The following is a 144179-nucleotide window of genomic DNA, read 5'->3' as shown; positions in this document are numbered from 1 at the left end:
ATAAGAACACCGTGAATTCATTGTCCCAGGAAGGGGAAACTTTATTGATACATTCCTGGGGTCAGATACATCACATGATCACACTGACAGAACCACAGGCACATAGACACAGGCAACAGAGCATGCACAATGTCGGCACTAGTACAGTGTATATCCACCTTTCGCAGCAATGCAGGCTGCTATTCTCCCATGGAGACGATCGTAGAGATGCTGGATGTAGTCCTGTGGAACGGCTTGCCATGCCATTTCCACCTGGCGCCTCAGTTGGACCAGCGTTCGTGCTGGACGTGCAGACCGCGTGAGACGACGCATCATCCAGTCCCAAACATGCTCAATGGGGGACAGATTAGGGGATCTTGCTGGCCAGGGTAGTTGACTTACACCTTCTAGAGCACGTTGGGTGGCACGGGATACATGCGGACGTGCATTGTCCTGTTGGAACAGCAAGTTTCCTTGCCGGTCTAGGAATGGGAGAACGATGGGTTAGATGACGGTTTGGATGTACCGTTCACTATTCAGTGTCCCCTCGACGATCACCAGAGGTGTACGGCCAGTGTAGGAGATCGCTCCCCACACCATGATGCCGGGTGTTGGCCCTGTGTGCCTCGGTCGTATGCAGTCCTGATTGTGGCGCTCACCTTCACGGCGCCAAACACGCATACGACCATCATTGGCACCAAGGCAGAAGCTACTCTCATCGCTGAAGACGACACGTCTCCATTCGTCCCTCCATTCACGCCTGTCGCGACACCACTGGAGGCGGGCTGCACGATGTTGGGGCGTGAGCGGAAGACGGCCTAACGGTGTGCGGGACCGTAGCCCAGCTTCATGGAGACGGTTGCGAATGGTCCTCGCCGATACCCCAGGAGCAACAGTGTCCCTAATTTGCTGGGAAGTGGCGGTGCGGTCCCCTACGGCACTGCGTAGGATCCTACGGTCTTGGCGTGCATCCGTGCGTCGCTGCGGTCCCGGTCCCAGGTCGACGGGCACGTGCACCTTCCGCCGACCACTGGCGACACCATCGATGTACTGTGGAGACCTCACGCCCCACGTGTTGAGCAATTCGGCGGTACGTCCACCCGGCCTCCCACATGCCCACTATACGCCCTCGCTCAAATTCCGTCAACTGTACATACGGTTCACGTCCACGCTGTCGCGGCGTGCTACCAGTGTTAAAGACTGCGATGGAGCTCCGTATTCCACGGCAAACTGGCTGACACTGACGGCGGCGGTGCACAAATGCTGCGCAGCTAGCGCCATTCGACGGCCAACACCGCGGTTCCTGGTGTGTCCGCTGTGCCGTGTGTGTGATCATTGCTTGTACAGCCCTCTCTCAGTGTCCGGAGCAAGTATGGTGGGTCTGACACACCGGTGTCAATGAGTTCTTTTTTCCATTTCCAGGAGTGTACGTTCGGATTTAGGTTATGACGTGTTCTAAATGCCTGCCGCCACTGGCGATGAAGTGGTGCAAACGAATACCGAAATTCTTCATGACCAGTTAAGTGTCGGAACATCGATGCTGTCGATGACCTCCACAGTGGCTGTTTTCAGCCCAGCAGTGGTTTTGGGGTTATCGCTGTACACTCTGTAATATAGCCCCACAAAAAGAAGTCGCATGTGTTGAGATCCGGAGAATATAGTGACCAATCGAGGCCCTTGCCAGTGTCCTCCGGGTATCCCCCAGAGCCAGAATGCGGGCCCCTAAGTGCTCCTACAGGACATCAAACACTCTCCTGCTTCGATGATGTCGAGCTCCGTCTTTCATGAACCACATCTTGTAGAAAGCAGGGTCGCTTTGAATAGTAGGGATAAAAACATCTTCCAAAACCTCCGCGTACTGTTCGATAGCCACCGTGCCATCAAGGAATATCGCACCGATTACTCCGTGACTGGACATTGCACACCCACAGTCACCCGTTCAGCGTGGAGAGACTTCTCGATCGCGAAATGCGAGATCTCAGTCCCCAAAAGCGCCAATTTTTCTTATTGGCGAATCCATCCTAATGAAAGTGGGCTTCGTCGCTAAACCAAACCATGCACACAGTAATTCCCATCATGGCCCACGACCAACCGTACAGTTTGAACATCGTAACGCAAACCGTTCAGAAGCTATGGCGATTTTATTTCACATAGTTCAATAATTGTCACACTGTATCTATGGAATGTTCCTGAAATAATTCTGACACAACTCGGATATGATTTGGGAAAGGAGGAGTGGTGTGCATTGTCTTATCGAAGGTACAGGTCGCTTGTAGGGTGCTGCAGCACAACGTACGAGTTCATATGATAAGACAGATAGTAAGGTCCTGTAGCATTCGCTGGTGGGTAGACGTATCAGGGTGACCCACTTTTTCTCAAGGAAAGATCCCATTCGCGAGAAAAAATCACGTCGGGCAGGCAAAAAAAATTGTTGTGCTCAGGAGACATCACCACCTCTAGCTTTGATAATGGCGTCAACTTAGCGAGGCAGGAAGTTCGTAACTTTATTCAGGGATGCCACATCCAGACGAAGCTACTCATTGATGATTAGATCCCTTAGGGGTACCAAATTGACGGTATGTTGATTCGTACATTTCACTCGTTGTCGCTAGCTATCCCAAGCCATTTTTATAAGATTAAGGTCGAATGATTTAGCGGACCGGTCAAAGTGTGACATAGCGCCCGCGAGTTCGATAACCCAGGAGTAAACGAGTGCAGCTCTGTGAATACCGTAGTTGACATCTTGGAGGATGGGAGTGTCCACAGTACGCTCGTCAGTATGTATAGTACGAGAGGTAAACCGAAATTTTCTGAGGGGTAAAAAGAAAAGGGTTAGACTCTGTATCGGTCACGAAACTAAGTTATTTTCAAAAGATCATTAGTATTTTCGCTCTTTCGTAATATTGTAATACTGATTATATAAGTTGTGTGCCAATAAGTATACACTCATGTTCAGAAAAAAAGAACACCTTGAACGACTAGAGATAGGACGTCCATATTCACGGGACATGTACATTGGTATGTTCTGCAGAAATGATCAGCATTCGAAACACGTCGGCCTGCGGGTTCAAGGCCAACATCAATATCGCGGCGTGACACCAGCTATCGGTAAAATTTGCGTGCGGCTCTCGTTGTCGCTACAGCCAACGGCCTTGCCGTAGTGGTAACACCGGTTCCCTCTAGATCACCGAAGTTAAGCGCTGTCGGGCTGGGCCAGCACTTGGATGGGTGACCGTCCGGTCTGCCGAGCGCTGTTGGGAAGTGGGGTGCACTCAGCTCTTGTGAGGCAAACTGAGGACCTACTTGATTGCGAAGTAGTGGCTCCGGTCTCGCAAACTGACATACGACCGGTAGAGCAGTATGCTGACCTCATGCCCCTCCATATCCGCATCCAGAGGGCTCAAGATGACACGGCGGCCGCTCGGTACAGTTGGACCTTCCAAGGCCTGTTCGGACGGAGTTTTCTCGTTGTCGCTATAAACCGAAGCTAACGAACCAGTGTGGCTTGATCAGACGTGCAGGATGCCTCGCAGACCTATGCACGAGCCGAACCCCTTTCAAGAGGGTGCATTATCGGCATCACATAATGTGATACATCCGTCCGGGAAATTGATGCTCTGGAGCGATGAAGTGTGCCACCAGTGGAACGGGTGTGTCCAGAGTGGTTCACGAAAGGTCGCAGATCACGACAAGATGGATCAGGCCTCATCACCCAGACTCCCCCCCCCCCCCCTCCCCCGAAAAGATGACACCTGATCCGAATGGCACTGCAGGACAGATCTGCGTCCTTCTCGGTTCTGGCGCAACAGTGGAACGCATCGTACACTATCAGGAGTGACAGTCTGTCGCCTTTTATTACGGCATGGGTTACGTGCGAGTTGTCTACTTCTCCATATACCTTTGGAGAAAGTGCAGAAACATGCTAGACGGCACTGGTGTATGAAACGACATCACTGGGAGCAGGGATAGCATCAGATAGTGTTTTAAAACGAATCCATTTTCTGTTTGCTAGAAAATGATGCCGAATGTTGGTTCACTGCAGCCAGGGGGAACGGCATCACAGTGATTGCATTCCCACAAGACATACATCGTCAACTCAAGGCCGTATGGTGTGGCGTGCTATAGGGTACAAATACAAATTACAGTTGGGTGCGTGTCCAGGGCACTTTGACCACTGTGACCTACGTGAATCACATCCTGCGACTCGTACTTCTTCACAAACCCCAAACACCATTTTTCAGCAAGACAATGCACAACTACGTGTTGCTGCACGAACACGTGCCTTCTTGCTGTCACAGGATCTCAGTCTTTTGCTCTGGCCCGCCAGATCACCAGACATGTCGCCAATTGAAAATCTGTGGGATATGGTGAAATAACAGGTGCAGCGCTGTGACCCAATGCCAACCACCACAGATGGACTTCGGAAACAGGTGAATGCAGCATGCATGGCTATACCACGGGACACCATTTGCGCCTTATACGCGTCGATGCCATCATGCATGGAACAACTTATCAGGGTCTTTGGCGGACCCTGTGCCTACTAGGCAATAGAACACGTTTTGACCGGGGTGACTGAAATGCTAGTCACTTCTGCAGAACATACTAATATACATGTCCTGTGAATATGGATCTCCTACCTCTGGGCCGGCCGTTGTGACCGAGCAGTTCTAGGCGCTTCAGTCTGGAACCGTGCGACCGCTACGGTCGCAGGTTCGAATCCTGCCTCGGGCATGGATGTGTGTGATGTCCTTAGGTTAGTGAGGTTTAAGTAGTTCTAAGTTCTAGGGGACTGATGACCTCAGATGTTAAGTCCCATACTGCTCAGAGCCATTTGAACCATTCCCACCTCTGGTCGTTTTCTGTGTTTTTTCTGAAAAAATGGTTAAAATGGCTCTGAGCAGTATGGGACTTAACATCTAAGGTCATCAGTCCCCTAGAACTTAGAACTACTTAAATCTAACTAACCTAAGGCCACGCACATCCATGCCCGAGGCAGGACTCGTACCTGCGACCGTAGTGGTCGCGCGGTTCCAGACTGAAGCGCCTAGAGCCGCTCTCCCACAACGGCCGGCTTTTTATCTAAACATGAGTGTATTTTTCCCAAATAGTATCATTAACGCGTGACACAATGTGGTGGAGTTTACAAAGGAATATATGAATAACATCCTCCTTGTTCGTCACATAGTCCACCCATTACACACGTACTTTGTACCGTTTCTCGTGCATCTGTGACAGTAAAGACATATACTATATATAAAAATATCTGACGAAACTCTCCTCTCAGAGCTGTGGGCTGTTTTCGCAGTGAACAAGTTCAAATGGCTCTGAGCACTATGGCACTTAACTTCTAAGGTCATCAGTCCCCTAGAACTTCGAACTACTTAAACCTAACTAACACACATCCATGCCCGAGGCAGGATTCAAACCTGCGACCGTAGCTGTCGCGCGGTTCCAGACTGTAGCGCCTAGAACCGCTCCGCCATCCCGGCCGGCCAGTGAACAAGTAATTGCTTCGTAATTCACTTTGCAAACGGGTAAACGAACTGCTTGCGACAGAACATAACAGTAACTATGAAATGGCTGCTACATTGCTGTAAGGCCTACATACTAATTCTCGTCGTAGTTGTTACTGTTAGTGGCAGTGCTCAAACTGAATGGACTGGCAGTTCGAAGTTTACCATTTTTTGCCAGTTCAGAAGGAAGGAGTCCAGCAATCAAGTGATTTTCAAACAGAAAATGTAGTACACACATTTTAACTTGGATGGAAGCAGCATCTGGCTGACGCAAGTGTCGCTAGGGAGAGGAATGACGCAGGAAGGGCGTGTTCTGTAACAAGTCTCTACCCTCCTTTCTTATTTGAGGAGCAGTTGCAGGTAGCACTCGCGATGCACAGAGACTCGCTTCATCATGATATTAAAGAAGACTTCGAAGTGGCACCCGTCGTCTCACTGACTCATTAGTTCGTGGTTTAATAAAATACCTACAAAAACTAAATTTAATTTATTTTTTGTAATTTTAAAGATAGAAGTGTTAAGAAAATTCTTTTTCATTCCAAAGTTTAGTTAGGTTCTAATGCTGTGGTAGTGGGGGAAAGGGGGAAAAGGTACTGACTAATACGTGATTGCATTTAGCGGTAACGGTCTCAGAAAGGTTGGAACTAAATGACGTAGAATAAAAGGTCTACACTTGATCACCTTCAGTATTGAAATCGGCATCCTCTTCACGTTACAGTAAGCTGAATAAGTGGATCCAAGTCATGGAACGTATAACATCAACGAGACATCCCAGAACTATCTCCGGCCTAACTATACCTTCCACAGATTTCAGGGCTGAAAGCGTCATTAGGCCTTTGGCATACTTCAGGCATTTCACGATTTAAAAAGAAGCAAAATCACAACTCGTCGGACCACACTACGCGCTTCTGGACACTTACTGACCAGTTTCTGTATTGTTTGGCCCATAGTACGTCGCTGTGACCAAAATAAAGTGCATGCAGTTTCCTTTGCAATGTGCACTCGGAAACTGGTTGCGATGGAACTTCATTCATTGACAGCGGCAGTTCCTGTCGGAATTGAAACATCGCTGGCAGGCATGATATACAACACTCGCCTCTGTCGGTTAGAATCTTTTCACAACCAAAGAGTAACTCTAGTAACATGAGCAAACATAAATTTACCGTTCGAGTACTTCAGTGACACTGGGCTTACTAATAAATCTTGTCAACCAAAACATTAAAAACTTAATAAATTTGTGATGGCGTTAGAAGTTATTCCGAAGTCATTTGAAGCTGCATGGCTTTAGGTCAACTTATAGCCTCCCAAATTTCTTTTTTTTTCGTCCAAGTATCTTCAAATCGACGTCTGACTTGTAACATATTAACAGACAAATTTCCAAGCTTTAACTTTCCGCAGTTGCGAGTGCCCGTATCGTATAAAAAATATTTCATTTAATCCAGGCAGTCGAGGTGTTAAAACGGAGGTACGGTGTCCCACTGGTGTTTCATAATATAACTGCAATAGCAGACTGTCTTCATGTTTAGTAGCGTAGTCGCAATGACCGATGATCTGGACGTTATAAGCACATCGGTATGGTGCGTACATCTAACAGAATGCACCGTGCTCGAAGAAATACACGTAAAAGTTGAATCTGGCGATGGAAAAAGCTCGAAACTAGTTAAAAATGAAATTGAGATGCCGATATTGATGAAATATTGTAATAACAAAGTACAAAAAATGATCGTGCTCTCCAAGTAAATAAAGTGTTACAGACGGCATCAACATTGAGTAAACTTTTTAATAAGGATAGAAGAAGGAACAATCGATTAAAATTTATGCCAATGCCTCTACTTTTTCAAAAAGATTACTTCCTCTTTCTGCACTTTGAGGAGTATTACTCTAGCGACATTTCTGCCGGTTATTTTTTTTTTAAATAACAGTCTACGATTATTGGTTTATGAACAAAAATTCACTTTTTCTAGCTTTATTTCCTTATCGTTGGGTATGCTTGGGTTTAATCATACAGCGATGTAATTTCAGACTTGAAACTACCAATTATTTGGTATGCGTTTTGTGTAACTCCCATCAGATTAATCTCTGGTGTGTGACTCGTTCTCCGAATCAGTTACATAAAACATTACAATTCTTGAATCTTCCACCTGTTGGATAAATTTATGTGGACAGACATAAATCCATTGTCGCTCTCTCACTTGAACAGAATTTCTCTTCGGCTACTCTGTAACCATGTAATTGATGCCGCAGATACAGATTACCATCTGTATGGATTGGTGGAGGTATCGCTATTCAGCACTACATGTGTCAGTCACTTGAAATCTTCTATCGCTTCAGCCTGACTAAATGTATAGAACTGGCTTGATGACAGACGCCGACCTAAATCCACACCTGGAAGCGCCGACAGACGAGAAACACGGCTGTCTCAGAACGGAGCGTTTATCTCTTCCCACAAAAACAACAGTTAGCGGTATTGGCCACATTAGCGGGTAGTATCGGGGCGCTGATGGCCGCAGAGCTTCGGCTGCTTCCTTCCCAGAACTTGTAAACTACTTACGGTGCGATTTTGAACGTAACTGTCAGCTGGGCACAAGCAGTTCCCTGGCCTGTGTCACGTCGACGTCTCTATCACGTAGCAGTCAGGTATTAAGAACAGCCGGCATCTACTCCTTTAGTGAGCCATTATATCTCGTGTCACAACATGTGCTCCACACTATTATAGTTACTTCGATATCCTTTATCAAGCCGGCCGTTGTGACTGAGCGGTTCTAGGCGCTTCAGTCCGGAACTGCGCGACTGCTACGATCTCAGGTTCGAATCCTGCTCGGGCATCGATGTGTGTGATGTCCTTATGTTAGGTTTAAGTAGTTCTAAGTTCTAGGCGACTGATGACCTCAGATGTTAAGTCCCATAGTGCTCAGAGCCATTTCAATCATTTGAACCTTTATCAAATACAGCAGGAGTGGCCACAACACAGTCCGCTTGCTTTGATCTCTGGTGGCTCTAATCGAAATCGCTGTTCTATATACCCGCTACCTCGTTGGCTCTTAGATAACGCTTAACACAGCGAAAGGTAGTCATCCTGTCACTGTATTTATGTGGGCTCCCAAAACTGGTTTTCATTAGCCTATTTCCCAGTACCGCTTTTAGTTGGTCATGTAAACACTCCAAAATAGATTCTGGAAATCGTCATCTTGCTCGTGGCCTTCCACTTCCATTAAAGATTTTCGCTATCATGTAAACGCACAACGGTTTTTGTAACATGCTTGGGCTGTCAGGTGACGACTTGTTTTAACAAAGTTCGGCTAATGTAGACGGGCCTTGCCGCAGTGGATACCCTGCTTCCCGTGAGATCACCGCGCTGTCGGGCGTGGTCGGCACTTGGATGGGTGACCATCCAGGCCGCCATGCGCTGTTGCCATTTTTCGGGGTATACACAGCCTAGAGATGCCAATTGAGGAGCTACTCGACCGAATAGTAGCGGCTTCGATCAAGAATACCATCATAACGACTGGGAGAGCGGTGTGCTCACCCCACGCCCCTCCTACCAGCATCCTCTTCTCAGGATGACACGGCGGTCGGATGGTCACGGTAGGCCACTCGTGGCCTGACGACGGAGTGCTAATGTAGACGGAGTGACATTTTATGCAGTGAAGGAGAAGTATAAATACTACACTGAGCATGAAGCTGTATACTTCCAATATTTAACTGGAAGAGAAATAGCGACTGTGAAAACTAAATCAGAAACTGGAACAGCTGATTTACAGGCGCCATATCTGACCTGGCTAGCAAATCCGCTTCAAGCCTTCCCGTGTAAACACGACAGCGAAAAACGGTCTCTAAAATTCTGTTTTCGTCTTCCAGAAGACGTGTCGCATGTAAACGTGGTGACTGTCGTAGCGAGAAACATGATTGTTGTTCTCCTTATGGTAGCATTGTTGAAGTAAACTCTGATCATTGATGGCGCACTAGCAGTTAAAAGATGTTTTCTAAGGTGTGCATGGTATAGCAAAAAGGTATGGCCAAACTTGCAGGAAATGCTCCTCGCACATAGAGGAAGAAAAGCTGTTATATGGGCATGAGTGCGGAAAATCTTTATTTCCATGTCAGAGCTCATTTTCTGCTTATCTTCATAATCAGAATAATCATGGGAAACACGCAGAAACAGAAAGTACCAGCATTACATGAAAATTTTTCGTACATGAAATGTTCCAACGGAAGAAAGGTAATGTTGACAAGAGGCTCACTTCACTGCTTGTGATAACACGCAACTAATTTCATTTCTTGTGCTTTCAGACGACTAACTTCAGCGCTCTACTGGTATCAAGCACGTAGTGTTCACCATGGATTGTGCATGCACGTAGCATCAGCTATTTAGTGTTCATCACGGAGCTGCTTTCTCGTACAGTGCAGTAGAAGTGTGAGCAAACGTGGAGTTGGGCAGACGCCCGTTTGCTGTACGGATTACCGGGTGGTAAAGGCCGTGGCGCTCAACGTTTGTATCAGAAGCGATTTTCAGGACGACCTCGTCCCGATAGGGTCACGTTTAAAAAATTGATCGTCGTCTTTGGGAGCATGGGACTCTTTAGTCTACTACTCGGGGCTAGGGGATGGCCTAGAAGGACGAGTGCACCTCAATTGGAGGGGGAGCTTTCTCGTGCAGTTGACGACAGCCCTTGCGTCGGCATAAGGTAATTAGCACCAACAAGTAGTTCAAATGGTTCAAATGGCTCTGAGCACTATAGGACTCAACTGATGTGGTCGTAAGTCCCCTAGAACTTAGAACTACTTAAACCTAACTAACCTAAGGACACCACACACATCCATGCCTGAGACAGGATTCGAACCTGCGACCGTAGCAGTCGCGCGGTTCCGGACTGAGCGCCTAGAACCGCTCGGCCACCGCGGCCGGCCCAACAAGTAGTACCGATCACATGTGTCAGGTGAGTGCTACATGAGAACCTCTTGTAAAAGTACCAAGTACAGCACATGCAAGTATTATCAGCAGAAGTTCCCAAGGGTTACATCAGCACATCAGGGATTCAAGGCAACGGCGGGTTCATGCGTGTATCCTTGCTAGCGGAGGGCATTTTGAACATTCCATTTGTCCTACAATCTTTTCTCGTGTGAGTCCCATGCTCAATGTGTTGAAGAGTTGTAGAAACTGAGCCCTAAACATGGAGATAAATCGTTTCCGGACCCATGTCCATATATCGTATTTTCTACCTCTACGTGTAAAGAATATGGGCTGAAAGTTTCGCCATACCTTTTTGTTACACCCTGTATGGATATGAACCGAGCATTCAGTGTTAAAGGGACCCGGGAGGTGAACATACACCATTTTCTCCAAATACTTCCAGAATACATTACTCTTGATGTATGAAACTTCCTTGCAGATTAAAACTGTGTGCCGGACCGAGACTTAAACTCAGGACCTTTGCCATTCGCGGGCAAGTGCTCTACCAACTGATCTGCCCAAGCACGACTCACGCCCCTTCCTCACAGCTTTACTTCTACCAATACCTACTTTCCAAACTTCACAGAAGCTCTCCTGCGAACGTAGCAGAAGTAGCACTCCTGGAAGAAAGGATATTGCGGAGGCATGGCTTATCCACAGCCTGGGGGATGTTTCCAGAATGAGATTTTCACTTTGCAGCGGAGTGTGCGCTGATATGAAACTTCCTGGTAGATTAAAACTGTAGGAGACCAGGTACTGGCGGAAGTACAGCTGTGAGGAGGGGGCGTGAATCGTGCTTGGGTAGCTCAGATGACAGAGCAATTGCCCTCGAAAGGCAAAGGTTCAAATGGCTCTGAGCACTATGGGACTTAACTTCTAAGGTCATCAGTCTCCTAGACCTTAGATCTACTTAAACCTAACCTGTTCGAGGCAGGATTCGAGCCTGCGACCGTAGCGGTCACGCGGTTCCAGATTGTAGCGCCTAGGCCCTCTCGGTCACCCCGGCCGGCAAAGGCAAAGTTCCCGCGTTGAAGTCTCGGTCTGGCACACAGTTTTAATCTGTCAGGAAGTTTCATACCAGCCTACACTCCGCTGCGGAGTGAAAATCTCATTCTGTAAACTCTTGATCTATAACATTTGGAACGTTGAGGTTTTATACAAACAATAAATGACAGTAAAACAACATTATAAAATGTATTTATTTATCTATTGAAGGTTTAAGTGCAACTTCGTCTTAGTTCCACATATATTTCTCAAAGCGTGGATTACGTTCAGTAGTCTTTCTGTACAAATCAATGAATGTTGGTCTTTACGAAGGGCGGTTTCTAGGTCAACTGCACCTTTTCACGAAGTTTATGAACCTCAGAAACGATATCTCAGCAGTGTGACATGTCTTCACAGAAACTGGAATCCAAATATTTGCTTCATTCGACCACCAGGTCCATTCGCTATTAAAGCAGCAAAGATTTATGTCGCTGATATCTGTTTACCTGTTTACGCAAAAGACGTGATATATAAGAATTGTGGACAGCTACTGAACATCAGTGAACGAAAAGCGAACTAATAGCATGAAATACGGGAAGAAATTTGAAAGGAAACGGTCGTTGGAAGACTGATTCAGGATACAGAAAAGTTAAAACAAACTTCGGTGAAATTAAAAGCAAATTTGTTGACATCACGAGTGCAATACAGATTCTATTATTAACTCCAGAGGAGAGCACGGATAGATGGAAAGTGTACATTTAAGGCGTCTACGACGGCGAGAATGTCTACTGACATGGTAGAAGAAATAGGGGCAGTCTTGAAGACATAGGTGATCCAGTATTAAACCCAGGTTTTAACATAATTTTGTAAGACTTGCAAATAACGCACACAGGAGGGGAAGATTACATCCCTCTGTAATTTCTAAAAGCACTGAGAGGAATGGCAGCCAAAGAAACATACAGGTTGATGTATAGGAACTATTAGATTCGGAAAAAGCCGATCTAGACATTCCCAGAGATATCAAAGGCAGACAGTTAATGCGAGAGCTATGCTGGTAAGATAAGAATAGAATAGAAAATTGAGACTCTGATAGACGACCATCAGTTTTGATTCAGGAAAGGAAAAGCGCGAGGTAGGAGGTTCTGACGTGGCGCTTGATAATGGAAGCCGTCGGTGAAATACCATACTTGCTGTAGCATCTGCTCGCCAGCCTTGGAAATAGCACTATACGGAAGTAGCACCACTACTGAACATGAGAGCGCTGTGTAGGCAGCAACTGTGTGAGCAAGCGGACTGTTGCTACCATTTCTAATCCATAAGCCATGTTAGCGATAGATTTCTGCAAGGCGGTTTATGGACCTTGGATGTCTGTTCGGAAACATGTGTTTACTGTCGCAGGCCAAGGCAAAGGCAATAAATGGCCACATAAGGGGAAAGAGAACTCGTGTACATATCCCAAGTAATTCTTAGAAACTATCCTTAGTTTTTGGGCAGTTTTTGCACCTAATCTGTGCCTGCACCCTTCGTGCAGTGCTGGTTTAAGGTCCAAGAGGCACAATCCTCTACTTGGGGCGCCTAGCTGGTGGGGCGCCAGAGCTGAAGATTTCTGTCTAAGGCTTTTACCACAATTATTAGAAGCCGCTTTGAGAGTAGCGCAAGAAGCGCCACAAATGTGATTTCTTTACAGTGCGTATCACAATTAGTAGCGAAAACAGACACAAGTGAGAGTGCACAAGGGAAAGGGGGCGAGGTCGAGGGGTGGTGCAAAATTATACGTTACTTGTGCAAGAAAATGTTCTCGATCTGCCCACGCCTTACCGGGGAACTGTCTTGACTACACGGAACAGCTGTGGTCGCAATACGAAACACTGGTAGTGTGTTGTGTACTCCTCACCGCCAGCGACAGTAATCTTTCCCTTTAGTTTTGTGGGAGATTATGATGTTCATGATGATACTTTCGAGCATACTAAATAAATTCAGTGGCGGCTGCTGTGTAAGAGCTCAAGAGCACGTAGACACCCTAACTTTCGACATCTTGCGGGTTTATTTGTTATTTTTCTTTGAATGACGTTAAACGTAACACAGACGCTGCAATCTGACAGATACGGCAATAATGTGCCGCGTTACTGCTTCTCTGAACTCCGTGAAACTTGGCAACAGGTTGGTGAGCAGCACCAGAAATCGCATGACGTAATTGTCTTACACGCCAAATACATTCGGATTTGATAAACTATGTGCACGGTTCACGCTGTGCACAGGGAGCCCTTGCCTCTCAACTAGAAGTTTACGTCAGAGCCACCAGATGGTAGCACACTGCGGCAGACTTTTATCCCCATTCGCTCGGTATAAGTCTTGCTAACTGATAGCAGTCTCTCACATATGATAATTCACTATATAATAACATTAGACCAGAAGTCAGTATAAGTCAAAGTTGTACTGATAGTAAACCTATTTAGTGGGTTTCTGAATGAGTTATAGCATATTAAGTTACCAATTTTATCATACAGTAATCCATTTGAATCGCTGAGAATCATGACAACCGGTCGTGAGCTCTGCAAGATCCATGAACTATTTTATATTTACGTGACAAACCCTAATTCTATGGCTATATTTCATTTTTGACAAATGGATCTATGCCGACAATTGTATAAACGGCGATGGTACATTAGTCCTTACTAATGTAAAATTGCTACCTTCTGAAGAAGACAAATTTATGTTTGTCGAAACCTAGGTAAAGAATTTCTTTATCCATTGCAACTGGCCGACTGATTATAATTTTATTTACTCATAAGGCAGTTTGGCCGGTGTGGCCGAGCGGTTCTAGGCGCTTCAAACTGGAACCGCGAGACCGCTACGGTCGCAGGTTCGAATCCTGCCTAGGGGCATGGCTGTGTGTGATGTCCTTAGGTTAGTTAGGTTTAAGTAGTTCTAAGTTCTAGGGGACTGATGACTTCAGATGTTAAGTCCCACAGTGCTCAGAGCCATTTGAACCATAAGGCAGTTTGTTGTTTACTGTGCGGCAACCGGCTTTCGTGTGCAGCGTAAACATGAACTATGTTGAATCTATCTGAAACGCTATCAGAAAAGTAAAGCTGCGAGAACGGGTCTTGAGTCGTGCTTGGGTAGCTCAGACGGTAGAGCAGTTGCCCGCGTAAGGCAAAGGTCCCGAGTCAGAGTCTCGGTCCGGCACACACTGCTAGAAAGTTTCATTTCAGCGCACATCTCTTTCTGGGAAGAGAAAATTAAATTACGAGGAAAAGTTAGCCGCAAAGGAACTAGGGCCTCCGAGAACAGATAGAGAGAGTGACGGACTCAAATAAGTGTGACTACATGCGAACATTTAACAAGGAAGTGTGCAATTAGCACAAGCTGTTGTGTGGTTGCAGCGTTAGAACATCTGATTTTCAGCCCGGAAGTGAACTCGCGAACTGATACCTCTGTTAGGGATCTTGAACATTTGTCTGAAGAAATGGAAAAGCACGAAAAGTCCCACTTACACAAAAATTCGAAACAGAGAATTGCGAAAGTTTGCAGATTATTTTGTTACTACCTTAAACTGCGCTTAATTATGCACAAAAAATCTACAAAAGCAATCCCTTTGTCAGGTAAGTTACGCATCTTATTATTTTTATAATAATAATAATTATTATAACAATATTTGTTATTCTTATTATTATCATCATTATTATTACTGTTGTTATTATTAGCAGCGGCTGTAGTTGTATAAACTTGTTGATAAGTGTAACTGTTAGACGGCAGATGCTGTTAATTTCACATTCACAGATGTATCTGAATCTAAACATTTGTGAACATCCAGAACGTATAATCACGAGCGGCCACTGGCTAAATTAGAGCACTTGTTTTTCTGTTGCCGTTCTCTTCCTTTGCGCGATGGAGATGAGGTACTCGTCTTTCGTTTTCTGGACACCATACATGGAGGATTCCTTGAAACGTAGCACATCTTTTAGACTTGTTTTCATTTCACATTAAGATCGTAATTGGGTTATCAGACTCTATTATGGGACCGGTTAATCCGGCAGTTAATTGTGCTGCTCGGTTAGGTTATTGACAGATTGATTTCTGGCTTTGGTTGGTGGATGAAGGCATTTTTCTATGCTCAACATTGCTAGCTGGGAATAGTCGTGGGACGAACAGTGGTATTTTGTCTCACCAGGGAGAGAAAAGCATTTATGATCCCTAGTGGGCGCTCCTTCATCTAGGTACTGGAACGCTATCGGTCGCACATTCTTAAAGCAGCTGGGGCTCGCTGGACGGAGAGGTGCGAGCAGGCATTGCGTCTGACTCACTATGGGGTCTACATTAGCATGGTGCCGTTCGGACGGCCAGTACAATTAGATTAGATTAGATGAGTACTTGTTCCATAGATCATGAATACGACACTTTGTAATGTTGTGGAATGTGTCAGGTTAATAAGGTGTGTCTATACAAGATATTACATTATACAAAATATTACATGACACTTAATATTTTTAATTTTTCTTTTTTGTGGGTTTGGGGAAATTACCCACTTACTACATCCAAAACTTCATCTAATGAGTAGAAGGAGTTTCTATTAAGAAATTCTAGCAGAAGGAGTTTCTATTAAGAAATTCTTTTAATTTGCTTTTAAACGCTATATGGCTATCTGTCAGACTTTTGACGCTATTAGGTAAGCGACCAAAGATTTTTGTAGCAGCATAATTTACCCCCTTCTGAGCCAAAGATAGATTTAACCTTGAGCAGTGAAGATCATCCTTTCTCCTAGTGTTGTATCTACACTCCTGGAAATGGAAAAAAGAACACATTGACACCGGTGTGTCAGACCCACCATACTTGCTCCGGACACTGCGAGAGGGCTGTACAAGCAATGATCACACGCACGGCACAGCGGACACACCAGGAACCGCGCTGTTGGCCGTCGAATGGCGCTAGCTGCGCAGCATTTGTGCACCGCCGCCGTCAGTGTCAGCCAGTTTGCCGTGGCATACGGAGCTCCATCGCAGTCTTTAACACATGCGACAGCGTGGACGTGAACCGTATGTGCAGTTGACGGACTTTGAGCGAGGGCGTATAGTGGGCATGCGGGAGGCCGGGTGGACGTACCGCCGAATTGCTCAACACGTGGGGCATGAGGTCTCCACAGTACATCGATGGTGTCGCCAGTGGTCGGCGGAAGGTGCACGTGCCCATCGACCTGGGACCGGACCGCAGCGACGCACGGATGCACACCAAGACCGTAGGATCCTACGCAGTGCCGTAGGGGACCGCACCGCCACTTCCCAGCAAATTAAGGACACTGTTGCTCCTGGGGTATCGGCGAGGACCATTCGCAACCGTCTCCATGAAGCTGGGCTACGGTCCCGCACACCGTTAGGCCGTCTTCCGCTCACGCCCCAACATCGTGCAGCCCGCCTCTAGTGGTGTCGCGACAGGCGCGAATGGAGGGACGAATGGAGACGTGTCGTCTTCAGCGATGAGAGTCGCTTCTGCCTTGGTGCCAATGATGGTCGTATGCGTGTTTGCCGCCGTGCAGGTGAGCGCCACAATCAGGACTGCATACGACCGAGGCACACAGGGCCAACACCCGGCATCATGGTGTTGGGAACCAACTCCTACACTGGCCGTACACCTCTGGTGATCGTCAAGGGGACACTGAATAATGCACGGTACATCCAAACCGTCATCGAACCCATCGTTCTACCATTCCTAGACCGGCAAGGGAACTTGCTGTTCCAACAGGACAATGCACGTCCGCATGTATCCCGTGCCACCCAACGTGCTCTAGAAGGTGTAAGTCAACTACCCTGGCCAGCAAGATCTCCGGATCTGTCCCCCATTGAGCATGTTTTGGACTGGATGAAGCGTCGTCTCACGCGGTCTGCACGTCCAGCACGAACGCTGGTCCAACTGAGGCGCCAGGTGGAAATGGCATGGCAAGCCGTTCCACAGGACTACATCCAGCATCTCTACGATCGTCTCCATGGGAGAATAGCAGCCTGCATTGCTGCGAAAGGTGGATATACACTGTACTAGTGCCGACATTGTGCATGCTCTGTTGCCTGTGTCTATGTGCCTGTGGTTCTGTCAGTGTGATCATGTGATGTATCTGACCCCAGGAATGTGTCAATAAAGTTTCCCCTTCCTGGGACAATGAATTCACGGTGTTCTTATTTCAATTTCCCGGAGTGTATGTACACTGTTATTACTTTTGAATTCATTCGGATTGTCAATAACAAATTTCATAAGTGAATATATATACTGTGAGGCTACAGTGAAGATCCTCAGCTCTTTAAATAAGTGTCTGTAGGATGATCTTGGATGAGCTCCAGCAATTGTTATGATTACACGCTTTTGTGCAATGAACACTCTTCTTCTCAATTATGAGTTACCCCAGAATATCATGCCATGCGAAAGCAGAAAATGAAAATAGGCGTGGTAAGCTAATTTACTGAGATGTATATCGCCACAATTTGCAATGACCCTAATAGCATAAGCAGCTGAACTCAAACGTTTCAACAAATCCTCATTGTGTTTTTTTCCAGTTCAACCACTGATCAATTCATACGCCTAGAAATTTTGAATATTCTACCTTAGCTGCCGATTTCTGATCGAAGTCTATATTTATTAATAGTGTCATTCCATTTACTGTGTGGAACTGTATATACCGTGTTTTGTCAAAGTTTACTGAGAGCCCATTTGCAGAGAACCACTTAATGATTTTCTGAAAAACATCGATTACAATTTCACAAGTTAATTCTTGTCTGTCGGGTGTGATAGCAATACTTGTATCATTGGCAAAAAATACCAGCTTTGCATCTTCGTGAATATAGAATGGCAAGTCATTAATATACATTAAGAACAGCAGAGGACCCAAGACAGAACCTTGCGGCACCACATTCTTGGTGGTTCCCCAGTTTGAGAAATCACCAGTTTTTGTATATTATGTGAACTGCTTATTTCAACTTTCTGCACTCTTCCAGTTAGGTATGATTTAAACAACTGGAGCACTGTCCCATTCATACCACAGTACTTGAGCTTATCTAGAAGTATTCCATGATTTACACAATCAAAAGCCTTTGATAGATCGCAAAAAATCCCAACAGGTGACTTCCAGTTACTCAGAGCATTTAATATTTCATTTGTGAAAGTATATAAGGCATTTTCCATTGAAAAACCATTCTGGAAACCAAACTGACATTTTGTTAAAACATTATTTTTACAAAGGTGTGAAACTACTCTACAATACATTATTTTTTCAAGAATTTTGGATAAGGCAGTCAGAAGACAGAGTGGGTGGTAGTTGTTGACATCAGACGTATCCCCATTTTTGTGCAGTGGTTTAACAATGGCATACTTCAGTCTATCTGGAAAAATACCATGCTTCAGAGAGCTATTACATATGCGGCTGAGAATCCCACTTATTTCTTGGGAACAAGCTTTTATTACCCTGCTGGAAATGCTATCAATTCCATGTGAGCTTTTACTCTTGAGAGAGTTTATTATCTCCCTAATTTCAGAAAGAGAGCTGGGTGGTATTTCAATTGTATCAAATGGTGTGGGCAAGACCTTTTCCATTAACTGCCTAGCTTCTTCTAATGAACATTTAGATCATATTTTCTCTAAAACATTTAAAAAATTATTATTGAAAATGTTCCCGACTTCCGGCTTGTCATTTATCAAGTTTCCATTCGCTTTGATGGTGATGCCGTCATCCTGTGCTCTTGGTTGCCTGTCTCCCTTGTAATAATATTCCAAATTGTTTTGATGCGTAGCTATTCTGTTATGTTGGCCAAGTTTTGTCAAATGGAGCCTGGGATGCAGGCAAAGTGTTGGCGGCAAAATTTTATGGTCTGAACACAGGGCGAACATTTCTAAAGTGAAGCGGGGACACCAAGTCCCACCCCCTTAGCTGGGCGGTTGCTCATAAGAAGAAACTCTGTTCAATGAAAAGTGAATGCAGGTTAGAGTGGTGTTGAGAGCTCTGTGGCGTCCGGGATGGAAACAGTCAGCTAGAAGACTTTTTAGGATAGCATCGACTCTTGCCAGGGTCCCTCTGAAAAAAATACAGACGGGATGGGCTGTGATTGGGTACGCGCTATGCCATTTCAGAAGTAATGCTTCAAAATTACATGGATGCGATTGGAGCAGAGATCGGAACAACGGTCACATTGCTGTTCTAGCATATTTGTCTGGCTGCTTCCCATAGAGTAATGTCGAAAATTTTCAGAGCAAATGTAGAGTAAGGACACGTCGCCTGTGGGCGGTGTGCAGTAAGGACACTACAGCCGTGAGATCGGGAGAGTAAGGACTTCGCCAGTGAGTGTCGTAGAAAAAGGAGACTTCGGCCAGCTGGAATAAAGACTACTTGGGTAGGTTCCAGAGCAGCCAGCTGTCCGTTCAAGATTGCTTTCGAGACGACGCACAGCGCGTAGTGTCAGCTATGTTGCAGCTAGTGTTGGGTGCAGGGCAGATCCTCGCAGATTAGCCATAGTAGTTTCACACAGGAGTTAGTTCACGCGAACAACTGAGCCATTTTTAACAGCGAAAGCCGCTCTACTTGCAAGTCCTTCCTCCACTTTGCCAGCCTTATTTACTTTTACTCAGTGTATGCTAGTTAAGTTTACCAATCACTGCACTTATCACAATCCTATCTTTTCTTTGATTAGAAATGTATGAGTGTTGGAACTTGAATAGTGGCAACTATTTATTTACAGCTCATACAAAATAGATACGTGTTTTGAAGTTTCACTGACCTTCAAGGTAGTACCCAGGATTGTGTATAAATCATTGCCAGCGATGTGGAAGTTGTAGGATACTCTTAGCAGTGCCAGTTGTGTTGACAGCTCGAGCGCCATGGTCTATTGCCCTACGAATTTGTAGCAGTTCCGAAGCGAATGTTGTGAAGTGTTTAGTTCAGTTTAGAAATCGAGTTGATTAGATTAGATTAGATTAATACTAGTTCCATGGATCATGAATACGATATTTTGTAATGATGTGGAACGAGTCAAATTTTCCAATACATAACATAATTAAGTTAATTTAACAACATAATTAAGTTAATATAACAACCTTTTTTTTTAACTCACGAGTGCTTAAGTCAGGGGAGTGCAGTAGGTAGTATAGCACTTAGCAGCCCCATCAGTCAAACAAATCAATAACAGCTTGGACTGTACGCACTTGAGCATTGTCCTGTAAAGTGATGGTCAGGTCCTGCAGAAAGTGTCATCACTTCTGTCTCTATGCTGTTCATTTTTGGAAAACAACCTTCGACCAGCTATGGCGTTCTTTTCTGAGGAACAAGTGCATGAAATATGAGCACAATTTTCAAACTGCAGAAAAGGGTCATAAGAATAAACTGTTGAGCTCATTGTAATTATCTGCTCAAAATACCAGGTATTTTAACTGCATAATGTGAGCACATTTACCAATCAGTTGTACACGTCAAAATAATATTGATAATGACTGCACAAACAGCTCTGTCCATGACCCATGGAACTAAATCTAGACTGAACTTACATTCACCAAGAAAAAATAAACATAAAACCTAAAACAGCATTATCTTCCGAGGAATAAAATTGTATAATGAATGGCCAAAGGAGTTTAAAGAAACTATTAAAACAAACTTATTTAAAAAGACAGTTAAAAAGCAACACTTTCACATTTTGTTTTCTTCATTCTATTTTTCTTTTCTGGAAATATTATTCCCAAAGTGATGCACTGTATAATACTAACTCCTTAGCCTCTTTCTAAGCTTAACATCTCACCCATTGTGAACTAGTTTTTCAGGCTACCAAATGGTAAGTTGTAGTGCACAAAATGGTCCTGACATCAGCTGATACTCTGCATAGCGGGAATAGTGTTATGAAATAATGTATGTGTAGTGTGTGCAGTGAGTGAGCATGAGAAATGAATGAACACTAGCATTGTACTTTTACATCATTAAATAACTTCTATGGAAAGCAGTATTGTACACTAGGGTGTAACTGAAAGAGGTTTCACTGTCTCAAAGAGAGTGGCCTTGTATTCAAGAGGGTGGAGGCTCCAGTCTTATCCAGCCATCCTGATTTAGGTTTCCTATGGTTTCCCTAAATCACTTCAGGCAAATGCAAGGATAGTTCCTGCTATAAGGCCATGACCAACTACCTGTCGTATCCTTGTCACACTAGATCTGTCCATAAGTACAATTGTGAATGTAAATTGTGCTCATATGTAATATGTGAATTACTTCATTTCTGTTGTTCTTAAATTGTAACACCAATACCCTTGTAAAAGTAATATACAATGAATAAAAATACTACTATATGCATACACTGGAGTTTGGCTCATTCTTGTAATGATGCAACATGTGCCAACACTGATGCTATTGTTTCCAGGAGACCATTTTGCTCTTATCATTTAAGTATTCAACTTTGCAAATAATACTTTAAATGTGCAGCATAAGATCTATGCCTTGCAGCTAGTAAAAACTGTTTGACATCATCTATAGGCACCAGTCACTGCATTATAAGCCTTTAACTCAAATTCTGGAAATGGTTTGTGCAAAAGTCAATTTTACGAATAAAAGTTTACACAATGTATTTAAAGATAATGTCATTTAAACAACCCTTAAATGTAGTTGTGTTGTTTATGGTCGGGTGTCATTTATGGTGTTGGAGCATCCATGAACATCCGTTGACAGCTACAGTGATATGCCTCAGCATAGTTACAAGGTTCTAGTGAGATGGGCCAAGAAAGAGAAGATTATTTATGCTACTCCCTTTACAGTATTGTCTGTTATGTTTCTTTCAATGTTTGTCAGTACCAGTCTGCTGATTGGTGGCAATTACTTTTCGAGAGTAGAAAGTTTGCCAGTTCACTCTTCTGAGTACCCACCATGAAAGACTTTCCACTGGTTAGAGATTAAGAGGGGAGAGTACCTTTTGCTAGTGATTACAGTCATGATGGTTGTTATACACAGAGGTGAATATTATGCTACGCACTGTGAGATGTATGTTGTAATATGTCGTGCAAGCTGAGATGAAAAGTTTGATGTCTCAAGGTTGAGTAGTCAGAGATGTAGACTGGGTAGTTGCTCAATTTGTTGTTCTCTATTAGACTAATTTTCTCAGTACTGTAGTGGGTTGGGAGTTTTGAAATCACTCAGCATCAGAAAGGGTGAGGTAGTATCTCTACAAAGTTGGCTATGTCATGAGAGGTTGCGATTTTAGTTGGTTGAATCAGACACTGCAGGCAGTTATTAAGACATAACTATATGAGGTCTAAAACAGTTCCTCAGTAGGGTTTAGATGCAGTTGTTCACTGATGACTCTCATGTGCATCAATGTACAGGTTCCCTTTGCACTCATGTGGTTTCTACACGATTTAATGAAGTTTTTTTTTTTTTTTTTTTTTTTTTTTTTTTTTTTTTTTTTTTTTTTTTTTTAAATATGGTGATGTTGAATTTGTGATTATACCTGGGGAAACTGAATATGGTAGGGCAGTCTGTGACCAGTTGTTGTCATTCAGTTAAGTGAAGATAAGATTTCCTTGCAATACAGTTTTCCTCAATCAGGACTGAAGCCATCTTAACAATGGGGCAAATGTTTATCTTCTTTGCTTTCTTTCCATCTGGAGGGTACACTTGTGGCATTTGACAGTTCGATCATAAGATTTATTGTAGATTCTTGGCATTTTTCTGTGTTAAGTTGTATACCCAATTAACCTCACACCCTGATGAAGAAGTTGAAGATCTTTACAGAGAGTTACAAAAACTGTTAAGCAAAAGTAAACAACGTGGTAGGATGTCAATGAATGACTTTAATGCAGAGGTGAGGACAAAGCTGGAGAATGAACCTTCAATAGAGAATTTCAGATTTGATATAAGAAATGATAGATGGTATATGGTACTAGCATTCATTGAGAAGAACCTAATGCACTTCTTAAACACATTTTTCTCAAAATAGAAAACCAGGCAGAGGATGGATATGAACATGGAGCTAGGAAGGAGACTGAATGTGTGCTGTCGATTGGCACAGGGTGTGTCAGTCTTAAACCAATTCAGGATTTGTAGTGACTACAGGCTAGTAAGATGCAAAATAAAAGTGGACACTAAGTTAGAAAACAATTAAACCCATTAAGTACAAATCCAGCATCACTGATTCATAACAGTTAAGTACAAAAGAGGAAGAACACTAATTAAATTTAAGAGAATGCTAACTAAATTTAAGTCTGTACAGAATGAAGAAACTGTAAAAATGATGCTTTGAAAATTTTATACTGCAAACAGCTGTAAATGTTGTAGGAGCAACGAGGAACAAACAAAACAAAATTTCAGATGGCGCAAGAGAGCCGAAGAAGAAGAGAAAAGAATTAAAAGTAAATGGCAACAGATGATAGATAGAATTAACAGAAGCAAACAAAACTATTCATAAACATTTATGAGAATATATGAGAAAGTATAATTGTTGTTGTTGTTGTCTTCAGTCCTGAGACTGGTTTGATGCAGCTCTCCATGCTACTCTGTCCTGTGCAAGCTGCTTCATCTCCCAGTACCTACTGCAACCTACATCCTTCTGAATCTGCTTAGTGTACTCATCTCTCGGTCTCCCTCTACGATTTTTACCCTCCACGCTGCCCTCCAACGCTAAATTTGTGATCCCTTGATGCCTCAAAACATGTCCTACCAACTGATCCCTTCTTCTGGTCAAGTTGTGCCACAAACTTCTCTTCTCCCCAATCCTATTCAATACCTCCTCATTAGTTACATGATCTATCCACCTTATCTTCAGTATTCTTCTGTAGCACCCAGGACTATAATCGTGACAATCAAGGACTAACAAAGTATGAAGAAAATGAGATGAGTACTTATGTTGCACAGACATTGTGTCAAACAAGTCAGGATGTTAGCTGGCACTGTGGTGCTGAATTGGAGACCACATTAAAGGTGTTTAAAGATTTTTTTGGATAGACTTGCAGTACACCTATGGAAATGAACACTCAAATGATAGAACTTTAGAACTTTGAGGAAGAGGCATTCCAATAGCACTACCAGGAGAAGTAGGAAAAGCACCAGGGTGCATCGGAAAATGAAAAACACCTTGGGAATGGTGGGATAATAGTAGAAATGATAACACCAAAGGGATAAGAAGAGGAAGTAAAACATATGTATTTGCAGAATATTTAGATAAAATAGTTGCAACAATGGTAAATCATTGTAATCCATAAAAAAACAGAGCAGGGAAGATGTGAAGAGCTACAGGTTCATTAGTCTTCTGTCCCTGGTATACAAGATTTTTACAAAAATCCTTAGAAATGTAATGGCATATACTTCAGCCAGGGTCTAGTGCCACAGACAGGGTGCAAGATCTGGATACTGACCATGTCAAGTCAATGAACTGCACACTCTTCACCATGCAGCAGCTTCCATGCCATCCCCTTCTGCAAAGCAATGCCAACACCTAGAGTGCCGACCACCTTCCGGGAAGCTTCCGTGATAGCCAGAGGGTTCACTGACATGGAAGAATCCAGCAGTGATACATTTGTTGTGGGGTCAGCTTCAGACATCTGTATTTAAACCCCAAGGTCAGCCAAAAGTGCATTGACATGGCTGGACTATGTTGTGCCACCTGCCATGCATCAGTCATCATTGAAAGATTGACAACATTCCACTGACACAGTCATAATCAGTACAGAAAGACTATGCTGTGCCACATGATGCCATACTTGTGATGCAACTAATCTCCACCACTGCCCTTATGAGACCACCCACCGAGCAACCTGTCACTGCCTCATGTTCCAAGGCACAAACATGAATGGCTACCAAGCTCCATGCCACCCGTGTCTGCCTACTGCTGCTCTCCAGCCAACAGTCGAGGGTTTGACTCAGGTTATCATTGTTGCCTGTCAGATTTCTGGGGCACTGGGCCACAGTGTAAGAAGTCTTTGCTGCCTACCAGTGGTCGATAGCTCGTGGTCTTGTGGTAGCATTCTTGCTTCCCGCACACGGGGTCCCGGGTTCGATTCCCGGTGGGGTTAGGGATTTTCCCTGCCTCAAGATGACTGGGTGTTGTGTCGTCTTCATCATCATTCATCCTCATTATGGTCAGAGGAAGGCAATGGCAAACCACCTCCGCTAGGACCTTGCCTAGTCGGTGGTGCGGGTCTCCCGCATCGTCCCCTACGCTCCTCGGAGTATGGGACCTCGTCATCATCATGTTCCCACTCATGTCCATCTGCAACCTGTCTCCATAACTGCCTTCTGAGGTCACCCTCTACAGAGTCCTGATCCTCTCATCATCATATGACCCCAAAACCCTCCAGATGAGAGTTGCAGGTCTCCTGACAAACAAGAAAGCAGTTCCCACCACCCAGCAGCAGTCATTGCTCACCCGTCAAGGGCATGCCGGTGTCAGAAATGGGACAGCTTGGGGTCTGACTGATCAGTGGAGAAGAAGACCCATTTCATACTGGTACCAGAAGCTGGTGGAGATTGCAATTGCGATTTAACTTGGACTGCAGCAACATATGTAAGTATCAGCTTGGACTTTGATTTTCACATGTGGGATCTTTGCATCCTTGCATTCCTGTAGTCCTGTTCTTATTATATCAAGATTAGATACTGTGGTAGTATTGGTTATGGAATGAGGTCTGAGCCATTAAGATCTATGATATGCACACAGTCCAATTCACCAGGACTTTCTTCCCTGCTCTGTGCACTAAGTCATAAATATGGTGTGCACCATACGTCACCAAAAAGGGCATTTCACCAGCCAGTGCTGAAAGTGCATCTGGCTCATATGTAGGAAACCATTGGCTCCTCCAAGCTTAGTAATAGACTAGACTAGCCATAAGCTTTTTCTTGTAAACAGCAATTTTATAGAGTATAGTGAGAACTGGGAGTAGTTAAAAGTATGTGTGCCAGTTTAAAGCACAAGCCACAGCTTGCAGCGCCAAGCTCAGAGGGTCACCACAGCCATAAGATTTCCCTTCAGGCCATATCACAATTAGTAATGACCACCTGAGATGCCAAGCACAGATTTGTATATAGGGCATATTAAAATTAGTAGCAAAAACTGACATGGGTAAAAGCATATGAAGGAAAAACTTGGGCGCAGGACACCAAGTGATACGTTGCTTGTGTGGAAAAATGTTCTTGAATCAGTCCTGAACAAAGTTGTGCCACTGTCTCAAAGCAGCAAGTTGCTGAGGCATTACACGGATGTGAGATGGGTCCTTGGCTGTGACGTCATTTATTAAAACACTCCAGGTTCCTCAAGATACAGTAAGCATGATAACGGAAAATACACCTACTGCAATATCTGTCGAGGCTAGAGATATGACATTACAGGACAATAAGTCAGCTATAATGAGGTATCAGACATGTATTAAGGGCACAGAAGGGTAGCTGAAAAGCAGCTGTTACTCACTAGTTCCATTGTATTGGAGAGCTCTATGAAGTGGGACCACTGCACTAGTCTCTTCTATTGAGAGATAACTGTGAATTGAGGTATTATGATGATGGTTTAGGGTTATGATTATTCTGTACTGCGCAGAATAATGTGGTATTTTGTACATTATTGAAGTATTGTGGAAATGAAGTTTGTGCTATGGATGATCTGGCATGAAGATGTAATGGATTTATTGTGTCATATAACAATATTGTTCTTCCTGGTCAGTACATCTGAGAATGCCATCATAGTTCCCTTATTTGTTACATAATGACGATAGGGCAATAGGGTAGTGTGCATATAGATTAAATTAAATAAGTTCATATAGGTCAGGATGAACTTAGTTTTTGATTTTAAGCTCTGGAGAGTGCGTAGGTTAACACAGGGCATGACTTAGCAATAGAAATGAGAATTTTTAATAGTGTTTTTCATGTTACTTATTAGAGGTATGTGGTGGATACATTATGAAAATGTGTGAGATTCAGATTTTAGTATGTGATATATTTGTGGAGAGGCTTTGGTTTATCAATCCCAATGAACAGATGTTAGTAGCTTTAACATGCAAATATTAAGTGGGACCACTAGTGAGCTTATGCTGACAGGATGCCTTCCTGATCCCCACTCCCTTCGCACAAGGTAGAATAGCCCAGCTGCCCAGTTTCAGAGATTGACTATCACAAGTCAGCTACCTATGCTGTCATAAGCAACATTTATCACATGCCACTTCCATACTGTATCCTTCTGCAATGCAATACCCACAATAGATACAATGACCACATTTTGGAAAGCTTCAATGCCAGACAGAGAATTCATCGGCACAGAGGAATGTGACAGTGGTACATCTTCCACATGGTCACCCCCAGACAGCTGTATTTAAAACCCCCAAGCCAGTCAAGCAGATCTCGATATGCCAGGGCTATGTTACATCACCCGCCATGTGTCACTCGCCATTGCCAGATCGACAACATTCTACTGCCACACTGATGCTAGGTGGGATGAGTATGCATGAATAATGGTTCAAGCCTAAATGATTGTTATGTTCACACTCATGTCTGTCTGCACCCTGTCTCCCTCACCTTCCTATGCCATCACATTCTGGAGTCACCCTCTGCAGAATCCATGCAATCGTATGAATCCAGGACAGTTGACCTGGGAATCGAAGAATTCGTGACAAACAAGAAGACAACTCCCACAATCCAGCAGCAGTCATTGCACACCCACACACTGCTTTAATTATCTAAAATAGTTTTAGACTTTAATCAGACAAAAGAACATGCTAGCTTTAGAGATGGATCTAGCATAATAGACATATACAGGTTGTCAGTGAAATATAGAAAAAACAACTGGTAGACATTAGCACTTTTTATGTTGTTAATAACTAAGACAAAGTGTTTGACTGTCACAATAAAATCTGTCCTGGCAGCACCTGAGAATCAAGTGCTTGAACCTCCCTACAACAACCTGTTGAAGAATATATATGACAAGACTATAGCTTCCATGTGATTTCATCAAGAGAGTGAAAATTGAGGAAGGAATTGATTACATTTAAAGAAAACAATTAAGATGGGACAATGAAGAAATAAACAGATCCTATCTGGATCATCTTCAGTTTCCATATGACATTGTTTTGTTTGCTTCAGATTCACAAAAACTTTAGCAAAGAACTGAGGAACTGAACATAGAGCCTAAAGATTAAATACATTAAGACCAAAGTAACATACAGTCAGCATGCCAGCAGGACAGTAGTAAAGATTAATTATGAAGTTATAGAATCAGGAAACAAATTTGTTAGCATAAATGCAAAAATAAAGAAATAAACAGTATACTAAAACAAGTTTGGAGTTCATTTGAGAAATGCAATGCTGTATTCAGAAGAAAATTCTTAACATACATTAAAAGGGATGTCTATAACCAGTGTGCACTACCATTGCTAAACAAAAGTGAAACATGGTCATTATGTGTGTAAACAGCTCAAAAATTGAGGGTTGTTCAACAAACACTGAAAGCATGCTTTTCGGACACAACATGAAGGGTCGGAAAAACAAATACATAAGAGAAAATACAGAGCTTGAAATGTGTTAGTGATTATTATGAAACTAAATAGAGATGGGCTGATCATACAGTAAGACAAAATGACAGAAGAAGGACAAGGAGATTCTGTGTTGGATTTCTCATGATACGACAAGTCCCAGAGTCTTCAGAATGGGTTGTACATTGTATACTGATTTCACTGGATAACTGACGTTACAGGTTACCTAGTCCTTGTCCTGCCTCTTATGGTATTATCTTAATATGAAGGAGAGAAATCATACTTTGTTTTCTGATAAAACATGTGCACTACACAATGGTATAAAAGCTGTGGTCGATGTTGTTGATTATCACATCTTCTTCCCCCTATCTTTTTTCCAGTTGTTTATATTTGTTATTATCATCAGTTTTTTACTATGTTAGGGAGGTCCTCTGTGTCTCAATTTCCTGTGATCATTTGCATCCTCCTTAATAATACAATATGAGATGCTGTCCAGCTCATCACTAGGACCTGAAATTTATTTCCTCCCTCACCACCTGTTCTCTTCCATACACCATTTTAAAACTGTTTTAGAAGCATTTCCTTTCCTACTCTTATCAGTACCTTCTCATTTTTAACTCTGTCCATCCAAGTTTTTATTTCCACCCTCCACCGTGTACACATCTCAAAAGCTGCAGCCTTGCTCTTTCATCCTCATTGTCCCCATTTCATCATCATACAGAAGAGAACTCCATACAAAACATTTTATTAATCTTTTCCTCATGTCTTTGTCAATACTGCTGCAGAAAATTCTCATTTTCTTAGAAAATGTCTCTTTTGGAATTGGTATCCTGGCACTAATTTCTGTGCTGCTCCTCCAGTCATTTTCTCTCCTACTTCCTAGGTATTTCAAACTTTGCACATGTTCTAATATTTCTCCATCCAGCATTATTTTTACACTTCTAGTTCCTCCTACTACCACTTCTTTGTTTTCTTTGGATTGAGTTTCATTCCATAACTCTTTCCTCTAACTTTAATGGTATCCGCTACATCCTGTAGTTCTTTTTCACACGTTGCTGGAAGCATCAAGTCATCAGGAAAAATCAAACACCCTATGAGAAAAGTGTTTCATTAGTCTCATTACATGCAATGTCTAAATCATTAAATCTGTTGTGCATGAAACAGGTCAAATTTAAAAAGGACATAATGATTTACTAAAAATCATCTTACGCTATTTTTAGAATGTTACACATTATAGATTAACAGTTCACTGTGCAAGTGCGTTTATTAATAGAAATTCAATATTTGTTACAGATTAACTTATTTTGTTCAATATCTACAACACTCAATACTAGTTACAGGTTAACAGTACACAGATTTATTTTGTTCAATGTGTCAAACTGTTTTCCATGAATTCTTCAGTGGTATAGTAGCATTTCTCTCCTAAAATTTTGTGGGGCGAGCTTTTCAGAGAGCCACAGTTCATGTTTAATCTGTTTCTATCTTTTAGGCTTTATAAATTTTTAGCGCCACTGTAATGCAGTGTCTTTGATCCCATTGCTCTTAAGTGGGTCACTGAAATGAAGGCTTCCTTTAGATCACAGAATATTCCTGAAACCTTTGTACCCTGGGCTAATGAGGACCTTATTTTTTTTTTCTCCAAATTCTCTAGTGGCATCTATGGTGCACTTTCCTCTTTGAAAATCAAACTGATTTTAGAAATAATGTCAATTGCCATTAGATGTTTTGCCACTAGTTTCTCAACTATTTTAGAACAGACAGGAAGGAGAGATGTAGAATGGTTATTTAACATATAATCTGGTGATCCCTTCCTCAAATTTTTATTCACTTGGGGTTATGCTGGCAGTAACTAAATCTTGACTGGTAACAATACCCATGTTGAAATTTAGGCTTTTGTGCACATAGGGTGTTGTGAAAGATGGGATATCCAAGAGTATGGTCGCTCCACCAGACATGGTGTAGTCCGCACAGAATGCCGTGACCAGTAGATGCGTAGATGGCAGGGCATGTGTGGGGAGAGCGGGAGTGGTGGGGGCATTGCAGGGAAAATGCCAAGCGGTGGAGAAGTAGTGCAGTTCTACACTGAAGCTTACGCTCATATTTTTTGGAAATATTAAATGGGGACCCTCCACAAGCATACTTGCATGGTGACCATTCAAAAAGATCTGACGCCTCTGTTTTGATTAGTATATAAAAAGAATACTGCTGAAAATGCAGCCATTTATTTTCGCCTGGCTTGTTAACCATTTGTAGCTGTCAGAGTGGTGAATTTTGAGCAAAACCTACACATTTCTCTGGTTGCCATGTTAAAATTTGCTTCTTTTGCCAAAACACTGTGGAGTTTACACAGTCTCACCTCACTAACATATTGTGCAAATACAACTGTGAGAGAATTCTGAAATAGAGTTTATTAAGTGAGGAACTGAGGTAGAGTAAGGTCAGTAGCTTACAAAAGCCACCTCCTCAGTACAAAAAAAAAGTCTAATGTCTTCACATATGTTGTTCCAAAACCCACAGTATTTATGGTTTCAGCAGCATCAATAACCCTTAAAAATTACATTCTTTCACTGAAAAAGTCTCTTGTTATTGGAATAACACATTAGAAAATGAAGTTTTGCATAATAACAACATGGTAAAATACTCTTCTCTTTGCATGCTATCATTAGCCACAATCTCTTTTCGATGTCTCAAATTGTTTATAAAATATGAGGAATGTTGTGAATATTTCATTCTGGCTTTATTGCTGGGACAGTGCGATCACAAATGAGTGTACTATACCAGATCAATTTTCTCAAGATTGGTGACAGATATCTCTAATTAAGTCTAAAGGAAAATTAAATACGTTAGCTAAATTTCATATGCAACAACATCTTACGTAATATGCTCCAAACACAAAATCATGGTGATCTCTATTGTTCATTGCACAATTTTCCAAATTTCGCGCAGTGTCTTACTTCCACTTAAATGTCACAATAAGTATGACCATTGATGAAATGATGGGCACATAATAATGAACCTGAGATATAAAGCTATAAGTAAACAACAAATTAAATTTTGTTACCAAATAGTTTTAAAATCGTTTGAGAAAGATTGCAGGCTTGTGTCCCAATTCTATCATCACTGACCGGCCAAAAGTGGAAAACACATATCAGCCTCCCCCTCTGAATAAACTCGCCCAGCGCTTTGGACAAAAACTGGTCACTGTGCATCGGCCACCATATCCTGTGTGTGCTATAGAGAGTGTTACCTCAGAGGACGCTTCACTCCAGGCAGTAACAGCGTGGTGCGATAAGTCACCTCCTAGATGGTGCTCATACCATGAACTGATTTATGCTATCGCACAAAACATTCAAATAGGCCATTCATCCACCACTAATTATGTCTGCCACAGCAGGGAGCACTGAATCCCAGCACTACTTGATGCATTCAGCAAATAGTTCACTGGATGATACTTAATTGTCGAGAACATCATTGAATCAACCACACACTGACACTTGGCCAGTTCTCATCAGTTCCTGCATTTCTCAACAGTTCCAGTTCTTCTATGCTACAGCTGCTTACAAGTTGTCTACAATGCTGACCAGTTCCAGTCATTGAACAGTTCACAACAACTGTTGAACATTAATCGAAGTGTTTACACATTTAGATACTGAACTTAAGGTCTTTTAGAATGCACTCCACAATAAATGTAAATTAGACTTGTTAGGTTGGATTGGATGCTGAACTTTACATCAGTGCTGCATCTTTTCTGCAAGCAAAAGGTGATAATATTTTGATGTACAGGTACATTATTTCAATAAATGATAGTTATTGTTTCTGAGAGTGCTGCTTAGTGATTCTGGTTTACAGACATTGTGCTATGGAGAGTTTGTAGCAACTGTGCACACAGGCCAATTCCATTTAACCATGGATATCTGTGGTAGGGGGTTCTTTTTCTGCTACCTTTACATTGACACCTACCTTTGATGAACATAACATAAGGAACAGTATTACAAGCAAAGTACCCTGCCAACACAACATAATATGGTGATGAGGATTCAAAAGTGACATTACCACCTTAATTAGCAACGAGGAAAAAGCAGAGAAAAAGTCTAGCCTATTTTACATAAATTGGCGATGAGAAAAATACCCGCCGACAGCATAAACTGGTGACAAAGAAAACCCCTCATAGCTGGTGACAAATTTCAGGAGATTTTAAGACATGGTTTCTGCCAGTACAGTACAACTTGCAAACATTTTGGATGAATGCACTGAAATTTTTTGTGTCAATATTTAATTTATAGCAGGGCAATTTGCTTGGACTGCTAATCACGTTATCTTTTCAGGAAGATTTAAGTGAATTCTGTGTACCGTTCTGAGATATATTTTTCAGATGTGGCCCACCCAAAATAAGTGAAGCTGATGATGTTGCTTTTAGAAGAACTTTCTGCAACACAAGAACTTCTTGTGGTGCAGTTGGACACACTGGAAGCTGAGAAGCACTCTGGCAAAGAAACTTTTAAAATACCACCTCTATCAGGTCCAGAGCTCAGCTGAAAACTTAAAACATGACCAAATTATACCTCCAGACATGAACTTTTCAACACTCATTAAGGATCAGATTACGTAGAGCGCGAAGCTTTCCTTATTGCTAATGATGATGCTGCCGTCTTTCAATTAGTGAAAAAATTATTTGCAGAAGTTGACTTACTAATTCTGCCCTATTTGTAGACTAAAGATAAATAAGAATCATACTTTGAGGCTCACACACATGTTGCAACCACCAGCTGTAGATTACTTTTTTTGTGGGAGGGGATGGGCATTAAAATTTCACAGACACATGTTCATCAATCTCTATAATTAATTTACAGGCATACAAAAAATTAGGATCACCAAAATAAAATGAATTTCAGAGTTCAACATTCAGTTACAGTGACTAATAGATTCCAGTCAAAGGTCAGTTCATTGTGGATGTTGCATACAAGCAATTTACCAAATGAGCAACATTCACAGTTGTCAATTTTCAGAAGGCCACAAATTTCCGGAACTTGATCTGTTTAACATGGTTCACTTGACCATTCATGATGGAGCGAATCGCACTCTTACTTACATTCCAACAGAAGAGGTGCAAAAACTGTTACAAAAATATGATGGTATTTTTGTTGAAGCAACAAGTTGCACTAAAGATTACATGGTACACATGATGTTGAAGCAGAATAACATGCCAAAATTTTGCAAATCAGGCAACATTCCCTTTGCATTAAAGGATAAAATCAAACAGGAATTTGAACGCCTTGAACAGCTTGGTATTATGAAATCCATAATGAATAATTTGTGGAAAATCACAACCGTGGTAATACAGAAGCTGAATGGCATATTCCATACATGTGGAGACTACAAAGCAACAGTAAATGTGGAATCTATCACTGATTAATATCCAGTTACAAACCCAGAAGAACTTTTGTTTAACTTAGAGGGTACTGTCTATTTTGCAAAACTTGATTGAAGGAAGCATATTTACGAGAGTTGTTTGAAAGTTCTTGGAACAGTGTGGAAAGAAATGACTTTTCTCAATGAAACTTTATTTTTCAATGTAGCCTTCTTGACCATTAATGCACTAGGTCCAGCAATCTTACAAAGCCTTGATCGCATCTCAAAAATTAGATTTTGCCAGCCCTGTAAGGAAAGGAAAACCTACATTTCTAGCATTTGTAGACTTAGAGAAAGCTTTTGACAATGTTGACTGGAATACTCTCTTTCAAATTCTGAAGGAGGAAGGGGTAAAATATAGGGAGCGAAAGGCTATTTACAATTTGTACAGAAACCAGATGGCAGTTATAAGAGTCGAGGGACATGAAAGGGAAGCAGTGGTTGGGAAGGGAGTAAGACAGGGTTGCAGCCTCTCGCCGATGTTATTCAATCTGTATATTGAGCAAGCAGTAAGAAAGAAAAATTTGGAGTAAGTATTAAAATCCATGGAGAAGAAATAAAAACTTTGAGATTCGTCGATGACATTGTAATTCTGTCAGATACAGCAAAGGACTTGGAAGAGCAGTTGAACGGAATGGACAGTGTCTTGAAAGGAGGATATAAGATGAACATCAACAAAAGCAAAACGAGAATAATGAAATGTAGTCGAATTAAGTCTGGTGATGCTGAGGGAATTAGATTAGGAAATGAGACACTTAAAGTAGTAAAGGAGTTTTGCTATTTTGGGGAGCAAAATAACTGATGATGGTCGAAGTAGAGAGGATATAAAATGTAGACTGGCAATGGCAAGGAAAGCGTTTCTGAAGAAGAGAAATTTGTTAACATCGAGTATAGATTTAAGTGTCAGGAAGTCGTTTCTGAAAGTATTTGTATGGAGTGTAGCCATGTATGGAAGTGAAACATAGACAATAAATAGTTTGGACAAGAATATAATAGAAGCTTTCAAAATGTGGTGCTACAGAAGAATGTTGAAGATTAGGTGGGTAGATCATGTAACTAATGAGGAGGTATTGAATAGGATTGGGCAGAAGAGAAGTTTGTGGCACAACTTGACTAGAAGAAGGGATCGGTTGGTAGGACATGTCCTGAGGCATCAAGGGATCACAAATTTAGCATTGGAGGACAGTGTGGAGGGTCAAAATCGTAGAGGGAGACCAAGGGATGAATACACTAAGCAGATTCAGAAGGATGTAGGTTGCAGTAGGTACTGGGAGATAAAGGAGCTTGCACAGGATATATTAGCATGGAGAGCTGCATCAAACCAGTCTCAGGACTGAAGACCACAACAGCAACAGCCCTGTAAAATAACCATATCAAAAATATTGAGCTTAAGGAAGACATGGAAGTTTGATGGAGTTGAACCAAGCGAATAAGGGGGTGTGACAACAATTCATATCTCGGTTTCCATATTGTTGCCATAGAAATAGCACTTGTGTGTGTATGCAAACTATCTTAATGAAAGATGAATTTCTTTCTTGCCAAATCTGCCCTTTTTCACGTATTTGTGGTTTAGTTGGTCAAGGAGGTTACCATAGTATTGCTCCATAACTGTTTGGCTAATGGGAGGATGATCTATCTACAGAATCTCTTTCGAATTCCAGAAAAGTGATGCCATCACTCTTCCTACTGACCCTATTGCCTTTGCTTTCTTTGGTGCTGGTGAATCAACATGTTTCAACTACTTTGACTGTTGATAACAGTGAGTCCAGGTTTCATCAGTGGTCAAAAACCAATGCAGAAAATCTTGTTGGTTGCTCTGGAAGAGGGTCAAACACAGTTCAGACATTATTGATCTTGTATTGAATCACGGAACCAGTCTAGCAGATAACTTTCTCAAATATGATTCCCCTGTAATATATGATATGCCCATTAAGATGGCGTCCCTACAGCTACACCAATTTCTCGTATTTTTTCAGCAATCCTCCATGACAGTTTATGCTCTTTTGCAATAATTTCTGTAGTAGCGGCACATCTTGGCCAACCACTATGCAGATAATCACTTAATTTCTCCCCACCAAATTCAGACTCATTTATCAACTTACCACTGCACAGGGAAAACAGAGCTATGTCCACACTACACATCTCTAACCTATACACTGTCATGTCACATATTTACTCATAAAAAATGACATATTTGTGAGCGGGCACCTCATTGTGCTAGTAATGACATTCGATAGCATTTATGCGAACTTTTAAAATTGCCCTTTGGATGACAACACATGAAGATTCATGCTGATAAATTCTCCGTTAAGTCTATGGCGATATGAGAGATCACCGTTTGGAACTGCCAGTGCTCCAGATTTGTTCCAGCACTATTTAGAACAATTAATTACAAAGTCTCCTCACACTGTGAACTACCTGGACAACATTATTGTCCCAGGAAAACTTCAGACAAACCGTTACATAATTTGGAATCTGTCTTCGAGATTATGTAATAAAGATAAGTGCATATTCTTCCAGTGTGAAGTGAAATATGTAGGACCCATTTTGTCAGCACACAGCATCAAGCCTATGTCACAACATACTGAAGTAATATGAAACCTTCTGGCTCCCAAACACCTCAAGAAATTACATGCTTTATTAGGACACTACCCAAAGTTTATACCACATATGTCCATCAGTGAACCACTTCACAAATTATGACACATAAGGCACAAAACAAAATGGGAACTGTGAATGCCAATATGCATTCAACAAATTAAAACAACGTTTGCTAGATGCCATGTCTGATGACATATGACCCGCATAAAATGTTGACAGTTGCAGCTGATGCATCAGAATACAGTACTGATAGTTTACTTATAGCAACAACATGGTTTTATGGCTAACAGTTTTTGCATCAAAAACGCTGACAGTTTCTCAAAGGAACTGCAGTCAGATTGAGACAGCATCAAAAACGCTGACAGTTTCTCAAAGGAACTGCAGTCAGATTGAGACAGCACATGATTATTTTCACTGTGAAAAATTTGCATGAATATATTTAAGGTTGTAAATTCATTTTGCTCATGCATCACAAGCCTTTGGTGGTAGCCTCTGAACCAAAGAAAACTGTTCCTTACAGGACAGCCCAATGATTGCAGAGCTGGGTGCTACTCTTATTCCATCACAAATTTGAAGAATTTTTAGGTCCACAGTACAACATGCGAATGCAGATATGCTTGATTGCCGATAGGTTAGGATAAATTTTTTTTTCTTCACCAAATGAATGTTTTTCATTACATTTAGTCAGTCAGGGTGTTGTGGAAAATTTTCCATTCAGTTCTAATTTAATTGTAAAGCTTGTGACAAAGGATCCAATTGTATCTAAGATTAAACAGTACATTCAGACTGAGTGGTCTGTAAATAGAACGTTGCTCCACTAACTTGAAATTAAATCGCACTGATACATGAGACACTCTCATAGTGTACACTATCAATTTGGTAATTCAGACTCAGGAAAGACACAATAATTTATTTTGGATGTGCTTAAATCAAAGTACTTCAAATGTTACATCAATGCTACTAGAGCAAGCCAGAGTGCATTGCTATCAGAGAAATATAAATAAAAACGTAAATTTGTTGCTGACTGAGAGCCGCTTACATCAAAAAGACCAGTCAGCTCCTCCTTGACAATATTTTTTTGTGGTCACAGGCATCAGAGCCATTGTGATGTTGGTATATTGACTTTGCTGGTTTATTTTTGGGGAGATGTTGGCTCATCATCATTGAAGCATTTTCAAAATTTTCTTTTGTGATTCAGATATCATCAGTCACATTTACAAAAACATTTGACACTTTGTCAAAAATTTTCTCCGCTGAAGGATTGCCAAAAGCCATATTTACTGATATTGGCACTCTGTTTTCTTCTCAAGAGTTCATATTTTTTTTGAAAAAAAAATGGCATTTCATACCTTAAAATTGCATAATTTCATCCAGATGGACTAGCAGAAAGATTGGTATGAACATTCAAGTTGCATACAACAAAACTCAGTCAGAAACATACTAGGGACATTGCTTTAGTAAAATTTCTTTCTCAATACAGAGGCACACCATATGATCAAAATTTCCAGATGAAAGACTACATGGGAGACAACTTCATACGTTAATGCCTGTTTTAAAACCACTTGCACATCCTCAGCTCGAGCATCGACGACAGTCAAGATAAATGTTTTTTGACATAAATGATCTGGTACTCATTACCATATATAAATCTGGAAAAAAAGTTTTGTGTTCCAGGCAGTTGTACAGCAGCTTGGCAATGTTGTGTCTAAAATAAAAACCTTATGTGGCCTCAATGTGCCACAGAAATCAGTTGTGGCTGTGAAAAGCTCATGAACATATAGACAAAATGCCTAGGCTGTTCGCTTTTCAGATTCAGAAGACCTAAATGGAGCCAGCCATCTTAGGGAACCACAGATGCAGCCAACCACCAGCAGCCTACTTCTGACCTTGCCTCCGGCAGCAGGTACCAGTTGCAGCCAACCAGTGACAAACCAGATGGACGTGGTCATTGCCCCTCCCCCAACAGACAAGCCTATGGAGAGGGGCATAACCAATGCTTAGCCGACCACCTGCTCATTATAGTTTTGGGTGCAGTCTCCATGCAAATGCCAGGGGGAGCAACATATTCACCATATTCGCCCATCAGCAAGCATGGAAGCAAAGAAGCTAATGAAGTCAACTTCATTCAGCTTCCTCGCCACACAGGGCAGGGATGCTGTCTGTCTGCTAGGTGCAGTACATGTTACCTTCAGAGGACACCCTACATTGGGCAGTAACTGTGTGGCACCTCACATAAACTACAGTCAGTCACTTCCTGGGTGATACACATGCCAGAAGCTACTTTATGCTTTCCACACAAGATATTTAAATAGGCCAATCATCTGCCAATAGTTACTTCTGCCACCACAGAGAGCACTGAGACCAGGAACTATTTGCAGCATCTGCCAAATAGTTCATGGGATGATATTCATTACTGAGCATAATCATGATTTAAGTGGCCACATGCACACACTCAGCTAATTCCCATAAGTTCCAGCAGTTTTCATCAGTTCCTACAGTTCCAGTTCTTCAGTTTCACAGTTGCCTACAAGTTATCTACAGTGACGATCAGTTCCAGTCATCAGAGAGTTAATATCACGTGTTGAACATTAGTCAAAGTGTTTACTTATTGAGACACTTAACTTTCAACATTGCAATACAGACTAGACTTACATTAAATTAGTTAGTAATCATCTACTGCATTAGGTAAGATTAGGTTCATAACTTTACATCAGTGGTACACTTATTCTGCAAACAAAAGCTGGGTATATTTTGATGTCTATTATTTCAATAAATGATTGTTATTCATTCTCATGTGTTGCCTAGTGATTCTGTTTTAGAGACATTCCCCTATGAAGAGTTTGTAGCTAGTATGCAAGCAGGCCACTTCCATTTAGCTATTGATCTGTGTGGCATGTGATTCACTTCCTGCTACCTTTATGTTGGGCACTTACTTTTGGTGAACACAACAAATAGTTTGTTTTCATTATGTAGTTCTGTTACCTTGTGGACTGTATGATTTTTGATAAGACGTACTTATTTCTGAAACATCTAAATTGCATATAGTTCTTTCATTATCTGTTCAACGGCTTTCTGAACATGGAACGGTGACAATTGTTACTTTCTCCCATTATTACTCCAAGAAACAGGCTATGCTGTTACTTTTATTTGCATTGTCATATACTGTTGAATTCTGGTCTGGAGGACTGGAAGTTTAAATTATTTTAGTTGGGTTAGTGTGTCTCCCCCCCTCCCCCCTTTTAACTCACCCAAAATACTGGCAGCATTGTTATTGGAATTATGTCTTTCACTTATGATGATGATGATGATGATGATGAAGTCCCATACTCCTTGAAAGAGCATAGGGGAACAATGTGGGAGACCCGCACAGCCATACTGAGCAAGCTCCTAGTGGAAGCAACAGCAGAAGAATTATAATTTAAAGAATGATGACAGGTACAACTGAAGCGCAACAGGTGCCCTACAATTTGCTCATTGGTGACTATTTAGGCTCAAGAATCATAACTTTTCACACAATTCACCTCAGGTAGTGCAAAGTTTTTTTTCCCACTTCCTTAGTGCACACTGAGTTCCACAGTCATTGAACTCTGCAAAAGAACTGTAATGTATGGGCCATAGCTCAGCAATACACACTATGGCATGGGACACACTCATTCATTCGTAAAGGAACTCAATCTAGACTATCGCGAGCTTCGGAACATTGTAGAAAACAAAGAGTAAGTATAGGTGACATTTAATACAAGAAATAAAAGGTTGCATCAGCACACTGAAAATATATTGGGTTGGTGCATAAGTTCATAACATTTTTCCATAAGTTTAATAAACGTAACAGATGCATATATCAGAGGCTTAAGTCATCAATAATATTTTCTCCTTCACTATTTACAACAGTCTGCCAATGCTAGGGTAACCTTTTCATTTTGTGACTGTACGAGTAATGTGATTCTGAGGCAGAGAATTCACTGAGCCATGTTCGGAATTCATTTTAATCCGTAAAGAAAGTTATTTGAAGGTTGTTACATAGAGAGCAAAAAAGGTGAAAATCTGAGGGTGCACTATCATGTGCATATGGTGGGTGCAAAAGACTTCCCATCCCAATTTCTGTATAGTGTTTTTTATCACTCTAGCACAATGTGGATGGGCATTATCATGGGATAGCTTCAGTTCACGCATTCTTCCTGGTCATTGTTCTTGGACTGAATCTGCAAGACCTCTCAGTTACAGACAATAAATGTCAGCAATGTTAGTTACACCTCAGGGAAGCAATTCATAATACACTACACCGTTCCTGTTCTCCCAGATGCATAACTTTATGTTTTTTGGCATACAGATCTGTGATCAGGGAGTTAGTGCTTTGTTTGGGTTCAACTATTCCTTTCATTTACACATGTCAGCATAAAGACATCATTTCTGATCACCTGTAATGATACAAGATAGGAATGGCTGGTGTTGTTTACAAACAAGTAAGTAAGCAAGCAAGCAAAGACGCACTTGTGGCCACCAGCTGATTTCTGTAATTTTGGCTTAGAGTGTGCAGTATGCATACACCCAATTTTTGAACTTTCCCCACTGCTTGTAAACATTGCACTCATATCTGCCAGTTTTCTAGTGCACTGTCATATATCATTGTCGATTAATGTCTTAAAATTAGCTTCGTCAAATCCCGAATGTCCTCCTGAATGTACAGAGTCACTAATGTCAAAACAGTCTTCCTTAAAATGAGAAAACAATTTTCTTGCCGTGCTCTGTCCAAGGGCGTTATCCCCAACATGGCGCAAATATTTCTGGCTGCTTCCATTACTGTCATGTCTCTACTGAACTCAAACGGAAGAATATTTCTCCACTTGGCTCTCCATATTCTAGTGTACACAGGTCCACTCACTATTTACATGTGACAAAATGACAATACGTGAACTCAGACAGCAACAGTGAACTGAAAATAAAAAATGACAACCGATAAATAAACCCGTAGCAACTACAATGCCAATGTGCAAACCAAAGACACTATGAGTTTATACACTGACCTAATAATAAAGAAAGGAAAAGGGAAGACAGCACCAATACAGATCAACAGAAGGGGGCAACAAGGGTGTGTTAGCCTTTCATTTGCTATATTCAGTACAGACTTAGACAATACTGCAACACTCTTAAGAAAGTAGAAACAGGAGGTTAAACAAAGGTGTCAGATTAATACCAATACCAGGAAACACACACACAATGGTTCATTGATGTTTGTTTCAGTGTGGATGCACCAGCATCATTAGAACTCCTACAGGAATCAATAACCTGCAAGTAGGTGGTTAATGGACAAGGAAGGCTGCATTGCAACATGCTGTACGTTAAGAGTTTGGGTCTAACGAAAACCATGTTCAGTTATCTGAGGTGGTTAACACAACCCTTTCTAGAGAAGCAGAGCTTCTGGCTTTGAGTACTTCTTTGGCAGAAATTTTCAGCTTTCATCACTGCATTACCATAATGCCCTGTGTGGCAGGAAGTCATGAGTTTCCCACTCATCCTTTCCCTTTCCTTCCACATCCTCTATGTCATGTGAACTCTGATCTTTGCCAATGACTAAGTACAGGGGTTGGACAAAAATATGGAAACAACACAAGGACTGCTTGCTTGAAAATAGATGAAGCTGTTAGTGAATCCTGGAGGTTGCACTATGGTATTCAACCTATGCAGTGTCTTCAATACATTGCAAGTGTCAGTCATGGTCAGAATAGTGATTTGTGAAGTTGTCAGTGCATTATGTCAGAGCTAAGTGAATTTGAGCAAATTGATGGTGCTTGTATGGTGGATGCTTACGTAGTTGGCACAGCCAAAGTGTTTGGTGTTTCAAAAGGCACCATATCAAATGCCTATACTGCATGCTGGGAAAGTGGAAAAAAGCATCATCTGTCTGGTACCACGCACTGCGGAATTTGAATCCCCACCACACGTCATGGACGTCGAAGACCCCTATAGGTCTCTGCACCATCACGCCATAAGCTCTGGCGGCGCATGCCTCCTGGCCTGCATTTAGAGTGAGAGTGCCACAATGGAACACATGGTTCCAGCGGCCAATAGCTGCACCCCCGATAGAGTATTCAAGTGCCTGCCTCTCACTCAGCCAGCGAGTCTAATCTTGCATACATCTGTGGACACATCACTTCGCGTTAGTGTGTGTGTGTGTGTGTGTGTGTGTGTGTGAGTGTTTGAGGTTTACGGGCGCTAAACAGCGTGGTCATCAGCGCCCAAACGCATAGAAACAGGAACACAAGCGGTGAAGGGACGAAGACGGACGCCGAACAAGGAGAACGGCTAAAAGACACAGGCCTGACGCAGTTCCAAATGCGTACATACAGAGGCAAAACAAGAGGAGAAGAAACACACTAAAAAAGGAAAGGAAACACAAGGAAAAGAGAACAGATACCGAAGGGAAACAAGGAGGGAACCGTGACTGGCGGACCTCTTACCTAAAACCTGGGTGATCCAGTCACCCAGTAGCACATTAAAACCTTCTCCCTAAAATCCGAGGCAACAGATTGGACAGGACACAAAACCGTAAGACCTTAACCACAGTCACTGTGTCGTCTTGCAAAATAGAGGGCAAATCCGGTGGCAAAGAAACCACCGCCCTCTGGTCAGAGAATAAAAGACAGTCAAGTAAAATGTGGCGGACAGTAATCTGGACGCCACAAGCACTGCAGATTGGGGGGTCCTCCCGCCGGAGTAAAAAACCATGCGTGAAGGGACTGTGTCCAATGCGGAGGCGAGTGAGGAGAACCTCATCCTGCCTGTATGACTGGTAGGACGTACGCCATGGTTGCGTAGTGGCCTTTACCAGACACAGCTAATTGTCAGAAACTGCCAACCACTCCTCTTCCCATTGATGCATAACACGAAAACGCAAAAGGGAGGTTACAGCATGGAGGGGGACGGCACATTCAACAACATGAGGTAGGAAACATGCATCTTTGGCAGCCACATCCGCCAGTTCGTTTCCCCTAATACCCACGTGCCCCGGCACCCAGCAGAAAGAAACCTCCTTCCCCTGCAGTTGCAGGTGGAGTAGGGCATCATGGATGTTCTGGACGACCGTATCCGCTGGGTACAAGTGTTGCATGGTCTGAAGGGCACTCAGGGAGTCAGAAAAGATGAGGAACTTAAGACTGGTAACACATCTCATCTGCTCCAATGCCCGCAAGATTGCAAACAATTCGGCATCGAGGATGGTAAACGCCGCAGGAAGCCGTAACTTGACAACTCGATCAGGGAAAACAACAGCACATCCAACAGAGTCCCCCTGTTTAGAGCCATCTGTGAATACAGGTACATGGTCCGGATGCTGGTTTAAAATATCATAAAATAAGGAGGTAAAAACATACGCCGGAGTGCAGTTCCTCTGGTTCTCCGACAAGTCTAGAAGGATGCTGGGCCTCTGGAGCAACCAGGGAGGCAGGCGAGTAAAACCTTGTTGTTGGGGGGCCACACGCTCCACACCAAGGGACTCAAGCAAATGCTTGGCACGAATCCCAAATGGTCTTGTTGCCCTGGGACGACTGGAAAAGAGACATTCCATAGGCGGTCGGGCAACGGTAGGGTACGCAGGGGAGGTAGGACAGGCAAGGAAATGACACACCCGTTGCACCGTGAGGAGTTTCCGCCGGATGGCGAGCGGCGGTTCCCCTGCCTCAGCACACAGGCTGGGGATGGGACTGGTACGGAAGGCACCAGTGGCCAGCCTGATACCCTCATGGTGTACTGCGTCAAGGATCTTCAGATACGAAGGCCTTGCTGACCCATACACGGTGCAAGTATAGTCAAGACGCGATCGGACGAAAGCCCTATAAAACTGCAGGAGACGCGCCCGATCTGCTCCCCAGGACCGATGGCTCAGACACTTCAAAATATTCAGTGCCTTCAGGGCCCGCACCTTGAGGTCTTTAAGGTGAGGCAACCACGACAACTTGGAATCAAAAGTGAGGCCCAGGAACCTCACAGTGTCTCTAAAAGGAAGAACGGTGTCCCTCAGACGCAATTCAGGGGAGGTAAAAGGACGCCGAGAACGATTAAAATGAACACACACAGATTTGTCTGCAGAAAAGGTAAAACCCGTCTTTGCAGTCCATGCCTCGAAGTGCTTTATCGTAAGCTGCAACTGCCGATTAGCAGTGACAAGACTGGAGGAAAAACAGAAAACAGCAAAATCGTCCACAAACAAGGAGCATTGGGCAGGACTTCGGATAGTGGACGTGATACTGTTAATAGCGACGGCAAAGAGGGTGACACTTAAAACGCTGCCCTGAGGAACACCATTCTCCTGCACGTACAAATCCGATAGCACATTACCAACCCGATACTGAAAGAGGCGGTGAAAAAGAAAGGACCGAATGAAGATGGGGAGACGGCCACGAAAGCCCCACTCATGGAGTTGATTGAGGATAAGGCGGCGCCAAGTAGTGTCATACGCCTTATTAATGTCAAAGAAGACCCCTAGACAATGCTGGTTACGTAGAAAGGTCTGCTGGATGGCGGCCTCAAGCAGGGTCAAGTTGTCTATAGTGGAACGACATCTCCGAAAGCCACACTGAGAGGGGCTAAGGAGATGCCTGGTCTCGAGCAGCCAAACTAGGCGGCGGTTGACCATGCGTTCCAACGTCTTCCCAACACAGCTCGTCAAAGCAATACTCCGATAACTACTGGGATGCGTTCGGTCCTTCCCTGGTTTGAGGAGGGGAATCAAAATCGCCTCTCTCCACGAGTCAGGGTACGTGCCGGATAACCATATCATATTGAAACAGTTCAGGAGAACTTCCTTGGATGGCAGCAACAGGTGCCGCAGCATGCTGTACCGGATTTGATCATGACCAGGCGCAGTATCATGAGCCACAGACAGCGCAGAATCCAGTTCCCACATTGTGAAGGGGCAGTTATAGGGTTCAGAATTTAGAGACCGGAAGTCCAAGTGACCCCTTTCGATGGCAGTGCGGTAGCGGCAGAAATCTGGATCACAGTTAATAGTGGCGGTAGATTCCACAAAATGCATGGCCAGTGTCTGGGCAATGTATCTCGGCGCCGTGAGGAGACATCCCTGATGCAGCAATGCTGTGACAGGGAGCTGGCTGAGTTTCCCGGAAATCCTCCTGATGGCTTCCCATACTTTCGTAGAACTAGTGGAGCGAGAGATGGAATTCAAGAACGATTGCCATGACCGTCGTTTGCTCTCTTTAATCACTCGCCGCGCTCTGGCCCTTGCCACCTGAAAGGCCGCAAGATTGTCAGCTGAGGGACAGCACTTGAAGCGGCGCAGTGCTGCACGGCGGGCGCGGATGGCTGAGTGGCACTCAGTGGTCCACCAAGGGACAGGACGCCTCTTGGGATGACCGGATGACCGTGGGATTGACAATTCAGCAGCATGTGAGATCACGGCTGCAACATGGTCTACCCATTCGTGGACACTGGCACGGTGTTCCAAAACAGCCAGTTGGCTGAAAAGAGTCCAGTCAGCTCTGCAAAGGTGCCACCGGGGCAGCACTGGTAATGCCACAGCCTCATCCAGGAGGCGAATCCAGAGGGGGAAGTGGTCACTAGAATGGAGGTCAGCTGCAGCCTCCCACAGAGCAGAATCCGCGAGTGCTGGAGAGCAAAAGGAAAGGTCAATAGCCGATGACAATCTGGAAGCAGTACAGAAATGAGTGGGAGCACCAGAGTTGAGGAGGCACAGTTCTTCAGACATCATGACGATTTCCAGAATGCGACCCCTGGGGCAAGTAGTCAGAGAGCCCCATAAGACATTATGAGCGTTGAAGTCCCCCAGAAGAAGAAATGGGCGGGGGAGTTGGCTAATAAGGTCCGTGAGAGCCTCAGAGTCTATCGCATCCGGAGGTGGTAAATAAACTGAACAGACTGTGAGCCTCCGACCCACAAGAATGTCAACTGCAACTGCTTGCAAGTCGGTGACGAGAGGGAGCTCAGATGAGGGGTGCATGTCACGGACAAAAACCGCAACACCACCCTTTGCCCTTTGCCCCATCAGATCATCTTTTCGATATACGATATAGCCGCGTAAAGAAGGAGAATCAGTGGCCCGAAAATGTGTCTCTTGGAGACATAAGCACAAGGGGCACTCTCGTATAAGGAGTTGTAATTCGGCCACATGTGTCCTGAACCCATTCAGTGATCAGGGTGGCTGAACTTTCACCCTGCCTCTGTACTTTGGAGGAGAGACCGTACTGGCCGGAGATTTATTCCTGGGGCGAGAAGATCGCCCCCGGTCGACATCAATGTCCATAAGCTCCGATGACGACCCACGGGAGATGTCAGACAGTACGATGGCCTCGTCATCGGACCGACGCTGACTAGTCTCCTCAGGTGGCAGAACCTTCATCTTCTGAGGCTTTGTCTTGGGGGGCTTGGAATGCAGAGCCTTGTCAACAGTTGGAGGTTGACTCGCCTGGGCAGAAGGCGCCATATGGGGGGAGGCTGGAAGTACCTCAATGTTAGCAACCACGGCCTTGTCCGATGTAGCGGGGAGAGCCGCAGATTGCAAAACAACTGCAGCAGCACAAGTGCACTGGCAAGCGCAGGTTTTAGTGCTAACACTAGCAACCTCCGTTTGTGTAGCAACAGTGGCCAGTTGTACCGGTTTTTTGAGAGCGGAAGCGAAAGATGTTGAAAACACAGGAGGTTGCATGGCCTTAAAGAGCTTCTTGGCCTCACCATAGGGGATGCGCTTTGATGTTTTAATCTCCTGTACCTTCCGTTCTTCGAGATAGATGGGGCAGATCCGGCTCCAGACAGGGTGACTCCCAGAGCAATTCACGCACTTCACAGGCGATGAACAATCGGCTCCGTCATGGGCAGGCTGACCACATTTACCACAAGTGGCTATCCCATTGCACCCCAACGTAGTATGCCCAAAGCGCTGACATTTAAAACAGCGCATTGGGTTGGGGAAATATGGCCGTACGGACAAATGTAAGAACCCCGCTTTAACATGCTCTGGGAGTCTCGGGCAACTGAATGTGAGAATAAACGAGTCAGATTTGACGAGGTCCCCATTGACTCGTTTCATAATGTGCTGCACGTCAACAATTCCTTCGTCAGCCCACTCAGATTTTAGCAAGTCTATCGGGATATCCACCAAGTCCCTACACGTCACAACACCCTTACTATAATTCAAAGTGGAGTGGAGCTCGGTCTCGACAGCGTACTCTCCTAGACAATTTGCTTTCCGAAGGGCAGCGACTTGACGGGAACTAGAAGTTTCAACTAACAGAGTCCCATTGCGCAGTCGCTTTACAGATTTCAGTGTTCCTGCAATTCCCTCAAGACCCTTGTGGATGTAAAAGGGAGAAACCCTCTCAAAGCTACCCTCCTTCCTTTTAATAATCAAAAACACATTCTGATTATCAGCATGTGCTCCGTTACTACATTCTGTTAAATCTCTAGCAACACCAGGGGCTGGAGGACTCGCAGCGCATAGCCGCTTTTTCGATGGTGTGTGTTTTCCTACCAGCAGCCCACCCAAGCCACTGGTAGGGGGAAATGTAGAGGTCGAAGGGTCCATTGCGGTCCCACGAGCAGCTAGGGAACTAAAAGTCCGCTCAGACAGAGCCCCGCGTGCCTGAGTAAGCCTTATACAACTGGGGTGCGGCAGGTGCCCCAGAGGTTGCCCGCTTGTGACTGTTTCACTTCGCGTTACACAGCTTACTTACTTTCTTGTTCTGTGTACAAGTGGACATGGTTGTTATGTTTCCTCGTGACTCCATTGTTTTGATCTTCTTGTTGTTCGTTCTGTACTTTATTGGTAGTGTCCATCCTCTCCTGTTGTGTTGTTGTTCGTGGGCCAGTCCACGGGTCCCGCCGCACTTTCCGTCACTTCAACCTCGCGACCGTTCCGTCGGAGTTACAACAATCTGCTAAGTCCCAATGCAGACAAAAGTGTGTGTCGAGTGATCCTGACAGAGGATCATTGAAGGAGATTGTGGTGAAAGATATGAGGACAACAACTGCAAAAGTCACTGCAGAACTTGATGTTGTACACGTGAACCCTGCCAGCATGACAACAGGGAACTGCGGGGCTAGATGGAATTTCAAATCCACTCATCACTGATGCAAATTCCAGTAACAGGAAAACCTGGTGCCGATGACATAAATCCTGAACTATGGAGCAATGGCGGAAAGTTATTCAATTGGATGAGTCTTGTCTCACACTGTTTCCAAGTTTACAAACCAAGAGTGAAACATGGCAGGGGCTCAGTGAAGATTTTGGTAGCCATATTGTGGGCCCCATGGTTATTCTGCAGGGTTGAATTAATGCCAATGATTATGTGACGATTTTGGCTGATCAGTTCCATCCCAGAATACAGTGTTTGTTTACCAAAGGTGATGCTGTGTTCCAAGAATACAGAACACATGTTCACACAGCTCACATCATCCAGGACTGGTTTTGTGAGCATGAAAATAAATTGTTTCATCTCTCCTGGCTGCCACGGTCACCAGATCTCAATGTTATTGGGCCTTTGTAGTCTCCTTTGGAGAGAAGTGTGCTTGGTAACTATCCACCTCCAATACCGTTACCTGAATTTGCCATTACTTTGCAGGAAGAATGGCAAAAAATTAGCTTGAAACATACAGGACCTGTATTTATCCAGACTGAGATTACTGGAAGCTGTCTGGATGTCAAAGAGTTTCTACCACCACATTAGGCATGGTAATGGTGTTACCATATTTTTGTCGATCCCCTGTAATTAATCAGCAGACAGAAAATGATCACCAGTTTGCAGTATATCATTCTCAGACACATGAGAACAATAATCCTAAATTCCAGTAAAAAGATTGATGCTGAGAACACCAACAGTATAGTCAACTAATATATCCCAACAAGCAGTTGGTCACACAGCATTGTTTGTCTGAAACTCATGTGACAGAATGCAAATGTAGCAGGATTTTAGCACAAACTTCCAAATACTGGGACAACATCATTAGAAAGACCATCGAAATATGCACCATGGACAATCTCGTCAACCAGGACTGCACCTATAATCACAGTAAGGCTTGGAAACCAGCACTGGATCTAATTAAGAAGACAGTGAACATAATGTTCTTGTGGCCAGGCTGGACAGAGTAATTACACTGATGCTAATACAACCAGAGTGTCCTCCCAGCTGTTGCTGGCCACAGATGCCAATATGATTGCATCCTTGTCCACTGAATTGTCCTCAGGTGCAAATGCATACAGAACAGCTCACACGAGGGAGTTTGATACGTCAGTCCTGCACCTCCAGTATGTCAGTTCATCAGCACACCTGACGATGGCTGCATGTTTGATTACCAAAATATTGTGCCTATTGACCACTATGAACTGACAGTGCACCCATAGACTGTTCAATAAATGGCTTAAAATTCACTTGATGATGTCAAAATTTTCAAAGAAATGGTTCAATACACCATAAAAGGCTTATTCTTGGGAATGAAGTTTTTTGCGACGGCACTTATATGTAAAACATTCTTGATATTCTTGCCGCATCAGTTCTGGAGAAAATCTCGAGCTTTTGACAATTACCTTCATTGTCATTGTCAGGAGCTGACTATCTTCAGCGCTGCTGTGGTATCCTTATTTATAGCCCGTGGATGGCTTCTGATTGGTCGGCTTATGATTGGTCTGCGATTACGTACTGCTGTTGCAGACAATGTCACTGTGTGCGCCGGTGGTGCCACCACTTCTGTTGCAACATAAACCTTGGAAGGAACGTCTCTGCTGCTCCTCGGCATCAAGCGCTCATTTCCATGCACAACTCAGATGGTATCCCCTATCGCGGTTAAAGTTATTTTGGCTCATTCTTATTTCAACAGCCTCCTTAATAACAGAATCCCAGTATGTGGAGGCATGGAACAGAAATTTTGTTTCAGCGAACAAAATTTTATGTTTGTTCTTGAGGCTGTGTTCCGTGATTGCCAATTTCTCCAGTTCTCTATTTTTAATATGTAGTTAGTATTCTGCACAGCAGTCAGAAACGGTACGAATCGTCGTACCTATATAATTACTTCCACACTCATAGGGTATATTATAAACTCCAGGGACCCTGAGGCTGAGATTGTCCTTAACAGAGCACATCATCTCCTTAATTTTCTTAGGAGAACGAAAAATCAGTTTTATACCTCGTCTACGCAGGAATCTTCCTATTTTGCTGGAAATTGTGCAGCATTTTCATGTTTCCTTTTTTTGGAGAATGCTGCCTTTATATCGCTTGTACCATAGCCATTCTTTCAGAGCACATACTTCAGATGGTTAATCTCAGGCCTTAAGTGGTCCTCGTCAGAAACCGTTTTTGCTCTATATACCAAAGTGTTCAAAACGGCTCTCTTCTGAGCTGGATGATGGAAACTCTATGCATTCAGGTATAAATCGGTATGCGTCGGCTTATGGTATACAGAGTGGCTAAGATGCCCGTCCACCTGTCGTCATACTAAAACGTCTAAGAAAGGCAGTCTCCCTTCCTTCTCCGTCTCAACAGTGAACTGGATGTTCGAATTTATGCTGTTCCTGTGTTACATGAATCGATCGAGAGCTTCTGGGCCGTGTGGCCAGATCATAAATGTATCATCAACATAACGATATAATAAGGATGGACAGAGGGGAGCCGAATTCAATGCACGATCTTCAAAATTCTCCATAAAAAAGTTAGCCAGTGATGGAGACATGGAGAGCCCATCGCCATACCATCCATCAATTCATAAAATTTGTTACCATACAAGAAGTAGGTGGTCATCATCATGTGCTAAAGCAATTTTATAGTTTCAGGAGGAAAAAGATCCGCCAGCATTTTCAAAGTGTCCTCCACAGGAACTTTTGTGAACAGCAGTACCACATCCAGGCTGACTAAAATGTCATTTGGACCAACTCTAATCCGTTTGATTTTCTCAATGAACATCTGGGAGCTTTTGACGTGATGTTCACACTGGCCGACTACAGCTCGGGATTTTATCCAGAACTGACGCGGCAAGAATACCGAGAATGTTTTACATAGGCTTATTTTTATTTGGAATATGTAACTAATTGTCATGCACCTTTACAATAAACATTTACTTGATATAAAGCTAACAGAACTAACTAATCCTTGAGTGTATGTATTCAAATAGATTGTAGAAATAAGAGCTAGTGAGCTTGGGGGGGGGGGGGGGGGGGGGTATTTTGGGTTTACTTCATCTAGTTGTGTAATGTTTTCTCCGTGGCTGCCTATTTCATAAAATTAATGTCTATTCCAACTAGATAGTAAGATCAATAACTGTGCTTCTTTACTTGCTAGTGGAATACTTCTCCTCTGCAATGTCTTCAGTGCTTGAGGCAGGAAGCTGGAAATTTCTCAATTTTTACATATTGATCAACAATATTTCTTCTTTCCACAACAGTCTATTTAAGCTGCTTTATGTATTCAGTTAACTGTTCTCAGATACATTACAGTTGTATCATCACTACTTAGCAAAGTCTATAAGAAAATTATTCTGTATCTTGTATAGTAAATGCAGCTGAAACTGATTTTTATTATCAGGAACAAAAATCATTAAGAGGTAACTCTACTGGGTATTGAGTGTGTGAATTCTGAGATCATTAAAAAGTGTTCTGTTTATTGTACTGTTATCCACTTTACACAATATTCTTAGTCCTCACTACCTTCAAACAAATACTTTATTTACTTAAAGTGGACAGCACCAGAAGATAATTCCACATGATGACAGGAATGAATATACGCAAAAGAAGACAACACTCTTGTCCTTAAGTCAATTTTGTGAGAGATGCTGCTAAGGGCAAAACATACTGAACTGAGCATCTCGATTAGTTTATCTACATGCCAATTCTGTCCTGTTATCCAACTGCACCCTGGCAATTCATCTCAAAGCTAACAAGTTTTCATTCTCTTTTGTGTGCTTGTCGGCAACTCAACACTTCTATTACTAAGCGAGTGGTCTTCTTTACTCCAAACACATTTACACCACTAGATTTTAATATTCATCTAGAAATAACACCATAGGCAGCAGAGTTACTCCTTTTTAGTATGATTATGAATTTTACGATCTTCTCAGCTACTTCATATTTTAAACTATGTCTGTTGGTTATGCATGCAGTGTTTGCACAAGTAAATCTAATGCATCTGTATTTGGTTGGTCATTAGAAGGTGCACTGTTTGCTACCCCTGCATGAAAACAAACATTGCATATGTCATTTGGTTATTTCCAAGTGTTGCCATTTCTGCCAGAGCTATTTTCTTGGGGCTGTCTCATTTCCATCATTTTTTGTGTTTGTTTCTTGTTTAACAATGTTCCAAATGTGTTTACCCATTCTTGCAGTATTTTATTTTGTGAGCATTTTTGATAAAAAACAGGATTTTGTGATACTGGTGCTAATGGAATTTCACCATTCTGGCTAGGGCTTGTTCTCTCAATTAGGTATAGCTCTTTTTCTAGCACAATATACTTTTAATCTCAGGAGTTATTTGCTCCTTATCATTGGTTATGTACATTTTTACTCTTGACTGTGTTAGTTGGAAACAAACTCAAAGTGCTGTAGCAACATGTTTGACAAAGAGTTTAATTTTTTATCTGCACTGTGTGCTTTATAAATTCCTCTGTAAACACCAAGCCATTGTTTATGATGCTGTGATACAGTACTTTACTCCTGTGATCTGTACCTAAGAGTTCAGTACATTTTACTGTCACTTCCTCCTCTACTGTGTTCTAGTACAACATTTTTCAGATTTTTTCTGCAGTTCACAATTCACTCCACTCATGACTTACACTGAAGCACCAAAGAAACTAGTATAGGCATGCATACTCAAATACAGAGAGATGTAAGCTGGTAGAATATGGCACTGAAGTTGACAACACCTATATACGACAGAAACTGTCTGACGCAGTTGTTAGATTGGTTACTGCTACTACAATGGCAGGTTATCAAGATTTAAATGAGTCTGTACATGGTGTTATAAGTCGGCACACGAGCAGTGGCACACAGCATCTCTAAAGTAGTGATAAAGTGGGAATTTTCCCATATGAGCATTTCACAAGTATATTGTGAATATGAGGAATAACATCAAACCACCAAATTGCTGCAGCCGGAAATAGAGCCTGCAAAAACGGGACTAAAGACGACTGAAGAGAATTGTTCAGTGTGACAGAAAGGCAACCCTTCCGCAAATTGCTGCAGATTTCAGTGCTGAACCATCAACAAGTGTCAGCGTGTGCATCATTCAATGAAACATCATCGATATGGCTTTCGGAACCGAAGGCCCACTCGTGTACCTTGATCACAGCACGACACAAAGCTTTACGCCTTGCCTGGGCCAGTCAACACCGAAATTGGACTGTTGATGACTGGAAACATGTTGACTGGTCGGACGAGTCTCGTATCAAATTGTATCAAGGGGATGGACGTGAACGGGTATAGAGACAACCTTATGAATCCATGGAACCTGCATGTCAACAAGGGACTGTTCAAGTGATTGGAAGCTCTGTAATGGTGCAGGGCGTGTGCAGTTGGAGCGATATGGGACCCCTGAAAGGTCTAGATACAACTCTGAGAGGTGACACGTACGTAAGCATCCTGTCTGCTTACCTGCATCCACTCATGTCCATTGTGCATTCCGACGGACTTTGGCAATTCCAGCAGGAGAATGCTACATCCCACACATCCAGAATTGCTGCAGGGTGGCTGCAGGAACATTCTTCTGAGTTTAAACCCTTCAACTGACCAGCAAACTCCCCAAACTCAAACGTTATTGAGATGCCTTGCAATGTGCTGCTCAGAAGAGATCTCCATCCCCTCATACTCTTACAGATTTATGGACAGCCCTGCAGGATTCATAGTGTCAATTCCTTCCAGCAGTTCAGGCATTAGCTGAGTCCATGCCACATCATGTTGCAGCACTTCTGCGTGCTTGCGGGAGCCCTAGGTGATATTAGGCACGTGTACGTTTCTTTGACTCTTCAGTGTAGATTAGTTTAGACAAAGTACTTAATCTCTTGCTGCCTTTTTCCTGGCAACAGTTTTTCATTTCAGCTATTCATTTGGTCTGCCTTCTTCATTTTTCTATTATTTCTTTGTCAAGGTTCAAACGCAAAGGTAATAGGTTGGAAAAAATGACAGAGAGAGAACTGAGTTCACCGTGTGTTTATTGTACACTCAATGGAGCTCAACTTTACATGGACAGTGGTTCAGAAATTTCAACCGAATGAAAATTTTGGCAAAGACTAATAAAGGCATAGAAAAAAAATTTCATAGCCTGTGCCTGTTGGGAGGCCATAGTTGGGACATGAGAAAATGAGCAACTTGATGTCTTTATCAATGGCCAGTCAATAAGCAAGACAGTGAATGAAGTTCTTCATCTGGCTGACATCCCAATGACTGGCATGAACCAGGCCGTGTACACAAATGCAGAGGTGGTGCGGATCTCCACCTGGAGGGACTCAGTCTTTATCATGTGTAGTAAGTTCCTGTCCTCAATGTTTCAAACCAAAATAGCATTTTTATGTTGGCTACAACATTGTAGGGAGCTGATTTAGCCACCCCAACATTACCCATGTGGGTTCTTCCACAATGGTGGATACCATGAGTGGAATATTATTTAAAGTGAAGAGAGTCTCGGAGGCAATGTGGAAGAGCATGAATTCCTGTTGGTCACGGCTAGCCATGAAAAAGCACCTGAAACTGGATGTCGGCATGTTGGTTTGTATAAGATGTATTACCGGTTTGGGGATAAAAAAGAGGTCCTTGCAGTGTCCGTGGATGCATGACGTTGTCTTCATACTCGTACAAGTCCATCCGCTTGATACAATTTGAAACGACACTCATCCGACCAGACAACATGTTTCCAGTAATCAATAGTCCAATGTCAGTGTTGATAGGCCCAGCCGAGGCATACAGCTTTGGGGGTCGTGCAGTCATCAAGGGTACATGAGTGGGCACTTGGCTCCAAAAGCCCATATCAATAATGTTTTGTTGAATGGTTTGCACAATGAAACTTGTCAATGACCCAACTTTGAAATCTACAGCAATTTGCAGAAGGGTTGCACTTCTGTCACCTTGAATTATTCTCTTCCGTCGTCATTGGTCCATTCCTGCAGGATCTTTTTCCAGCTGCAGCGATGTCACAGATTTGATGTTTTACCAGATTCCTGATATTCGCAGTACACTTGTGAAATGGTCATATGAGAAAATACCCAATTCATCTCTACCTCGGAGATGGTATGTCTCATAGCTTGTGCGCAGACTATAACACCACGTTCAAACTCAATTAAATCTTGATAACCTGCCATTGTAGCAGCAGTAACCAATCTAATAAGTGCACCCAGCACTTATTGTTTTATGTAGGCATTGCAGACCACAGTGCTGTACTCTGCCTGTCTACATATCTGTGTATCTGAATACACATGCCTATATGTTTCCTTGGCATTTCAGTGTATTTTGCCTTACTTGTCTTAACATTTCCATCAGTGCCATACAGCATATTATGGTTTCTTCATTGAAAAGGTCTCTCTGATACAGTTTCTCATATTTGGTGAAGAGTTCATTTGATCTATATGAGAAATTTGGTGTAACTTATGGCATGTTTTGTCTCAAGATTCTTTGTAATAGTTAGTGAATGATGCAACCAGTCACAATGTAGTATTTTTACAAAGGCCTCATAATTTTCAGTTGTAGGGGTAAAGTTCTCAATGGCTTTGTCAAGTTCTTTCTGAAAAGATGTCCATTTAGCTATCTTGAAGTTAAATCTTCTACGGAACAGCACCATAGTTGTCTTCACTGCATCACACACTGGTGTCTCAATTGGTCTATGCTCAGTTTGAGTAATGGGCTCTCCCCATTATTCACTCATGATACTCACACCTTTCTTGCACCCCAGACATAATTATTAAAATTGTTAGCTTTTGTCAATACTGCCCGTACACTCCTGACTGTCGCACACCCCATTTAATGTTGCCTCTCCATCACGTTTGTCTGTGTCCACCACCACCTACCGAACACCCTGCTGACATCTCTTTAGCACTCTGTCTCCACCCACATGTTACACTCTTATTGTATGAGCACCACACAAGGGTATGTAGTAGCAAAACATGCCTTTCTCACATAATAGTCTGTTGAGCACATTACATTTTTGAATGTTTTCTGTTTTCCCAGTATTTTTTGTAACCAAAGTATTAAACCTAGGGGATCTGAATCTAAAGGCAATTCAGACATTCATGTATATATTAAAAATAATCACACATGTGCTAATAAAGCTATGAGGCTACATCTGAGGTATTTGAAGACATGGCCACCTCACTTACTCTTGTGGTAGTAGAAGTGAATTTTCTCACAACAATGAAAGAGTGTAGTTCAAGATAGTTATAATTAAAGAGCAGCTAGTCAAAGACATCCAGTATGGGCTGTAACTATTGTATAGCATTGAACATTCGTAGATATGCTAAAAAGGTAATGCAGAAACTATTTATGCTAGACAAAATTAGATACAATTTGACCACCAGGTGTAAACCTGGCATTGTGAACGCATGAAAGACGTACAGAAATGTATCCATATGTTATGGATTAGGAATAGGCATAAAAGGTCAAACAAGTGAGAAAGACACTATATTTATTTTATTGTTAACCACCACTTACACAGTTAGTTCAGTATGAGCACTGGAAACATTGACGAGATAATGTGTCTATAGAACATGATCAACAGTTACTTGCAGCAGTTCCAGAGAAATCTGAGCAACATGTTCCTGTATGCTGGCATTAAGATCACGTACAGACTGAATGTGTCCCCGATAAACATGTTTTTTGTTTTTAGAAATCCCCAAAGCCACAAGTCAGATGGATTCAGATCGGGTGATCTTATAGACCACACATCTGGAAAACCTCAGGAGACAAAACGATCGTGGGTGATTGTGTTAAAAAGATCTTTCACTGGGCAAGCGACTTGTGGTGTAGTCCCATCTTGCACGAAAACTGTAATTTCCACAGTTGTGCTCTTCCAAAGTAGGAATCACACGCTGTACAAGGAGATACCAATAACATGCAGATGTCACAGTAAATCTGACACGTACCTGGGTGTATTCTCTTCAAAGAAGAATGGGCCAAGAATAGTTGTGTTTGTGAATCTACGTCACACAGTCACATATGACGAGTGCAATGGCTCTTTGTTGACAATATGTGGTATTACAGTACCCTAAAGTCAGCAGTTCTGTCTATTCACTGCACCCTGTAGTGTATAAATGTGCCTCATTGCTCCATAGAATACTGCCCGGTCACATATCATCAACTTCTGGTGGTGGTGGTGGTGATTAGTGTTTAACGTCCCGTCGACAACGAGGTCATTAGAGACGGAGCGCAAGCTCGGGTTAGGGAAGGATTGGGAAGGAAATCGGCTGTGCCCTTTCAAAGGAACCATCCCGGCATTTGCCTGAAACAATTTAGGGAAATCACGGAAAACCTAAATCAGGATGGCCGGAGACGGGATTGAACCGTCATCCTCCTGAATGCGAGTCCAGTGTGCTAACCACTGCGCCACCTCGCTTGGTCATCAACTTCTATCCGTGCCAGAAACCAAAGAGCAAATACTTGCTGTGGATCATGAGGTTTCAGTTGCTGCCCCAGCTGGATCTTGTATGGGTACCAGAGTAAACTAGACCATCAAACTTTTCAAACTATTGACCATGGGATGGAAAATTCTTGTGGCACTGCACACGAGTATTAAACTACCCTCAGCATATGCTGCACAATTAGTTACAACAACAGCAACCTCAGTAACGTCCACTGGGATAGGACACCTTCCTCTAGCAGGTGCTGTCCCAAGCTCTCCAGCATTTTCAAAATTCATTACCAACTTTTTTAAACCATTTAATTACATTGGGCCTCTCCTCAGACCTTTCAGTAAGTGATATTCTCACCTTGGAGAACAGTAATTGCTGCTGTTCACATAATACATTTTCACTAACAGCACACAGTCTCTCTTCTTGGCAGCCATACTGTTTACTGACAATATGGCTCATCAAATGACAGCATGGATGTTATTCCATCATCCAGTATACGGCGCCAGATTTTTACATGGTGGTCAAAACTAGAAATAATTTGTTTTCCTGTGTAAATTGGTTCTGCAGTAACACATTAGCATATTTACCTAGTTTTGTTGTCATGTGATAATTACAGTCCAAGTATGACCTCTGTGAGTAGCTGTACTTAAATTATGACCAGCCAGTATATCACATCTTGACTTTAAATATTATTTACAAAAGTATAATGCCCTCTCTCTCTCTCTCTCTCTCTCTCTCTCTCTCTCTCTCTCCCTCCCTCTCTCTCTCTCTCTCCCTCCCTCTCTCTCTGTGTGAGTGTGTGTGTGTGTGTGTGTGTGTGTGTGTGTGTGTGTGTGTGTGTGTGAGAGAGAGAGAGAGAGAGAGAGAGAGAGAGAGAGAGAGAGAGAGAGAGAGAGAGAGAGAGCGAGAGAGCGGGGGGGGGGGGGGGGGAGATGATGATGATGGTGGAAAGTAGAGGAGAGGGGTAAAGAAGGAGAGGAAGCTGGAGTGTAGCTGGGAGGAGCAAAGACAACTATGCATGAAAGCTAAAACCGATATGACAAAAAAGCAATGTTATAATCATAAAATATGATTTTTATTATCAGTAAGAATACTGAAAGAATGACTACAAAGATTCATTCCAATGCTGGAAGAGCACGCAATGTACATAGATTTATTTTAAAATTAAATGAAAAGCTGTCATTATTTCTTTAAAATGAAGGTGCTATACAGTTTCTTATTCCAAACTTTCCGATAAAAATAATACATAATTGGCAAGGAATATTCCACTTCACCCCTTCAATTGTAATGCACTTCCAGCATCTCAATAAGAATATCACAGCTCAGTTTCGCATTTCCAGAGTACTTCAGAATTCAGTTCGCTTGGAAGATGGACAAAAGCATGCACGTTTTTGGCTGTCCAGAAAGGATTTGCACCCAAGTGTAAGTGTGCCTGTGAATAACATCTTTGCTGCTGCCTTACAAGCTGAAAGAAACAGAAATATGAATCATTACACAGTTTTTTATTTCTTATCTAAGTTCTTTCTTTTTTTATATAAATTTCATGGTTTCGGTAAACAAAGGCAAAATACAATATCAGTAACAAAAGTTGAGTGTGTTGTTATTCGATTAATGTAAAACGTGAGAGTTCAAAAGCAAAACAAAACAACTCCACCAGGCAACTTCATCCAGTGGCATCCAGGCATTATTTATTGAACAAACCATGATGGAGTGTAATTAGTCCAAACAATTCAACTTAAGACACAGATGGTTGTGTGATTAAATGTTCATTGTACTATTGTTAATAATCTGAGCAACCATTTCTAACCAACCAACAGTATTTGTGGGATGCTGTGCACAACCATTACTACTCAAATAGAATCACAACCTGATTACAAGTATACAGTGACCTGTGGTTTTATGTCTTATTTGTACAAAGTCTAGCATTCTGGATTTCCAAAGTTTTATCACATTTCATATCCAACTTTTTACCATCAAATTTTTTAAAATGTTCCCTGATTTACATAAACTGATGGAATAAAAAGAAATATATACCACAAATTTAATTCTAGAATTAAATACAAAATGCAGTACTGTTACAAAAGACTAAAGGAAGCACAAGGATAATTTTTAACATAACTTTCTTTTTTTTACTAACTGCTGGTCACCAGAAACATAAAAGAAGAAATACATTGAAACTACAAATTAAGTAAAGGTTAAGAAAGGAATGCCATTATTGACAAATAAATACTTCACCGATCATTTGAACCATTCTTTCATCAAAATTCTGCTGAATGAGTCAGTTTACAGGAATGTGTCCGTGATTAATGTTAACATAAGTAAAAATTCGTCAATGGAATAGTATGAATTCTGCAGGAGAAATGATTTTAAATTAGATTTAAAAATTGTTTCACTACCTGTCAGATTTTTCTATTACGGAAAAAAAAGAAAAAAAAAATACTGCTGCATATTGAACTCCTCTCTGAGCCACTGACAGCTTTAAATATTGGTAATAAAGGTCACCATTCCCTCTACTGTTGTATATATGTGCATTATTGTTCCCAAATTGTGATGGATTATTAATGATAAATGTCACTAGAGAAAATACATGCCTAGCTCCTTGAACACGTACCTACATGATGTCTGTGGGTGAAAGCCACATATTATTCTTACTGCTCACTTTTGTGCAATTGATACTTTCTTTCTAAGAATTATTCCGTATAACATTAATGAGTGAAAATACACAAAATGTGTCAAGAGGTTGATACATCTGTCTCCAAGATTAGCAATTATACGAAGAGCAAAGGTCGCTAGACTTCGATTAAGAAGCTCAGTAACATGCTTCTTCCAGTTCAAGTTTTCATCAGTACGTACACTCAAAAATTTGGAGCATTCTACTCTACTCACTGACTCGTGCACTCCATCAATTGTTGGGATGACTATATTTGTTGTACAGAATTGAATATAGGGTGTTTTTTCAAAATTTAGCAAGAGTCCAGTTTCAAAGAACTACTTAATAATCCTTTGGAAAATATCATTTACTAACTCTTCTGCTGTTATCTCCCTAAGAGAAAAAGTAGCAATGTTAAGAGGAAGATCATTTACACATATAAGCAATAGGACTGGGCCCAAAATTTAACCTTGTGGGATTCCTTTTGTGATTTTTGCCCTTCACTAGAATTTCCAACCTTTCCAGCATTGTCTGAATTATTCATCACAACCTTTCGCATTCTGTCAAGTATGACTCAAACCAGCTACATGTAAAGACATCAATTCCATTAAATTTGAGATTTTTGAAGAGAGTACAAAGATCTACACAACAGAAGGTCTTTGAGAGATCACTAAAAATACTAACTGACAATATATTATAATTTAAATCTTATACTATTTGATGAGTTAAATATAAATAGTATTCTCAGTTGTGCAGCATTTCTGGAATCCAAACTGTGGTATGTTAAGTAAATTGTTTCCATTTAAGTGTGTCACTACTTTTTCAAATATTTTGAAAAAAGAAGTCAGCAAGGAAACTGGATGACATTGGTTTAAATCTGTCTTGCCGCCTTTCTGATGAAGTGGTTTAATAATTGCACATTTTAACCCGCCTGGAAAAATTCCCTGTGCCAGTGGTGCATTGCATATATCACTAAGGACATTACTTATTAAGTGGGAATAAGTTTTCAGCACACTGTTTGAAATTCCATCAATCCCACAAGACCTACTGTTTTTCAGAATTTTCAAATAATAGCATTAATTTCAGAGAAGAATGTTGGTGCTACTTCCAGTTGCTTAAATTTTTGTCGAATAACATTTTTAATATACTCTCTTGCTTCTTCAACTGAAGCAATTACTCTTATATTTGCTGCTATGTTTAGAAAGTGATTGTTGAAAGTACTTGCAACTTGTGAATCATCATTCACAACATTGTCATTTAGTTTAATTGTCATGGAATCTTGTAGGAACTGGCTGTCCTGTCTCCCTTTTGACAATGTCCCATGCAATTTTAATCTTATTGTCTGCATTATTCATTTTTGTCAGGACATGCATACTTCTGAACATTTTAATGACTTTCCTTAAAATATTACAGTGTTTTTCGTAATATGCAATTAACATGTGATCTTGACTTATTCTGGTCTTTACATAAATTTCCCTCTTCTCTTACATACGATTTTAATTCCCTTATTTATCCTCAGCTTACTTTTTAAAAGGCTCTTTTGGATAGTTTTTTAGGAAAGCAACTATCAAATATTGACACAAATTTACTATGGAATAAATTGAATTCGACATTAGCGTCTCTTTCAGTATGTACCTCAACCAATAACACCCCTTTTTGCTTGCTCTTGAAACACTGTATCCCCTTCTCATTAATAAGCCTAACTGCTTTGTAAGAACCTCCTCTCTGATGTAAGATGCCATACTGTTTTGTTTCCTTTGATTGATGGCAGAAATAATAAACCCCATGAACCATAGACCTTGCCGTTGGTGGGGAGGCTTGCGCGCCTCAGCGATACAGATAGGCATACCGTAAGTGCAACCACAACGGAGGGGTATCTGTTGAGAGGCCAGACAAAAGTGTGGTTCCTGAAGAGGAGCAGCAGCCTTTTCAGTAGTTGCAAGGGGCAACAGTCTGGATCATTGACTGATCTGGCCTTGTAACACTAACCAAAACGGCCTTGCTGTGCTGGTACTGCGAACGGTTGAAAGCAAGGGGAAACTACGGCCGTAATTTTTCCCGAGGGCATGCACTTTTACTGTATGGACAAATGATGATGGCGTCCTCTTGGGTAAAATATTCTGGAGGTAAAATAGTCCCCCATTCGGATCTTCAGGCAGGGACTACTCAGGAGGACGTCATTATCAGGAGAAATAAAACTGGCGTTCTACAGATCGGAGCGTGGAATGTCAGATCCCTTAATCGGGCAGGTAGGTTAGAAAATTTAGAAAGGGAAGTGGATAGGTTAAAAGTTAGATATAGTGGGAATTAGTGAAGTTCGGTGGCAGGAGGAACAAGACTTTTGGTCAGGTGAATACAGGGTTATAGATACAAAATCAAATAGGGGTAATGAAGGAGTAGGTTTAATAATGCATAAAACAATAGGAATGCGGGTAAGCTACTACAAACAGCACAGCGAACACATTGTTGTGGCCAATATAGACACAAAGCCCACTCCTACGACAGTAGTACAAGTCTATATGCAAACTAGCTTTGCAGATGATGAAGAAATTGAAGAAATGTATGATGAAATAAAAGAAATTATTCAGATAGTGAAGGGAGACGAAAATTTAATAGTCATGGGTGAGGAATTCAGTAGTAGGAAAAGGGAGAGAAGGAAACGTAGTAGGTGAATATGGATTGGGGATAAGAAATGAAAGAGGAAGCCACCTGGTGGAATTTTGCACAGAGCACAACTTAATCATAGCTAACACTTGGTTCAAGAATCATAAAAGAAGGTTGTATACATGGAAGAAGCCTGGAGATACTGACAGGTTTCAGATAGATTATATAATGGTAAGACAGAGATTTAGGAACCAGGTTTTAAATTGTAAGACATTTCCAGGGGCAGATGTGGACTCTGACCATAATCTATTGGTTTTGAACAGTAGACTAAAACTGAAGAAACTGCAAAAAGGTGGGAATTTAAGGAGATTGGACCCGGATAAACTGACTATACCAGAGGTTGTACAGAGTTTCAGGGAGAGCATAAGGGAACAATTGACAAGAATGATGGAAAGAAATACAGTAGAAGAAGAATGGGTAGCTTTGAGGGATGAAGTAGTGAAGGCAGCAGTGGATCAAGTAGGTAAAAAAGATGAGGGCTAGTAGAAATCCTTGGGTGACAGAAGATATATTGAATTTAATTGATGAAAGAAGAAAATATAAAAATGCAGTAAATGAAGCAGGCAAGAAGGAATACAAACATCTCAAAAATGAGATCGACAGGAAGTGCAAAATGGCTAAGCAGGCATGGCTAGAGGACAAATGTAAGGATGTAGAGGCTTGTCTCACTAGGGGTAAGACAGATATTGCCCACAGGAAAATTAAAGAGACCTTTGGAGAAAAGAGAACCACTTGCATGAATATCAAGAGCTCAGATGGAAACCCAGTTCTAAGCAAAGAAGGAAAAGCAGAAAGGTGGAAGGAGAATATAGAGGGTCTATACAGGGGCGATGTACTTGAGGACAATATTATGCAAATGGAAGAGGATGTAGATGAAGATGAAATGGGAGATATGATATTGCATGAAGAGTTTGACAGAGCACTGAAAGACCTGAGTCGAAACACGGCCCCCGGAGTAGACAACATTCCATTAGAACTACTGACGGCCTTGGGAGAGCCAGTCCTGATAAAACTCCACCATCTGGTGAGCAAGATGTATGAAACAGGCGAAATACCCTCAGACTTCAAGAAGAATATAGTAATTCCAACCCCAAAGAAAGCAGGTGTTGACAGATGCGAAAATTACTGAACAATCAGTTTAATAAGCCACAGCTGCAAAATACTAACACGAATTCTTTTCAGACGAATGGAAAAACTAGTAGAAGCCGACCTCAGGGAAGATCAGTTTGGATACTGGAACGCGTAAGGCAATACTGACCTTACTACTTATCTTAGAAGCTAGATTAAGGAAAGGCAAACGTACGTTTCTAGCATTTGTAGACTTACAGAAAGCTTTTGACAATGTTGACTGGAATACTCTCTTTCAAATTCTGAGGGTGGCAGGGGTAACATACAGGGAGAGAAAGGCTGTTTACAATTTGCACAGAAACCAGATGGCAGTTATAAGAGTCGAGGGACATGAAAGGGAAGCAGTGGTTGGGAAGGGAGTGAGACAAGGTTGTAACCTCTCCCCGATGTTATTCAATCTGTATATTGAGCAAGCAGTAAAGGAAACAAAAGAAAATTTCGGAGTAGGTATCAAAGTCCATGGAGAAGAAATAAAAACTTTGAGGTTCGCCGATGACATTGTAATTCTGTCAGAGACAGCAAAGGACTTGGAGGAGGAGTTGAACGGAATGGATGGTGTCTTGAAGGGAGGATATAAGATGAACATCAACAAAAGCAAAACGAGGATAATAGGGTGTAGCCGAATTAAGTGTAGTGATGTTGAGGGTATTAGATTAGGGAATGAGACACTTAAAGTAGTAAAGGAGTTTTGCTATTTGGGGAGCAAAATAACTGATGATGGTCGAAGTAGAGAGGATATAAAATGTAGACTGGCAGTGGCAAGGAAAGCGTTTCTGAAGAATAGTAATTTGTTAACGTCGAGTATAGATTTAAGTGTCAGTAAGTTGTTTCTGAAAGTATTTGTGTGGAGTGTAGCCGTGTATGGAAGTGAAACATGGATGATAAATAGTTTGCACAAGAAGAGAATAGAAGCTTTCGAAATGTGGTGCTACAGAAGAATGCTGAATATTAGATGGGTAAATCACATAACTAATGAGGAGGTATTGAATAGGATTGGGGAGAAGAGGAGCTTGACCAGAAGAAGGGATTGGTTGGTAGGACATGTTCTGAGGCATCAAGGGATCACCAATTTAGCATTGGAGGGCAGTGTGGAGGGTAAAAATCGTAGAGGGAGACCAAGAGATGAATACACTAAGCAGATTCAGGGGGATGTAGTCTGCAGTAGGTACTGGGAGATGAAGAAGCTTGCACAGGATACAGTAGCGTGGAGACCTGCATCAAACCAGTCTCAGGACTGATGACCACAACAACATGAAAAACTGAAACAAGAAGTTCTATGAACAAAAAATACTTTGAGATACTGTTGAGGTACTTGGAGGAACAAGGTAAGGACAAGTAATTTATATGCAGAAATCTCATACAGCTAGATTACACACCTTCACCCATTACAGGCCACTAAACATGGTCGACTTCTTTCCTTAGGAGTATCTGATAAGTGAAATTCATGAAGCCCAAGTGGAGTCAGACAGTGACTTAATTGACAAGGTAGTGACCTTGTAAAATGATGGTGCACAGGCATAAGGCTTGTTAAAGGAGCCACTTTTAACGATATTGTAACTTGATTTGTTAACTTTCTCAAAGGGAGTATGTGCTATCCCCTCCTCTCAAAACTTCTGTGTGTGTCATAAACTCCAGCAGGCACTCTCATTCCTTTTATTTACCATATTTACTTGCCTTTACAGCTAATGCTGTCCTCCTCCTGTAAGTTGATGTGAACAACAAAGTGCGTTACCAGGTACGGTCTGATCGAACCTGGCGTTTCTCTGGCCTTTAAAATAACTTAACCAGCCACTTATAGGGTTTTTACAGTTTAAGGTGGACTCTGAAACATGGCGCAACTAGGCGGCATCCACATTTAAAAATCACTGCCAAATGTGAAAGGAGCAATAAGGGCAGACGGGAGTGTATCCCTAACCTTCTTGTTTGTAGTCCCTCAACCACTTAGTTTTATCCTCCATGGACCATTTTTATGATTGACGATAATAGTATGGAACAAATTATTTTACAGTTGTATAATACAGTCACATGTAAATATGACAACATTCTGAGCATTTACAAGGTTTTTTTTTTTTTTTAAATAACATGTGAGTTAGTAATTCCTACACATCACTATTTAGATAATACACACACAATTTTTTTGGAAAAAGAAATGACGTATTGTCAAATGGAAGTATGTATCTTTACAAATGATACTATATAATAATTCATTATGTCAAGATTGCCTAGTAACTATAATATTCACAGTACTGGTTTTGGCAGTTTATTGTTATCTTCAAATGTGATTAATCCACTAACAGCAGCATTACACTTCACGGTGTTCAGGCTGCATAACTTGACTTTTTATAGGTCATAATGAAGCTGTTGGTGGATTAATCAATCTGAAGATGACCACAAGTTGTCAAAACCAGTCGTGAATATTGTAGTTATTAGGTGATTTAAACACAATAAATTATTATATGAACATACGCAGAAATTCCTCTACAGAATAGGAGTTGCCACAGAGAATCTTTTTCAATTTGTTTTCAAATTTAGCTCTGTCACACATTTTATATCAACTCAATTTTGGTGGAAGCACTGTGCACCCTATCTTAGGTTAAAGACATAGTTTAAGTGGAATAATGAACATAATTTTTTCTTCTGGTGTTGTAACTATGTTCACTGTTGTTCCTTTTGAACTGCAGTGGGTTATTGACAACAAACTTCATGAGGGAATAACTGTATCATGAAGCAGTAGTCAAAATGCTTATCTCATCATACAGAGATCTACACAATGATTGTGAATGACTACCACATTTTTTACCTACAACACGTTTTTGGGCAATCCATTGGTTGGCTATACTATCAATTCCATAAAGCCTTAGTTTATCAGTGGAAGGAAGGGATATTGTGATTCACACACTCAAATGCCTTAGATATGTCACAGAAATTATCCACTGGTGTATTTTTTTATTTAACGTTTGTAAAATTTGGTTTGTGAATGTATAAATGGCATTCTCAGTTGAGCAACTCTTCTGAGATCAGAACTATGATTCACTAAGATGAAATGGTTACTAAGATAGGATATTATCCTAGAATATATTACTTTCTCAAAAATTTTAGAAAATGATGTCAGTAGTGAAACAGGTTGGTAACTATTGGCATCTTCATCACTTTTCTTACAGAGTGGCCTAACAATGACATACTTTGATTTCTCTCAAAAAATGCTGTAATTTAGGGATGCATTACATAATTCAGGAAAGACAGTACTTATCAGCACCAAGCTACACTCCATCCTTTTATATTAAAGAATATTACTAAATTATTTAAACATATCTTATTAAATAATAGTCTTGTATACTGGTGTCATTAAGTATTGAGCATTATTCCCCACATTTTATACTCTAAACAACATTGCTAAGTGAGGTTTCCAAATACGAATTTTTAGCCCCAATTTGACAGGTGCCCTCTACAGTTCTAAGATGTTTATTGGTAGTATGTCAATACTCTTTGAATTCCATCTGACTGACCACTACTCACCTTTAACACCTTTGTCTGTTATTAGTTTCTGATGTTTTTCACAAATTTTATACAAGCATCTCTTGAATTCCAAGTCACACTTCTCTTTATCTGAGCCACATGTATCATAACAGATATCATGGTCATTGCAGCAATTTGTCATATCTCCCACAGGCAGATATTCATTGTCAATCTGGAAAATGTATCAATTTTTAAAAAAGAATACATCAGTAAGGTGATCTTAACTAAGGAGCAGTTAGAAAACACAAGTATATAACACTGCATTTCATGTGATGCGACTGGAAGAAAAGAACTCTAACAACATTATTCACTGTCACTAAATTATGTACTGCAACACAATGTGTGTACAGTGTTTATCACTAGTGGCTAAATGGGTAAAACTTTGATATTCAGATGACTGATCTCCTACAAGGGGTGCTACTACTGTTGATAGAAACAGTAACAATAGAATACTGCATCCCTAGTGTTAAGTTTTTTCTATTGGGAGGAAAATATAATTGATTGAAGGAAATTAGAATACATTACACCCAGTTTTCGTTCCATCGACCCAAAAATGAGATGAGTCTTGTGGGTGTGGAACATGCCATACAGTGTAGCATAGAAAACACTGCAAAATGAGGGATGAAATGGGGGATGGTTGTGGTGGGGGCAGGTCTCTTAGACTTTAGGCTATTAACTTGTTGTTTCAAAACAGAATTAATGTTCTATATTTCAAGTATTAGGTTGTCATATAAGTCCACAGCATTCTGGTTTTGCATGTTGGTATCCTGTCTACTATTGGTTTATTTATCGATTGTCATTTTTTATTTGTAGTTCACTACAGCTATCTGAGTTTAAATACTATCATTTTGTCATTTGGAAATAGTGATGGGAGCTGTAGACTCTAGAACATGGAGTGTCTAGTAGAGAAATCAGAACATTTCGAGTTCAATAGAGGGGTGGCAGCAGTGGAAGCAGCCAGAAACTTTTTACCCTGTATGAGGGTCAAAGCCATTGGACAGAGCACAACAAGAAAATGGTTTTCTCATTTTAAGAATAATCATTTTGAGATTAGTGACTCTCCACATTCAGGAAAACATTTGGGAATTGCTGATGGTCATTTAAACACATTAATTAACAATGATCTACATCATTGCACTCAAGAACTGGCAAATGTGATTAACTGTAATCATTCCACCACTGGGCAACATCTGCATACAAAGGAGAAGGTTCGGAAACTGGATGCATGGGTACTGCGTGCGCTAGGCATAAAAATCTGTGGTTGCCCGTATGCGACCCTCTGCTTGCCAAATATTCCTCATGAAGAACACTGACCATTCCTGTCGTGTATCATTACTGGTGATGAGAAATGGTGTCTTTATGCTAACATAAAGAAAGAAAGGAATGGCTGAGCACAAACAAAGCAGCAACTCTCTGTACAAAGACCTGCACGTATCCACAAAAGATAATGTTATGCATCTGGTGAAACAGTGACGGTGTGGTGCACAACGAATTGCTTCACTGAGGTGCAACCATCACTGCTGACGTTTATTGTCAACAACTGAGATGTTTTGCAGATGCAATCTAAGAGATATAATCCGTATCACTTCAGGTATGGGGGTTACCTTTATAGTCTCGGATGTTATTGAATTCAGGAGTAAGTAAGAAACACATAATTTTTTTGCTTTCTCCAAAAACATTCCTACCCTGAGATTCAGGCCTCCAAAGATGACACTGCAACACCATTTTGAAGATGCGAACTTCAGAAAACTTTTTAAAGTGCTTTTACCACTCTAACAGTTCTAGATATTTTGTTAGAGTTTATTATTTAAAAGTTAGTTGATTTATGATTACAATAGTATCCTCCATTTGGACATACCTGTCAAAGTTCTTTTACTGTTCTATTTTGAATTTTTTATAATTTAAAGAAAAAAATTTTTTTTCAAAATGCCAAAACAGAAAAGTTAGATTTTTTCCTGCTGATTAGTACCATGTAGTACTACATTTTCTGTAAAGGAGAGCTTCCACTTTTAAGTTGGACAGGTTTCATTCTAAAAATCATTCTTTTTAACTTTCAGGGGTAATGTACGTCTTCACTGAAGTTGTTTCTTATTATTTCTTTGTTACAATGTTTATTTCTATTGTCTTTGTTGCAGTTATTTCTTATCACTTTCTTTGTTGCCGTTATTTTTTTCACTTTCTTTGTAGTTTCTCATCAGTTTCTTTGTCGTGGTTGTTCACTGCAAGTTTCTGTATCATAGATGTTCAGTGTTAATTAGTTTACTAAAGGGGCTTCTAAGAAATCTGAGACCAGCCAGAGAGGTCTGTGTTTTCATGAGGAATTTGCCAGTTGACACAGTTGCACTGTGTTTTGTGGAAAGGGCTGTTTGAAATATCTTCTGACTGGGGCAACAGGAGAGTGAAGTTTGCTGACTATTTGCAAATGCATAAAAGAGTGATATATAAGACAAACAAAAAACAGACTTTGTTCAGGTTGGGAATAAGTTTTCTCATTTGAAGACTCTGTTTCAAAGCGAAGATGTTTCCAGTGATGACTTTTTGTGTTATAAATGTTTTGACAGAATAACAACGATGATAGTATCTGAACAAGGTGAAGCCTCCCATGGTCCAGAATTTGCATCAATAGATGAAGAATTAAATACCCTGAATCAGTCAACTACAGGGGTAGGTGACAGTCCTGTTAAGAAACTGTGGTCAGTGAAGTCGAGTCATAAGCTCTATGCATCAAGAAAGCACAGAGAAACTACTAAAGCTATGTTATGGATGAGTACACTACAGCAAAACTGACCACATTCTGCAAAGTAGAAATTACATCTTGAAAATAAACCAAAGCACTCTTGTACCTCTTGCCAGGAATTTTTAACAAATATCAACTCAGTTGTTGAATATTTTGTATCCTACGGTGTAAAGGTGCAAGTTTTAACTATTATTACAGAGACATTTTCAAAGAAAACAAACTTAAACCACGTCCCATCAGTACCAAAGCACATGGTAAACAAATCAAGAAATGTGAGGTCTGTCAAAGGAGTTTTTGGAAAACCAGATCCCTATTATGGTCATCCTGTAGAAGCAGCTCAGGTTCAAATGGTGCAGTTATTTTACCTGGAAGATAAATGGGACTGTTGAATGTCAAAAAGTTGTGAAAGTGAAGACGTACATCATTCGCAGTATTGAAGAAACTTCTGCAATTTATAGGATCAAACTACACAACTTCACATTTTGGATGATCAAACCTTTATGTACTACAACCGAAGTGGGTAGTTCACCACCCACCTAGTATGTCTGTTTATGTGTGTACTGCATGAATTTTGAACTTTGGGTGGTAACTTTGAAGAACTGACTGGAGCATGCGACATATGACACATTGGTTGGGCGTATGAAGTCATTAGTAGTCTGTGCGGACAGTGAGAGACTTGTTTGTTTCAAGAATGTGGTCACTTCCCTGGAAAGGGAGGGCTGTCTTTACAGACACTTAGCCTGGAAGACGTAGCAGATAACACTGAAGAAATCACATATGCGACATGGGAGGAAAATAAACTAATTAAGAAAATTGTTGCCTTCGACAATTTCATTGATGAACTTGGTAAATGGTCAGTGAAAGCAGTAACACACCAGCATCTGAAGAAATTGCAACAACAACACATTGCAGAAGTGAAAGGGTGTGTACAGGTTGAAGAGCTATATTTAGTGCTTCACTGTAATTTTTCTGAGAACTGGTCTGTAATTCACTCACAAGAAGTACAAGGGTCTAGAAGTGCACAAAATTCTTCAACTGCAAATGGGGGCAGAGAAGATCATCATTATTGCTGATGGTGCTCCTAGTCGTGTTAAAAATTGTTACCAGCTATTTGAACTGAGTAAGTTGCTTGTGCCAACTGACTGTATACACAGTACTACTGGTCACAGGAAGGGGCCTTGTGGTGGTGTACGAGGTCTGCTGAAGCACTATGCTACAAAACAATCTTTTCACTTGAAATACAGCTGCAATTCAGAATGCTGAGGATTTTATGAGAATGTGAACTCTTACACATCCGCAGCCCTCATACTTTTATCCAAAGAGGAAATTGAAGAATTCCATAAGCAGAAAAAAGAGAACACTCCACACAAATTAATCCTTTAAAGAAATTCGGACGACACATTTTTGGACTCAAAGTGATAGTCAAACTCATATTGCACGCACTTTAAAGAACAAGAAAGAAGAAATTTCCTTCGTTCAGCCAAAACCCCAGAAACAGCAGGATAATATTCAAATTCACAACCTGTGAAGGGGGATGTTTTTGGGGTGTGTGTGTATGATTGTAACTGGTGGATTGCAGAGATTATAGACACCAGTTATGAGTTACACAATATTGCAGTGAACTTTATGTTACAACATGGAGCAGCTGCTGGATATACATTTCCAGTTGATGTACAGCAACAGTGCCATAAGTGCTCAATTCCTGTTCACAATGTTTTGGAGACAGTAAGTGCTCAGTTCCTATTGGTTCAACAGGAAGGCATCACTCTAAATCAAAGGAAAATACTGAATATATTTTTAGTTTGTTGACTGGCTAATTTCAGTACAAAACAGAATGCTCAGAAGTTGTATAAATTGAAACCTTTTAAGTCTTTGGACCTTTCACATATATTTTTGAACCATTTAAATGCTTAAAAATGAGTCTCTTACTCATTTTGCAAAACTAAAATTATGTTAAATAAGGATAGGTTTTGATTTTTATGAGTCTATTATGTGCTAACGTGGTAATAAAACAGGTCTTATGCATGGCAAAAATTTCAATCGTTTATAAAACCTGTTCAACCTAAAAGTGGGAGCCCTCATTTTCAGGGAATGTAGAACTATATGGTACTAATCAACAGAAAAAAAAATCAAAATTTTATGGACTGGCAGTTTTGTAAAAATATTGTTTTCCATAAAGTGTAAAAAAAGTTCAGAACACTATAGTAAAAGAACTTTGACAGATAAGTCCAAATGGAGAAGTTCTTTGTAATTATAAAGCAATAATTTTTCAAATAAGAAAAACCCCAACAAAATAGCTAGAACTGTTCCAGAGGTACAGCATTTTAAAATGTTTTCCAAATTTCCATCTTCAAAATGATATGTGTGTAGTAACCTTTGGAGGGCTCTATCTCGGAGCAGAATTTTTTTTGGAGATAACAAAAAAAATGTGTGTTCCTTACTTAGTCCTTCATTTTAAAATATGCTAAATTCAATAACATATGAGACTATGAAGGTAAGATTTTTTTCTAGCCTGCCAATTCAGGCAGGAAATTGGACTACGCCAAGAACAGCAACCAGGAAGACTGCGTCAACTGATGCTGTTCCAGGATAATGCCCACCCACATTCTGCCAGAAAACACTATACAGAAGATGGGTTGGGAAGTCATTCTGCACACACCTTATTCGCCTGATCTTCGTGCTCTCAGATTTTCACCTTTTTTGCTCTCTACCAAAAAATCTTCAAGGAACATCCTTTTTTATGAAAATATGCTCCAAATATGGTTTGAAACGTTTTTTGCCTCAAAACAACATGATTTCCACAGTTAATAGCATACCACTTTAAATTGTGAAGGACAATATATTATTAATGACTAATGTCTTTGTTATGTGTATCTGTTGTGTTTATTAAACTTACAGAAAGATTCTATGAACTTACAAACTCACCTAATATTTCTACTCCCTGAAGGTGAGTTCTGGCCCACCTTTCCCTTTCTTTGTAATTTTACTTATTCCTTGTGCCAAATATTTATACAACTGATCTGCTGCAAGTCTTATTACTCAAATCTGTTAAATGTCTTTCCCAGTGTCTACAAAATTAGTTATATGACTTTTACAAGCTCACAAACATTAAGGCCGTCTGAAATTCCGGCCGCACCCTCTCTCCCCCTCCCCCCCCCCCCCCCTCCCCTTTCCATTTCCAGCACTTTCTCATAAACAAAATGGACAGAGAAAGTGAAATAAGCAGCACAGCCTTCTCACTGCCCTCAATATATTTTATTCATTCCTATTGCTCATACAATAACATTTCTGCTGTTGGTGCTTTCCATTTCAAACAAATAATTACAATATATCATTAACATCCACCAAGTACTTCCCTGCATGGCAGCAAAATGAATATGAGAACAAAGCTGTAACTGGCTGAATAGTGAAGCTCCTATAAACCAAATAAACAAGTTAAAAGTGATAACAAAATACAAGTAATTTGACAGCATATAGTGACATTCGAAAGTAACATGAAATGAGTTAGAACATCAAGAAACAGTCAGCAACTAAGCAAGAACAACACTGGTGTACAATTCACTTTAATTGATACTATAAACAGTAATCATGAAATACAAACTAATTGAAAATGTTACTATTATAGTCAACTAAATCTATCAATATCCAATACGTATTTTTCATGCACTCAGAAACAAACAAATGAAACTACAGAGTCAGGAACTCGCAGCTGGCCATTTCTGGGCATGCTGGTCAAAAGGAGAGCAGATGGGTCATTAGGCCACAGTGTGTACCACAAACCAACACCCACTGAGTTGCAGAACGGGCACACACCTTGTCATATCAAGGTAGTTTGACATAAAAAACAGAGCATCTATGCTCAGTCTTCTATAAAAATGGATATACAGTCACACAGATTCAGAAGGCAATTCAACCAGACACTCTGCCACATGATAGAGAAGAAGAGCAATATGCAGAAATCACTGTACCTTACCTGCCCTATGTGGGGTCTATGAGTAGTTCTGCCGAGATCAACAAGCTTCTCAAGAAGCATAAAATCAACTGTGTGTTGTAACCACTACCAAAATAAGAGGATTATTGGGATATGTGAAAGATGACATTGGTTTTTGAAAACCCGGAATTTATACTACATCTTTCCAATGTGGCATGTTGTACTTTGGCCAAACAACCAGGATAGTTGACATCACAGATGCTAAGAACATCAGAAGCACTTCTGCCTAAGACAGGCAACTAAATAAGCCACTGCTGAGTACTCTCTAGAACTTAATCAATGATCAATGAAAAATCAAGGGTTCTGGCAGAGTTCCCCAGATACTGGGACAGTATTATATGAGAATCAATAAAGTCAAAGGTGGCAGAAAATCTCATGAATCCTGATACTGGGTAGCAACTCAGCAAAGCCTGGAGTCCTGCATTGCAGTTGCTAAAAATGCTATGGTTTCAGCAGCAGCACTCAACAAAAAGAACTGAGAATGAGGATATGCAGAATGAACCCCAGACAGAGTACCAGCTGCCCTGAACAGGGAACTGAACTCCAATCACTGTCAGGTGCACCGAACTGTAAATGGAACATCGGATCACTGCCAAACACACTGTACCCGAAACACAATACCTCAAGATGATTCTAGTAGGAATGGAGCAGAGCCAGAATGCCTAGAACTGACCATGGATGAGAAGACAGTAAGTATAATTACTGGATCCGTTCCACTCAACTAGCAGTCTCAGGTAGCATGTGATGAAGAGAAGTCATATCGTCGAAATATCGTACATTGACGACACTGATATGTGGTAGAACACTAGACATCTCTAGATGTCAACTGATCACCAGGAAAGCCTGAAGAATTGCTTTATTTAATAATGTTATCCACCTTTATAAAGTTCTTCTGTCTGCCCATTCTCCTGAAGTTGTGCTGCCTCAAAGTGCATAAAGCCACTGGAAGCCATGACACCCTCCATCTTCATCTTCAGTCTTTGTAACATAAGTAAATTTTGCTACATTGGGAATGCCCTATTATGATAACATGCTTTATTATTATTATTATTATTATTATTATTATTGATCATGAAAGCCAGGTTCTTAGTTTTCCTTGATGGTGAGAAATTAAAATATTTGAGTACACAATTCAACAAGAAACTTGCCAGTCCACCAACACAGATCCCTGCAAATTGGAGTAAAGATGTATTTCATATGTGCAACTAAAGTGGTGCTACATGTCTTGCCATACTGCAGTAGCACTGTGAGCTATCGTTCACACAGGATGCCACAAATTCTACAAGTGGCATAGTTTTCAACATGGTTTCAGTGTTGGTAATAATGTTATAGTGCTGGCAAGAGTTACACACAAGTAAAAGAAAACCAAACTCTCAGATACAGAACTTGAAATTGTGCAGTAATAAAATAGGGCAACAAACACATACACAAAATAATACTCAAAGATAAATATTTATTTATAAACTAACAGCCTTATTTTAAATATCCACTACAGATACTCCATTCTTCTGAATTTTAGATTTCTTTTGTATTACTTCATGTATGTTTGAATATTTCTAATTTTTGCTTTTGCAACCATCATACTCAGGTCTATTTCTTACACACAAACAGTAATTTACAGCACTTGTTGGTCTCTCAAACCATGATTTTTATGTAACTCACTTTTTTGGTTCCATAAGCAAGGTCCCTTTCTAAACAGATTCAGAAAATGTGAATTTGTACCTGTCAAAAGTTTTCTACATTTGTTTTTAGTAAGGTAATCATAACACAGGAAATTGAGTGGACCTTATTAGAGATTATTCCACAAAAACTGGGACAGAATGCTTGAGTTTTGGGAAACATGGTGGTCAGCTACACCACAATGCAGTGCTAAACATAGAAGTGGATCATCGCGCCAGCATCTGCACATCTGCATGGCTATGGAAATCATGGAAGTGGTTGTATCATTTGGCGAGATAGTGTTATTCAGCTTCAGCAACAGCCCCACAAAGTGGTGCGAAGTTTATTCAAATCCCCCCCCCCCCCCCCCTCTCTCTCTCTCTCTCTCTCTCTCTCTCTCTCTCTCTCTCTCTCTCTCACACACACACACACACACACACACACACACACACACACACACACATTGCAGGTGGGTGACTACCTTGTGACATGTGATATTCAACCATCATGCTTAATGGTCAAAGCATGCACAGAATGTATGTAAATAAGAAGGCAGGCCCAATGTAGGAACCCCAGATTCACCATAATTCAATACAGGTACTGGCAACTGAACTGCTTGAGGTGATCACTATTTACTCACAAAAAGTGTACCAAACACACAGAGGACAAACAAACTATAGCCAGAAAAAAAAATCAGAAGTCAGTCAAAATGGTCACATCACAAAAGACATGGATCAATCAAAAGCAGCAACAGAATCAATCATCAATATTCGCATTCAAGGATATCTCCAAATAATTAGCTATTACCTCAAAGCCATAAATTTTCTACATATTACCGCCTATCAATAACACAAGATTAAAAAGTTAAGTTTGGTCAAATAGGGAATGAATGTAAAACAGTAAACAGAAATAAAGTATAGCTGAAAGGAAGTTGTTGATGAAAACTTTTCAGCTTTTAAAGCAAGGGGCTGTGACAGGTATCTGTGGGATTTTTTTCTCTTACAGCGACTGAACCACAGTCTTCTATGATGAGGGAGTACTGTGTAGACCAATCACATGTTTCTGGGAGAGACTGTTCTAGTGTGTTGTTGTTGTGGTGGTGGTGGTGGTGCGAGAGGGTGAGGGGGGGGGGGGGGGGGGGGGGGGGCTGTCCAGGTGTTGAGTCCTGCTGTTTGCTCAACTGCCTGCATTGTTCTCAGGTGGGAGCACTATTGATGAAATTGCAATAACACAAATTCTCCCATCAGGGAGGAGTGTAGGTACTGAGGACAGAATGCTGAGGCAGCATCAGGGCTGAATGCTCAGATTATTCCCCTTCACTTCCCCCAACCACCACATCCACAGGCCAAGACACACTGTAAACATGTGATTGGCCAACCCGAAACTCTTTTGGCAGAGTGGGCCACAATCCAATAGTTCTAAACAATCACATCCCAAAAAATTCTACATTTCAACTAAAGATGAGAAGAAAACTCAAAATGATACTTCAATACATAATTGTTTTTGGGCTGATAACACAAAAAGAAGAAAGGAAGACTGGGTTTAATGTCCTGTCAACAATGAGGTCATTAAAGAGGGAGCAAAAGCTAAGATTTCGTCAAGGATGGGGAAGGAAATCAGCCATGCCCTTTCAAAGGAACCATCCTGGCATTTGCATGGAGCAATTTAGGGAAATAATGGAAAACCCAAAATTATCTGAGGAAGACTGCAAAAGAGTACAAAAAGGAAATACTCATACAATTTGAGGGTGGGATGTAGTGAGGGGGGCAGATGGGCATAAAGAAAGAGGGAAGATGTGGGGAGAAATAAACACAAAACAGTAAAGAAGAAAAGAGACAATATAGAATGGAAGTGTGACTGCAAATGAGTTTTGAGAAAAATAGGGAAAAGTAATGTTAGGTATCAAATGCCCATTTTCAGCAGTCATAGTGGACAGGAAAATAGTGCCTGGTTATAAAATAAAAGTGGGCACTTTTTCTTGATCAGTTTTAACGGATGATGCAGAGAATTGAGGAATAAAGCCCTACTCTGCAAACAGACTCTCACCATGATAGGAGCAGTGTGATGTGAGCAAGGCTCCCTCTCAAACTGCAGCCACTAACACCTCTGCTTTATACTTCTACCACATTTATACACTGAAATTTCAATAATGATACTGCTACAAACTGCATATCAGCATAATTAAACACAGCATTCAACAATGGCTACATAAGTACTACTGCACATAGTGCTGATACTAAGGTTCACAGTAAGAGGGAAAAAAAGGTCTGAAGTCATCTTATTTCTAGAGATTTCGAATTAGGGAGCCAACCACCGCTGAAAGTGCGCAAAGAACCACATGTCAAATGATTACACAGACACATATACCCACACTATAATGTTACATGAGGGACGTTCAATAAGTAATACAAAACTTTTTTTTCTTTTTTTTTCTGAAAGCAGGTCAGTTTTATTCATTATTCGAACACACCACATTTTTCTGCAATGTTTTGGTTATAAAACCCTAAACCCTATTTATCAACATAATCTCCATCCAGTGCATCAGCCTGATGCCATTTTATTGGGAGGGACTAAGCCTGCATGGTACCACTCTACTGGTCGACATTGGAGCTCACATCTTGCTGCATCAATAAACTCCTTATCATCCAGACACTGCTTCCTGTGGGGGGCATCGTTCATTGGGCCAAACAGATGGAGGTTGGAAAGTGCAAGATTCAGGCTGTCAGGTGGATGAGGAAGAGCAGTCTAATGAAGTTTTGTGAGTTCTTCTCGGGTGTGCAGACTTGCATAAGGTCTTGCACTGACATGGAGAAGGAGAACTTCGTTTTTGTGGTGACAAACACGCTGAAGTCACATCTTCAACTTCCTGTGGGTAGCACAATAAACACACTTCAGACATGATCTTCGCATCATGATGGAGGACTCAAACAGATTAACCCCTTCAGTGACCCAGAAGACCATAGCCATGACTTTCCAGCTGAGTGTGCGGCTTTGAACTTTTTCTTTGGAGATGTGGTGTGGTGCCTTTCTGTGGATTGCTGATTTGCTTCCAGTTTAAGACGATGAACTCACGTTTCATTGCATGTGATGATGTTTGACAAAGAAGTGTCATGATCAACCTTGTGATGCACCACAAGCAGTTCTGTACAGATGGTCCTTCATTGCCCTTTCTGGTCTTCTGTAGGCAGCGCTGAACCCAGCTGGCACACACCTTCGAGTATCCCAACCGGTGAAAGAATGTGTCAGCACTACCAACAGAGATATCCAGTTGCACAGTGATCACCTCGAATGAGTGTGTCCACATGTTTCAACACTGCATGAGTCACAGTCGTGTGCAGCCAGCCAGCACACGGGAGATCAAACATGACCTTGTCGCGATGATTACAAGACGCCTCACCCAGTGACTCACAATGCTTTTGCTTATGCCAGGTCTCCATAGACATATTGCAAGTGCCTATGAATATCTGCAGTGCTCTGGTTTTCCACCAAAATAAACTCAATGACTTGGAATGCACCTCTGTTACAGACTCCATTTTGTAGGCTATACTGCCGTCACCTATCAGAACTTCATGATACTATAGGGACTGAAGCAGGAATATTCCTTGACACCCCACAACAATTCGACATTTTTCTTCTCCAGCCAAAATTGGCCGAGGAAAAAAATGTGTTGTATTACCTATTGAACACCAGTCTTAGATATTGCAAATGCATTCTGCCTGAGAACTTGATTGAGATTGTGAGAGTGCAAAATGTATTTAGACAACGTATGTATGTTGTTAGTGGCAAGTCCTGAATTTTTTGAACTAGAATAGTGGATAGATTGCAAAGTTATGATGGGTAGAGGTTTCGTGGCCTCCTAGTTCCTAGTGGATGTACATACTAGATGAATTTTAGAAGATATGAAAAGCATTTGTGAACCTGTGGGCTTCGTTTCATGCTAGACTGGAGAAATTCAACAGAGGTAGAGTGAGGAATCAAATGATAACAGTGAATAGATTAAATGTGACTGCCAATTAATCATAACCTCCTACAATAATTTCATTTTCCTGAAATGTCAGCCACATTATGAGACTTTTGTATCAACTCAGCCACTCACAAATTTTCAAAACAAAATAGTGTGATTAATTAATAATTATTAAAGAAAAAGAGAATAAGAAATTAAAATAAAAAATTCATTGGTACTTACTTTCAATCCTTGTGAACCACACCCATCACTTGATGGTGTATGATATTTATTTTTCTTAGGCTTCTCCCCTGGAACATAAATTAAAAAATTAATTTATTTGCCAAGGACATAAAATAAGTATTACATCTGGCACTCATTTCAACTTGTGACATTGTTCGTCCAAGCCTCATGCCTTGGTAGAGTGTTTACATTTTGCGGTGTGCAGTTGGTGCTGTAGCAGTTGTAAAGCTAAGTACTGACAAAGTTATTTGTGCACTGTTATACAGTTATTAAATTTAATAGGTTTCCAGAGGTGCATCGTGCTGTTTGTGGTGAAATAACGATTTAATAAACTTTTGAAAACATTCGCTCGGTGCGTTTTTTAGAGTTTTCTGTGCGTTGAACTCATTTACTAAATTTTGTGCTTCAGGTTTCAGGTGATGTTTCTTATTTTTTCTAGTGAAATATTTCAGTAAAATTTTCATTCAATGTTTTAACTTCGTTGAATGTTCCAGTGGCCACTTGAATTTTTGGTTTTAGCTAATAATTTTGTGAAGTTCTGCTGGTACTGGTATTAGCTGTGGTGTAGTAGTATTAATACAAGCAGTTGCTTTCTTAGTAGACAGAGAATTTCGAGACTGCTACCGTTAGTTCTGCTGGTGTAATTGAACTTCGGTAATGTAGGCGTATAGTTTTTTTAAGTAACTGTAAAATTTTACCATGAGTGAGAAGTGTGCGCTCTGTCCTAGGTTTGTGAGTAGTGGGTTACGGTGTGGGATTTGTTCAAAGTATTTTCAGTGTGGGGAATGCAGTACGCATGCCAGTGGGTATCCTAGTGACATCCTCTCCTGGTGATTAAGAATCTGTAGTAGAAATAAGTTGATAGAGGAGCAGGAGTGTAACGTCTGTGCCCTTCAGGTGCAGTTACAACATAGAAAGGAGGAAGTAGATAGGTTGAGGAGGGTGAAGGGTGGTGGGGAATGGGAACTGGCAGTTGCCAAGATGGCAGCTAGAAGGAGGTGGTATTCAGACAGTTATACTTTGTGTATATGCGGTAGATTTGACCAACTGTCAGAGCTCAGTGGAGAGGTGCCTCTTGTAGCCGTAGGTGTAGGTAACATGCAGCAGACCTCAGAAGTTAGGAGGCCTAGGCCAGTTGCAAAGTCTACAAAAAGAAGAAGGTTCTGCTGCTAGGTAGTTTGCACAATAGAGATGTGGGCTAGCCATTGCAGGAAGTGTTGGGGAGTGAGTACCAGGTCACCATCATCATGATGCCTAGTGCCGGGTTTTCTCAGGCAACTGACAGCATAGGGGAGTTATGTAGGAATTTTACGAAGGAGGATCAGGTAGTAATAGTGGGAGGAGCAGGGAAAAAGTCTTGATAGGGACGGAGTAGATGATGTAGGTGGTGACCTGGTAAAGATAGCTACTCAAACTGGTGGCACTAATGTGCATTTCGTGCAGCTGTTCCACCGTCATGATCAGACTCGTCTTAATGTGGCTGTTAGGCACGTTAACATGGGGCTGGAGAGGACACTGATGGCAGAGGGCATGGGTCACATTTCAGTGGTGCCAGATGGGTCTATCAGCAGATCGGGTTTCACTAGGCATGGCCTGCACCTCAACAGGTTTGGGAAGGGGAGGCTGGCAAAGCTTATTGGCGATGGTGTAGTGGGTGGTGGTGGAATCACTCATGGGAAAGTTCCTGTAGTAGCTGGTGTTACAGCTGCACCTTTCTTAGACTGGAGTCAGCTGATACGTGTATCTGCTTAAAGGAAGTCCCTCTAACTAAGGGCTCACCTTCAGAGGACGTCATGTTTCCAAGTAGAGAAGGAATTAGCATATTTCATCAAAATATAAGAGCTATTAGAGATAAAGTTAGTGAACTTCTTATAGATGTTGACTCTGAAATTATTGGTATATCAGAGTAGCACCTAACTAATTTGACAATTCAGAGGCGTCCTTTACCAGGATACAGATTAGCTGGCTGCTTTTCAAGGAGTTCCCTGCAGGGTGGGAAAGTGGCTATGTACTTAAAAAACAGTATTCATTTGAGTCCACAGACGTATCACAACACTGCATTGAGCAGATATTTGAATGTTGTGCACGGGCAGTTGACTTTAGTGAAACTAAACTTCGAATTGTTCTTGTTTACAGGTCCCCTAACTCTGACTTCAGAGCATTTCTGCTCAAGATAAAGCAAGTTCGTGATTCACTTCGTAAGAAGTATTAGAAATTAGTTATATGTGATGACTTCAATGTAAATGTTCTATATGATGATGCAAGAAAAATGAAGTTGATAGATCTCCTAAATTCATATGATCTGATGCAGATACTGTTTTTTTGTTGTTTTTTTCTTCCCCACCCCCCTCCCCAACCTAGGGTGCAGGGGAACAGTAGCACAGACATGGACAATATTTTTATTCATTCTTCATTACTAGAAAGGAATTCTGTTAGTAAAAGGATGAATGCTCTTTCAGACCATGATGCACAAATTTTAACATTACAAAGCTTTTGTACTCAAACAAATGTCACATATAATTACAAACTATGTAGGAAAGTTAATCCTACAGCAATACAGGGTTTTTTAAACCTTGTCAAGGAACAAGAGTGACACGATGATTAAAGTGCCGATAAAATAGATGATACATATGATGCTTTCCTTAACACTTTTCTCATGCTCTTTGAGAGTTGCTTTCCGTTAGAACGTTCTAAACGGGGTACTAGCAGTAACAGGCAGCCCGCGTGGCTGACTAGTGGGATAAGGATATCATGCAGGACAAAGTGCAAACTATATCAAAATTTTTGAAGTAGTCACAATCAAGCTACAGTAGCCCATTACAAACAGTATGTCAGGTGCTTAAAAATTTTATTAGGAAGGCAAAGAGTATAGGGCATGCAAATAGAGTAGCTAATTCACATGATAAAATTAAAACCATATAGTCTGTTGTGACGGAAGTGTCTGGTCAGCAGCACAAGGTCGACGATGTAGTCAGTTCATTGTAAAAATATTTCTGTTACTGATCAATCAGATATATTTACAGTATTTAACAATTATTTTCTGAGCATTGCTGGTGAATTAAATAAAAGTTTAGTTTTTACAGGGAATCATATAACTTGCTTGGCAAATGCCTTTCCGAGATTGAGTCAATAATCAAATCACTGAAGATAAGGACTCTCGTGGATATGATAGAGTGCCTAGCAGAAAATTAAAATACTGTGTTGCACATGTTAGCATGTAGCCATATTTGTAATTTTTCCTTTAGGAATGGTCAGTTTCCTGGACGATTAAAGTACTCAGTAGTAAAGCAGCTTTATAAAAAGAGAAAAAGAGCTAATGTAGACAATTTTAGACCTATTTCTATGAATCAGTGTATGCTGAAGTTATGGAAAAGGCTGAGTAAGGATAATTGATGATTTTATATCACACAATTTGCTATCAAATGTACAGCTCAGCTTTAGAAGGTGTTTAAGAACTGAAAATGTTGTATTCCCTTTTCTCTGTGAGGTACTGGATGGGTTAAGCAATAGGTTTCAATCACTAGGCATTTTTTTTTTTTTATTTAACTAAGGCATTTGATTGTGTTGATCACAAAATATTGCTCCAGAAGTTGGACCATATTGGAATACGGACAGTAGCTCACAATTGGTTCACCTCTTACAAACAGCAAAAGGTCGTTACTCACAATGTTGAGAATGGCTGTGATGTGGGGTCTCAGTGGGGTTCAGTCAAGTGGGGGGATGCCCCAGGGATCATTGTTGGGGGTCACTCCTGTTCCTTATCTGTATAAATGATATGCCCTCTAGTATTATGTGTAACTCTAAAATATTTCTGTTTGCTGATGACACTAGCTTGGTAGTAAGGGCTGTTGTGTGCAACATGGGCTCAGTTTCAAATGGTGCATTACATGACCTAACTTCATGGCTTGTAGAAAGTAAACTAATGCTAAATCACAGTAAGACTGTGCTTTTACATTTTCTAACACACAATTCAACAAAACATGGTGTTTTAATTTCACAGAATGGGTATATGATTAGTGAAACTGAACAGTTCAAATTTCACTGTTGTGGAAACCCCACATTCAGGATGTTGTTCAAAGACTTAATGCTGCCATTTTTACTATTCGAACGGTATCTGAAGTGAGTGAATGCAACAGGAAAATTAGCCTACTTTGTTTATTTTCATCTGCTTATGTCATATGGTATTATACTTTGAGGTAATTCTTTCCATTCTAAAATGATATTTTTTGCCCAGAAACAGGTGGCTCAGGCAATAAGTGGTGTAAGTTCACGAACCTCTTGTGGACCCCTGTTCATGAGGCTGGGTATTTTGACATTGGCCTCTCAATACATATATTCCTTATTAACATTTCTTGTTAACAATATTAGCTTATTCCCAAGAATAAGCAGCTTTCACTCAGTTAATAGTCATCAGAAATCAAACCTGAAGTTGGATTGGACTTCTCTGACTCTTGTGCAGAAAAGTGTGCAGTATATGGCTGCATCCATTTTCAATAAGCTACCACTATAATTTAAGAAAAATCTCAGCAGTAATCCAAGCACTTTCAAATCGAAACTGAAGTATTTCCTCATGGTCACTCCTTCTATTCTGTCGAGGAGTTCCTTGAAAAAATTAAGCTGATTCTTGTTGTATTGTTGATTGCGTTTAATGAAACTTATGGATTGACTTTATTTGGGTTCATAAATATTTTATTTATGACACATTCCATAACCTCAGAAATTTGCTTCTCAATTTGGTCCTACAGAACGTGACGAGTAAATTAATAATTAATAACTCAGAGCAGCAAATTGATTTTTAGATTAGTTGAGGTCATTGAAACTGTTGGCTTTAAATGTCAATCATAAGAGTTCTAAGAGACAATCAATCTCATTCCGTATAGTGTAATTTGCTGTGCATATTCAAGTGCAGTTGGTTGGTTGCCTCACAGAAGGAGCAAGTTGATTCATTAGATCACTGGCTCAGTAAGTGTAATAAGTTGTGCACCAGCTAAGTTTTCACTCTGCAGCTTATCTGAAAATGTTTCACCCTTATTAGTCTAGAGATTTACAAATAGTAAGAACAAGGAAAAAATATGTTTGAATCAATCTCTACACTTGTGAAAGTGTAGTGCTTTCTTGACATACGAATGGCATAGCATGGAAACCTATAGGACTTGGGATCAGTTATGCCGGAAAATATTTCAATTTGTCTGATTGTTTCCTCATATACTTTAGTCCACAAACGGGATAGGAAAGCACAGTCTCCAACAAAGCCATTTCAATAAAATGTATTTTGTTCTCTATGTCATTAGCACATTTGAAGCATACTGAATGTCTCAGTGACTGATGTTTCCGACAACGAAACAAGAGCTTGTTGTCTCTGCAGTACCTTGGAAAAAACATAAAATGTTTGTCGGGGAGTGCCACTCTTACTTGTGGAAACATGTTTCAGTAGTAAATACCAAATCTTTCCCCTTTTTCTTCAGTGTACTTCTGCTTATAAGTGGAAAAACACTATAGAATGGCTTTATTAACAAATTGTTTTGTTGGCCAGAATCCTGTTAGCAAACTTAGGCAGACTGCCTTCCTCTTTTGGCATCTGACAATTACAAATGTTCATCTTTATGAGAAGAAACTGTCATCTCCTGGCATACTTCCTATCAAAGATTGGAAAAATACAGCTACTTCCCAAATTTTCACATAAAATGGTAATATTCTAGGTTCTCTACTCACCATCTGTCATTTGGCTCATGATCTATTCCATTTTTTCTCACAAACCTATTCTCTTATCTCATCAGAGGAATAAAATAAGACAGATTCAAAACATCAGATCTGCAACTCAATAGGACATGCCAGAAAATTACGTATATTTCACAAACAAAAATCATTATTTTCCACTGATCTGCACATGGTCCAAGAGCTAGCAACTACTATCAACTAGATTAGCGATCTATCTCATATTCTCCCAGGTTTCAAGATAGGTGGACAATGAGCTACATCAGAAACTATGAACCAGAACTCTCCTCGTTCTCAGCTACGCAATTCATGTCACATACTGGTACTGAATCTTTTATGGACTGCACTAAGTATCATTAACAGCTGAGTGGAAGTACTGCAACTGCATAAACGTTTGAGAACAGTACTGTTAATACGCACATTGACCACCTATACTTTTGTCAACTGAATCATTCTCTCCATCTGAATGGCTTGGCTATTAACTTTCAGGTCTTTTTCTCCTTGTCATGTTAAAAAGTAAAGCTGTCGCCAACTGAAAGGTTGGTTGAACATGTTAGAGCTTTACTAAGCATTGTCCTATTGGTGCTATGCCATTGCCTTCTGAACTTTGAACTGATTTACCCAGTCAGTTATATGGGAACCTACAGTTTAACATGGATTCCAAACCACGGTGCAACAAGGTGTTTTTCACATTGACAAGCACTGTTAAGAGGTGAAAGGATGATTAGTGACAAATAAAATTCCTCAGACTGACTTGGGATTAAACCCAAGACTTTTTGATCCCCTAAGCTGGTACTTTACCATCAACAAGGGAGCTGTACGAAATTCCCCTCACAGATTTGATTCATATTGGTATGGTGTGTTGGGCACGATTAGGTCTTCAACATGTGTAAGGAAGATGCAATTCTCAACTGTTTTTGAGATGATATAGTTTGAAATACTTTGTAGGGTCACCAGTATTCAAGGACTCTGCAGTTGAGCGAGTAAGCGCTTAGCTTCATAAGCACAATGACGCTTGATCGAATCCCACTGCTGCTACTCTTTTCTTTTATTATTATTATTATTATTATTATTATAAGCTGTTTGCACCAGCATTTGGTGAATGGCACAGAACTGCGTGAGAACTGAGAGCTATTTATGGATTTAAACCATGTTTGTTTTGCAACAGACACACCGTAAAACCATGCACATAGGAAACTCCAGCATTCACTACATGTACAATATATAACAATAATTACTGTTTTCCATGTTTCTCTGATCATCCTGATTCATGTATCACTTTACAGGTTATATATTATACTTCTCACAAATGCAGATACAATAATATATATAAAATGACTACCAATATGCTTATGAAAAAAAAATTATCTTCCTTTTTTTCTGTACAAATACTAGGAAAATTATACTTGAATCATTAAATATTAATAATTTGCACTGTCATAATAAATGTCTTATTAGAATTATGCCAAAATTTAAAAAAAAGGTATCAGTAGCAAGAGTCTATCCAGACACCTCGCAGTTATGAAACTAGAAGTTTACTAACTCGGCTGTGGGCTCCCTGAACACAGGTGACCCTACAAAGCACAGTTGCAGCTTAATAAAGTCTTAGTTGTGCCCTGGACACCATGCCTATATGAATCAAATTAGTGAAGAGCAGCTCATATGGCCCCCTTGTGAGCCATCAAGCTACAATTTTACTGTATTAGGAATGGGTAATAAGTTTTAATATATTGTGTCACAACTATGATTATTTGCATAGCAGAGTAATGACATACAGACAAGAAGTGGCTCAAATTTAGCATTAAATAAAGGACAGCAAATTAATGAACAAAAATGAGAATTGTCAACTATACACCTATAACCACCTGATGCAAGACTTCACAAACAACCCACAGTCATGAGTGGGTGCATTTGTGTGTGCATAGGCACTAGATAAGAAGAAAGGAAGCTTTCAAGATAATAAAATTCCCTTCACTATTATGTATGTCTGTGCACCGCATGTAAATAGGTTCTGAATGAGTGGATACATCTTCTCGTTTTTGTTTGTTTCCATCCTGTAATATCCGTTATCAGAATACTATATTAAGCTGTGTCACTGTCTGTTTACTCTTACTATAGGAATCCTTATAATTGGACTCTTGGTTCTTTTATATATTTGTCTGATACTGAATGCCAAAAATACATCTTCGTGAATTGCGAACTTCATTTCTTTCAATGGAAGGCCAAATACATTTATGTTCTACTGGAAATGGAAGACGTAAATTATGATATTAACTGACACATTACAATATCAAAAATTTAATGTGTAGTGTGGCTTCAATTGACAGAGACTGCAGTCATTGTACGAGTTGCATTTGTACATGTGTGAGGGGGTGGAAGGGGGAGGAGGGGAGGTGTCTGCCACTAATTTTTGCCTATCTGCAACTCAGCACATCCACTATATGATGAGTGGCAATAATATATTCCCATTGTTTTAACTATATTATTTAATAACTACAACCCACATTGTGAGTTTTACTTTTATCTTTTGGTTTTTCTTTCTTACGTAGTATTTTTCGTTTAGTGAAGGAACAGTTAGCAAAGAAATCACTGAGATAATCAACCATACAGGACGCCCTACGATGAATGATCAATAGTCAGGGACATGACAGAAACAATAATTTTAAGCAAATGTGTCTAGTAAGCATGGCTCTAAAATGCATAGGCCTACCTTAGAGAGTTACGAGCACTCCTTTAGCAGGAGATGTGTGTTACACAGTAGCAGAGGTGAAGAAGAACAGTTCTTAACGTATGCACTTTAGAGCCCATGTTTACTGGTCATTTTTTTCCTTGTTTGTCCATACTACCACCTCTCCAAATGTGGAACACAAAGAGCATGCATTAGAAAAAATTTATTCAATGCAAACAAGCACTCATAGCTCTAAAGGCATGCATTTTAGAGCACATGTTTACTGGACTTTTTATTTATTTATTTATTTATTATTTTTTTTAATGATTATTCCTGTCATATCCCCAAATATTGATGATTCCTCCTAGGAAAAACTGTATATCGTGTCATCTACTTTTGAGGAAAGTTCCTTTGGTGGAAATGCTTTAAAACAAATGCAGATAAAGTTGCCAGTGCCAGAGCAACACTGGTATGTCATAGTTACAGTCAAGGCACTAATTTTTCTCATATTACCACATCTGAAATGAATGAAGTCATAAAAACTACTGCCCTCGCACCTAAAAATTGTCTCAGCAATGCACATGGCTGCTACTGATAAGCTCTGCAATGAAGTATGTACTTATTTTTTATTTACTAAACCTTATCTGAATAAACAGTGAGTTTCAGAGATCCTACACTAGGATTAAATTATGTGATGTAATGATTGATATAGAACCAGGACTGAAAGAAAATGATGTTGAACAACAAGAGCAATAATCAATCTTAGTCAGTTACTTTTTCTTCTTGTAGATATGTTGGGTACAGTACACTAGGTGACAGCAGTAATGTAAAATACATATATTTATATTTTTTTTTGTTATGTATCATAAATTTTCATTCTTATACAAGTCAGCAAATTACAGTACCCCTGCCAAAAATGAAAATGTTGTGAAACTTGCATACTTTATTTGTGAAGTGCCATTTCCCTTGTATTCCAGATGAAAGTGGAACATAAATACACCACTTTTCATTCATAATGTAGTAGTGCTTTGGTGTGTTATGATCTGATATTAATTTGAAGGAAAAAAAACTTAATACTAATTTTGTACTGAATTATAGACAAGTTTGTTCCATGTTCCCTGTATCAGTTGTATGATTAATCACAATTATGTTGAATCAGTCACTTTATATTCGCATTACACATTCATATGACTAAATGCTGACAATTTGCAAGGGGTTAGAAATTTCTACACAGTACCTTTTATACATCACAAATATAGAAATATGTCTACAGAACTGAAGAAGTTGTCAAGGACACACTTTACCAGTTTGCTTTCAAATTTAAATTTACTATCTGTCAGACATTTTCTATCACTCGGCAAGTGATCACAAATTTCGTCAAACATTTCTGCTATCTGTGAATGATCAATAACAGCCCGATCATTGTTTTGTGGTTTGTTGTCCTCTCATTTCAACACATCGCACACAGACTTAAGCCCTTTGTTGAAATTGCTGATTTCTGATGTAATGTGCATGTTCTATCATTTTTTATGAGTTTTATTAATAGTTTTGTGTAGTTTTTGGAATGTGCAACTGCTGCAGGATCTTTACTTGTTCTCGCCAAGAGATACACTTTCCGTTTACGCGATATTTCAATCCATCTAGTGATCCATAGTTTTTGACATGACTTTTAATGTCCTTTATCATTAGCTTAAACAAAAAGCTATTTCCAAACAACAATATGAATTTAACATAGCATACCTTAAATTTTACATTAGCACTTTGTTCCTTACAAACTTCATCACAGGATACCTCTAGCAACTTTTACTAAAACATCTCTCCTGGAGTCATTTATACTGAGGACTATCTGTACTGTAAAGCACTATCTTATTTACCCTAACTGTGCATCATGATCACAGATGGAATTCATTACTTGGTGTACAGTTATTTTCTTGCTTTAAGCTTCATCAAAGAGAACATTCTCAGTGAGAGTTATAATGTCATTACCCACTCATGTTTCAAATTTAATTACCTAGATTAATTACCTAGATCTAAATAAGGTCTCCAGATCAGAAACATCAGATTATGTAAAGTAACTTTCAGTGAACATATACTGACTTTTGCAGCAAATACGGAACTAATTTCACGCTCATAGAAAATTTTAGTTAGCATTGTCAGAAATTTCTTTTTCTGTATAGGATAAGCGTAGAAACTCAGGCAACCATAAGATTAATATGCTCTGCATCAATTAACCGTATTTGACTAATGCAGCAAGATGATTGATACACACACACACACACACACACACACACACACACACACACACACAAAAATAGGCAAACCATGTTCCGGACCTTTGGAACACACCATTCTTACCATGTAACCCTACTGCAAACCATTTTCACTTGCACAACTTGCAGAATGTTTTCTGTCTTCAACTGGTTGAAGTGGGAAAATACAGTACACACTTACATACTAACAACTCGAACAGTGCAAAACAAATTGCTTAAAATGTTGGTACAGCGTTTTCTCTTAACTGGTACAGATACACTTAAGCTATGACTGTATTTCTACTGCAGAAAAAGAAGATTTGAATTTAACAGTCAAGGGCAAGGCCATTAGAGGCACAGCACAGATTCAGATCGTGGGAGGTAAGAAATCAGGCATGTCCTTTTCAAATGCAGCCATCCTGGCATTTGTGTTTAGTAATTTAAGAAAACCACGTGAAATGTAAATTGTGTGACCAGGATGCATTTCAAAGCTGGTCCTTCCAAATGTGAGTCCAGTACCTTTACAGATTGCGTCACACTGCTTAGTGAAACATATGATGGAAATAAAAACAGTGTTCTGAGCTGGCCCATGAAAGGATATACAGAACAATGAGGTAGTATGAAGAATTACCAGTACAACTGGAAAAGACGAGACAAGAGTCACTGTTTCCATCAGTGAAAGTTACATTTTTAGCAAACTTGCAAAAGACATTTGATGGAATATGTTTGTGTTCATGCCAATAAAAGGTTGATTACAAATGACCCTCTTTCAGTTGCACAGTCCGCCAGTTACTTTCTCTTCAAAATGTTTTTAATGTGAACTTTACCAAATACAATGACATTTGTACAACTGATGTAATAAAGCATTGATGATTAATAACGGAATATAATAATACATCTAGTCGGGTTCGCGAAGATAAAATTAGTTGTCAAGAAAGACAAATTCAATAGAAGAGCCCTTAGGAAATCTATTTCACTTATGAAGGTGGCAGCTTATGGGAGAATGCGGTGAAATCTTCTTTTAGTAAATAATCTCTCTCATTGTGAGTGTTCCAATCTGCTGCGCAATCGACAGTATCATGAAAGTGATTCAAAATTGAGTGTAACCATTTAAAATAGAAAAGGCTCACTTTGAACTATATTCTATACTACACAAATTGTAACACACCCCCTGGACATGAGAAGACACACGTTTCTTCGATCGCGGCATCGAAGACGTCGTGCAGGTTCTTCACTTGTTTCACCCATGTTATTGCATTCTTAAGAAAGCTTCCGAAAACACTTTCTGCTGCTATTACTGCATCTCTCAAGTTTGTGATTATTTCTGCTCCATACCCACTAAAGGCATAGCCCAGAAATGTTAATGCATAAATGAACACCCTTGTTTTATTAATCTCCATTACAATAACAGCAACCACATATCATCAATCAACTGACTCATTCATATTTGGGATCTCAGCTCATTACAAATACAACAACACTTCAGGACATAACACTGCCGCTACTGAGTCACAGGTGTACAGCCAACATTCCGCAACAATAACAACTGCGTTAAAATTGTATATCACTCAAATCTTGCGCAGATGACATATGAATCGAAGCGACCACAGAAGTCGATAGCAGTCGACCCAATCAGCACAACACCATAGTTCAAAAAGATTTCGGGCTTGCAGCCGGCCGAAATTTCGTGCAATAAAGTTTACGACGACCGGCTGCAAGCCCGAAATCTTTTTGAACAGTTGATTCGCCGGGAAAGTTTCAAATTTTACACTAACACCACAGTCTATTAGACAGTGACTAACACTAACTTCTCTCGTCCGTAACGGGCCCTAGGAAATCATGATAAAAAAAACAGTTAATTATTTTTGACAAGCAAAAATGCAGTTTTCATTACTGATCGTTTCACTCCCGGAAATTTAAGGCCAATCCTCGCCAAACGGTAACAGAACGGGATCTCACGTAATGTCAAGTCTTCTTCTTCAGTCTTCAGCTGCCAGACTAGTTATCAGCTTGCCACGCTTTTCTGTCCTCGACCATCCTCTTGAGAGCGGCACAGATGGTGCATCTGGTACCCTCCATGACAGGTTGATATATTCTAGCCACAATTTGCCTCTTTCATTCTAGCTTTCTACCGTTCTTTCAATGATTCTTTTGATGACTTGTTCATGTCTCAGCAGATGGCTGACCCATTGTGTCCCTTCTCTGTTCGATGAGCTTCGGGAGACAATGCTTCACTACTGCTACTCTTTGGAGCACCTTTGTTTGATATCTCCTCTATCCATGAAACCTCGAACATTCTGCAGTAGCATCACATCCCGGAGGTTGTTATTTTATGTGTTTTCTGTATCTCTGAGGGACTCTCTCTCAATTCTGTACATCATCACATCAACACAAATGTGTATATGAGACCATTCCTTACATTTTCATATTATTCTGCTGGATGTGAAAAGGTTTCTTCTCTTGTTAAAAGCAGCTTTTACCTTGTGAATTCGGTTTGCAATATCACCCCTTGATATTTCATCTGATATTATTTCGGTTAGCCCAATACCGAACTGTGAAAGCGGTTGTGAGATAAAATCTGTGATATAAAAAGACAGAGTATGATGTAGGAATTCGAAGAACTAACATGGAGGTAAAAATAAAGGGAGTTGTCATGATATAAAAAACTTAAAGCCAACGTCCATCATCTTAGCTGCCCAAATCCATTACATTCAACTGTTTTGATTGTTTGGATCACGAAATTCGTCTGATCAAAAATGCCAGCTTGCGTCGTTTGTGGAAATATTACCCGTTGTGATTGTAATCTAAAATGTAAAGTAATTATATTTCATTCTTGAGTGGACTGTTTCAAGTGATATTTCGTCTGGACATTTGATGTAAAGTGTTTCATCACATCTATAAAATACACATGTCCCAGAAGAAAGCAAATGTATAGTGGCTGAACAAAGGTCAAGCGAATTATTAGAGTCCAATTTAATATTTTCTTTATATTTTTGTTCCGTTTATTCTAGAGGAATTTATGTACACTCTTTGACATAAAACTTGACCGGCGGCCGGACGCTGCAGAGGCTAAGTCCCCGCCGATCGCGACATGGGCCAAATAAACTGGCCAACTCGCTAATTCTTCAAGTCCGACCGTCTGCACAATCTGGCAACACTGTAGACTGCGGCACTTCCTAGAGGAAGTCTTGTCCTATATAAGAGAAGCCATACGCTACTTACGCCCATGGTATAGCGGTACCGTCCGTTGTTTCTGTCTACAACGTCTGTGATTCGAAACTAGCTGGCGCAAAAATTTTTGTAACCCCTTTCAACTGAATGCTGAAGTCATGAATGTAATGGTAATGCAGAATCAATCTATTTCACTTTCTATCACACTGATAACAAACTTTTATCCAGTAACCATTTTGCGGCAGATTTCTTGCAGTGTGTCCTCCTCTAGACGTCGCATGCGGCAAAGCTCCGGGATCCATTTGCTGGTTACCGGCAGCGGCCGTGGCGACAGCAGCGGCGCAGCACTCCCCCGTTCTTGATCGAAAGCGCCTACTACCACTCATCGCTATTGATAATTTAAAACGCTTTATTATTCTTAAATGTTGCTCCATAGAAGATTTCTACGATTTCCATTCACGCTCGAAAGCAACATAGACCGACGCCCTGATTAGTAGATGGGTCTGTATTACATTCAAAACTGTTCAAATGTGTGTGCAATCGTATGGGACTTAGCTGCTAAGGTCATCAGTCCCTAAGCTTACACACTACTTAACCTAAATTATCCTAAGGACAAACACACACACCCATGCCCGAGGGAGGACTAGAACCTCCGTCGGGACCAGACGCACAGTCCGTGAATGTATTACATTAATCGGCAAGAGCTGCGTATGGTCCGAAATTAATTTGTCAGACGTCGACGAAATTAAACCACCTCACTACATTTGATGAATTTATAAATGCTTCATATCTCTTTCTTTTCCTTTCAAAGTCCACTATTTGTGCAACTTTTGGCCAATATTCGGATGTTTTCATCAAGCCAGAGTGAGGGTCTCTGGTGTAAAGTGTATTACAGTTTTTGTTTCATTCCTTATGGTACGTCTATGTGATAAACTGTGTGAATACCTTCCAATGCATACTCTGTAGGAGTGCAGGAACACTGCACATTTGGAGTTCCACATATGGATTCAGGAAGTACTTAACGTTTATCGGAAGTGATAGTTAAGGTCGTCAGATTTAAAACAGAAAAAGTTATCGATTTTGAGGTTTCATAGAATGGAAAGGAATTGCTAACGCCAGTGTCAGCAAACGTCTACAGTTAAATGCTATTGCAAAATTTAGAAGAGAGAAACTATATTTATCTACATGTTCACTTCATAAACAACCTCCTGACATGTTAGACCTATATGACGAACAAAGCTCAAATTCGAATTGTTGACAGTAGGTTTGAACCTTTTGAGAAACTATTTTGCAGTGAAGCACCTTGGCATTTGCAAAACAGACATTCATGATATTAACATAATTTACTAAGTCGAAATTGCAAGAAGGCACTCTTCAGATTTAGCAGTTTGCAACTCCATTAGTTAAAATGGAAAATAAAACGTTGTGTTCAGCGGCCTTCACCGAGATTGGAACTGCCATTTCATATAGCACCAGCATCGCAACGCATAAAGGAATCGCTGAGCTAATAACACACTGGGGGCAACAGGTGGACTGTAGTCATTGCGATATTGCCTGAGCCTCAAGACGCAACATTAAACACACAAACAGGTGTTACTTATGTGAAGAATGTCGTTCTTGGAGTCCAGAAATTAAATCTACTTTCTAAGGGTCTCATCTTACAGTGAATTATATCGTATGAGTCTTCGATGTGAAAAACGAGTTCCAAGTGAATTTAGCGACGTAATGCCGAGCTACACCCGGAAGTAAATGCAGTCTCTCAGTGTTGACAAATACTTGCTACGACGCTGCCAATTCCCAGCTCTTTTACGAGGCAGCTCTTTAGCGAAGTGCTTGTCGTGATTGTCCGATACGGTTCTTCAGAAGGCGTTCTCCCCTTATAGTTTCTGGCGTCGCCTTGAGGGCTATGCATACATTTGAGGCATTCAATTATCGTTAAACCAGAATGAATTAAGTTTCAGCTTCCAGCGTGGAAGAAGGCTGTTGGCATTGTATCATTACAAAAGCAAAACGGATGATTCAGTGTTTCTCACTCAGCATAAAGCATTTGAGATAATTTTCCATAATGTTCATAATCATCTCAAAATAGGAACGAAGTAAAAATACATCAAAAGCTTATTTTAATTGAATATAATGTAAGAAATCAAACACTTTGCACCTCGATGTCGAATGTGTCCACGTGCAATCTTTTGCAGCATACATATAGGATGTCATGATTACCACGAGTCTTAATAAATATGTTAGTAGGGATGGAAGCAAGAAGAGACGCAGGCAACAAATATTCAATTCCACATGGCATTCATTTCATTTGAGATTCAAGAAGAAGTAAATCGGGATATTACTTTCTTTAAGACGAAAGATATGCCGCACACATGGACAACGAGGAAATCTGTGTCTTCACACGTTTCCTCCTTGAAATGTGTATGCTCTATTATGTACTAAGTATACTGATCATTGTTTCCGTGATGTTATCCTCTTGTTTGGCCCCTAAACGATGAACAGATTCCATATGTATATCTGTGCATGAAAGTAGTTGTTCAAACCCTTCCTGAGTTGTTTTTTATGTATTTGCTTGGAATTCATTAAGCAGGCCCCCTAGAGGGTTAGGTCTCAAAACTAAACCGTTTTTTTATCCACTGGCATAATTTATTTAGACAGCATTAGCACAAGACATCAAACAAAACCTTCCATTTACAGATGCAAGACTCTAACCAGCAGCTGACCCAAGAGTAATTCACAGTCATGTCCGAAATTAGCAGCTCTCTGCTTCTGTGGCATAGTCTGTACTACATTTCTGATCCCACAGCACCAATTTATCTGGTAACACTGTTAAATCAACAGAAGTAGTTGCAGAGTTGTGCCAGCGTATCTGACCTCCTATTCACATCTTCACGTATCTCACTTCTCCTGAAGCATAGATCACGAGGTGCTGAAGTAAATGAGTGTATTCTGCGTGACGTAACATTCATTATTCCCTTCTTTCATAGCCACTCTTCATGTGCATCGATTCCAAATAGGGATGTGAATACTCTTGCGAGTGAGAGAATGACAATAATAATCGTAAAAAGAACAAGCAAGTAATGAATGAAGTTTATTGCAATGGAGGATGAGAATAGCTGTGAAAATAAAAATCTATAAAAATAGGCTGATCGTTGAGCTGGCACAATGCAAATATCTTCTTAGCATTTTGTTACTGAATTTTGTTCTGGATGTTTGCAGAGAAAAAGGAAAATTGGCTACTTCTCGCTAGTGTAATATAATGTGAACCAGCAACTACCCTTTTCTTAGAACACGACTCCAGCAGGTTTCCAAGTAGTTACCAAGGCACTACTGCATTCTGCTCCCTGACATTGTTCTGATGACGGTTAATGTAGATAGTCTTGATTATGAAATACAAAACAGATTGCAGGTTAGTTCCTAGGATCGTAATATTAAATTTGCGTTGTAGATGCCACTTGAACATGACGACTAACCAGATCACTCATCAATATAAAAAGACAATATTATGACAATTTAGCAGAAGTACTCAACATGAATTCTGAAATTGGGTGACTGACCGCAAAGGTGCTAAACGTCGTCAAGAATATACAAAGCCTCAATCGCACTAATAATATGAAGATCGTCTTCGACAGCCCGCCACTTTCACATTGCTATCTCCACCCCACTCCAGACAGCCCTCGGTGGAGCTGCACTAAGTTGCCGATGTAATTGAAGGCCCTCAAACCGACAACAGACCACAGATTGTAAAATACAAGCGAATTCTCTTGCAGCGTAAGCTTATTTTAACTAAACCTCACATGATGGTCCTATTCAAAAAAGTTGACGTAAAACGGGCATTATCTACGTTCTGTCGTGTGTCCTACTCATCTATAATATCAGGTGTACTATCAAAATGATTAGGTATAATGGTTGCTAATGCAACGCGTTGATACCAGATGGTGGGTTCACAACAATATTGATGCAAAAATAAAACACAAGTTCGCAGTAGTGCAGTTGTGCATTTTCGTACGTTTTAACCTCCACACCTACCACAGATAATGCATATTAACAAACTTGGCATTGTCCCTGTAATTTTTGCCCTCTTATTTCAGACCGAGTTGATGAATAAAGTAAAATTCGTGACTCTCATAGATGCTTCGAATCTGTTCAGTAATTTTGTCAGTAATTTTGATGTGACTTGAGATTAGTGAGGTCAACGATCATGGCAACTCCTGCCAGTTTGCTAGGACACACTTACATGTAACAGGTAGCACCTGATTTAAAACTTACCGAAAGGAATTGATAAGACACATCTTTTGCAGCAAACCTGGAACTGCTTTCGGAGACAACTACCGCTTTATAAAGCCACTACTTTACAACTATGATGCCAAGGAATTTCTGCATAAACTCACTCATTGCCATAATCGCGGCAGCAGTAGATAACTGATAACTCACAATGTGAAGGATGAGACAAGATTCTGCATGAAATGACCTTGTACTCGCAAAATATTACTAACTCAATAAGATATCATCAGAGGGAATATTCACAGTATTTCATACAGATGACAAGAAAATGTCAGCCGAATTTAGCAGGATAAATCAGTCCCACAGCTCCAAATCATTGTTATGTCAACAGGGTTGCGAAAGGATGCCTACAGCATTTCAGTTTGGTCCACGCTGACAGCAAAAAGAACGTGTTATCGTAGCCTGAATATTTCATGATAAGATCCAGACATCTAATCTATCGCGAGAGAGTCTGCTTTCCAAATTTTAGATATGTGGTGTGGCCATGTGCCTACAATTTAGTAATAACCCTCTGACTGTAATTCCCATTTATGTGATTCGGATGACAAGAAAGCTCTACCATGGGTTATCTATATGTCTACTGAAAGCAAGCGACATAACATAATAGCAGGAAGCCTGTCATATACATTCAGATAAGGTTTCCTGAGCTTCAGATATATATGATATTAGCATCCTTACCCCATCAAAAAGGATTTCTTGTTATTGAATTTTACCTACATTTTACTACTGAAGGCCTCAGGTTTCTTGCTTCCCACATAGCAAACAATAGCTACCACTCTCGCTGTCGCATGTCATAACCTAACCCATCATCTGGTTTAACTTCGACTACAGTTCGTTATCCTTAAACATATGTCTTTACTTCAAAAACTACAAGTATCATCTCTAGGTAATGTTCACTACAGGATTACTCAAGAAGCTTTTCGAATAGAAGCGAAAGTCGTTTAGCGGATGAGAAGTATATTTAGTGGTACACCTCAGAATGAAAGAAACAAAATAACAGTAAGAGCAGCAGGCTCATCATATCGAGCGTGGGCACCGCCAACGCAGCGCCCTGAATTTTGCCATATTCCTCTGAATTTACTTCCTGATAGCCCAAAGGCGCTGTACTCTAAAAATATCAGCCTATTTACATGGGAATTACTATCCACATGTAACTGCTACAATATCTTGCTACGTCAGGTATCATCAGACGCTCGATCTGAGCTGTTGATTTTTATTGAACCAACCTGCTGTGTTTAGGAAATTGATCAGAGCAACTGGGTGAGTTTATTATTTTGGTATAATGTATGAAAACTCACTTTTCCCACTTATCTTGCCCTAAATAGTCCATGATTGAGTTGAGAACAAGGTACATAGTATGCATTGTGGATAGAATTGGAGTGAATATTGAAACGAAATTATTAGGATCATGGGAAGGCAATGATGTATCGATATGCAGTGACATGAGAGTTTTCTGAGGTAAAGGTCGGTCTCTGACTTTGGGGAGAAGGGGACTAGGTTTGTCTGTATTCTTACGTTAAGCTCATTGAGTAGAAAAGCGCGGGGAGATTTCATTGTGTGCTGGGAAGAAGACAGCCGGGAGTTTCAAATGCTTGAAATTCTGGAGCCTTGATTGGCCAAGGTGCACACCACCCTCGCCATAGGCAGGGAGAGAGCGGTAGCGTGGTAAGAGGAAGGCACTTGCCTGGGGACGACTCAAGCAGCCAGATGGACTGAGGAAGTGGCGGAGCAAAATGCTCTTCGCAAAGGGAAAGGAAATGAGTTATTTAAGGCTCTAATGTTCCAGCTTACGTGGTAACATTCTCTTTCAGAGTATATTTAATTTAATATAATATTTTTGAGGGAATCAAATTGTTTATACACAGGTAAAAGATAGGCAAATGTGAGAGTACTATGTCGCGACTGCGAGGAGTAACTTGAAAGTTAACGGAATTTGATATTTCGATTGAGTAATTTGGTGAACAGTAAAGTGTTAGAATTAAATAAAGTGTTAGAATTAAATTGTAAAGCAGGTACGACACAAATAAGATACATGTGACGAGCTATTATAGTCCAAAGACCTGGCATTCACCACATGGGGCTAATGAAGAAAATGATGAAGACTGGATGACTGAGTGCTAGGAACCATTAGTTTATAAGTAGGAATGTATTGATTTACCATAATTCTTTTTAGTAATGGTCAAGTTAAATTGATGATTCGAGTTAGTTTGTTTCAAAATCTGATCTGGAAGTGTAGGAAAATATTATCTCTTCGTTTTAAATAATGAAGCTGCTAACAGAAATTTATGGTAGAAAGTAATGCTCTTAATTTTGATCTGAAAGAATTAGTTTTTGAAGAAGCCATTTGTAGCTTGCGTGTGTTTTAATTTGTAATTTGACGAGTTTCTGAAATTCATGGATAAAGGCAAGGTTGCTAATTTAATATGAAAGAATAAGAAGTCACCTTTTGTGGAATAAGTCAGTAGAAATTTACTTGTGCAGCTGATTATTAGAACAACTGGATTTGAAAGATACATGGGAATCACTGAGATCGCTTTGGATGGTATATTATTTAATGGTGCCGACATATAATTGGGAAATCAGTCTAGGTAACTTGTGGAGGGCATTTTTTCAGTTGAAATAATGTGCCATGCACGAATATGAACTTTCCGGCCACGCGGGACTTACTTAACATCGAGGCACGTCAATAAATGAGAGGTTTAATTGAAGAAGTTAGACTTTTTCTAGTACTGGTCCGTGTGGAGATAGGATCATTGCTTTGCCCAATGGTAATAACACTGATAGTGTGTTGCTGTGACGTTATGAATCAAGCATTGTGGGCTATCCTCCATTTCTTCCCGTGGTTGAGAAACCATGGGAAGTAAAATATCTTTATATGTGCTCTTACAAGATCACCTGTTAGGAAATTTTATCCTGTATCCTGTAATACCGTTATTATGTTTTGAGAGATGAAAGTAGGACAGAATGAAAATAAATAGCTTACAGAACGGAGGAGGAGTTATTATGCAGGCCCAGTTACGATTCCTGTTACTTATGTATTTTCTTTAATCACAGTCTGATGATTAACAGTCTACCAAATTTGGGGTTAATACTACTAAATTAAACATTTATCCATTGCGCGTACATTTGTCTATTTATTTCTTTGAGTAAAGAATTTAATTAGTAGTTGTTATGTGTAAGGATCACATAATGACACATTTAATGAGAATACACATGGACCATTCAGCATTAGTACGTTTCCAGAACACTTTAGGACCTCGCAGCTGGTTTGGCTTTTATTTTTCTTTCAGTACCCTACCCATCCTCCCTCGTTGTCTGTGATTGCTCGAACGCGTGGGGAAATGATAAGGCTAAATTCATCGAGAGATTGTGATGATCGTTTATCTCCCACCATGTATTCTCTATATTTTCCCACAGGGTTTCTGAATTCCTTGACCCAGGTGGCAACGACCTCGTAACCTCCGCCCACATATTTCCGCCGGCCGTTGTGACCAAGCGGTTCAAGGCGCTGGAACCACGCGACCGCTACGGACGCAGGTTTGCATCCTGCCTCGGGCATGGATGTTTGTGATGTCCTTAGGTTAGTTAGGTTTAAGTAGTTCCAAGTTCTAGGGGATTGCTGACCGCAGATGTTAAGCCCCATAGTGCTCAGAGCCAATTTTGAACTACGTATTTTCAGTGGGGTTGAGGTCTGGTGATTTTGGCACAAAAGGAAGAAGTTTTATTCGCTGCTGACCTTGGAACCAGTTCTGAACGGCTCTGCTGTTATGAATCGGGCTATGGTCCTGTAAAGAAATGATCATCCATTAACTTAGAAATTAAATACTTCTGACTAATACTATTTATTTCCATACTGTGAAAAAATTCGACAACTGCATTGGCTGCGTAGTCTAAGCTACAGGTTTATAAATTATGTGGAGGATTCCACATTGCAAAATCCTTCGCTGATAGCTGTTCACAAAAACCTACATTGACAAGGGGAGGGTGTTGGGACGGGGTTCAGAATATAGTTTAAGACGTCAGTTACGAGACGCAGGTAGGACTTCTTTCAGAATATGCCATCCTCCTATGCTTTGGTAATGATGAGGAGGGGTGTAAGTTGTTCAATACAGTGCAGCAGTCTGTTGAACAGTTGGACTCTGTTGGATGGTTGTAAAGCTAATCTGCTTCGCTTATTCCACTGACAAAAATATATAGAAGAGAGAAATCTGTTTTATAGTGAGATATTCTCTACGGACTTTACACGTGCACGTTCGCTCAATGTGTTGCATTTACTGAAGGAGACCGTGGCCGCTGACGTCGCCTGTTCACATCCCGTGTCAACGCGGCCCGTGCTCGGAGTAAACGCCTACAGTTGAGATAAACAGCTGATTTCATGAATGTTAGTGAAATAAGTCATTCCTTCATATTAGTGAGAACTAAATACCACTACAAGTACGTATCTTTATGTAATGCTCATTGCTCAAGAACAATTCGTGTATGCAGCGTTGCCGTTATGACTAAGATCATAATATTTGTAAATCGTAACCCAATTCATATATTTGCACGCGCCTACGGAATATTAAACATGAAAACAATTTGTTTCTTTGTCTTATAATTTTAAATCAAAGCAATGCAGGCAGTTGTAAGCTGATATCAAAACTAAATGTAAAGGAAGAATAAAGAAAAGATTTACGAAAAACAAATCTCGTGAACAGCTGTGTACTATCTCGGAAACGTGCTGATGCAGCTATCTCACAATTTCAGGGGAAGAGAAAACCATTCTGTCCACTTTCCGAGGACGATAATTCCTGACAGATAGCACACTAGGGTGAACGGCTTTAGGTTGAGACACCAGGAACCACAAACTACGTCACCAGTACGTTCACTCTCGGATTCCTAGCCCTATCATCAGGCACTTCCCATGTCAAAGTGGATGCCAGAAAGGAGCACGAACGACCTGGGATTAGGTGATACAGACCGCGCCTCTCCTGTTTGACAGATGTGTTATCATTCACCCATCCCAGGAGGTGAGGAAACACACTTCCGAAACATTGAACACATTTTAATTTTACATGTGGACATTACTGCGCAATTATATTCTAAGTTTCGAGAAGTTACCTGGAGAAAAAGAGTATATACCTTGAGGGATACGTTATGGTTCATGATTGTAATGGTAGTAAAGTACTGTAAAGTATATTTTATTTTATGCTTAGCTTTAAAAGAAAAATCAGCCAAGGCATTCACCAGTGAAAAGTACAGAATGGCTCCAAGAAACATACGAACATCGTACAATTTTAATAAAAGGAAATATAGATTGGATTATTGGTGCAGGCCTATTAGGGAGCAAAATAAGAATAACTAAATCAGATACAGGTTTGTATGTGCTTCTAGTTAAGAAATGAACCGATAAAGAAATAATTCCTTCATCGATATAGGAATGGTTCGACTTGGAAGGTATAATTTTACTATTATAAAAAACTGGCCTGGATTGAGCACATTGGTTCCAATTTTTGAATACATTAGAGCCCAATAACAAATACAAATGGAATAAAATAGGAATATAAAGTCTGGAAATGAGTATGGACGTCCTTTGTCTACATATCTGCTTCGAATACAGGGTACTAAAAACAAGTAATCCACATTTCGAGAGCTGATAGGATGGACAGAAACAAGACAAACATGTCCACTAAACAATAGAAATGAGTCTGAAATCAATATCTTAAGAGAAATTAGCACTTCTTCACTTTTACTACTGTGAAACACACCTGTTGTTCTACTTAAAACACTTCTCTTGTACTGAAAAAGTGCGTGGAGCTCCTACCATATGCAGGTTGTCTTCTTTTAGTCCATACTACCGACTCGCAAAATATGGAGTACCACTTTCTTAACACCGTGTGTGTATATGTATATATTACAGAAGCAATACAAGCAACGGAACAGGAAATATTAACAGTTAAATTCAATTGTGAAAAGATACGCTGCAACACATTTGTTAACAATTTCCTAATAGTTCCAGATTTAGACAGAATAAACAACATTTTGCAGGTATTATCCGAAAATCGACAAAAGAATAACACTGGAATGTGAAAACAACAACAAATGGTAATGGCAATGAGGAAAAGTAATAAACATATGAACACAGCAATGAAAACTGATGGCCTTAAAAGTACAGCACTCCAGGACCACAATGAGAGAGAAATAGATGCTTAACAAATTAAAGCAAAGAACAGCGATAGCAAACCATTTATGTTTACGAATAATATTCTTTGAACTAAACATACAAGTGACAGAAATATAGAAATACACTGCAAAATGGATGATGTGGAATACTCTTTTCTTTGGAAGTGAAAGATGGGATCTGAAAAAATAAAGTGTGGTCCGCCTACAGGTCACAGGATACTGAATGTAACGAAAAATGACCAAAACAAGGTAGAAGGAGATAGAAACGAATCACAGAGTCGTATAAGATTTAACTGTGGAGAGAAGCCTAAGAAGAGAAAATGTAATGGCTGGAAGCATTGTCTTCGTGGGCGGTATACCAAACGCTAAAAACATTTGCGTGTTAATGCAAATATTCACAAATTCAAGGGTCACATTTATTTATCAGATGAGGGATGAACTATTAAAATCATGATACAGGGAACTGTTTGTATTTATTATTTTGTGCCTACTACAAATGTAAAGTCACCAACAGCATAAACTGATAACTTTATGGAGAAAATTTCGTGTCTCACTTGAACCAGGCCGTAGCTACAGGGAGAAAATATTTTATCATCTGAAAAGATTACTCCACTCCAGTCAAAGTTGATATATGGTGCTGAAACAGCCATGCAGTCAGCCCTCTGATAATCGCTTAATTGCTGCTTTATAACAGCTCTCCGACAATACAATCCGAAGTCTTTCAGTCACTTCATAACAGTCTGTCCGCTGCCAGGAAACTGAGATAGATCTTTCAGGGCACGGCTACTGAGGAATGGATAAACATGTATATTCGCCAAAACTCGTTGATCATCTGCTGCGATAGACACACGGAGCCATCCACTTCCTCTTTTCCGACCTATGTAGCCTCTTTCCTTGTATCCTTTGCACCAGCGTCTAGCTGTTCTTGCCGGTACTCCACACTTTTCTCCAGGTTCTCATGCCGAATAGCTGCTATGCTCAATCAGTGCAACCACACGCACCCTACTCTCTCGATTCCACTGCGACTGCATTGCGACGGTTGCCCTTGTGACACTACTATGCGTTCCAGAAAAAGAGCCATTTACAACTCAGTGGAGAAAGGAAAACTAACGAAATAAAAGAACATCTTTTTTCAGTTATCTGTCACATACAAATACAAACTTCGTTAAAATGCTTTGTCAAGGATCACTATTAAGGAAGAAACGACAGTCATAAGGTAAGATATTAAACGAAAGCTTTGTTTGATAGTCTTGTGCTGATGCTGTCTGAATAAATTATGCCAGTGGATAAAAAACGGTTTAGTTTTGAGACCTAACCCTCTAAGGGGCCTGTTTAATGAATTCCAAGCAAATACATAAAAAACAACTCAGGAAGGGTTCGAACGACTACTTTCATGCACAGATATACATTTGGAATCTGTTCATCATTTAGGGGGCCAAACAAGAGGCTAACATCACAGAAGCAATGATCAGGCTATTTAGTATATAATAGAGAATACACATTTCAACCTCCCCCCATGAACCATGGACCTTGCCATTGGTGGGGAGGCTTGCATGCCTCAGCAATACATTTAGCCGTACTGAAGGTGCAACCACAGTGGAGGGGTATCTGTTGAGAGGGCAGACAAACGTGTGGTTCCTGAGGACGGGCAGCAGCCTTTTCAGTAGTTGCAGGGGCAACAGTCTGGATTATTGACTGATATGGCCTTGTAACATTAACCAAAACAGCCTTGCTCTGCTGGTACTGCGAATGGCTGAAAGCAAGGGGAAACTACGGCCGTAATTTTTCCCGAGGGCATACAGTTTTACTGTATGATTAAATGATGATGGCGTCCTCTTGGGTAAAATATTCCGGAGGTAAAATAGTCCCCCCCGTCGGATCTCAGGGGCAGGGACTACTCATGAGGATGTCATTATCAGGAGAAAGAAAACTGGCGTTCTACGGATCGGAGTGTGGAATGTCAGCTCCCTTAATCGGGCAGGTAGGTTAGAAAATTTAAAAAGGGAAATGGATAGGTTAAAGTTAGATATACTGGGAATTAAGTGAAGTTCGGTGGCAGGAGGAACAAGACGTCTGGTCAGGTGACTACAGGGTTATAAACACAAAATCAAATAGGGATAATGCAGGAGTAGGTTTAATATGGAATAGGAAAACAGGAGTGCGGGTAAGCTACTACAAACAGCATAGTGAACGCATTATTGTGGCCAAGATAGACATGAAGCCCACACCTACTACAGTAGTACAAGTTTATATGCCAACAAGCTCTGCAGATGACGATGAAATTGAAGAAATGTATGATGAAATAAAAGAAATTTTTCAGATAGTGAAGGGTGACGAAAATTTAATAGTCATGGGTGACTGGAATGCGGTAGTAGGAAAAGGGAGAGAAGGAACCGTAGTAGGTGAACACGGGCTGGGGCAAAGAAATGAAAGAGGAAGCCGCCTGGTAGAATTTTGCACAGAGCACAACTTAATCATAGCTAACACTTGGTTCAAGAATCATAAAAGAAGGCTGTATACATGGAAGAAGCCTGGAGATACTGACAGGTTCCAGATAGATTATATAATGGTAAGACAGAGATTTAGGAACCAGGTTTTAAATTGTAAGACATTTCCAGGGGCAGATGTGGACTCTGACCACAATCTATTGGTTACGAACTGTAGATTAAAACTGAAGAAACTGCAAAAAGATGGGAATTTAAGGAGATGAGACCTGGTTAAACTAAAAGAACCAGAGGTTGTATAGAGTTTTAGGGAGATCATAAGGGAGCAATTGCCAGGAATGGGGGAAAGAAATACAGCAGAAGAAGAATGGGCAGCTTTGAGAGATGAAGTAGTGAAGGCAGCAGAGGATCAAGTAGGTAAAAAGACGAGGGCTAGTAGAAATCCTTGGGTAACAGAAGAAATATTGAATTTAATTGATGAAAGGAGAAAATACAAAAATGCAGTAAATGAAGCAGGCAAAAAGGAATACAGGCGTCTCAGAAATGAGATCGACAGGAAGTGCAAAATGGCTAAGCAGGGATGGCTAGAGGACAAATGTAAGGATGTAGAGGCTTATCTCACTAGGGGTAAGATAGATACTGCCTACAGGAAAATTAAAGAGACCTTTGGAGAAAAGAGGACCACTTGTATGAATATTAAGAGCTGAGATGGAAACCCAGTTCTAAGCAAATGAAGGGGAAGCAGAAAGGTGGAAGGAGTATATAGAGAATCTATACAAGGGCGATGTACTTGAGGACAATATTATGGAAATGGAAGAGGATGTAGATGAAGATGAAATTTGAGATACAATACTGCGTGAAGAGTTGGATAGAGCACTGAAAGACCTGAGTCGAAACAAGGCCGCCGGAATAGACAACATTCCATTGGAACTACTGACGGCCTTGGGAGAGCCAGTCCTAACAAAACTCTACCATCTGGTGAGCATGATGTATGAGACAGGCGAAATACCCTCAGACTTCAAGAAGAAAATAATAATTCCAATCCCAAAGAAAGCGGGTGTTGAAGAGATGTGAAAATTACCGAACTATCAGTTTAATAAGTCACAGCTGCAAAATACTAACACGAATTCTTTACGGACGAATGGAAAAACTAGTAGAAGCCGACCTCGGGGAAGATCAGTTTGGATTCCGTAGAAATGTTGGAACAAGTGAGGCAATACTGACCCTACGATTTATCTTAGAAGCTAGATTAAGGAAGGGCAAACCTATGTTTATAGCATTTGTAGACTTAGAGAAAGCTTTTGACAATGTTGACTAGAATACTCTCTTTCAAATTCTGAAGGTGGCAGGGGTAAAATACAGGGAGCAAAAGGCTATTCACAATTTGTATAGAAACCAAATGGCAGTTATAAGAGTTGAGGGGGGCATGATAGGGAAGCAGTGGTTGGGAAGGGAGTGAGACAGGTTTGTAGCCTCACTCTGATGTTATTCAGTCTGTGTATTGAGCAAGCAGTGAAGGAAACAAAAGAAAAATTCGGAGTAGGTATTAAAATCCATGGAGAAGAAATAAAAACTTTGAGGTTCACCGATGACATTGTAATTCTGTCAGAGACAGCAAAGAAATTGGAAGAGCAATTAAACGGAATGGATTGTGTCTTGAAAGGAGGATATAAGATGAACATCAACAAAAGCAAAACAAGGATAATGGAATGTAGTCGAATTAAGTTGGGTGATGCTGAGGGTATTAGATTAGGGAATGAGACACTTAAAGTAGTAAAGTAGTTTTGCTATTTGGGGAGCAAAATAACTGATGATGGTCGAAGTAGAGAGGACATAAAATGTAGACTGGCAATGGCAAGGAAAACGTTTCTGAAGAAGAGAAATTTGTTAACATCGAGTATAGATTACAGTTGTCAGGAAGTCATTTCTGAAAGTATTTGTATGGAGTGTAGCCATGTATGGAAGTGAATCATGGACGATAAATATTTTGGACAAGAAGAGAATAGAAGCTTTCGAAATGTGGTGCTACAGAAGAATGCTGAAGATTAGATGGGTAGATGACATAACTAACGAGGAAGTATTGAATCGGATTGGGGAGAAGAGAAGTTTGTGGCACAACTTGATCAGAAGAAGGGATCGGTTGCTAGTACATGTTCTGAGGCATCAATGGATCATCAATTTCGTATTGAAGGGCAGCGTGGAGGGTAAAAATCGTAGAGGGAGACCAAGAGATGACTACACTAAGCAGATTCAGAAGCATCTAGGTTGCAGTAGGTACTGGGAGATGAAGAAGCTTGCACAGGATAGAGTAGCATGGAGAGCTGCATCAAACCAGTCTCAGGACTGAACACCACAACAACAACAACACATTACAAGGAGGAAACGTGTGAAGACACAGACGTCCTCGTTGTCCATGTGTGCAGTATATCTTTCATGTTAAAGAAAGTAATACCCCACTTTACTTCTTCTTGAACCTCAGATGACATGAATGCCATGGGGAATTGAATATTTGTTGCCTGTGTCTCTTCTTGCTTCCATCCCTACTAACATACTTATTAAGGCTCATGGTAATCATGACATCCTATACATATGCTACAAAGGACTGCACGTGGCAAAGTGTTTGATATCTTATATTATATTCAATTAAAATAAGCTTTCGATGTATTTTTACTTTGTTTCTATTTTGAGATGATTATGAACATTACGGAAAATTATCTTAAATGCTTTGTGCTGAATGAGAAACACTGAATCATCTGTTTTGCTTTCCCTTCGTTGTAATGATACAATCTCGGTGAAGGCCGCTGAACACAACGTTTTATTTTCCATTTTAACTAATGGAGTTGCAAACTGCTAAATCTGAAGAATGCCTTACAGATAAATCTTCTTGCAATTTCGACTTAGTAAATTTTGTTAGTATCATGAATGTCTGTTTTGCAAATGCCAAGGTGCTTCACTGTAAAATAGTTTCTGAAAACGTTCAAACCTACTGTCAACGATTCGAATTTGAGCTTTGTTCATCATATAGGTCTAACATGTCAGGAGTTTCTTTATGAAGTGAACATGTAGATAAATATAGTTTCTATCTTCTAAATGTTGCAATAGCATTTAACTGTAGACGTTTGCTGACACCGGCGTTAGTAATTCCTTTCCATTCTATGAAACCTCAAAATCGATAACTTTTTCTGGTTTAAATCTGACGACCTTAACTATCGCTTCCGATCAACATTAAATACTTCCTGAATCCATACATGGAACTTCAAATGTGCAGTGTTCCTGCACTCCTACAGAGCATGCGTTGGAAGGTATTTACACAATTTATCGCATAGACTTACCATAAGGAATGAAACAAAAACTGTAATACACTTTACACCACAGATGGTCACTCTGGCTTGATGAAAACATCCGAATATTGGCCAAAAGTTGCACAAATAATGGACTTTGAAAGGAAAACAAAGAGATATAAAGCATTTATAAATTCATCAAATGTAGTGAGGTGGTTTAATTTCGTCTACGTCTGACAAATTAATTTCGGACCATACGCAGCTCTTGCCGATTAATGTAATACAGTCATGGACTGTGCGTCTGGTCCCGACGGAGGTTCTAGTCCTCCCTCGGGCATGGGTGTGTGTGTTTGTCCTTAGGATAATTTAGGTTAAGTAGTGTGTAAGCTTAGGGACTGATGACCTTAGCAGCTGTCCCATAAGATTTCACACACATTTGAACAGTTTTGAATGTAATACAGTACCCATCTACTAATCAGGGCGTCGGTCTATGTTGTTTTCGAGCGTGAATGTAAATGGTTTGCAGCAACATTTAATAATAATAACAAAGCGTTTTAAATTATCAATAGCGATGAGTGGTAGCAGGCGCGTTCGATAAAGAACGGGGGGAGTGCGGCGCCGCTGCTGTCGCCACGGCCACGGCCGGGGTAACCAACAAATGAATCCCGGAGCTTTGCCGCATGTGACGTCCAGAGGAGAACACACTGCAAGAAATCTGCCGCAAAATGGTTACTGGATAAAAGTTTGTTATCGGTGTGATAGAAAGTGAAATAGATTGATTCTGCATTACCATTACATTCATGTCTTCAGCATTCAGTTGGAAGAGGCTATAAAAAAATTTTGCGCCAGCTAGTTTCGTTCTACAGACGTTGTAGACAGAAGCAACGGACGGTACCGCTATACCACGGGAGTAAATAGCATATGGCTTCTCTTATATGGGACAAGACTTCCTCCAGGAAGTGCCGCAGTCTACAGTGTTGCCAGGTTGGGCAGATTAGCGAGTTGGCCAGCTTATTTGTCCCATGTCGCGATCGGCTCGGACTTAGCCTCTGCAGCGGCCAGCCGCCGATCAAATTTTATGTCAAAGAGTTTACATAACTTCTCGACTCTTCAGTTGTTTTGGAATGACTGTAGCTTCACTGATTTTTTTTTAGTTTCTCCTCACCCAAATTATTCTCATTGCCGCAATTGTCCCATTATTTCATTTTATTTGTTGACTGAGATAGTTCGTGTGTTTCACATTTGTTTTCTGTTGTAATGGTCTATCTTGTGGTCGCTATCTTGAATAATGTGATACGCCTGTTATTAAATGTTATTGTGCTTGTCTTGGCAACTCGTGTAAACTACCCTCTTTACTCGATGCATGATATCATGTGTAAAAGCAAATGGAATCGGATATTTCACTACTATCACATTTTTCTCTTTTACCCTTAAAATGTTTTGTAATTCAAGTAACTTCATCAACTTATGTTATTGTTTATATACATTGTGGGTGTCAGCTCTGTTCTGTTTTTCCAAAAGCTAAATAATTACTCGCTTTGAGATATCTGACTTCGCTTGTGTAAGAATACTCAACGGACAAAATATCCAATTACCACAAAAACAAAGCTTAATAACAAAATTAAATTAAATAAAGATTACAAAGTGACAAAAGCACAGAATCCATTATAACATCACGAGTGATCGTGGTGAATATAGTTCAACTTGACAATGTTAGCAGACGTCGTTACCGTCGAAGCTTTATTCAGACACCACCTGAAGTGCCGTGTCTTGACATAACGTGACGGGCGGTTGACGACATTTGTGAATGGTACCTTTTGAAATGCATTGTGAAATTGTTATGACATGATATGATGCAGTGCCTAATGTGAATTGGCTTTAAAGAAACAGCGTCGATCCGAGATCACGTGACAGTTGTAGATTACTGTTGACATTGAAATAAAAATAATGGGAAATGGCAGTACAGACTGACGCTATACATCGTTTTGAAGCAGGTGCCATCATATTAGATACCCCAAAACATTAGCAGATTATTGTTTACGTTGATATCATTACGACTACTTTTTGTCCACAATTTCTGTCGTGTGTATTAATTTCTGTCATGTGCACACAACAGTTATTTTAAATAGTAAATATCATGGTTTCAGGAAGACATTTTCAAATTTTTTTCTAATCTTATATGCGTATTTGATCCAGTAATACGACGCATTTATTTTCGTAAATGCAACTTTCCTTTTGTTTACACATTTCAAATAACTGAAAAGAGAAGTATATGATATGAAAAGCATGATTTCATAATCCATTTAAACACTCTTTTACTGTAATTGCGCCGATAGGTAACAAAGCTAGAACTTCAAAAATGTGCTTGTTTGCTTCTTGTACTGATCGTTACTTGTTACCTTTCCAACTTCCGAATCATGTTCAACGTTCACATTTCCAAAAAACGTACTAATGTTTTCTACATTCGCCCATAAGTACGTGCAACGATGAAAGCAGTGAACAAGGCATACTATCGTGACTTGGGAATGTGAACCACAGATATCTTATTACTCTTAAAAGATATTGGCTACTGCAGGGAAAACACACGTGGACACGTGAGGAAAGCATAACACTGGACCAAACAAACTTAATAGAGAATTTGAATTTTATTTTCACCGACATATACAGTTGCTGATATGCCGGAAATCACAATATAGCTTTCATGATAACAAACGATTGTACCTACTGGCGGAATTTAATATTTCAAAGTTACACCTGTTACATCCAGAGGAAATTACTCAAAACCTTGTGTCATACACTTCTGGAAATGGAAAAAAGAACAAACTGACACCGGTGTGTCAGACCCACCATACTTGCTCCGGACACTGCGAGAGGGCTGCACAAGCAGTGATCACACGCACGGCACAGCGGACACACCAGGAACCGCGGTGTTGGCCGTCGAATGGCGCTAGCTGCGCAGCATTTGTGCACCGCCGCCGTCAGTGTCAGCCAGTTTGCCGTGGCATACGGAGCTCCATCGCAGTCTTTAACACTGGTAGCATGCCGCCACAGCGTGGACGTGAACCGTATGTGCAGTTGACGGACTTTGAGCGAGGGCGTATAGTGGGCATGCGGGAGGCCGGGTGGATGTACCGCCAAATTGCTCAACACGTGGGGCGTGAGGTCTCCACAGTACATCGATGTTGTCGCCAGTGGTCGGCGGAAGGTGCACGTGCCCGTCGACCTGGGACCGGACCGCAGCGACGCACGGATGCACGCCAAGACCGTAGGATCCTACGCAGTGCCGTAGGGGACCGCACCGCCACTTCCCAGCAAATTAGGGACACTGTTGCTCCTGGGGTATCGGCGAGGACCATTCGCAACCGTCTCCATGAAGCTGGGCTACGGTCCCGCACACCGTTAGGCCGTCTTCCGCTCACGCCCCAACATCGTGCAGCCCGCCTCCAGTGGTGTCGCGACAGGCGTGAATGGAGGGACGAATGGAGACGTGTCGTCTTCAGCGATGAGAGTCGCTTCTGCCTTGGTGCCAATGATGGTCGTATGCGTGTTTGGCGCCGTGCAGGTGAGCGCCACAATCAGGACTGCATACGACCGAGGCACACAGGGCCAAAACCCGGCATCATGGTGTGGGGAGCGATCTCCTACACTGGCCGTACACCTCTGGTGATCGTCGAGGGGACACTGAATAGTGCATGGTACATCCAAACCGTCATCGAATCCATCGTTCTACCATTCCTAGACCGGCAAGGGAACTTGCTGTTCCAACAGGACAATGCACGTCCGCATGTATCCCGTGCCACCCAACATGCTCTAGAAGGTGTAAGTCAACTACCCTGGCCAGCAAGATCTCCGGATCCGTCCCCCGTTGAGCATGTTTGGGACTGGATGAAGCGTCGTCTCACGCGGTCTGCACGTCCAGCACGAAAGCTGATCCAACTGAGGCTCCAGGTGGAAATGGCATGGCAAGCCGTTCCACAGGACTACATCCAGCATCTCTACGATCGTCTCCATGGGAGAATAGCAGCCTGCATTGCTGCGACAGGTGGATATACACTGTACTAGTGCCGACATTGTGCATGCTCTGTTGCCTGTGTCTATGTGCCTGTGGTTCTGTCAGTGTGATCATGTGATGTATCTGACCCCAGGAATGTGTCAATAAAGTTTCCCCTATCTGAGACAATGAATTCACGGTGTTCTTATTTTAATTTCCAGGAGTGTATGAGCAGTACAGACTGCTTTTTTAAGTAACTACAACATTGCATTAGGGTACCTCAGAACTAACACATTTGCAGTGTGTGACATGTTTAGAGCTGACTGTTCTAAACTTGATTTATAGAGAAGCAACGAGAAAGGTACAACTAAGATACAAAATTTAACAAGCAGAAACAATATCTAATGAGTTCCAATGACCTATAAAAGAGAAAAGCAGACAAGTCTGAGGAGATTAAATGTTATTAAACTGGAAGTCCACAAAATCTGTGATTAAGAAAGCAATGTGTATACATTATAAGAAAAATCTTCCTCTTCCTAATATTTCAACCAATGAACCATACTATCACAAGCAGCTATCTTTTATTCAGTCAATATTCATTTGTGTTCTTCTGCAAAAAATGTTTTTTTATAGATATGGTGAAACCATTTTGAACAAATGACTTGATGAAATGTTGCTTGGACAATTCCACTATCAAATGAAATGTAATACCTTTACACTTTGGACTACTATTAGAAGGAGTACTACCCCTTAAACGATACAAGGTGGCTTTTTTGATCGCATAACTTTCACAACTTGAAACAATCAAAATTCCTGAAGTTAATATTTTGGGGCAACTGAGATTACGACATCTGCTTGAAATTCTTGATGGTATGAGAGTTGCACTTATTTTTATGTCAACAACAATGACTTTAAATTTCATAGAGTGGCTACACATCTGCCTTTATTAAGCAAATTGAATACCTGTTCATCATTTATCTGTGGTCAAGGATGTTGTCTGCTTGAAGTTGACTTTAACTAACTTCAGAAAGTTCATGTTAGCTTTATTTTTTCACAACAAACAGTAAACAGCAGTGATTTCTCTATACACCAGCTGCAACAAGGAAATTTTTAGCAGAAATATGGATAAACTTTTCGATGTAGATGAAACTGACAGACTCAAAATATAATCGTCCACCCACAATGAATTCTTATTGCTCACTAACTGAAAAACGAGTAGGTACCACCTGAAGATTATGGAGTAAACTTCGAAATGTGTTGTGGTTAGATAATATAAATGGTACTTTTATTTGTATGAAAATATGTAAAAGCAGTAAAATTACTAAATTACAGACTTACTATGTGCTACTGATGACTCATTACGAATATTATTGACCAAATTGTCGGAAGTTCGTTTTCTGGGCACTGGTGTGAGTTCAGCTTTTTTTTTTGTAAATGTTGTGGAAAATTAAAAACAGAAAGGGATTGCCTTGCACAAAAGGCACCTCTGGTCATTTGTGTCATATATATATTTCTCTTCAAAGTGACTTGATTAGATGTAGCAAGTAGTTAGAAACAGTTTGTCTCATTAAGTAAATATTATCCATAGTGGATGCTGTTGACCTCTGTGATTGTTCCTTTATAGGGTGTAAAAGAATTTCCGCTACCAGTCACAATAAAAGGTTATCTATTTGTCACACAACGGGTTTTGGGCTTGTGCCCATCCTCAGATACTGATACATTCATATACATGTTTATATTGCCAGAGATCAATCAAGATGAAGCATCATTATTATACTTGCGCTGTGGCGACAGTTTTTCCACTTAGTTGCACACTTGTTATCGTTTTCAAGTCCATATTTCAGTTTTATAAAATTTAGCTGCATATTTCACTCGTGAAAGGCACTGTGTTTACATACAAATATATGGGCTATGGACGTGTAAACGATAACAAGTGAGCAACTAAGTGGAAAAACTGTCACCACAGTGTAACTACAATAATGATGGTTCAGCAATATAAACAAGTATATGAATGTATAAACACCTGAGGATGGACACAATCCCGAAACCGGTGGTGAGACAAACAAATAACCTTTTATTGTGACCGATAGCGGAAATTTTTCTACACCCTATAGTTTGTTTCGTTTCATATTTGCTGTCCATCTCTCCATTACCAACTGTCATTTCGACTTGTACAATCAAATACCAGACCCACTTTATACATGTTTAATTTATATTTTGGTAAACAAATTGTAAAGAAAAAATAAATATGTCACGAAATAAAGAGGTTTACTTTCCACATAGACAAAGAGTAGGTTGGCTCTTCCCAATGTTCTGACCACAGTCAATATGGCAGCCGAGTTCATGTTGGTTGCTGCAAGAAGTGCAGTAAATCATGGTTAGCCACTCTTTGAAATTTAAGCTCGTTTGGTGACAACATGTGCAGAATGCAATGCTCACTCCAGAGATATTTCTACTCTTGGAGAACTAACAACTATAGATTTTATTAACAGCCAAAGCAAACTTCGTAATTTATATTCTTGATCATTTTAATAGTAAATTTTTAAGAAGTGAAACAACATTTCACAACATCTACATTTATTTGGAAGTGAAAATGTGTTCATACAAATGCATCAAACAATCAAATCAAATCAAATAATATTTTTATTTGTCTCAAGACAACACAGCTGTTGTATGAGACATTCTCTGGTACAAGTTACTTTTTTACAGACTACAATATTATAACAGAATATAGTATTACTTATTCAATTTATATAAATGGCAACTTACACTTGTATATTACACAGCTTATAACATGCATCATTTACTTGACATTATCATTAAATTATAAATTTTTACACTATTGCCTGTGAATTCCTTCACATTATAGGTTTTCCTTTTTTTGCTATGATTCCATCAACATTTTTAATTTATCATGTGGCAGTTCCTTAACACTTTGTGGTATCTTGTTCAGAAGCACCATTCCAATGTGTGAAAAATTATTTTTGGTCTTGGATAATCTAGTCCAGGGGATTCTTATCAGGTTTCTGGTCTTGGTTTCGTAAGTATGCACATTAGCCCCAGTATTATGCATTCTCTTTGGCATGAAAAGAACTTAGGGTAGGTAAAAACTGGGAACAGTAAGTATTTTGTATTCAGTAAAATGTTTTTTGCAAGAAATTGCATTTTGTTGTTTTCCTAGAGACATTCTTATCTCCAGAGAAGTTTCCCCATAGAATCAGCCCATAGTTCGTGTACATAAGGAAAAGTGTGCAATAGGCCATCAGGAGGGGGTCATAACTGACACAGCTTTCTAATTTTCTTATCATGTACACTATTCTAGATAACGTATTGCAAACTTTTTGTCTCCAAGTATTCCAATATAACTTATTGTCGAAATGAGTGTCTAACAATATTCAGAAGGGAATACATAGACCCTGTTCACCTCATGCATTTTTGCCCACATAGCAAATAATGTCACAAACAAATGCATTTTTCTCCTTCAAGAAAGCTGACTCACTCTATTTAATGAAAATTGCTTCATAAATGTATTTTCCTATTTTTACAAAGTGTAGGCGCATGCTCTGTTCTGTTATTGTAATACCTAACTCACATTTCACTTCCAGATATGTGGCAAAGAACACTGAATGGAAAAAATGTTTAAGTCGCCAAAGAACATTTGAAGTTTGTCACGAAAACAAAGAAAACAATAAAATAAACAATAAGAATAAGCAAAAGTACCCAATCCACGACTATAACTTGAGTGAGCATGGCGAAAAGAGTTTTAACTTTATGTTAGCAGACAAGTTTCTGTTAACGCTATGATTGTATGACTTTTGCTTGTTCCTTCCAGGACATACTACTCGGTACAGCGCGAAATTTCATTTAACATCACAATGTGGCATTTTTCGGAGAGCGCATCTCTCTTTAGTTCAGAAGAATCGTTGTGTTAGTGCTGTTACCCTTGGCACATACACGCACCATGTGGAAGTTTGGCACATAGTGGATGGCCCTGAGTTAGGGGCTTAGTTAATACTGTTGATTATTTTTTAAGTATGTACTCAGGAACATTGTCTGAGCCTAAAAAATTTGATTTTAATTCCTTTATAATGTTCAATATTTCCTTTTCATATTCAGGATATAAAAGATTGTGTTTTCATATAAATCATTTTCATCCTTATCTCTATTTCCAGAAGGCGTTTTCAGCTGTTTTTCTATAAAATTGTTTGGAATTTCTGTGTAATATGCATTAAATACAACAGCTACTCTGAGTGGGTCAGTAATTTTCTCTCCATTCTAACACAGATTAATGTTAAAGTGTCTTTCCTGTGGTTTACCAGTTTCTCTCCAAACAATGGCCCACAGTACTTTCATTTTATTTGTAGTTTTTCTGCATGTAGCTGTCATTTGTTTTTTTATCGTCTGATAATTTTACTTACAATCTGTTTGTATATTTTAAAATAAGCATCAAATTCTAGAGTGGTTTTTGTGTGCTCAGCTATAGAATAAAGAAATATTTTTTTCTTTCTGTGAACCTTTTGTATCTAGAGAGATCCAACTACTTTTTGTATTTTTTTCATGATTTTTCTTTTCTGACTTTGAAACACAGCTCAAAATGATGTAGGAAGGTGCTTTAAAATTTATCAAATTTTTCAATCATTTTCCTACAGCTGTATAATTTCTCCCATGCCTCTATACTTAAGTAATGAATAAATGTATTTATGTTTTCTACATTGATGTTTCTAGCAGTAATTACTAATCATTTGTTAGGATGTAGACAGTGATCTATTTTACTGATATATCTGTGCAATGTGCTCTCCAAAATCTATGGTGCAACATTTTGTGTTATATTTCAAAGGTACTCTATTAATAATTTAATAGTTCAAGATCTGATATTTCAAGATTTCTTTCCCTGGGAATATCTTCTGGGAAATAAATGGGCACAAATATGATATTGAATTGTCTTTGGTCTTCTGTCTCGAGTTCTTCAACTGACACTTGTTTGATAATTTTTCTGACTTTTCACCAGCATGAGTGGCAGACATTGTCAAAGCTTTACCCACCACTGCTGATGGTGGACTAGACACATTCACAGCTACAATTTATATGTACCTGGTTTTTCTGGAGTCATTTACACTGTGGTTATCCCCTTGCTACCTGCAATAATCATTCTCTGCAGCACGGTAATTGAGGATCTATTCACATTGAGACGCTTATGTAGACACACTTGCAGTATAGCTTCTTATTTTCCTTCACATGTCACTGCCTAGTGTGAAGTCTCAAAGATATACTATTTACAGTGTGTCTTCCTGCAGCCAGTGTTCAGTTAGACACAGTACTGAAACGTCTTTAGCTTTGTTTTCTAGCACTATTTGAAATTCATTAATTTTATTTGTTAGTGACTGCATATTTTGGTGAAACACTATAAGGTCTGCACTTGGCTCTGAAATTTGGGGCTTACTTGCTTTTTCTGCTCCTTCTTCCCATTCTTGGTTTGGTATGGTGCTGAGTTGACTTTCTTCTCCTTCTGGTGCAGAGAAAAGTCTTCATACACACTACCTTGATATTACATTGAGTTGTCAAACAATGGAAGGTTCTGCTGTACAGATGTTCGTGTCTCTTTCTTCTTTTTCAAGAACAAAAATCTGCATGATTTTGTGGTTTTTCCCTCCTGAAGTTTGACGTTTTTAGCTCAGTGTTTTTCCATAAAGAAATACACACATTTTGTTTAGGAGTTCCCCTGTGTCCTTCTGCAGCAGTTATTGTTGATTTTGAGGTTGTTCTCATCGCTTCTCCAGTGGTTGATGCTGATGTTGGGTCTGATTTCGTTACTTCAGTAGTTAAATCTCATGTTTTTGCTGCTTTCATATGTTGTTTGGGTTTTGAATATGCAAACTCCACTTCATTTATTTCACATGGCTGTTGAGGTTTATGTCTCTCAGAAACCCCTTTTTAAATCTCTCCACTTACTACCATGTGCCATGCCTGTTCATTCTTGAGATAATTACTTACATTAAGAACATTTCAGAGGCTATAAAACACTTAGTTTGTACAGACCAAGCATTACACACATACAAGCCCAGGAGAAAATTTAACTTCGCAGTGAGTATGCAAGCATGACTCTCAGACAAAATGGACCACTGCAAACTGGAATAAGCTATACAACAAACTCCCTCGCTATATCAAGACAGTAAATGAAGAACAAAAATTCAAAAGACTCTAAAAGCACATTTCCAAGGCAGGTGCTAATACATTGTACATTTGACATAAATTTAAATTATTTCTTTTAGAAATGCATGTGTCTGTTCTTTTGGATATGCCTGAAACAAAGACTCCATGCACTCATATAACTGAGTAGCCTCAATGGGTCATGAATCCATTACCTTCAGTGCTAATGCATAATTACATTCAACCTCCTGCAGGAATCTCAATGTAGCAAGCAAGGAGGACATGCATGGGGACTGCAGATAGATGGCGCTATGTGGGAATGTGGGTTGGCCAAGGGGCATATTGAGATAGTCCATGCAACTACGATAAACACTGTGTCTGACTGGCACAGTGGATAACATAACTGCCTAGTAAGTAGGAGATCCTGGGTTCGAATCCTGGCACAGCACATGTATTGACTCACTGTCTTCTCATAAAGTCGCTATGCTGCTTTCTGACCCCATCCACCTCCAGTTTACATTAAATTATTTTCCTTTTTCTGATGTGTCGCTAAAATTGCTTTTGTTAACTATTGCACTATATAATAGATTATGCTGTTATTCTAATGTACAGGGCGATTAAAAAAGAATACCACAACTTTAAAAAAGTGTATTTAATGAAAGAAACATAATATAACCTTCTGTTACACATCATTACAAAGAGTATTTAAAAGGGTTTCTTTTCACTCAAAAACAAGTTCAGAGATGTTCAATATGGCCCCCTCCAGACACTCGAGCAATATCAACCCGATACTCCAACTCGTTCCACACTCTCTGTAGCATATCAGGCGTAACAGTTTGGATAGCTGCTGTTATTTCTCGTTTCAAATCATCAATGGTGGCTGGGAGAGGTGGCCGAAACACCATATCCTTAACATACCCCCATAAGAAAAAATCGCAGGGGGTAAGATCAGAGCTTCTTGGAGGCAAGTGATGAAGTGCTCTGTCACGGGCTGCCTGGCGGCCGATCCATCGCCTCGGGTAGTTGACGTTCAGGTAGTTACGGACAGATAAGTGTCAATGTGGTGGCGCTCCATCCTGCTGAAATATGAATTGTTGTACTTCTTGTTCGAGCTGAGGGAACAGCCAATTCTCTAACATCTCCAGATACTGTAGTCCAGTTACAGTAGCACCTTCGAAGAAAAAGGGACCAAAAACTTTATTGGCTGAAATGGCACAGAAAACGTTCACCTTAGGCGAGTCACGTTCATACTGAGTTGTTTCCCACGCATTCTCAGTGCCCCATATACAGACATTAAGACGGTTGACTTTCCCGTTAGTGTGGAAAGTTGCTTCATCACTGAACACAATCTTTGAAATGAAAGATTCATCTGTTTCCATTTGAGAAAGGATAAAATCACAGAAATCGATTCTTTTAATACTATCAGCTGCAGACAGTGCTTGAACCAATTTCAGACGATAAGGTTTCATAACTAACCTTTTTCGTAGGACTCTCCATACAGTTGATTGTGGAATTTGCAGCTCTCTGCTAGCTCTGCGAGTCGATTTTCCTGGGCTGCAAACAAATGCTTGCTGGATGCGTGCTACATTTTCATCACTCGTTCTCGGCCGTCCAGAACTTTTCCCTTTGCACAAACACCCATTCTCTGTAAACTGTTTATACCAACGTTTAATACACCACCTATCAGGAGGTTTAACACCATACTTCGTTCGAAATGCACGCTGAACGACTGTCGTCGATTCACCTCTGCCGTACGCAATAACACAAAAAGCTTTCTGTTGAGCGGTCGCCATCTTAGCATCAACTGACGCTGACGCCTAGTCAACAGCGCCTCAAGCGAACAAATTTACAACTAAATGAAACTTTATAGCTCCCTTAATTCGCCGACAGATAGTGCTTAGCTCTGCCTTTGTTGTTGCAGAGTTTTAAATTCCTAAAGTTGTGGTATTCTTTTTGAATCACCCGGTATTATACAGGGTGTTTGGGGAGGAAAGATCAACATTTTAAAGTGACAGTATAAGTAATTCTGAACAGAAAATGTTATATGAACATAGATCGCAAATGCTTCATTAGGGAGGTATATTGAAAGGAACATTAATTCTGCAAAATCGATGTGCAGAACGTATACGCAATACAACTCGATCGTAACGTTGCCATGTTTATGGTATGCAACCTACCATGTACTGTGATCGTGTGACGTACATAGCATGTAGTACAATCACCAGTTGTTTGCGCAGTTGTGCTGTGTAAGCCACATTGTGTAGTGTGCAGACGAAGGATCGGTTAGCTGTGTAGTGGATTGTGTTAACTGTGTTTGTACAAGCGCCACTAACAATGCCACATGTCTACAGTATGTTGTACGTTTATGGTCTTTTACGATGGGAATACCACAGGCACTTTCCGACTCGACGATTACCTGATCGCAGGTTGTTTACCAAAGTGTTTATCACTTTTCGTGCAACAGGCTCTCTTCCAAGTAGACATTTTTCGTCCGAGCGTGCACGTCAACAAGCTTTGCAAGAACAGAAGGAAATTATAGCAGGTGTTGAGCGAAGTCCCAGTACAAGCATACAAAGAATGTCACTGTGTATGAACGTCCCACAGAAACGTGTATGGGAAACATTACATGTGGAAAACCTGTATCCATTTCACATAAGCGTGTCCAAATTCGCCTCATTGGCAACAATTCCCAACGACTTCAATTCTGTCACTGGGTAATTGAGAAAAATCATTTGCTTCCATACATAATATTCAATGATAAAGCCCAGTTTTCACGACTTTGAATAAACAACACAGAATAATCATCGATGGTCACAGGAAAATACACAAACTTCAGTGGATAGCAATTTCCAAGTCCGTTTTGCTATAAACGTTTGGTGTGGCATGATCGGTAACCTTTTGATAGGTCCATTTATTATGAATCAGTGCTTGATGGCAGAGAGGTACCTGTATTTTCTGGAAAATCCATTTTTGGAGCTATTGGACGCCAAGCGAACTGGAATGTACTTTCAACATGTCAGTGCCCCTCAACAAGTTATCTTACAAGTGAGGGACCATCTCAACCACACCTACCCTAATCACTGGATTGGCCATGGTAGTGCTATACTGGCCTCTAAGATCACCAGACCTTACACCTTTAGATTTCTGTTTATGGGGTTGGATGAAATCAGAGGTGCACAAAGTGAAAGTAAATACACGAGAGGAACTAATTCGTCACATCATGGACGTTGCTGAATTGATTAGGAACCAACCACAGGCAACTGAACGAGCAACAAAGCATATCGATAGAGCGCAAAAGTGCATTGATGTTCCTGGTATGATACTCGAACCTATCCTGTGAACTGTACAACATCTGTACGATAAGTGTTAAAGCTGTACATGTAACATGCATGTTTGCAATGCATTATGTACAAAATGCAAAGCAAATAAACATTGTGTAAAAATGTGTAACATAACTGTACTTTACTGTAACGTTGTTTTCAAGAAAATTACATTACAGTCCAGTTGTATTGTGTATATGTTCTCATTGTCCACATCAATTTTGCAGAATTAAAGTTCCTTTCAATACCCATACATCTCTAATGAAGCATTTGCAGACCCATGTTCATATAAAAATTTTTTGTTCAGTATTACTTACACTATTGCTGTGTAAAATATTGACCTTCCCCCCCCCCCCTCCCCCACCACAAACACACTTTATTTCAGTGACACTCTGTACTGCATTATGCATTTAAATTATTTATGTTATCAAATCTATGCAATAAATCTCCAGTGCACCTTGAAACGGCATACTGTTATAAGGCCACTTTACACTGGCTGTCACATCCTGTCATATAAAAACATTTCATAAAGAGTTTCAAACGGAAGCATTCACACAATGGACCATCAGGTCACGTTACATCAAGTAACATCAGGGTTTCTTAGTACAAAAATTTTGACAGTGACATTTTCTGCTGTAGTTGGAGTCACAATCAGTAGAGGTCGAGATTAGGCTTGTTCTGCACACTTATATCAAGCATTCTCCAACAGCCAGTGAGCGTTTGGTAATGTCCTGACTCTGCTGAATGTCATAACCAATGTGAGCATTAAAAGTAATCGTAGCAAGCTATTTAGTGAATTTTTATTTCATTTGTTGTGAGCTGTCATGGCTGATAGTGGTGGTAAGTAACAAATTCTACATAAACAAGTGAGAGAGATAATCTGCATGGTATATACTTTCTTTAAATGCCTCTCTATGTACATACCACAACTGTTGCTCGGAGCTAGCAACAGTGAAATCAATACCTGCTGTGTCTCTATCTGTGTGGACTGGCATTGTTCATGTATCATATGATAACATTAGGAGTTAACCAATTTTTGCTGTGTTCACAGTACTAGATTTTGTGTATTCTTAATATTTAATTTATCATTATGCTTTGTTGTCATCGCAAATCACAAATGTTTCATGGCGACTTGGATATTTTTTACATTGAGTGTTCATCCACAAGCGAGGTCAGATATATGAGAGTCAAAAATTGCTTATGTTTTTCAGTAAAGAAACAGAGCTGATGGCCACACTGTATTTAAAAGAGAATATAAGATGATGAAATTTTAATTAAATAAAGTTTTAAGTGACAAAATCAGGTCTAATATAGGGGAAAATATAGATGTTTATGATGTTGTTGATTATATAATAAAAAAGCATAATAATTGAAATAAACAGGCTCTATTTATTCCCTTGCAAATGTTGATGTGTTTGTATGTCTAATTTTCGCTAGGAAATAAATGTTGATACTTTAAAATGTTGTTCCACTTCTCAGAACTTTACCATAAGATACTGATAAAGAATATACATTATGAAGTTTGCTTTAGCCAATAACAAACGTTATCATTGTTAGTCCCTCCATTTCAGTACTATACTCTGGGTTTTTGTGTAAAGCCTCAGCTCATAACCTCACTTCCACATTTGGTACTGAGCTAAGCGAATTGACATGGTGACATGTGATGTGACAGACAGTGTGAATACACCCCAATGTGATGTGACATGACAGCCAGTGTGAACTGGCTATAACACTCAATTTATAATAGGAAAACGACAACATACCCTATCAAATCCAATATGTTATCTCAAAAGCTGTTCATTTGTCAACTGCTGTCTTATTTGAACTATACTAACTTCTACCCATTGAAAGCATCTTTGCTCAAAATAGAATGTATTCATTCGCTGAAAATATGCTTGTAGTATCTACTATTATATAATGTTTTGCACAGAAATGGCTAATCTGAAGAGAAGCAGAGTAAAGTGTCGAGATAGCTCCTCAAAACCGAATTAGCTACAATTATAGCTACCTCATTGTTGCATTGTTTTTATGAATTTAGACTGTAGTGTGACTACAAAATCACCAACCGTAAAATAGGTAATAAATGAACACAATTTGAAAGTTTACTGGGCGACAGATTCCACAACCTTCATCACAAGACACTTCGTTTCAGCTACATTGTTTTATGAATATGAGAAATTCTCCAGTCAACTGGGATTGTAGAGATCTGTGTTGAGAAACATTTACTCTATGCTGAAAATGTTGAAAGTCAGAGGGATTTAACAGACAGTGGTCTAGTTACAGTTCATGCTCCTGGTAATTAGTTGTTCATGTAATCTCTTACCAGTACATTCAGATGTGTACAATGATGTGTATGGTTCGACCTTGTGAGGGTGATGTAGCAATCACATACACTTGCAGTTGCCTCAACCTGTTAAGCAAATTCTGGTCTGCATTTACAGATTTGACAGAACAGTTGATCCAGTACATTAGTTCTACCAAAGAACAAACAGTCTTCACATTATTGTGAGAAGCATTCCCGACGATGTGACCTTAGTCATCCTCAACTGCAAAGTTGAGGATAAGATTCAATGATGTATTAATAACGTCCTTTACAAGTTTTTGCATTGTTATACCTCATGACTTATATTACAGTATGAAAGCACAGTGGTCTTTTATGCGAAATGACAGACAGCTTTTTAGAGTATACCTATTCCAGAGTTTTACTGGAATTCCTTGACATGTCATATGATCTACCTCCCCTCATACAATATGCAACAAGATTTATGAGAACCAGCAACACTGCATTTGACAATGTTTCTACAGATGCATCGAGATTGAAAAGTCACAGAGTAATTCCCATAGTAAACAGTCACTCAATTCATGATGAACTGTTTCTGACTTTTAATATCAACATGCATGGCACAAATAAAAATAACTGAAAAACTATATGGTTAAGAGATAAAAAAAAGAATTGAGAAATTCAAGAAGTATTTCACAAATACTGACTCAAAAGCTGTATGCAAGGCCACTGGTATTAATGAAAAATGTAATGTATTCTGTAACAAAGTAACAGACTACTTTAAAACAGTTTCCTAACAACTTAACCAGAGCAAGCAGATTAAATGCGCCTAAACCCTGGATTACAAATGGAATTAGAATATAATACAAAACAAACAGAAAACTTTACATTACAAATTATGTTGTAAAACTATAAGCAGTCAGCAGAGCACCAAAATGTGTGTACTTTCTAGAAAAAGTAATATCCTTAAGCTACAAGATAAGGATTATTTGCAACATAGTAAAAAATTACACAGGAGAAACAAATAAGGGAAATTAAGACATTTCTAAAAAGGTTGATAATTTATCAAAAAAACTATAAAATTTCAGGTAGTTTTTAATATTTTTTCTTCTAGTGGCAGGTAACTTTTGTATGAATAATTCATTAGTAAACAGCATACATTTTCCAAGAAAATTTTTCCAAAACAAGTTTTATTACATTCCACATAATTTTACACAACAGAAGGCAGTTTTCGATCTTATCAATTCTTTTAGAACTAAATGTTTAAATGGTTATATGAAATCACTAGTAAAAATAATGAAATGTTTCTCTACTGAACTAATTAATGTATGGGAATATTTACATAAATAATTGTCACAAAACGGTGATGAATCATTTGTATAGGATTACCAATCCAATTCATACTTCCAATACTTTAAAAAAATTTAAAAAGATAATACACAATATACTTTATAAAACTTAGTATGGGTAAAGATAGTCAGTAGCAAACAGTTGGATTTCTGACAGATCAACAGAACAGGCTGTATTTAACTTAAAACCAATAGCCTACAATCAGTAAATCAGAAACTGTTACCACTAGGTATATAATGTGTTTTGACTAAGGCTTTTTATTGTGTGATTTTAGTGATACTGTTGTTATCTTCAGTCTGTTTCATGCAGGTGTCCATGCTGTTGTACTCTGTACAAGCCTCTTGATCTCTGCACAATTACTGAAACCTATATTCATTTGAAGTTGTTTACAGTATTCAAACTTGTGTCTCAGTCTACAATTTTAATCACCCTCGCTATCCTCCATTACTAAATTGGCGATTCCATTATATCTCAGTAAGTTTATTATAAAAAGATCCCTTCTTTTAGTAGTAAACCAGTAAACCCCTGCGTCTTTAAAGAGTTGAAGTCCCACATATAAACCAGATTCAAACATCTGATTACTTTACAAATGAGTTACTTTGTTAATATTTGGCATTAAAAATGTAGCGAGAAAAGGTTTGTTGGAACGCATAAAGGGTTCTCATTATCAAATACTGGATGAATGTAGGCTAGGTAATTTGGCCCACTGTTTTAATCAAAGGTAGCATCTGATGCATTTCAATGTTTTTGCTGTCAAATCTCCAGAAACATGCTGCATACAATGATAATAGTACAAGTACATACAGTAACATATGTAGATGCTCTCTGTAAAATATACTGCACATTGAATTAGTAGTAAGGAGTAATAAATTAAATACTGTGCCTGATGCTGATGTTTTATTGCAAGACCAGCGAAAATGTGATATGGGATTACCCATCATCTTCCTTCATTTTGCTGGAGGTGAACGAAGAAAACGTTTCATGATGTATCTGCACTGTTGTCAGGTGTCTAGCCGGGTGCAGTCATTTTTGTAACACAATATTTCGACATTGTACCTTGCTGGGTGTCTTTGCTTCATCCTGCCTTCTTTACACTCTGATCGATCCCCGCCCCTTCCACCACTGCTTGTCGCACACTGGGATGGGTGGAGTGGTGGAGGTGGGGAGAGGGGAGTATGGCGCCGCCTGATGGTGGCCGTGAACTCTGGTCCATCAGTACTCCGCGAGAACTGAAATAACACCAGATTTTGGAGATTTTGAACTATCCTCACCACATCGTCCCAGTCTAACCAAGCGACCAATGAAAAGTCAGAACTGGAAGACCAATGAGAAAGCGCTATGTTTCACACCTGCGCATGTAAAATGTATGCAACACATGTGTTGTGTTCTCATGGTATTCTCGCCATTTTCGCTTTGTGTTCGCTTGATCGAAGTCAGCAGTTATAATTCATCATGATTACTTTCAGTGATAGAAAGGTAAGATGATAAAAACGGATGTAGGAAAACTATGAAGAAGAAGGCGCAGAAGCAAGTGACCACCACACATGAAGAGATGGTCTCTTGTACAAAAGACGGCGTCTCCAGGCGTCTAAAAGACGCTGTACAAGAAGCCATGCCCGCCTTCAAATCCGCCGTGGCGGAAGAGAAGACGGCCATGTTTGAGAGGCTCGGCGTCAGACTGCTGTGCTGACGCAGGAACTTCGCTCAACCAAAGAAGACTCCGCCACAAGAGAAGACACCGCCACTCAGATGACTCCTGCCCAAGAGAAGGAATTTGCAACGGTGGCCACGCAAACCGACGAGCCTGCCGAAGGGGGGGCTATACAGCAGAAGGTCACCGAAGCAGCTGCCCAAGAGGAAGAAGAATGGGAAGAAGCACCATTCCTCCCGATTCCCGACATATACAGCGCAAGTGCTGTACTGACGCAGATAACTAGTTCGCTTCGCGACGGTACATACCCCCACCACTATAATCCTTATCCTTTTGTCCCACCAAATCATCCAAAACCGCCATATCCACATTATGGACTCACCTATCCAGAAGGTCTTACTGGACTTTCCAGGGAGGGTTATGAGCTCATTAATTCCTACCCCGTCTTCACTACCTTGCAGATGCGAGGTCTAATATGTTCTCTGATCTATGGAGAACAATTGAAGGCAGAATACGCTAAGTATGAAGCCAACCCCGAGGAACAGATGTCAGCCACTAGTAAGAAGAAAAAGAAAAAGCGTCACATCGACAAGAACGAGAAGTAGATTATCAGCACTCTTTGCCAGTTCCAGATACATCAAACACTCCCAGAAAAAAATTTCGTCAAGATTCTCAGGGGAATAAACGCCAATAGGCCACAAACTTCCATACGAACTCCCTCACAGTGCGGAAAGTCATAAAGGATCCGCCAGCCAGGCAAGCTTTCGAAATATCGTGTAACGAAAATGACTGCACCTGGCTGGATGCCTGACAACAATGCAAACAGCTGATTCACTGGGAAAGCCTAAGATCATACATCAGCTTCACAAGTGTTTGAAATTAAATGTAAAGATCGTCGAAAGTCGTTAAGTGCCGTCATTCTCAAATAATGTATGAGTACAGACAGTCTATTTGCGAGCAGTCCCTCAAGACAAGAGTTTCTACCTGTAATACTTTTCTTGCTGTGTGAAACGTTTAACATGCTCGCCAGATTATACCTCTTAATGGGTAGGTTATGACAGAAGTTTAAATTTTTAAATTTGCTCAGTAATGACATGAAATACTTGAAAGAAAGTTACTGTTACTGCTGGAAGCCATTAGATAGGCGACTTGCAACTGCAACTGTGCACCATGGACCTGGGTTAGTCGTAAATACAGATTTATATTCAATATTAACAAATTCGTCTTTTTCATAAAAGGTCTTTTGAACCATTTTCGGTCTTAATTTTACATTCTCATTTCACTGCCATCCTCAGTTATTTTGTAACCCAAATAGAAAAACTCATCAACTACTTTTAGTTTGTCATCTCCTAATTTAATTCCCTCAGAATTGCCCAATTTCATATTATTGCATCCCATTCTCCTTGTTTTACTTGTGCCAATTTTCATCTTATACCCTCTTTTCAAGACACAATCCATTCTACTCAATTGTTCTTCCAAGTAATTTACTATCTCTGACAGAATTACAAAATCATACCCTCAAGTAAGTATACAAATACTAGCTGAAAAAGAGTCATTTCTCTTGCTCTCTTTTCATTTTCTTCTGAATTGAAAATAATCTTCAACTAGTCATCTTAAGTGTGTAGCATTTAATTTATTCATAGTATATTATTATAAATTGCATATCGCGTTTTGCTTTTCTGTGCAGAGGTGAACAGGTTTTCTTTTTGTCAAAATACGAACTTGCTATGTACAATTGTCCATTTGAAAAACAGGATTCTTCTAATTCACTCTTGTGCTTTATTGGTAATCATACTGTACGCTAATCGTATCGGAAATTTCGCCTTTTAAAGCCTAATGGTAAGTTAGTTGAAATGAGTGAAATTAATGCTATGAATAATTGTGGAAAAATTGAGCAAGTTAAGGAGCTCTATTCTGAAGTTAGCAATTTCATCTTGTTCAATCACTGAGTCAACAGATTTAAACATTTTTTCTTCCCTTGGCGTCACATTATGTATTCGCTGATTTATTTGTTGTATGGTGTCGTTTTTTGTTGCTAAATGGTTCGCTCACACAATCATTCTTTGTTTATGAAGTTTCTCTCCATAAACAGACACCATTTTTTCCAAGGAGTTATTCCTCTTTTTATAAATCACCATCAAAGGGCAAAACCCACATTCATAACATTTCTCGATTTAGGGAAAGTACAAATTTGGAAAATGGAATCAAAGTTCAAAAATAGGAAATAAAAAGATTAAAGTTTGTCGATGTCATGGTAATTCTGTCAGAGATCGCTTAGTCTTAGGCCAGTTGAATAGGATGTAAAGTGCCTTGAAAAAAGATGAAGACCGGTAAAGTAAAACAAGGCTAATGAATTGCTGTCGAATTAAATCAGGCGATTCCGAGGAAATTAGACTACAAAATGAGCACTAAAATTTATAGATGAATTTTGCAATTTAAAGAGGGTATAAAAAGGAAAAGATCACTTCGAATTGTTTGCCAGGACACCCCACCTGTGACTGTTAACAGCACCAGGTGCAGTCTTTCTGTTTGACGCCACTGCGGTGACTTGCACGTCGAAGGAGATGAGGTGAAATGGAAAAGATAACACAAACACCTAGGCCTCGAACAAAGAAAACCTTCGACCCGGCCAGGAACTGAACGCGGGACCCTGCAATCTGGAAACAACGCCGCAAACCACTAGACCGCAAGCTGAGAAAACAGGGCACTGAATGGAGTGCACATTCGCAGTAATATGAAGAGGGGAAATATATTAGATTGATTGTGTTATGCAGTGGTTTCTGAATGTATATCTATGGAGCATAGCATATTAGGAAAAGCTTTTGAAATGTGATGCCCGCAGAAAAATGCTGAAGATTAGACCAGTGTAACGAGAAATTTATGAATGGGTGGTGAGTAGAACTGATGAGAAAAGAAATTTGCGGCAGGGATCGGTTTATAAGGTACATTCTGAGGCATCAAAGGATCGTTAGTTTGAGAAGGGAAGAAATTTGGTTAGGGGTGGGGTAAAAGCTGAATATAGTAAGCAGAGTTAAATGGATGTAGGTTACAGTAGGTTCAGGAGGCTTGTGCAAGATACACTGGCGTGGAGAACTGCATCAATCGCTCTTCGGACTGAAGACCACAAGAACAATACACAGCCCATGATCGTGTGAGTTGGTGCGGTGGTTATAGCTAACTCCACTCGCATTGGAGAGATGCAGGCTTTAAATCCCTGTTCTGGAATTCAGAATTAGATTTTCCGTGGCATCTCTGAAGCAATTAAGACGAGTGTTGGAATGGTTAGCCCTCTTGATAAAATATTTGTCACCCCCTTAAAAGAAAACATTGACCGTTTTGGGGCGCTGCAGATTGTTTACAACTGGCACCAGATTTAAATGGATGTTGGGTACAGTAGGTTCAAGAGGCTTGTGCAAGATACACTGGCGTGGAGAACTGCATTGATGTAACTTACGGCAGTGCAGTGGTATGTATATACCAATCGGTTATAAGCAAAAAGTGCAGTTAGATGGTCGCCGTGGAGACTTGAAAGCATGCTGCAAAGCATTTGTCATATTTTGACATATCTAAAACCACCCCGTGCACGACAGTACCCGATTTTCTGTTGTAACAATGGGGCCTGTTCAATGTACAGGAATGGTGTACCACCGGTAGCCATCTAACAGCAGTCATAAAAGGATCCTGTCCGACAGGGATTGGAGGCGAGTGCCACACACTACCAGTGACAGTTGGGGTCAAACCGAACAGGAGTCAGCGAGTGCAGACCGTCTAAATCAGTTTCCTACTGAATGTTACCCAGGAAACTGCATGCAATGGACACGCGGATTCGGGTACCTAGCAAAAGACTATTACTCCAAACGGCACACAAAACAGTATTTCTTCAAATCGCTGAGCAACATAGAACTGGACAGGACCTGCCTGAAGGCATGTACCATTATTGGACCATTTGTGATCTTGCACTTTTGAAATGTTACAAGGCGTCTGGTTGTCACACCACTCGTGACTAACTGCGTCGTTTCCTTCCGTGCACTCGTATTTTAGTGCTGACCTAAACTGAAGGTAAATGTGAACCTTTCCAGAACACTGCTATACTTCCATACAGACCCAGCACACAGAGACTATTCAGCTGTTTTACATGGCACATAGTTATTACAGTAGTCTGTAATAAAATATTCATTATTCAAATTTTTCGCTTATTGTGCTCTTAGTTCTATTTTATCCCGAACATATTGTGTATTTAGCCACTTTAAATTTTAGTAGTCAATCTTGGGAAAATATTTTATAGAACTGTTAAAGGAATATAGCAAAGAATTTTTGGGTACAATTAATAACAAAACAAATATAACTGATAATAATGTAGGCATTTATTGGAATATATAAATACTAAAAGATTCAATCAAAACCCCAAAGACTGGAAGAGCTAAACGAACCGGAGGAACCCCAACTAAACTGTCAAAAGTATGAAAACTTTAGAGAAACCATTTTGAAGAAATTTTAAATGGCAAAGCTATCCCAGAAGATTGTAAAACAGGTTTTTTACCATCAACTCATAAGAAACACGAAAAAAGTTAGAGTAGCAATTATAGAGGAATAATTCTGGCTAATATTTTTTGCAGGGAAGAATTATTAAACATTTTTAGAAATGTGATTTAAGGAAATAGAGGCCAAAGAAAAGCTGGCTTCAGAGCAGGAAGTTCAAGTATGGATCATAAACGTTGTTTGAAACAAATATTTGAACAGAAGAATATACATAGTCAGCTCCTTAGTATTTGTAGACACAGAAAAACCCTATGGTAACATACCTTTATGAAGTTTGCTTAGGTTTTAATCTGATCTAATATTAATTCCGTAGTAAGCAGAGCAATTCAGAATCTATACGAAAATTCTACAGCAATAATAGAAATAAAAAACTTCCTCTCACCTGGAATTAAAGCTGCAAAGAGATTGCGTTAGTGATGCAGCCTATCAATGGCACTTTATAAAATACATACAGAGAAAGTGTTGGAAAATTGGAAGAAAAGATATGAGGATATAGGAATCTTAATAAAGGAATATGCTATATATTCACTATTATTTGCTGTTGACCAGCAAATTTCATCACAAATGAAGAAAAATTCAATATAGCACTAGAAAATTAATAGAGAATTATAAAAATTTGAGCCTTCAGTTCAACATGAACAAAACAAAATACTTATTAGAGGAATAGTTCAAGACTTCATACTAGAAGAAGGGCTGGGAAAGATCACATATAGTGAGTATTATTTTGAAGGGAAACGGTCTTGGTTACGTAATTATTGTTTAATGATGCGTTTCATCTTTTTAGGGCACCATCAGAGTTTGTTTGCTGTTGTGCTACTAAATAAGCATATGTCAAAATCGTGCTAAACAGGCGTGTACCTTCGATACACACATGGCAGTAGTTTCGGTGGAGCAGTGATGGGACCACAGTTACAGTATTGCAGACATGTGGTTTCGTTTATAGACAATGTTGTGAAACTTGCCAAACAGCTGAAGACATCAAGCAATAGCAGTGGCTGGTTATCATCTCATAATGTACTACAGCACACTACAAATATCACACTAAAATTGTTGTGGTTGTGCCCTCTTGTAATGTTTTGTGGTTCCTGGCTAGATGAGATGGTGATATGATAGGTGAGTGGCCATTTTCCTCTCACTACAATGCAAAATGCACACATGGTTAAAAGACACTTTATTACAGGAACCAACTGAGTCAATCCTGAAGTTCTGTGGTTGACAGGAATCATATAACATGTACTAACTCTTGAATCTTGTCTGTGCCCATATAACAGCTATTTACAATGACTAACGTTCCCTCACAGCCAGCGAAGGTGCGAGGCGCCGACTGTCACTGTGGGAGATTAGAGCACAGTGCAACATATTGAGGTGCAATGCGAAGTGAGTAGCGATGCGACGTACTGAGGTACCGAGATTGAGACAGCTCGGTCGGCAGCAGCGGCGGCCTATATGCACGTTACCCAGGGAGCATGTCTTGGTCTTCTCTTGTCATAGGCGCGCCTAATCCAGCGCCTACTATACAATGTTTCCTAATGCCGACCGCTGTGCTGGCGGAGGCGTACACCAACACAAAAATGATGCCATTTCTCTTCAAATGCAAGCTGGAAATCGCACTAAAATTGCCATTCTCTTCGAATGCGAGATGGAAATTGCACTAAAATTACGCCATTTTTCTTCGAGTGCATGCTGGTATGCAAATAAAACAGACGAAAACATCTTTTATGGCGCTCGCTCCGCGATAACTAGAAACCAGTCTCAAGTGCTAAAATGATGATCAGCCATGCTACGATCTACTCAGACAAGGGACAAGGCATCAGGTCGACACTTTGATTTGAAATTGCTTGTAGCGTACTACACAGGCGTAGAATCTGAGGAATTTTTGGGGAGCAGTTGTCTTATTTGTGCTGTGGTCGAGACATTTCATTCTAAGCTGGTCATTTTTGCTGCTGTCTCTGGTGTAATTAAAAAAAAGAGGTATAGTTAGTGGACTGATAATTTGTGGACCACAATTTGATTCCCACTATTACTATTTTGTTCCATTTCATTTCATTCTTCGCAATGCTAAAATTTCAATTACAAAATTTAAATATATTTAAACATTTCAATTTATACATGTAAAATTAGTATATCCAATTTAGTTAGGATTACTACCCATGTAAGTGAAAAGGCTGTAGGCTAGATGGCGGTAAAAAAAACTAATATACAAGAAACTTTAGCATGACAGTGTTTTCTGTAGATGATCTGTAGATGATCTGCTGACTATGCCCTTTCCTTCTCCAGTTGTTTTTGAAGGAGAAAGTGAGATTTAAAGAACTAGGCGGATCTACCTCAAACATAAATCTAAAAATAGAGGCTCATGGGATGATGCTCGACGATTTAGCTTATGTAATACTGAAAATTTCTAAATACTTCCAAAGTATTTTGATCAGCTTCTTAATTGTGCAGAACCAACCCATAACCACGAATACTCCATCACTCATGAAAATCTAGAAGAAAATTTACTGTCAACTATCAGAGATATTGAAGAAGTTATTAAAACCTTATCAAGCTAGTGGAGAAGACACTATTATAGAAAAACTTTTGAAATGGTCTCCAACAAAAATAAAATACGCTACAATTGATCTTTGAGAGTATGCAGAGAACAAAAAAACTTCCAGGGGAGCAGAAGATAGTCTTCATACATCTACTGCACAAGGAACAATAAACAAGAAGTTAACAACTATAGAAACTACAGAGTAATTTCTTTGCAACCAACTGCATGAGCCAGGGGGCCAAATAGTCCTTTATGCAGACGATACGACACTGTACTACAGTGGCAGAAATGTCAACTACATAGTCTGCGGACTACAGCGTCACATGAACCACCTTGTCAAATGGTGCAACGAAAATAAATGCAGAGAAGTGTCAAGCTATCATATTCACCACTAAACTAAAGCCACCATTGCGAAACTTCGAAATTAATGTCTGCCCTGTGTAGTAACCAGAACCAACAGCAGGAACGCCTTGGGCTGCAGATAGGAGCTGCCAGGCGGGGAAGCCCCCGGCGGCGGAGCACGCACCACCGGGTAAGCACAGGACGAGTCGGACGACAGACCAACGACAACTGACAACAACCGACCATGACCGACTATGAGCGACACAGCAAGGAAGAGATAAACAATGGAGGCATGTGGAAACCACAACACCAAACACCAAATGTAAATCCACTTGGAACCAGAGCCAGGAAAATGTCAACAACGAGCAATGACCCGAACGCAGTACCGCCGAGATAGAAACGAAACCCAGAGCGCGTACCAGACTGACTGGACTAGGTTTTTTTTTCTTTATTGTGATTTCATTCACCTGCCCCATATTGGCAGGGGAGGGCTGTCAGTGGCACAATCCGCCGCTCTTCAGCTGAGTGACACTACAACTAAAACAAGAATAAAATGATACATACATAAGGAGATAAAAAAGGGTAACATAAAACAGAGTAAGGGGAGAAAATGGAGGTAACATATACACTGATATGGAGACGTTCATGGGAGACAGTTAAAAAAAGTCACCAGAAGTTAAAAAACACAACTGGCGATTCTTAAAACACAGAGAAGACACTGATCGTGCAGGCACAGGTTAAAAGTCGGCCACAATACTAAAAACACTCCGGAACAACACACTTAAAACCCACTTGGAGCACACATGATGAACAATAAAACTGCCAGGTGAGACCTGCCGAGGGAAAAGGTCAGAGAGTATGGAAAAGGAGGGGAGAGCAAGGGGCAGCTGGGGAAGTGGTGGGATGAAGAGAGAAGGGGCATCAGTGGGTTCACGAAGAGGCAGGAGACACATGGGGCGGGAGAGGAACAGGGAAAGCAGGGCAGGAGGGAGCGCAGAGACACTGGAAGGAGGCACAAGACATGGAGGGGGAGTAGGAGGGGGAAGCCGCTCAGGAGGAGGGAGGGGGAGGAAAGGGTGCCCAGAGGAGGAGGCAGGAAGAAGGGGTTAGAGTTGGTAGGAAGGGTAGATGTCAGGGCGAAGCTCATCATCCGGGAGGGGTAGACGGTGGAAGCTGTGTTGGGAAAGGAGATGGAGGGTGTGGAGATGGAGAGAGGGTGGGACACAACGGTAAAGGCGCGGCAACTGGTTGGGGGTTGAGAGGATGGGAGAAACCAGGGGGTGAGGGGGATCAAGGTGGCGGACAATATAGAGTGTGCAGATGTGTTCAAGGAAAAGGAGAAGGTCTGGATTAGGGCACAGCGGGTCCCTATATACGAAACCGGAGGGAGCGGCTATTGGCCGCTGTCTGCACATGGCTTAGCGGTAGCGCTGCGCGGAATAGCCGCTGCGGAGGCGGAGCCCTCTATGGGCTGACCACGTCCATTTGTTCTGCCGCGTGTTCGACTTCACGGCGGAAGGTACTAGATCCTGGAAACGCTCAATCACATACCTTAGCCTGAAGATAGACAAATGGCGATCATTCAACTAGCACATAGCAGAAACTCGCAACAAAGACAATTCGAGACTTCTGAAATTATATCCGCTCCTGAAAGGTAGAGGGCTTTCAACCACAGTCAACATTAGAATTCGTAAAGCGGTCATACTGTCAGCAGTACTCTACAACTCCGAAGTATGGAACATGGCGGCAGACAATAATTTAAACAAACTAGAAAGGATACAGAACAAAGTCCTTCGGATAATAGCCAACGCACCATGGCACAGCAGCAATGGGGAAATCAGGGTCATGCTTGGCCAGCCAACCATCCGCCATCTCATCAAACAAAAATCAACAGCCTTCTATGAATCATGCCACCAATCACCATTCCATCTCATCAACTCACTTGGCATGGAGGAACAACCCCGTCACAAAGCACCCATTCACCGCCCGTTCAGAAATTAATCTGCGTGAGCTAAAACTCAACCAACATCAAGTAAATGAAAACCATCACTCCCAGCAACCATCAGGGAAGGAAAGCCCCCCCCCCCCCAAAAAAACCACTCATTTTCGAAACACGAAGATAGTTTAAGCAGAGGACAAAGCGCCACAGGGCGCTGAATCTTCTTGGAAGAAACCTGGTGTAAGCCCAGCCAATTCGACCTCTCAGTTTGAAAGCTACAATCGTCGCGGTAACTTGGAAATGATAAAAAGTGAACAACTGCGATTATTGGCTATTACCACGGATACCGTCAGTGTTGTGCTTAGTGATATTGGAAATACGCGAAGAGTGACCGTATGTGTTTTAGTGCTAAGTATATTAGTGTTACATTTTTCAGTGCGAATAAAGTGTTTATTCGAGAATAATTGGCATCTAATTTACCTACGTTGTATCAATATGATAAAATGGTTCGTTATGTAATAAAAAAAAGAAAAGCAGAAACATCTGAAGATTCCTGCCACCATTCAGAAACACCACGAGATGCATAGGCAGAGCCTAGCACTTCATTGAAACTTCCACAACAAAGTTCATCGACTGATTCCTTTAGTGATAGTGGCAATTATTTGGATATATTAGCGCCAGGAAGTACTAGTGATGATACAAAACACAAGCTTCTCACAGTCCCAAGGAAACCCGAAAGACAGAGACACCGGGAACTGCGATCATAATGATGCTATGACATATTGGAAAATACCTGTTTTTAGTCCAACACTGGACCACGTCACGACTGACATGACAGAACGTTTTGCTGAAGAAAATATCATTTAAAATTCAACATACTTTTGTCCTCAGAACTACTGAAACATGACAGTAATGATCTGGCACATAAATTGAATCAGTGCTTAACTAAACTACCGTTCTTTGAACAAGACTCGCTCTTTGTGATTAAAAAGAGACTAAAGGGAGAGATTCTTCAATTCAAGGAAACGAGCTTAAACGCCAGTAATGATAGTGATTCTGTTACGCAAGCGTTGTCGGTGTGTCCTAGATCTGACTATCCAACTATGCACATGCAGTACAAAATATCTGCTTGTCTACCTGCATCTATTGCTACAGTAGAAAGAAGTTTTTCAACAGTGCAGCGTACAAAGACTGAGGTCGATAGTGTAGGAGGATCGACTTAATGGCTCAGCTCTGTTGAATACTCACCCTCACATTGATTGTCCTTGATGATGTAATTAACCAATTTGCCAGGAAGAATAGTCACATAGAATTCATCACTTGAGGAAGAGAACCACAATTGTAACCTTTTATATCATAAGATGGCATTGTCTTGTATATGTGTATAATCAGTTTAAATAAAACTTTCTTCATGTGACTTCATTATTTTTTATTACGGTGAAAGCAAAGGTAGCTCAAGATATCTTTAGCGCCCCCCCCCCCCCCCTCCCCTTTGAGGTTTTTCTGTACCCACCACTGACTGCATGTAATATATTTTCCAAGATTATACTAAAAATAACAAATAACAGAAACAACACGAGAGAGTAAAGGTGAATGTCGAGGAAGTTTTAGGAAGGGCAGTTCGTGCTTTGAACATATATTTAATCAGAGGTGAAGCATTTGCCACAGATTACAGAATTCAAAAGCTGTTTGTTGGTTTCCAAAGGCCATTGACTGACAGAAATTTTATATAAAGTAAAACAATGTGAGTAGAAGCAGGTTGACGTCCCTTTCAAGTCTCTAGACTATGGTATTTAAACTGAGTGAACTGTAAGAAAACGTATAAACGCTATCTAAAGATTTACGCGTATTACTAGCTTTAGTGCAGTAGCTCAAATAACAGCGCGATGTCCCAGTGGTTACACATCTTATTTAAATGTTGTAATGAAGTTCAATGTAAAAGTTGTGTAACGTCTGTTCCTGAACAAATTCTGTACAAAAAAAAGTGCTTAAGAGCACTGATTGGTAATTTGTCGACCCTGATTTGATTCCCGCTGCCCCCATAATATTTGTTTTTTTTCGTTTTATTATATTCCGCGCAATGCTAAACGATTAATTATAAAATTTAAATATATTTACAGAGATCAGATTATGTATGTAAAATTAAAAATTCAGTTTAGTTACGATTACTACCATTCTAAGTCAGGCGGCTGTAGGTCACCACATTGTAGCACAGTGCTGAAATTTTGCACCAGCCGCCACTGTCAAGTGTGTCTTCAATTGTGTTGGTCAGTTTCGCTACACTGGTTTTAAATGAAGCCAAGTCCACAACAGTGTTATGTATGATCCCGTTGGTGCACCACCGAGTCTGCCGTCAAGTGTGTACCGAAGGTACGCGTCCGTTTAGCACGATCTTGAAGTAACGCTTATTGCACATGTAAGGTGTCAGGCAAATCCAACACCTTCCATGAAAACCCTGACTTGATAAGCAAACCCAGTAGTATGTCACATAGCTCCGAATAAATCGTGACATTAAATTAACCAAAGTAATACGAGTAACGAGTGAGCAAATGGAATACCACAGACTAACACAAGAATGCCTAAATGCATGTCATACCTTCCCACCGTGAGACAAACGCAGTTCCGAGGGGAGAAACGAGAACAGAAACCGAGAGCAGAACCGTGTTAAGCTAGAAGGCCCTACGATAAGGGACGGACCGCACCAGCCGGCTTTAGGCGCTACAGCCTGGAACCGCACGACCGCTACAGTCGCAGGTTCGAATCCTGCCTCGGGCATGGATGTGTGTAATGCCCTTAGTTAGGTTTAAGTAGTTCTAAGTTCTAGGGGACTGATGACCTCAGAAGTTAAGTCCCATAGTACTCATAGCCATTTGAACCATTGCAGACATAGTTGTTGAAACCCGAAACAACTAAGATTCAGTTTACTAAGTATTAGCTAGCTGCTAACTTCGAATAACAGATTGTTTGCGGAAGTTATGTCATGGTAATGGCTTCGATTTATCGTGTTCCTCAAGGAACCGGACAACGATTTAGATTTATCGAGTAATTCGATTAATCGAGGTTCAAATTAACAAAAGCCTACTGTATATCCATTGTGAACAACCCATAGGGTCTATGACTTAGAGATGTACAATACGGGGATTTAGACTGTCCCAACAATCGGGCCACCATACTTCTCGTGGTCAACTCGAGAACATTATATCGAAGAAGGCGCTAATAAATGCGTAGTGTTCGGACCCCTTGCAGCGTTCCGAGACTCGAGGGCAGAACTTCCGGTGCAGTCGCTCTCTCTCTCTCTCTCTCTCTCTCTCTCTCTCTCTCTCTCTCACACACACACACACACACACACACACACACACACACACACTCGCCCCTGATCCCTGCCATCTGCCTGTTGTTGGTTTCTTTATGCATATTTGACATTTATAACACTATACAGTTTCAATTCTGCTCAAAGTTTCTGTAGGATTACAGTTAACAAAGAAGGAATACGGTGAGTTATATAAAAAAGTGGCAATTTTAGTCTGCTCCCCTTGCCGCCCTATCCCTCCCCCATTCCCCTCTCCTTTACATCCATCCCTCTCCCCTCCTTCACGTCCTCCTCCCCTCCCCCCTTTCACCAGCTCGCGCGCTTGGGAGAATTTCTGCGGATGTCCTGGAGCATATACGAGTACGTTCAATGTCCCGAAATGTCAGCGAAGATATTGGACTAACATGGCAGTAGAACTTAACTTATGCTGTCTCTCTGAAAATAAGTCCTTCAGTCCAGTGATTCAATAATACAGATATAGACAAGAGGCACTGAAACTCTATAGCAACGCCACAGGAACAAGTTTATACCCAGAAGTAGCACAAAGTAAAGATCCAGTAGGCCCCAAAACCCGTTAAGTAATAATGCGTTTGTGAGTACAGATGATTTTGAATTCACTAATAACTGAAGAAAAACTCACCGTCGGGACACACGAAGCTGCAGCTGCTATCGTCTCCTTTGAACATCGTGTAAAGGGTCTCGACAGCTTTTCCGTCGAATATCTTCTCCATAACACCACCGATCCCGTCTTTATACCCCATATGTTGTTTCAAGAAATTGTTTACATACTCGGAAATATCTATAGTATCGGAATTAACTGCAGTCACGACACACAACAACAAAGCGACGCGCAGTACACTCATGATGCCGACGTTACGTGCTACTAGAAGAGACGCTGTGCGCCAGCGACACGAACAGAGAAATTTCGCTTACCGCGCGGTTTCACATTAACAGTGAGCTTTATCGGAGCGCTCTCCTAAGCACTTCTGCATAAGATAACTTCCACATACGTTGCTGCTTAGAGTGAGGTTTCGACAGCTTTAGTGGCAGCTTCTCTGCATTTAATACTCAGACCTTTCGCTTCGCCTCTCTTCCAGTGCGGTGTCGAACACAGAACATAAAAGAGCTTAGGTGCAACAAAATAAACTCTTTATTACCGTAGCTCATTTGCCATAGTAAAAATTGTAATGAGAAATTTCTCTTGAGAGAACATCCACGATTGTTGTAAATATTATTCAAGATCGATAACATCTGCTACAGTTGTAAAATTTTATTTTTCCGAAGTTGGAAAATAAAATGGATACAGTGTTCTCTTTCTGAATAAATTAAAGGAATCACTGGGTCGCGCCTTATCCAGCAGAAAGCCGCCATCACGATTAATAAGATCTTGCGTTAAACGTATCTCCACCGTTTCATTAATAACTCAGTCCCAGAAGGCAACCGTAGCAGATGTTATCAACCATGAGTAAGTGTCGAGAAGGCGGCAATGCTTCGCAACTGCTAAATATGTATGTGAATTGTAAGTACGTGCTAATCTCCTTCTCCCCCTTTGCTCAGTCCTTCTCTCCCCACTCTCAGTCCATCTCCTCTTCCCCCCCTCTGTCTCACTTTGAGCCTCATTAATTGTTGTTACCAACGAAATCTTAATTAGGAACTGAAGACGCTGTCGGTAAGCCATAAATAGAACTTTCCTATTTTTTGTTAAAACTGTCAGCGAGGAGGATAACTACACAACACATAGTTGTGTATACAAGTTATACATACTATATGGAAAACAATTTGTCTGATAATGAAAATGCTTACTATCCTAGTTAAAGCTCACTGT

At 40.4% G+C, this 144179-nt stretch overlaps 1 protein-coding gene across 2 annotated transcripts; it reads right to left on the bottom strand.

Moving 5' to 3' along the window:
- Window positions 1-59502: 59502 nt before the first annotated feature.
- On the bottom strand, window positions 59503-143262 carry LOC126336405 (group XIIA secretory phospholipase A2). 2 transcript variants are annotated; one of them, XM_050000097.1, is made up of 4 exons: window positions 142995-143262; window positions 80981-81048; window positions 68408-68579; window positions 59503-59914 (listed from the first exon to the last, which is right to left on the bottom strand). In XM_050000097.1, the coding sequence occupies exons 1-4, from the start codon at window positions 143215-143217 to the stop codon at window positions 59796-59798; spliced, it is 582 nt and encodes a 193-aa protein (XP_049856054.1). In that variant the 5' UTR covers window positions 143218-143262; the 3' UTR covers window positions 59503-59795. The 2 variants fall into 2 exon arrangements, with proteins under 2 accessions (XP_049856054.1, XP_049856053.1); XM_050000096.1 differs by lacking the exon at window positions 142995-143262 and adding an exon at window positions 92781-93179.
- Window positions 143263-144179: the final 917 nt, after the last annotated feature.

Source organism: Schistocerca gregaria, chromosome 2 (assembly GCF_023897955.1).
Source record: "Schistocerca gregaria isolate iqSchGreg1 chromosome 2, iqSchGreg1.2, whole genome shotgun sequence".
In the NCBI taxonomy this organism is placed as follows: Eukaryota; Metazoa; Arthropoda; class Insecta; order Orthoptera; family Acrididae; genus Schistocerca; species Schistocerca gregaria.
This window is presented reverse-complemented; position numbering and strand designations above follow the sequence as displayed.

Coding starts and splice junctions, on each gene's coding strand:
- LOC126336405 (XM_050000096.1), bottom strand. CDS start 93,012: ATGGAGATTAATAAAACAAGGGTGTTCATTTATGCATTAACATTTCTG. Junction 81,049..92,780: donor TGTCTTCTCATGTCCAGGGG/GTGTGTTACAAT, acceptor TTTATGTTCCAG/GGGAGAAGCCTAAGAAAAAT. Junction 59,915..68,407: donor AACAGACAAAGGTGTTAAAG/GTGAGTAGTGGT, acceptor TGTTTCTTTCAG/CTTGTAAGGCAGCAGCAAAG.